The sequence below is a fragment of the Megascapheus bottae genome, chromosome 20 (assembly GCF_031878675.1).
Source record: "Megascapheus bottae isolate mThoBot1 chromosome 20, mThoBot2.hap1, whole genome shotgun sequence".
Lineage (NCBI taxonomy): Eukaryota > Metazoa > Chordata > Mammalia > Rodentia > Geomyidae > Megascapheus > Megascapheus bottae.
The window spans coordinates 15,167,471-15,311,649 of NC_143528.1; the positions used below are offsets into that span (position 1 = coordinate 15,167,471).

Below are 144,179 nucleotides of genomic sequence, written 5' to 3' on the forward strand. Positions count from 1 at the left end.
TAGTCCTGTAAATTGAATATTCAGAAAAACTACACACACCTGAAAATTTTCACCACTTACCTTTGGTGAAATACTAAGAATTTGAAAAAATTGACTTTATTATTGTTTTTCACAGAGGATTGAAATCTAGCAAGCACTCTCCCACTGCAACCATGACCTCAGTCCTTTTGCTCTTTCAACTTGTTTTTATATAGTAGGTTCTCTTGCTGATTCTTCCCATCAATGTAACTAGAATTATAAGTGTGTGCCCCCACACCTATCTTTATGTTGTTTTCTGAGGTAGTGTCTTGCTAACTTTTGTCTAGGGTTGACCTGAAACTGGAGCTTTTATATCTCTGCCTTCTGAATAGCTAAGATGAGAAATGTATGGCACAATGTCTGAATTAATAAAATTATTCATAAAAATTCTTCAATGAGCAATATAATTAATATAAAGCATTGAAAATTTTCCACTTTGATCTCAGATGAGATAAAAATATTCGTAATCACCACTTTCAGAAATCTTATAAGGAAGAAAATTAAGTAGCAGAATAGAAAAGGAAGAAATAAGATAGCAACTATTTATTAATAAAATAAGTACATTAGAAACTCAAATCTACAGACAAAATATAAGCATATGTAAAGTTAACAAGGCAAGGGTATAAGTCAACATAAAAATGTATTTCTATAAGCCAGGCAATGGTAACTCACAATTGTAATTCTAGCTACTCAAGAGGCTGAGATTTAAAGATGACAGTTTAAAGCTAACCTAGGCAGAGAAGGCCATGAGACATATCTCAAATTAACTACCAAAATAAAAGCCAGAAATGGAGCTGTGGCTTAGTGATAGTACTCTAGCCTTGAGCATAAAAACCCAGGGAGAGTTCCAGGCCCTGAGTTCAAGCCCCACAGCTGGTACACACGCAAATACGTATTCTCAATAATAATGACAGAGAAAAGGAGACTATGCTGAAATCACTAATGTTAGTAGACAAATAAAATACTTAGGAATAAGTCCAAAATAAATGAACATGGTATGTTGTACTGAGTATTACAGAGGAATACTGAGAGGAATGAAGCAGATTTTAAAATGATAGAAAACACCATATTTTTGCAATTTTTAGTGCTGTAGCGAAAGAGTACTTGATTGACAATATTAATAAAAACTCAACATTTTTTCCTAAGAAAATTGAGAAACTTATTCCAAAATTTTGTAGAAATGGGGGGTAGGAGTGTGAACTAGTGGTAAAGTGCTTGCCTAGCATGCACAAAGCCCTGGGTTCAATTCCTGGGTACCACATACACACAAAAACCCAGAAGTGGTACTGCAGCCAAAGTGGTAGAATGCTAGCCTTGTGAAAACCCAGGGATAGTGCCCAGCTTGAGTTCAAACCCAACAACTGGCAGAAAAGAAAACTATAGAAATGCCCAGGACCAAACATAGTTCAAGTAATTTTGGAGAATTAATTGATGTAAGACTTAATACCAAAGCAATAATGGCTAGACTGTAATGAATGGTAAAGTAACAGATCACAGGGACATCATGATTTAAGACAAAGCTAACACTTGAATGAAGGCAGAGCCTTTGATATTTAGCTATATGCCAACTCCAATTCTTTTTAGGTCCCTACTTTCATCAAATATAAAATTGTAGCAAATTCACAAATTGAGAAATAAAATGAGAATAAAAATTAGTGATGTTGGAATATGAAAATACCCTTTCAAAATATTACAAAAGTAATAAAAGATACATTGGGTTATATGAAAACTAGGAAATTCTATTCCATACTGGCATGTATAAGGTTTGAGCTCTAGCATGAGTAAAATAAAAATCAATTGTTTCTAAGAATACCACCATTAATCAAATGAAAATATGCTTTTTGGAAAACACCTATCCCAGTACATATTTCTGGCACAGATCTCACATCTATCATATTCATAATGACTAAAAATCTTCTATAAATCATAAGGAAAGAAAATGAGCCAACAATGGGAACCTCACAAGATTATAATATGCAGTAAACAGATGAAAATGTGTTTAGTTTCATTATCAGAAGTATTCAAATTAAAGGCACAATTAGATTTAACTACATATTCTCAAGACTTAAAGACATCAAATCTGCAATATTTGAAGCCAATTCAACTCTCATTTACATGCTCTTGTTAGGGTAAACTAGTACTAAACCTTGAAATTATGTAACACAGGATAACTGTAGCATGCAGTATACTGTTAGGCAGATACATACAATAGCAAGCATAGACACATTCATCAAAATATATTAAAACTGCTCCATATCAGCATTAGTACACAATAGATTTAAATTAAAAACTAACCAAATGCCTACCATGTGGGTAGCTGTGAGTGGATAACTATAATTCATATATTTACACAATGGAAATGTATAATTGTCCAGTACATACATTTATACAGACTTCTATACAACAGCTGTACATAACAATCTGGATTAATTTTATCATAAAAACCAGCAAAAAATGCTATTTAACGAAGAGTAGACTTCTTTCTCCCTGACCTGTGGATTTCAAATATATAGTATTTTCATATATATGAGAATATATGTGAGTGGGGAAGGTTGATGTAGAGATTATAATTTTCTTGTATTATTTTAGAGGAATGAGTAATACTGGGAATGAAACTCAAGGTTTATTGTTGGGTGGGCAAACACTCCACTATTTCAACAACTCCTGGTCCTTTTCTATTTTTATTTTAGATATAATTTCTCTTATCTTTTTTTTACTTTTATAGAACCTCAATCCTCCTGTCTCAGCCTCCCCCAAGTAACTGGTGTATAACTCTGTGCCACTAGACTGGCCCTAAGCTATTCATTAGTTCATTTATATAAAGTAGAGAAACAGGTGAATATGAACATGTGACAGCAATGTAGTATTTTCTCACTAGTAATGACATGAAAACTAAATGGTACAGCAATGATAGTTGTATTTTTATGTGTGTATGTTGTATTTTAAATAAAGGCTGAAGGAAAAGAAAAGTTACTTTAGAAGTTCATGAAGAACCTATTTTAAAAGAACAAAAATAGACCAGTTTAGGGGGCAGGGAGTTTGGCTTAGTGGTAGAGTTCTTGCCTAGCATGCACAAAGACTCATGTTTCATTCCTTAGTACCACATACATAGAAAAAGCCAGAAATGGTCTATGGCTCAAGTGGTAGAGCTTTAACCTTGAGAAAGCCCAATGACTTAGCCCGGAGTTCAAAACCTAGGACTTGCAAAAGAAATAGACCAGTTATGACTCCCTGGTCTTGTGGAGAGATGGTCATAACCCAGATTACTCCAAAAGTTTTTATCATGGCAGGGAGCCTAACAATAATAAATACAATAAGTTGTTTAAGAGCTAATAATTGTGCATTAATGGTTGCATCCACCACTGTGAAACTGATCTACCTGATTCTAGCTGTCTACTAAAAAGTGAAAGGAAAAGGAGATCAGATATAAAGGAAAGGAGATCAGATAATGTAAAATACTGGCAAGAAAGTACTGATTTGTAAATGCTTGACTTCCTTGTAGCTTGTAGGTGCTACAGTAATTTTACTTTGCTATTCACTTCCTCCCAACAGGTTTTCCTGTGGATGTATGGACAATTGGTATTACTTGCTACTTCAACTCCAATATTCTAAACAGCCCTAAACTTCACAGTCATCAGCCTCTGCTTTTTCTTTCATTTCCTATTTTCAATTTATTACCTTGAAAACTACTGTGTTTTAGTATCTAGGAATTTAAGCCTAGTCAATACAACTTCTTCAAATTTTGAGTTTATGGTTTTTATTTTCTGAGTGCGCTATGAGGTGTGGTTATGTTTTAGGTCATAAAGGGAATAGAATATAGCTTCCCAGAATTACAGTGAAGGAATTTCCACTCCAAATTTTCTAAAACTAATGAAATGGAAATAATTCAAGCTATAGTATTCATGAAAACATTTCACTCAGAAATCAAGAAATAGAGAATTTTTTCCTATATGCACAGTCATCTAAATGCATAGATGCAATGGCAGAAATTTGCATACTTCTTTTCCCGTGTAAAAGCCCTCTATTCTCCTGAAGTGCAGCTATCCTGAAAATATCCATTAAACCAAATAACTTTGATGATGCATCTGCAATGCACATGACACTTTATGGGTGGATAGCTAGAAGAATTCAGTGAGCAATCACATATTTTCCAAAATCTTGTTTATTTCTATTCCACTGATAGAATACACAAAATCTTTTTCTGAACAAACAATATTCTGCCAGGAATTTCAGACAGACAGTGTGTAAATTGTGCACATATGTTTATTAGGAAAAGTGAGTAGATGAAAAGTGGATTTGGAAATATATCGAATCCTGAAATGTGCCATTTAGCACATTGTGCTGGAACTGAGGTGATTCAAATCTGTTTTGTGAGAGGTCTGTATTTTACAGTGGTGACTGAGATTTATCCTAGTTTCTCGAGGTCCACATAAATGCAAGTGAAAATTCATATAAAGAGAAAACAAGCAAAACAAAGCTATTGTAGCTATTTCAATAACTGCTGCTCATGGATATTTTAGTAGCCAAGTTATAACTTAAGCAAAAAAGGAGGAAAAAGGCCACATAAAGATCAAGAGAATGTGCAATCAAAACAAGAGTTGATCATTAACCTTTGTGCCAGAACAATGTAATCATATGCAAGCCATGTGAGAAACCTGACTGATATGCATGCATATCTTCATACTTACTCTTTTGCTCATTCTACTCAAATGCAAGCAAGTTTTTTAAAAAAAAAATCTATTGGGGGGAAGAGAGATGGTATGCATTAGCCAGTTTTTTTTGTTTTATTGGCATATATTTTTAACCTCCTAAACTTTGTAGATACTACTGAAAATACTTTAATAAAAGGAACAGGAATAGGAATCCAAGGCCTTCTATGTGCGCTACCTCAGATCCAATGTGAGTGCACTGTCAGAGTTCAGACTTGCCTCTACCATAAGAATCCTAGAACTGGGCATCTCACTTGTTCGTCATGATGCCCACTAGGTGGCGCCAGTATTGTTGGTAGAGGCCTACAGGTACTCAAAGGGGCTGAGAATCAAGCTGAAGATCAAGGAAAGAAGAAAAGGACACAGGTAGACCAACTCCAAAGGCAGGATTCAAAAGTGACCAAAAAAAATGACTTAAGAATCCTTGCCAACGGAACTCAGTCAATAGTAGGACTTCCATAATCAGAGCAGAGGGAAATGAAGTATTTGCATCAAAGTTCAGAGAAATTGGCACAGTACCTAAATTCTAACATACATGTATGCAAATGAGGCTGTATCAAAGCCACTTTGCTTGAGTTTTAATATAATTCCATCAGCAAAAATTAATGCAGCCTGACTGGCTGGTGAAATCAAAGGACTGAGTATTGTGTGCATATAAATCATAGTCCTAAGAGGGGGAAAATATATATATATATATATATTCATCATACCATTGATAGGATTTAAGCACTTTCGTATTATCTTAGTTGAATCTCAGAATAATCTCAGAATAATCTTATGAAGCCAGAAAACATACTTTTGTGACTACTTCTTAGATGAGAACAGAGATATTCAGGTAGGTGAACTGGTAAGTACGTATTCAAATTAACTAGAAAGTGGTTGTACAAAATTGAATGTAATTCTTTTTCCTGCTCACTGAAGTGGTCATTAATTCACTCGCTTATCACTCATTGGTGGGTTCCTAGTACGTTAGGCACTAGGTGTACAGGATTGTAAAAGCAATTTCTCTCCCTGAGCAACTCTTACCAGGAGGGCCTCTTTCTACTTAATTCTGTATCCAAAGGAGTTCTCTTTCCCTTACCTACAACTGAGCTACTGGCAAGAAGAAATATGCAGTAAAAGACCACTACTCTAGAGGATTTTAAAACCTCTATGGAAGTCCATTATTCAAAATCTAGTTGTTTAGTATTAAGGTCTGATAAACATTTTCCTGTCCACATAAAATGTCTTTTCATTGGATGATAGAAACACCATCAGCAGGGGAAAAGTACATTATTAAAGGTAGAACTCAATTCTATCCTTTCTTAAAACTTGTTAGTAACTCTGAATGAGAACAGTGAAGAGGCAGTTAGATATAACAGAATTGAGTCTTTCAGATCATGTGATTCTACAGAATATTCTGCCTAGCTCCCACCCCACACACATACATTATACACATTACACCACAGAAAACAAAGCTCAAGCAGTTACCTAGGCCCTTGATAATATGTCTTGGGTAATATTTTTCTATGCTTTTATGTAACAATTTAAAACTTCTCAAATATAATTATTGTTTTTTAAGTGCTACTGGAATTTGAACTTCAGGCAGGTACTCTCTATATTGGAGCCATATTTTCAAACTTATGCTCAGCAATTTTCATGTTAAAAACCATAATTTGCTTGCTTATTTCTTCACTTGACTTACACAATGGGGTCAGTGACTGGTACAGTGTAAATGATAGATGTGCAGTCAGTATGAGGGGAAAGGTCTATTGACCTGGTTTTAAATGGGAAAAAATTCAAATTATCATTAAGCTTAAATGAATGTTACTTCTTAATCAAAAAAGACAGAAAGAATCAAACAAACTATTTCAAGCACACTACCACTTATAGCTGAATTCAATGGAAATTATCTGCAAGTTCATTCTATGGGTTTAACTTTTATAATGAGTTAGTTGGTAATATAATTAATTCCCAAGGAGAAATTGCCAGAGTGGAACAAGATTTTTCATAGGATGCTTTCATAGAACAGTTTGAGAACACTGCGATAAGAGTAGAAAATTAAACGTAGAGACATCCACAATGCTTCACAGAAAAATTGTAAGGAAATGGTTTGCTTGGTCTTTGACAATTCCTTTGGAATTTGTCATCAGCACTCTACAACAGGGATAAGCAACTACAGTATACAAAAACATAATTTGGCAAAGATTTGCCTGTCAAGGGTTTATCTTTCTTCTAACTGGCTCAGTCCTGCCTATTCTCAACCCAATCTACTGAAAGAGCAGAGAGACAAAAGCAAAGCGAACAGTCACATCACTTTTCTTTAATCTATCTTTCCCCTTTTCTATCTTTCAGTATAACGATTGATGATCAAATTGACCAGATCCGCCTGAGTGGAACTGAATAGAACATCTGACTATCCACAGACAGGAAGTTAAATGCAGGAGCACACATACTTGATAGCTAAACTCTATGAAGTCAAGTCACTTGGCACAATCAGTGAATAGTTGATTTAAAAAAAAACTACAGGTTAAGAAGAGACTAAAACAGCAACAAATAAGGCTGATTAAAAATAATCCAGAAATAACTATATAGTGATAGAAATAAACTTTATTAATCTGGTAAAAATAAAGTACTAAGCCCAATACAAGAGAAATTAAAGACCTACCACACAATTCAAATTGTTTAGATATCACAAAATTATACTTGACCCATTCCAAGAATGAAAACTATGTCAATACAGCATTTTAAGTGGATCTCAAAGTATCTTTCCTTCTTCCTTTCTTTTCACTCCTGTTGTATCCATTGTGACTTGTGTTAGTAAATTCTAAACGAAGGTAACTTTAAGTGTTTTCTATATTGTGATCAGAAATATAAGTTGTTTCAAAATATTTGTTTTATAGCTGGCATAGTGGTGCATGCCTAACCATCTCATAGCACTCAAGAGAATGATGTGCTCCAAGTCCAGCCACAGAACATTACAAAGACCTGATCTCAGAATCTACACAAACCAAATGACACCAAAGAAGAGCTTTGGCTGCCGCTCAAGTGAGAGATAACCCTCGTAGCACAAAGTCCAGAATTTAATGCTCATATTATATAGAATTCTTTCAAGATTAGGAACTTAAAAAATCTTTACCTCAAAGTGATAACTAAAGTTTCGAATTTGACTACGATAAAATTAGAAAAATATAGATAAAACCGTAGCCATAATTTTTATTCTGTTATGACTCTGGAATGAAATTGTATACAGTTGCAAGTATGTTTGTTGGCAGGTGTTAACCTATGATTGACAGGTGTTTATGAATTACTTTCTTTAAACCTTACACAATTTGAATATTGAGTTTTCATTTCTTTAAAGAATATTAACACTTATTTTTACACTCATAGTTGTAGACTTTTCCAATTATGTAGATTTTTCCAATTATGAAATTCCTATTTCCTTTTCCCTTCTTTAACCCATCCTTCTGTCCTCACTCCCATTTTTCCTCTCCTAGTTACTACATACATTCTTTTGTTTCCTTATTTTTGTTATATCATTCTTCTATATCCCTTTCTTGCTTTATTATTTTTTTTCCTAAATTGAGACTCAAACTCAGTATCTGACACTTGCTTTTGCTCTGTGTCTGGCACTCTACTACTTGAGAAATGCCGCCAACTGATAAGTTGGTTTTTTTTTTTTAATGTTTATGCCTGTCCTAGGGCACAACCTCAGGACCTAGCCATTGTTTGAGCCTTTTAGTTGAAAACTAGCACACTTTTTCTTTCAAGTTTACAGCTCCACTTTTGGCTTACCTCTAAGAGTTGCCTGTTCTTTCATGCCAGGACTGCATGAAATTGCATGAACAGCAATTCTCCTATCTCAGCTACCTGAGTAGTAAGAATTAGAGGCATGAGGCAATGATAAACAGCCCTAAGTTATTTCTTTATAGAAATATTTGATTGATAGATGTCTACTTGATGGTCTACTCTATGAAAGTCTCTTATTTAGGTGATACAAGAAGTGTTCTTTCCTTATTGAGATCAGACTAAATGAATCTGCAAGGTATTTACCCACAACTGTACCTCAGCCTCTAGGAGTTTCCTGAAGCTGAAATATATTCTCTTCAGCCTGCTCTAAGTATGTGTGTGTTCTGAGGAGAAGACGGAATTCAAAATAGTATCAGAACATGGGCTTCATTCTTTCATTTTATCCTTCCTTTCTATCCAACTGTCTAATGACAGCTTGAGAAAGATTTTCGTTACTTATAGTAATTATGATCTATTTTCAATTGAGTATGGGGTCAACTAAAAATATTTGCCACTGAATTTTAATCAGTGCTATAGAAACTTGTTTAACATCTTTGACAAAATTGCAGTGATCATCTTTAATAGCTTTAGCAGAAAAAAGGCGAAAATTATAGAAAATTGTAAAAAAGTCATAGTCAAATGGTATAAAGTTACTGAGAACCCCGCTTTCAAACCCTGCTATTTTATCATTTAGTTAATGTGATCTTTGATTTTTAGCTATTAAATTTTTCATTCAGTTTTTTCCTCTGTGAAGGCTGCCAAGTCCTCTATATTTGGCAAGTGTCAACTCATTCCTGATTACCACGTATCTGTATACTTAAATATCCAAATGTACAATACCAAATCACAACAGATGTTTAATTAAGGATGGCATGAATTTTTTTCACTTATGCCATCTTCAATTAAACTGCAAACACTTAAAAACTTTTAACTCCTTTTTATCCATCTCTTAGTGTGTAGTTTCTAATAAACTGTTAACTTGGAAATCATATGTAAAATTACATTGTATGTTGAGCCTTATTATTTAGTAAAATATGTTTTTAGCAACAGAATGACAAAGCACTGATCTCAATGAAAGTCCTTTCTATGCTTTGAATTAATAATTTTGAGGGTTTATTCTATTCATTTGCCTCTATTAAACCAACAAAAGACTTGTATATCATTTTCTCGTGCAGTTATTTGTCTAATGGAATTTTCACCACAAAGGAAAATAAAGCCTCATGTTGGGCTCCAGGAGCTCACATCCATAATACTAACTACTCAGGTGCCTCTGATCTGAGTATTGCAGTTCAAAGGTAGTTCAGACAGAAAAATTCATGAGACTCTAATAGCTATGAGATTTTAATATCCAATTAACCATCCAAATGCCAGAAGTAGATCTGTGGATCTATGTTAGAGTACTAGCTTTGAGTGAAAAAGAGATAGTGCTCAGGCCCTGAATTTAAGCTCTCACACCCAAACAACAAATGAACAACACAGAAAGAAACAACAACAAAAAAAGAAAATGTTTAAACTTTCAGAAACTGATGTGTATTCTATTTTATTCATAGCTTCTGGAACTCTCAATACACTTTAACACTGCTGAAATACTCTGCAGTTAAAAAAAATGCCTAAGAATAGTTTGATGAGAACATATTTCCATGTAAAAAATACAATATGAAGCTCATAAACCTTATAACCTGATCTGTTTCTGAGGTTCTTTTCTTTTTACTGAATGTATAGATACCTAGAATTTTTAAATTCAGGCTTCCACTGCAGACTAGAGACTTTTCTACTTTCTGTGAAGAAAGGCCCAAAGTAACTCTTCCAACAATGGAAAAGTTATTTTGAAGGTAAATTCTATTCTCAATCACATAAATGGGTGGTTACCTAGCCCAAAGAGGCAACTGCGCAACATGTATTTTAAGCGTGTATTATGCTTTGCAAGAAAGTAATCAGAAACATAAATAAGATATGTGAATGTTACCATTAAAAAGCCTTGTAGAAAAATCTAGTGAGAGACGTATAAGTTGGGGTGTGTGTGAGAGACCTGACATTTGATGAACAGATGCTCAATCCCTTGAGCCATTGTTTTTCAGGTAGGATCTTGTATTTTTCCCCAGGTAGCTCTGTAACTATGATCCTCATGCGTTCCTCTCCAAAGTAATTACCATGATACCTGTGCAATCACTTCCAGATTATATTTGAGATAAGGTCTTAACTTTTTGTTCCAATGGGTTTAAAAATTTGATCCTCCCTATCTGACTCTTAAATGGCTACCTTATAAGTGGTAAGTTTGGAAAGAACTCATAGAAGATATATAAAAATATGCCATGTTCCAACAGATGATTGAAGACAGGGAAAAAAAAAACATGTTCTTTATGAAACACTCATCAGATTAAGAAAAAATCCATTTCCTTCAAGAGTTGGATTAAAGACATTTATAAAGGAAACATTAAATCAGTCAAGAATACTGAAGAAAGCCAAGAAGCCATATTATATGCTAGGACACACACATGTAATAAAGGAACTGATATTACTCTTGACAGAAAAAAAATTGAAATAAGACCACTACACAATAGTGATATAAGAGTAAATAAAAATCACTTTTTCTAACATGTACGAAGGAGAAAGACGATGTTTTAATACTATTTATCCTAACCTAAACGCTATTTTCAATATTTCTTGGAAGTAAAAGTATATAATTTCAAACTTTATGAAATTGTAGAACATGCTATGTGCTTCAGGAACATATCCAGTTAAAATATTACTTAAAATGTAAGCTTTTCCTACTCTTGAAAAAAGCTTCATCAGCTCATAAGAACGAAACCTCCATCCAACATCAGTGAGGGATATATTTAACATATTTCCCTGTTAAAAAATATCATGACAATATAATTTTTCTACCTTTAGGCCAAAGTTTGAAATGTGAAATTAAGTTTCCTGATGGAGATTCTAGGAGCCTCCCTCTTATCTAAAATTGGAGTAAGGACTCTACCAACCAAGTGATTGGTAGAAGAGCATTTCACTATTAAGACGACAGTTCTATTACACCCCATTTTAATCTAGTATAGAAAGTAACTGAAAAGGTTTTTGAGAGTTCTTGTTTCCTCATCTTTTTGAAGTGTTTCCTCAATTTTTTGAAGGGTTTTATATTATCAAGATTTGTTTCCTATGTCTATTTCTGTCAATGAGCCAGAACTCATCTTGTAAAAGATGATATAGCTAAAATCACTGTGAATGGTTGTCTACAAATCAGATAAAGATACCAATAAAACTCAACACTTCTTTGGAAGCAATAACAGCACATTAGAATATGGTAAAAAATATATATATATACATATATATATATATCCCTGCAAGAGCAGAGATGGAACTGACCAAATGAACTGAAAAGCATTCAATGCAAAAGTTAAAATTTGTTAGTATTATGAGAGAGCTGAGAATGGGCAAACTCATATGCCGGTTGTCATTTTCTCTTTAGATAGATTCAGGTTTAAATCCACTAAATAAAACAGAAAGGTGAAAGGCTCATGTTTTCATTGGCATCTCAATAGAACCCTTAAAAGTGTCTTAATTAAAAACAAAATTAGGCCGGGCAAGGTGGCTCACATGTGTAATCCTAGCTACTCAGGATGTTGAGATCTGAAGATAGCGGTTCTAAGCCAGGCTAGGCACTAAAGTCCTCCGTGAGACTCTCATCTCTAATAACTAGAAAAACTGAACAAGAGAGGGGGGGGAGGGAGGGGGAGAGGGGGAGAGGGAGGGAGAGAGGGAGAGAGGGAGGGAGGGGGGAGAGAGGGGGGAGGGGGAGGGGGAGGGAGAGGGAGAGGGAGAGGGAGAGGGAGAGGGAGGGAGAGAGGGAGAGGCTCTTTTTTTTTTTTTTTCTATCTGCTGTGCAAAGGGGTGGCTGCACTTCACAGCTCAGATGTCAAGCCCTTCCAAAGTTTGACTCTGGCCAAACAGCTCTAGTCTGAAGATTGGGCCCCTCTAAGCCTAGGTCTTCCCTCCTAGCAGTGGTAGAAGCTGGAAGCCTTGGTCTTAGCAAACTCCTTCCCCACTTGCCCTTCCACCCAGGCCTAGCTGCAGACACACTTAGACCAGCCTCCAGCAGCCCCCTGCACTGTATCTGAGCATGGCCTCTTCGACTTATCAAGGAGCTGCTGCTGTCACCTTCATTCTGGAACAGGAGCTCCACCTCTGACCCTCAGGTCTCATGAATCAAGCTGGGTTCCTTTCTGCCTTCTGCCAGAAACCAGTGGCAGTGTAGACAGTCTGTGGACTCTCCACCCGGGATGGCCCTGGGCCTTGCCTCTGGCTGGGCCACTTCCCTCCCTTGATTCTGTCTGCCCACATTCACTCCACACAGATATTTTTTTTTCCACACAGATATATTTGGATGAATTGAAGTTTTGTAAGTAAATGGTTTCAAAAAATAGTATTTTAAGAGGCTAGTTCTCTTACAAGAGCAAAAAAAATAAAAAATTCTTACCCATTTAACCAGCACTCTCCTTCTGGCTTCCTCAAGGAAAAGCAGCTAAATAGCTTAAGTAATCACTCCTGCCCAAACCTCCTTACAGCGTTTTCTAAAACTTCAGCACCTGGCTGACAATTTCAGGAGAAGCCACTTACCTATTCATTAGCTGGAGTCTGCAGAGAACTCCCCTCTTTAACTCGCTTCACATTTCCACTTTTTTTTTTTTTTGCTAGTATGAATCCAAGGCCTAGTGTCCTCTTTTAAGACAAATTCCACAAATCAAAAACCAAAAACTTGTTCATTGACCTTGGTCTAACACCTTTTTTTTTTTTCTTCTCCCAGTTCTGGGGCTTGAATTCAGGGCCTGAGCACTGTCCTTGAGCTTTTTCCTCAAGGCTATTGCTCTGCCATTTAAGCCACAGCACCACTTCTGACATTTTTATCTACATGGTACAGAAGAATTGAACCCAGGTCTTTGTGCATGCTAAGCAAGCACTCTACTCTTAGCTGTCTTAACACTTTTAACACAGAAATTTTCTGTTACAAACACTTTCTTAAGAATGATACTAAAACGTAATCATCATTGTTTTATCTTGCCCCCCTCCCCACCTTCCAGTCAATTTTAACTTGGAAAAGAAAACTAAAGATCAGGAATGGTGGAAGAACAGGAAAAAGGCCTTTTGGTTGCTTTTAGTTGACAAAAGATAGAGGCCTACTCACATTGCAGGCTGGACCCAGGATTGTTCTGAAGTGCTGGCAAGAAGTCTCCTCAGGCAATACTAGACGAAGCACTTCCAGGGGCTGCTTTATCTCAGGTGGCCTGATTAAAGTGCTAGCCATTCATAAAGCAGCTGTAACAAATGAAATGATTGGTAGGCATCTAGTCTATCAGTCCCAGCTGCCGGATGATGCCAACCTCCAAAATCCCCTACAGGAGTCCTCCTATTTATCTCCTCCACATGATGACAAATGGTTCCCATAGTATTAAATATGATTTTATCTCTTTTTACTGCTTTGGCTCCAGTCTTATTGATACCTATTTTAATTTACTCCTTTCTTACCACCATCTTAGTCATTTTGTGTGTCTATATTGCATAGGCATTACAAGTATGTATCTAATTTTCATGAAAACCCATTTTACATATATAATTTTTACTTACAAAATGAATATGCTATTCCTACTTTTGCAGAACTTCTGAATTGGAAGTAGGGATAATCTAAATGCATCAGATTGTAATAGCCCAGCCTCTTTGGGGGGACTTGAACCCCTCCCCCAGCAATACAGTCACCTGCACTCAGTGGACAGAGCTAGGAGTAATTTTCATAGCAGTATAGTGACTGCTCTCCACTTTGGGCTGATAAAGAGCAGCCCGAGCCTCAGTGGAACTGAGGTTTTTTTTTGTTTTTTTTTGTTTGTTTTTGTCAGTCCTTGGACTTTCTCAAGGCTAGAGCTCTACCACTTGAGCCTCAGCACCACTTCCGGCTTTTTTCTATATATGTGGTACCGAGGAATCGAACCCGGGTCTTCATGCATGCTAGGCAAGCACTTTAACCACTAGGCCAAACTCCCGGCCCTGGAACTGAGTTTTTAAAGGCAAACACCACAAGCAGGTGATCATAAGTACACGCAGGGGGTTGTCACTGTATGAAGTCAGCTTATGATGCTCACAGCCAATAACCACAAGGATGAAACCACACACAGGTGGTCAAGCAGGATAAGCATGCTTACAAAAACAGAAAACAGAATTAGTCAGCTAAGCTTGACAGGTTTATACAAGGTATTCTAAGTGGGACATAGTTCTATGAAATAAAAGGGTCATTCTTTCCTTTGGACAAATAGGACAGGAAAGAAAAAGAAGAAATATTGAAAGGAATTAAATGAGTTAAAGAACAAAAGTTACGCAAGCCAAGATAGGGGGATGACTGCATTCCAAACATGTTAATATGGGAATGCCAAGCAACATGACTATATTAGAAGTACTCGAAGCTACAGGTAGAAGAATTGCAGTCCAAAGACAAGTGCTATGCAAAACTCAAGACCATATTTGAAAAAAACAACTTAAGTATAAAAGGCCAGGGATGAGATGTGGCTTACTCAGTAGACTAACTTGTCTAAAACGTGTGATGCCGTGAATTCCAACAAGAGTAGCACAATTAGTTAATCAAACAAACAGTCCATAAATCAGTGCCATAGAAAAGAACTGGAATTCTGTATAAAGAAAAGAGTCCAGGAAAAGTTTCATTTGTGGCCTTCAGAACAGGAAAAGTCAGCCTGAGGAAGCCTTGAAAGCATCTACAATGGTATTTCTGCTTCTTTTCTTTAGCATAGGTAATGTAAAGTTGTCTTTAATAGATTATTCATGAGCCAGAAAATGATTGGTGTTTTACTTCATTAGTGTTTTTAAATTTTACAACCTTTCCAATTACTTCCAATAAGATCATTTTATCAAAATGAAAACAGAAATTTCTAGTGTTAAGTAAAATCATTTATTTCTAGTGATATGTTAATTCAATAATCAATAACATGCTTAGCACCCTATTTGGAACAGAGTAAAAGGTCTTTTTAATTTTAGGAACCTTGAAAATGTTAGTAGGTTACATTCAGTGAGACTCAATTTCCAAATACTTTATTTTAGATAAATAAATTCTAAAGAATTTTTCTAAAGCTTTGAGTGCAGTAGGAAAGCAAGGAGTTTTAGAAACATAAATGGAAAAAATATGCTAAGTGAAGCAAATCAGGCCCAAACGACAAAGGATGTATATTTTCCTTATATGCAGAAGGAAACTACATTTAGCTTACAACCTCATAAGTTAATATGTTGGATGCAATGTAAGTGAATAAAATTGTTGAAGTGAAATACATTAGATTCCAGGGAGAGCTCATATAGTATAATTACTTAAATAAGCAAAATCAGAGTTGAGCAAAATAAAACAACCGGACGTATTCAAAAATAGTGGGGTTATGGGAGGAGGGAAATGGGGACAAAAACATAAGAAGGGGTATCTAAGGGTGAGAAGTAATGCGCCTACTACCTCACAAATGTAACGTAACCCCTCTATACATTACCCCGAAAATAAATAATTTTAAAGTAGTGGAGTGAGGTCGGGGGATAAGGTGTAGATGAATGAAGAAGAGAAGAGGGGGAAATGCAGACAATGTTTATCCTACAAATTTAAGAAGAGTGAGTGAAGGAGTGGGTTGAGTAGAAAGGTGGGAATATTTAAAGAGGTGACATTGATGGAGATATTTTGTAATTATAAGCTGCTTCATTAAATAGCAACTTCTTTGTACAACTACTGTCCACTACCTGACAATTATAACTGTAACACCTCTATACATTACCCCGGCAATAAAAATACAATTAAGAAAAGAGAAATAATAATGTATTATAACACTTTCTTCATATAATAAAGAAAAATTTAATGTACTTAAAATTTAGCAAGAGAAATATTTTGCTTTGGGTTAATTTTATCTATTTTACAAGAATATTCTGAGATAATATTAAGTGATGAAGCATATTGGATTTGAAAAGATACATTACTTATATGAATGCCCTTACTGTTTCTATGTGAACTGAAACTGAAAATAAAAGAGGAGAGTTTAATAGTTTGGTCTACAGTTTCATATTCTATATGAGCCACTATGGAAAAATTAATGCTTAAACCTACATAGCATATCAATTTCCAGGTGGGGATTTCAAAATCATTCTTTTCATTTTTGTAATTATTTGTTTCTATGTAAGTTCATGAGTATCACTTATTGATAATTTCTTTAAAAATACTTTATCCAAATGGAAGCAGTTAAAATGATGTGGATAATCAGAAGAATATTGAATTCATTTCTGAATAAAAGGAGGAAAGTTAAAATTTCTGGCCAAGGAGTAGCGTGAGTAAGGAGAATAAAAATATACTAAGAAAACACCAAGGATAAAGGAAGATGTTTGCCTACACAGACAGAACAAGATTATTCAGGAAGTCAAGTAAGGATAGTCACGCAACTCCTGGAAGAAGGATAGAGAATAGGAACCTCAGGTATGGATGTCGAGGGCTTCTGATTAAATGATTTAATAGGATTCTTGATAGTATTGGACAATGTAAGCATAAACAAAAATATTCAAAATTCTTGGACAAGTTGAAAACATTGTTGACAAAAGCCTTACTGGAATTTGATCAAGGATAGTATCTGTCACTCAGGAATATGATAAGAATTCTTGTACCTTTAACAAAAAAATAGAGAATTGTGGTATAATTGTGTAGTTATAGTTTTTATCTAATAAGCCAAAATTCAAAGAATAGATATTCTGAATGAAATTTGTTTGGAAGAGGCACAGAATAATGAATTTTATTACAAAAAAAGTACATGATTAGTTAATTCAGAGAGTTGTAAAGAATGTGTGAACCAAAGTTCTGTGGAGAATATGTATCCCTATTAAACATCCTACAGACTGATCTTGTTCATCTAGAGCATTCTGAATATGGAAAATCGAATGCTGCTGGTTGAGAAACAAAATACCTTGGCTGGTTTTAGAATTCCTACTAGTCACATAATTTTAAACTTCTGCATCCACCTTAGCAATCTTGTCACTCGTACATAAACTCTTAGGATGTATCATTAAATTTATCACACCTCTGGCTTCTACCAAAGCTAAAGATAAGAATGCCAAGGAAAACATCTAAAACTTAGAAGAGATTTCCTTGCTTTCCTGAAGCTTGCTAAGTTGTTGAGGATTGTATTTAGGAAATGCTTGATTATGGCTTTATTCTGTGTAAAAATTTCTTCAATATGATGGAACACTTTGGTCAGAGTAACTTGAATTCTTGTATTTGACTCTTAATGATTATCTCTTACTCATTTGGAAAAAGAACTATTTTGGATTGGCAAAAGCAACTAGTCTAAATCACACTATCTCAGACATATGAAACAACAAAGTGTGCTACTTCTCTAACAGATGTATGTAGTAAGAAATTAAGAATGATGTGACAGAAAAATGAATTGAAATTGAATGAGGAACACAAATAAACAAATGATTAACTCAGATTGAAAGACAGAGAATTTATGATAAAACCTAAGCCACTGTAGTATATAACTAATGCATTAAGATTTTAATGTCAGAATGTTCTCAATTGGCAAGGAATATTGTAACATGTATTATAAAAATATCTGTTGTTCATTTTAAAGTCAGTTAATGAGTCATTGTATGTTATTATTTACTTGATTTGGCAGCCTTTTTAAGAACAGATCACTGAGTATATATCATTCAATTACCATTATTATATTCTTTTCTCTCACCTTCACTTGTTACTCTGATGTTCTGATTTAACCTTCATTGTGATCATGTATTTCTGACTTCATTTAGTATATAGAATTTTGCAGACTGTTGCCAAAGGATTAACATTTTTTTGTAAGCATTTAGTTAAATACTCTAGCTTGGCAGCTTCCAGAAGAGAGCACACAGTTTTACAATGTGTTATGCACAGATAATGCATTTTTAATTGTGAACATATTTACTGAAGGCAAAGGAAGTAGTCAATGTATTCTCATGGGTCAGTAATTGCAAATTGAGGAAGACATTTCTTAATCCTCATTTCTTCTACCATTTTATTTCTCCTATTTTTTTGTTGTCTATCCCTTATTGTTTTTGGATTTACCCCTCTTCACCTTTCCTTTGCCTCCAATCCCCTTTAGGCTGAGCCAGTATTTGCATACTCTCTCTTCCCTTCACTCCTAGGTAAATTTGCTCCAAGGTACCCACCTTCTTGACCTCTATTTACTGCTTCTCGTTTGTGTAAGTGACCTACAGTCAAAGTAACCAAAGGTACTATAAATGTACACTGCATAACTATCAGCACTCTCTGTGAGGTTGCTGCTTCTCCACAGAAGTGTACAATGTCTCTGGGCTTAAAGTGTAGCAGACATATGCACAGACAAAAGCATATATAATCAACTTCTTCAGACTAGTTTATTTTTAAATGGCATCCAGGCCATATTCAAGATATATCTTCTGTAAGTACAGACCTGCCTCTTCCTCACAAATTCCATTCTCTTCTGAACTTCTGTCCATTCCTATCACAACATTCTAACTACTGCTAGAAAGCTCACAGTAAGAACAGAAAATGGGCCAAGCAGCAATTGCTCATGCCTATTATTCTAGCTTCTCAGGAGACTGAGATTTGAGGATCACAGTTTGAAGCCAGCCTGGACAGGAAAGACTGTGAGACTCTTAGCTCCGAGTAACCACCAGAAAAGTGACACTGGCTCAAAGTGAGACCGCCTTAAGAGGAAATGCAGGAACAGCACCCCAGCAGAGTAGAGTATGTGATGGAGGCCAAAGCTAGGATACTTGCCTAATGTGAGCAAGGCCCTGTCGTTGAAAAGGTCCTTTAATCTCACAGTCTAACCCTTCTTACATGGATACTATTGCCAGTTCCCCTTTCAGAAAACAATCATTTTAACATATCAGGTCCCTATAATACTTTTTTCTTTAAAATTCTACTAAGGTAAAATATCAAAAAGACTTCAGTCACAATTTTTAAAAAAAGCACTCAGGAGGTCACTATCTATTGTGAAAGTTGAGACATTTCAAGTAGCATTGAAACTTCATACTTGTCTCTTGACTATAATCCTTTATTTCCATCCTCACTTCTAAATTCTGGATTCATTGTTGTTCAGGTGAAGTACTGCAAATTATCCATCTTTATTTTTCTCAGCTTTGAATATAATTGTGTATATTCTTAAGGAATTTATACTATTGGTTTGCATTTATTTAAATTTTATATAAATGGAGCAATACAGCTTTCATTTTATTTTTTGTTATTTGTTTTGTCAGCACTTGGGCTTGAACTCAAAACCTTGAACGCATGCACATTTTTAAGTAAACAGAAGTTTAAACATTCCCACAGGAAGAACAAAGGAGGCAATCATAAGAGATCAGTAGCATATGATCACATAAAATGATGCTTATGGAAATGAACTCCAAGAAATGAATCCGTCCTTACTTTGTATTCCTTCTTTCCTTCCCTATAGCTGGTGGCCATTCTCCCAAGTTGGTTTAAGTTTTGGTATTTATCTTTTCTTGGTGCTAGTTCTGGGTCTTGAACCCCAGGGCCTTGGACATTGTCCCTTAGCTTTTTTTTCAAACCAGTTTGAATTTCTAATAAGCTGTATCATTTTGCAAGTCCTGTCACTGCTTCCCCTTTATCATTTTCTACCCCTAAGTCCAATCTTTGGTCTATTCTTCCAAAGTCTGTATTAGAAAACTGTGTGTAACATTGAGTGAAGCTTCCAATGAGCAGTGCTGTTAGACTACCATGCTTCTGCATGGTAATTATTATTACACTCATGTTGTCGATGTGGCCAGTCATGCAAAGGTTTATACCACCAATGAACTACCAAGACGCAGAGTCTCAATTTGAACCCATGTCTTTTGTACTCCTTCTCTGGTGCTTTACACTTACATCCACACTTCTCTATTCATCTACAGCCTGGATAGCCTTATTATACCATACCAAATGCCTTCGTATGCAGCCTGTATAACTAACTTTTGACAAATCCATCTCATTCTTCCCCACCACATTCAGTTCTGCTTAAACTGGAGATAGAGCTTCTCTTCCTATCCTCTGTCTTACTGATTAGTCATGGCAAAGGACAAATGCTGAGAAATGAAGCTTTATCCATGCTACCCTTTTGCTCTTATTTCTAGATCCTTCCACCTATTTCCATTGAATCAAAAGCTACTGTTGCTGAGACTACCATTTTCATGTCATCGAACACTCAGCTATAAAAAGTTTCATGACCAATTTATTATTATCCCACGCTGTCTACAATTTAAGGTATAAATGTTTTATATTGGCTTTATATTATTAAAATATGCTGTGAGAAGTCAGAAAATATTCAGGGAGCCCAGCTAATAGGCCCCGGCATCAACACTCAGCGAAGGTCATGCCTCTTTGGCTAAGCAGATGCTTAAGGCATTTACAGGCTTACTTTAAAGTTTAAAAATGGAATTTTACTGCAGGCATGCATCCACACAGGGCTTAGGTAAAGGGTATGATAAGAAAGCAATGACTGATACTTTATGTGAACAAATACCTTTTTATGGTCTATTAACAATTCCCTGCTTGAACTTGTAGTTATTCATATTATCTTCTAAATGAAGCATTCTTTAAGAGCACTAGACTATAAAATTGTGTGTTACATTATCTGTAGGATAAAATGATAAAAGTAATTGATCTGTTTCCAAATCACAGCTGGAGAGGTACAATAGGATCAATGAATCTGTAAATCAAATGAATAGGAGTGGGTAAAATGGGGTTCCTTTTTTTTTGGAATGTTGAATGATTATATTAGAAAAGGCTGACATTTCACTGAGATCTAGAGAATTAGTGCCAGCAGAGAAGCTGTTTAGAGGGTGCTGTAGTTTTTATGACCTCTCTCTCTCTCTTGATCTGAGAGAAATACAATTGTGTTTTATTACATGAAAAGATTCAGTGGGACCAAGGAGAGGCAGTGTTTGCATGGAGTAACATGGACCATAAGGCTCCATCAATTTGGACAGGGTTTCAAGTTGTTCAGATCGGCAGGGGATACCTATGACAACAAGGTATTGAGGTAGCAGACATCAGCAACATAGCCAGCTAATGCAGTAACAGTGCTGAGAAGGTCTAGTACCTAGATAAATGCTGGCTTGTTTTTGTTTGTTTGTCTATTGTGTTTAGAACTCTATTTAAAAAGTACTTTTTTATCTATAAGGAATAGCACAAAGGAGTTGCCTCTTATTAATACAGTGTGTCTTGATCAATGTCACCCCTTCCTATATTCTCTTCCTTGTTTAAGTTCTTGGCAAATAGCAAATTTATAGTGACATTCTCTCCCTGAAAACAATCTGCAGGATGAAGGGAAAATCCTGTATTAGACACACAAATCAGATCTCCTACATAGAATGCTCATGGTAGCTAGTAAATTGTGTTGAGATTTAGAAATGAAACTCTTATCAGGACCATGTTTTTTTTTTTTTAATTAAGGTTTCTGAGTTTCTTTGGTCCACTTTATGTGGCTTCATCCAAATACCCGAGATGAGTTAATTTTTAATGAAAATAAAAGTTGTAGGGGTTGGGAAGTCCGCAGTCAAGATTCTGTTTCATTATAGTCTGGAAAAAATAAATTTGGGAAGTAATCCAGCAGCTGGTATGCCTTGTGCAGAATCTCGAACTCTTCATGGGGGTTCAGAGGAAGAAAAGAAGAGAAGAGAATTGCCACAGAAGCTGAGCCTATATGGAGTTATCACAGAATTCTCAGCCTAAGAACTATTGGCAGGAGAGCTTCCCAGATAAGTGTCCTTCCTTCTACCTTTCAGCACTGTGGCGCTCTTAATTCTTCCTCTTCTGTTCTCTTCTACACTTATATTTTTGTTTTTTTCCCTTTCTTTCTCTAGGAAAGCTCTGAGATTTCACTGCAAACCTATTAAATGAAAACTGGCACATTCTAGAGAATGTCTGCCAAGGGCTTTACCCAACACACTGACTCATTAAGTCAGTGTTGCACCATAGCCTCAACCAAAGTTCTAAAAAGTTACAGAGGAGATAACAGGGAAGAAGTGAGGTATAAACTTGGCCCTTGCTTTGGAGTTCTCATGATCTAAAAAGATAAGAATGTGGGTAGGCACTGAGGACAATTTTGTAAGCAGTGCCAGGCTGGATAAAACTGTTAACAACCAACTCAAACCCTAAGGGTGCACAAAGCAAACAAACTAATTGCCAGAAGAGCCAAAAGTACGATTTAGGAGTTTTCAACTGGATTTAAGAGGCATCTGGGAACTACTCTAGTGTCATGGAAAGGGGAGTATTATCTACTGATGATTTTGACTGGAAGAAAAACAGGTTATCTGCAAGCTTCAGAGAATGACTGAATACAGTACCAGCTTGACTTGGGGCTTGTTTAAGCCTCTGTGGTGCTCACTGAGAGCTGGCTACAAATCTAGATTGGAACCTCAGCAACAACTCTTATGAATGATATGAAATTAAGATATTTTCTATTTTATCTTATTGCATGGTTTCCTTTAACACTTTTACATGATTAAAGTGTTTATACCTTGTATCTGCCTTCCAATATAATGTCTGTGATCACACAATTCTGTTATGAAAATCTGTGGGCTTGTTTTCTAATAGCATTTAATTGAAGATTGCTATTCTTCCTGCTGTTAAAATAAAGGCAGACAACACTAGTCTTAGTTTACAATTAAGGAATATATCTCGATTAGTATAATTCTGTACTCAGAATCATGTGGGTACAGGGTAGATTGTGAGTATATGATGGCAAAAGATTTTCCCTAGCTCTGATTAGTCATTTATGAATAATGATCTTGTATTACTCTATAATTCATATGTGACATTGCAAGATTCCAGCAAGGCTTGGTCATAGAAATGCTGCCTTCATCTTGCAAAAGGAAAAGGTTTAGTGTTTGGTAGGAAGTCTTAGTGTAGTGTGTGTGTGTGTATGTGTGTGTATGTGTGTGTGTGTGTGTGTGTGTGTGTGTGTGTGATGAGGGCTGGACTGATAGATATCTCTCTGACCAGTACCTCTCATTCATTCGTTCCCCACAGCCAGAAGAAGTGGCATTCTTGGTGGTTGCTACCTCATACAAGTTTGAACTCCCGTAAGCATCAGTTTGTGAATACCCATCTTTCCATGTGGTTGTATGGAGATAAAAGTTCTTACCCACTTATTGTTACAAGCAAGTAAACTGTGGAATCAATTTGGGGTAACTATTAAAGGTTGATATTCTGTAAGAAGTCAGTTGGAATTTCCCAACAGCATCCAAAGAGGATCTTCTCAAAAACTTTAGTTATAGCAACAATTGACAGAATTGAGTATATTCTTCTGAATTCTTGTGTGCTAAAATTCTAGCTCCCTACCTTTACACTCTAAAAAAATGTACTTCTTAGCATGCCAAATAAAACATACAATCGGATACTACTTAAATTCTACTCAATATCTTTGAATAATTATATTTTCTTAGATCTGATCTGAGCACAAATTTTAAACTGAGATGAGAGGTATAAAATATTTATCTCTTTTTATAATCTTGAGCTAAGATATTTTTAAAATTAAAGATTCCTTCAGGTTGGCATTGAATGGATTTGTTTTTAGTCTCATCAGCCTGGAGAAGCCTACAGTATCTGGAATTATGCTGCAGAATTAGGCGTCCCTTTTCTTGTCTGGCCAATCCAGATTTCCATGCCAATGGAGTGAAATTTAGGGTTTATCTTAACAGTACATTTATTAAAAGTACATTTATTTTCCTGCATGTCCTCATTAGGAAAACCACTCAATTCCACTAAGTTCGACATAACCCAAACATAAAGACTTGTAGTTTCAAAGAAACAAGTTCCCAGTAACATAAAAATCTTAGCATCAAAGCTGAACATCTCTGTGTTGGAGTCTTTAACCATGGACTCACCTTACTTTCCTTTTGTTTCTCAGACACCATATTCCTCCTTCTCTTCTGCCTCAGACTTTCACCTACCATTCAAATACTAATTGCTTAGGTTTAACTGTTACAGATTGAAGTTTCACCCCACCAAAGGTCATGTGTGGGAAACAGTCAGCAATTTCATAGGTGGAGTCTGGGCCTTTGGCAATAACTAAGGTATGATAAAGTCATGGGAGTGGGATTTATAATGGCAGTAATGGTTTTGTGAGAAGAGGAAGACCTGAGTTAGACATTCTCCCGCTGTTACCACCATGATGTCTTCACGACATTAGATTAAGCTGATCTTCATAGCACCTCTTCTTCTCTAAAGATTAAAAGTTGGAGCTACACAAAACATTTCCTATCTTAATTTACAGAGCACCATTGGATTTTTAACAGCCATTAAGCTGTGACACACAGAAATCTGAATGTTATTGTTAACGGACAAAGTATATAGCTGGAAAATCAAAACAACTTCAGTATAATTCAGTTTCTTTGCACTACCCCCATCAGACAGGAGAGGTCTAGTTGATATCAATGGCCCATGAAATTTATTAACTCATGTCTTTCTATAATTCATGCTCATCATGGGCCCTTGCCACCATAGCATGAATTCTGTGGCTCACATCTATACATTCCATTTTCTGTGATAGCAGGAGAGGGTTGCTAAGTGATTTCCTTAAGAACCCGCAGCAGCAAGCTAGAAAGCCAGTGAAGAAATACAGGTTGGGCATTTCTAATCTTAAAATATGAAACATGAATTGCCCCAAAATACAAATCTTTCTGAGCAGCAAAATGACACTACAAGTAGAAAGTTCCATACCTGACTTCACATGACAGGTTGCAGTAAATAGACATGTGCATGAGAAATATTATATAATGTTATCTTCAAGTTATATGTACAGTGATTATGACAAATGAATGAACGTTTTGTTTAAACTTGGATCTCTTCTTCAGGGTGTCTCACATGTACATCAATTTTTTAAAAGTGAAACAAATTAGAAATCTTAAGCATTTGTGATCCTATACATTCTGATAGGAAATACTATACTGATAGATTCTCCCATTCCTATCTAGTACACTAGCCACTAAGAAAACCTTAGTCATCCTTTCACTGAAATAATGCTATTCTTCTTGATCATGGAATACGTACTTACCAAACAGTAATGAGCTTTTTAGAGTTTCAATTCTCTCCCGAAATAGCATTATCCAGAGAAGAATATTATATATTCATGGTATATCTCTGGGTGATATAATTTTACTTATGATTAAATTATTGTTTTTTAAAATATCAATATATAGCAAAGTTGCTTTAGCACATAAAATTCTTGTTCTATAATGTACAAGTGCATTCAAGCTGGATTTCAGTACAGCAAGTGTCCTAACGTATATTATTTTGGTAGGAAATGTTTACATAAAGTTTCCTTATTTTATTAACTTGTAAATTACCTGGAATGTAGAATGAAACTTCCTTAACAGTCTCACAGACTTTCCTGCCCCAATGGGCTTTGAACCATGATTCTCAGACTTCAGTCTCCTGGACAGTATTACAGGCTTGAGCCACCTACGCCTAACTTCTTTCTTATTTTTTTTAGATAAAGTTTAACTAGATAGCCCAAGATAACCTTGAACACAATTTTCCTGCCTTGGCTGAATTACTGGAATTACCAGTGTCCCGTGTGTGGCACTATACCTAGATTGGAATAAAACTTTATATTAAGTAGAAAAATAAACTTTAGAATTTGGATATTATGACCATTTCAACATTTTTGTTTAACATCACTGTGCTCCCCAAACATTTTCTTTCAATTAACTTTTATTTCACTTTGTGACTGTAAGGTGTCTAAAGATCTGGAATGTGGCGCAATGGTAGAAGGCTTGACTCACATGTGTTTGTCTCTGATTTCAATCCCACAACTACAAAAAATTGTCTAATACTATCACATGATGACAAATTCAAAACAATGTCAAATAGTAAAAAAGACAACCAGAAAATTGTTGTTCTTTGGAGTCTCCATCTTTTCTAAAATGCTTCCTTTTCTTTTATTACTTCCTCCCTGTCTCCTCTTCATTTATCCTACACTTTCCTAGCCAATCCACTTTCCAATCCAATCACTCTGCTGATTTGGCTATGACTGCAGTTGTCACAAAGCCACTGGGCCCTAACTTCCTTAACAATCCCTTAGTCAAACAAATGGCTTTCACTTTATACTGCCACTAAAACTTCAGTGAGAATTTTTTAAATTACTTAAAGGATGAAAAATATGTAATTTCTGTCATTAATTTTAATATTCCTTAGAGATACAACACAAGCATGAAACATCAAAGACATTTTTGTGAAAAAGAATTAAATATTTAACAGAAGGTTTGTGTGAACTACTTTAGCCCTGGGGAGGTGCTTAATAGATGATTAACAAATGTATTTGAATCTTTTGTTTATAATTCTCTAAAGATATTCTAGTCATGTCATTTTAGCTTTCTCTCTTTAAATTCGGGGAACCACAAAGAGCTTTAGGGATCACATTTAATTTTTGAATACTATTTTACTTATACTATTTAAAATAATAGAATAATTTCACTTATATTCTTTGTATTTGATTCTCTATAGGAAAAAAACTATACAATATTTTATATTCTGTATACCTTTTCTTTATATACCTAGGGACATGTGGTTCAGTCTTTGCATAGTGTTGCCTTCAGAAAACACTGTTCAGTAAAGTATTAAAAATTTATTTTATTTTTATTTATTTAGGTTGTTGGTCAGGGGGCTTGACCTCTGGGTCTGAGCATTGTCCTTGAGCTCTTCAGCTCAAGCATAGCACTCTACCACTCGAGCCACAGTGCCACTTCCAAAATTCTTCTTTTAACTTGTATGGTCTATTAACTTAAGAGAATCTGAATACCTTGCTCATGTTTGCAATAGTACAATACTCTATTATCTACCTGAGTATTTTTCTGCTAAAATTTCAAAATACACAGTAACTCTTCCTGTGTTTCCAATTCACCTGGGCTTCTTTCACTCCTTTCTTTCTCATTTCTCTGTTAAGCAAATCAATTTCATGTCTATCCCCTTTATGGGAACATCAGTAGTCTTATCTCTGTGGCTGCAATGGTTAGGATTTTGAGCAATGTAGCAAGCCTACATCATCAGGATTTGATAAAGGGATTCATATGTGAATTTATACTTATACACATGTGAATTTTAGTTCAAGAATATGCAAGTCTTTTGTTTGTTTATGTGTCTCATGCTTGATCTATGTCACTATAACTTGTGTCTTGGAAGGATATGAGTTAGGGAAACCCAGGGAGAAAATCTGAAAACTTTTTCCTTTTCCTGTTTCCATGATTCTACTTATTTTTGTCTCAGCATTTTGATGATAATGCATCACGGGGTAGCTCTCCTTTAGTCTATCTTCCTTGGTGTTATTTAACTTCTTTGGATTTATAAATTTATGATTTTTATCCAATTTTGGTATTTTGACCAGTACTTCTTTTGACATTCATTCTTCTATGTAAGTGTCTTACACTTCTATTTTTTGAATTTCTACATACACTGGGCCTGGAGATCAGTTCAAGGTAATAGCATGAGTTTCTCAGAATTTTTCCTTGCACACTTTTTGCCCTGAGCATGCACACAGCTTTTTAAATTCCTCTGTATTCATGGCATTGTGTGAATGCCTATATTTCCCAAGAAAGTTCTTCCCAGCTTTTTCTATGGTGCTTTACACAGTCTGTTTTCTTTTCCTCTGCAATCACTTGCCTCAGGCATCTAACGGTTGTTAGTTCATCTTGCAGTATTTTTAAGCAATGAGTTCTGCTCTCCCAGTTCTCATCTGAAGTTCAGTGAAACAGAGATGAATGCCTGACATCAGTCTTCCAGACAGTTTTTGGCAACTTAGAATCAACACCCACAATAATTTATAAAGGTCTTTGCTGTTTCCTCTGGAAAGACCAGAGATCTCAAAGTGGGAACACAGGTTTCCATGACTCTAGACAAAGGCCACAGTGACATCCAGAAGAAAAGAGGGAAAAGGCAAGTCATAAAACCCACACAATGCACCAAACTGTTACATGTTTTGAAGCTGAACTTTTCTTTTTTAATTTAAATTTAAATTTTTCATTGTAATATAAGGAAGGTTTACAGTTAGATTTGCCAGATAGAAGGTGCATTACTTCTTACACATTGATACCTCTTCTCATGTTTTTGTCCCCATTTACCCCACCCATCCCCTCCCAATCATCTTATTTTCTCTTTCCCTTCCTATTTCAAATAAACAAATAAATGTATATACAATATACAAGGTCAGATACTGTAACAATATGAGATTAACCAAAGGGCAACAAAAGAGCAATAACATAGTACATTAAGAACAACAATCACACAATATAAAGCTCTTGAAGCTGAAATTTTCTTGACTCAACATTTGTTTGTTGCTTTTATAAAATGTTGACTCTTTTCTAGAGTCCTGAACAAGTTGATTATGAAAGCCCCTACTTGTTTTGTAATATTTCTTTTAGGGACAAACACACAGAGCTGCCTATTGAACAAATTTGCTAATGCTTTTGTTTGCATTTTAACTTTATTAAGCAAATATATTAAATAATAGCCTTTTCCAAGACATCAAGATCTTAAAATAATTAAGTGACATAAAAATTATAAGTGTAAGTTGCTGAACAAAATCAAGTATCTAATAAATATCTGATTAGAATACAGTGTCCCATTTTGTGAGGTCAAAGGAAAACACTTAAGGGTTTTTATGTAATATTTACTAAAGTTGAAAGAATTTTTTTTGCGTGGAGCTTGAACTCAGCATGGACACTGTCCCTGAGCATGTCAGCTCAAAGCTACCACTCTACCCCTGGGCCTGGGCCTGGTCCCTGAGCTCTTCAGATAAAGGCTACTTCCCTATCCTGGAGCCAAGCCACACTTCCCATTTCCTAGATGTTCATTGGAATTAAGAGTTTCAGTCATTTTGTTGTGCTTGGGCTGACTTTGAACCTTGACCCTCAGATCTCAGCCTCCTGTATAGCTAGGATTACAGACATGAGCCACCATGCCCAGTTGAAAGAAAATTTAATAGTATAAAAATGAATACCAGGAAACAGCTACTTGAAAGGTGGAGACTGTAGTGAAAGAGAGGGAAGTAGATGAATGAAGACAATAGAAGTGAATACAGTCATAGAATTTAATGTATAGCCTAAAATTTTTTTATAAAACTGAGTAGAGGGATAGAGTTATGAGGAAAGGGGAAAATGATAAAAGAGCTAACATCATTCAAGTAACATTGTATTCATAAACTGATGTGCTGAATGGTATCTTATTTGCATAACTACTTAAAGATGATACAAAGAAAAAAGAAAAATCAGGCTTTATTATACTTATAAAAGCAATCATAAAATGTATCTAGTACAAACACATACTCCTAAGAGTACTCTAAATTTTACTTTCTGAGGAAATGCTTTTAACTCTATATTTTTTCTCCAGAAGAGACTTCGTGCAGTTCATATGAGCTTCTTCACTTCATAAGCCTTAAGGTTTTGGCCCCAGGAAAGTGAATGACTTACATCGATAGGGAATTCACATTGCCTGATTTTGATTGTGATTGGCTTAGGCAAACATTGCATTGCCCTTGTAATCATACATATGCTTATTATTAAGCCTCCAGTGTTACAATTTCCCTTACTAGCAATGACTATGCAATTCGGTAGAGTGCAATTTATCTGTGCACAATAGTTCACAATGACGCGAATGTTTTTGGTAAATTGCAAGTTTGATTAGGAACTAGTTATTCAGGTAATCAAAATGAAATATAAATATATTTAGTCCTTAAATCTCAAATGTTTTTCTTGACTTTCTATATTCCTTTTCTCCCCCCCTTCTCGCCCTTCTTTTCTTCCCTTCTCACCCTTCTTTTCTTCCTCCTTTCCCTCCCTCCCTTCCCTTCCATCCTCCCTTCCTCCCTTTCATCCTCCCTCCCTTCCTTCCATTTTGTGTTTATTTTAATGCTAAATTGTCAGAAAACAGGACTATATTGATTCTGATCAGTTTATAAGTAAACAAACCATGATTTTCTGCTTCTGGAATAATTTAATGCAATTCACTCTTTCAATGTACATTAAATTCAAATAACACCACCATTTTTAAAGATCTTTTTCACTGAATATGTTCAGACTAGATTCAATATCTCTTCCCTTAAGCCTAAAATTACAAAAATGCAATAGATGAAAACACCTATGTTCAACAAATAGGAGAATGTGTAACGTAATAAAATTTTTCTGTAAGCTATGCCCAATAGCTGCAGTTCCAAGACAATACATTTTGCTTTTTCAAGTAGAGGGTACTGAATGCTTTACTTGGTTCCTCTTTGTGTGGTGAGACTTAATATGAAAAAACATATTGTTTAAGCCTATGGTTTGCTTACCATCAATAAAAAAGAATAGTAAAATAATTCCATAATATAGTGGTTCATACTCCTGTTTCTATAGGTTAAGCATGGGATATTTGGAAATTTAATTCTTCTTAGAGACCAAAGTAATTTTAGTTCGGTTTCCCATGCAGACAGCCACTTTCACAGTTACTGGGCTCTCAAGTGGCCTTTCCCACTCAAGGATAAGGTCCTAGGGATAAACTCACTTTTGCTGTGGTGCTTCTGTTAGAAATCCATTAAAGGATTGACGATGTTTCTATTTTTATTGGTTGTAAATGTTAACTGACTTCAAGAAAGACTTCAAAAAGGAAGAGATGAAACTATCTTCCTGCTGCTATCATGACAGGTGCATTCTGAAAGTAATGGAGTAATTCATTTTATTTACATTCTAAACAGTTTCCTAAATTATGACAAGGTAGTGTCTTGATTTATTTAAAATGCAAAACAACGGAGTTATATTTGGTTATATTTAGAGAGGGTGAGTTTTCTTCACATATTATATTTTCAAACATCTTTGTGGTTTTGTAAAACTACTGTCAGAACCTGACCATGAAATTTAGACTAATGATCTAAATTGTGACCAACATACATTATTACAAATCTATCTAATATCCAAGTTATCAAATTTGCACAGACACTAATATCTAGATGAGATTTTTTTCTTTAAAGTGTATGGATGAGAGTTTTGCATACATGGCTTCAAGGTCTTTTAACATCTCATAATTTAGAAAAGTTAAAATCAACTAAATTGATTGCAATGAAAATTAGAATGTGGCAAGAATTATCTTGCAAAGCAAGATCCAATAGTTTATATGTGTGTGAAGTTTTTTGTTTGGTTGTTTTAGCCAGTCCTGGGCCTGAGCTAAGGGCCTAAGTGCTGTCCTTGGCCGTTTTTTTCCTCAAGGCTAGAGCTCTACCATTAGAGCTACAGTACCACTTCTGGCTTTTTCTTTGTAGGTGGTACTGAGGAATTGAACCCAGGTATTTGAGCATGCTAGGCAAGCACTCTCTACTAGGCCAAACTCCTGGCCCTGGTTTATATATGTTTTCATTTGTAATACAGAAATGTTAAACTTCAAAAGGTCTTATTAAATATACAAATCATTATCTTATGTTAGAATATTCCATCCAATGCCTTAAACATAGACATAGGGCAAATATGAAGGTACTCAGTATGTTTATCCAATAAGTTTTAAATATTCAGTTTCTTTGGAAAGTATCTTTAAGCCTCTAAATTTTCATTGAAGTGATTTGAGTGAAGAAGGCAATAAAATGATTTTACAACAATAATTTCATTAATGTGACCAAAAATATGATCTTTCATGAAACACAAGTGACGCCTGCATCTTCTGAGTGTGTGCACGTTCTCACACCCCATTGTCTGATATTACACTCTTCAATAGAAGATTCCCTCCCAAAACAGAACACCTCTTTCAGCCATATTGGACCAGTACCTGAAAAAAATAGAGACAACCACATTAGTTATACATATTTATAATATGTTTATATTAGTTATAAGAGTTTTTGTTTGAGTAAGACAAAAAATCACATTAGCTCATTCACTAATTAAACATAGTCAATAGACAACTTCTGTTAAATTTCAAAATTGAAAGATTATTGTTTTATAAAACTGTACATTCTGCCCAGAACCAGTGGCTATGGCTCACACTTGTAATCCTAGTTACTCAGGGGGTTGAGATCTGAGGATTTCATTTCAAAGCCAGCCCAAGAATGAAAATCCATGAGACTCTTATCTCCAATTAACTGTCAGAAAACCAGAAGTGGTGCTGTGGTTCAAGTGGTAGAGTACTAGCCTTGATCTGAAGAGTTCAGGAACAGCGCCTGAGCCCAGAGTTTCAGACCCATGACTGACAAAAAAATAAATAAAATTATAAATAAAAAATAAAAACTATATATTCTGCCAACATGTAAAGTACTAAAACACAAAGCAATAACAAAGGTACCAAAACAGTTCAGAGGAAGCAGAGATGAAAGAATAGTTTAATTATTTTCCCTAAAGTTGTAATGAGTTTAGGAAAGTAAGAAATGAGATTTAACACCAAAAATTTTATGATAAGCCATTGGTCTAATTTTCTTCTATGTCACAAACATCTGTCACATATCTATAACATAAAAAACATGGCCTAATGATAGAGTGCTTGCCTAGCATGCACAAAGCCATCAGGGTAGAGCACTAGCCTTGAGAAAGCTTGAGGACAGTGCCCAGGCCCTGTGTTCAAGCTCCAGGACAGACAAAAAAATTGGCAGAAAGGGAGACTTGATGGCACCCTTTACATTTTTTCTCTACTTGAAGTATATTAGCCTGTATAAGACATGCAGGTGATATTTGGGTCACCAAATACACTGTTTATTTTTAATTAAATTGGCCCTAATATGATCAGAGATGACTTACAAACTATCCTTTTTCAAGTCCTGTACAATACACATTTAGAAAATAACTGTGGTTACTGTATCTGACGTTGTTACCTGGTATATTGTATATACATTAATTTGTTTATTTGAAATAGGAAAGGGAAGGGGGGGAAACAAGATGAGTGGGCAGGGATAAGGGGAGGGAAAAGGAGACAAAAACTTGAGAAGGGTGTGAATGTGCAAGAAATAATGAACCCACTACCTGACAAATGTAATTGCAACCCCAGCAATAAAATAAAAGCAAATAAAGAAATAACTTCAACTTACAAACAGGTATCTATGAAGCTATTAAAGACTAAATAAAGATGGTTTTTCACTAAAGCTTATACAAGGATATTATTCTCACCTAATTTTTGAATATTTTATGAGGTCAATAAATAAAATACAACAATGTGTACATGGCTGACAATGTATATAATTGCAAACGCAAAGCAGCATAAAAGAAAAAGCAGCCACTGATGATGTCGTAATTCAGTATGTGGATAACACGTGAGCTAACCTAAAATAATTGATGAGGTATTTCTACATCAAGAAAAAGCCATTCTTTATAAGTAAGGGCAGTATGAAAATGGTTGATGTCTGCAGGCATATAACGAGTAAGATATATTAATGACCAAAGAAATACTTATTAGGGAGGTTGGATAGAAAGTTGGGTTGAATAATAAAAATTATTGAACTTTTATTATGAGTTACCAAAATAAAGGATACCATCAGCTCTTCACTTTCTAATTCTATGTCTGGCAGAAGGAGAAACAGTGGACTGAAAAGGAAAGAATCTGTCAAGGAGGAAGAAAGGTAAAAGATTGTGCCATGGAAATTTTCTCTGAAGTTCATGGCTTTTATTTGTTCTTAGAATTAACAGAAAAATTTAATTTCCATACAAATAGGCCATCCATTTAATATTATAACAGTATAAGGAATAATTTATTATAATAAATTTATAGTTTATATATTATAGACATCCTTTATAATATTAGATATGAATTATTAGGGACTTAACTAGAAATATCCAAACATGAGACACAATTATATTTTGGTTTGCCTTATCAGGGTAATTATAAACATATTTTCCATTAATATTACAGCATTTAAGTTGTTAGACTCCAAACCATGTTTCCATTATGATTCATCAGATTTTCTGTTCCTGGGGAAGAAACTTGGAGCATGTCAGGCCAGTGCTTTATCACTGAGCTACATCACCAACATACAAGTACCAGGACTGACAAAAATTAATGAAAGAAAAGTTAAGAAAAGAAAAAAATAGAAAGAAAAAAGATTTTCCTACCTTGATCCATTTCAACAGAGTGACAGTAAGTGAAAAGACTCAGGTGTTCAGTGAGATAGTTAGACTAGAATTGAGCCTTTGGCTTAAGCCAGACTAGAAGGGCAAGATAGGAAAATGTGATTTTTAAAACCAGAAACTTTGCCAAGAGCATTTTGGTTTTTGAATTGTTCTGATTTGATTACCCTTTGCATTTATATGTATGTGCATGAGTGGATTGGTATATCTCCTTTAGGTTGCTAAAATGTTACAGAATGTTTTGGAATGTTCCAAAAACTAGAGGCAAATAATAACCATTGAATAAATAGTGGAAAGGCTCCAGATAACAAGGAGAGATGTCAAAGCAGTGCGTAATATCGTATTATATTCATTGCATTTGTGGATTTTGATAAAGTAGATAAATAAGTAGAAGCAGAGTTCTGGATGGGAACAATGAAATAATCTTTGTCTCTACATACTGGGAAGTTTTAAAGTCCATACTCTGTAGAATACAGAGGAAAATCTAACAACTAGCCTTAGGTTTCAGCAGTATACAATTTTTACAACTAGAGAAAGAAACTTGTAGGACTGAATGACCACATGAGTAAACAAAAACAGAATCCACACCAGGATGGGGTGATCTGTTACTGAAGGTCTACTTTCTACTAGATGGAACTACCAAAGTTACATAAGCACTGGCAAGGCAGATGTTTGCATCTAGAATCTCTGGTTCTTTTACTATTCCTTTTTCCACTAAGGACACTGAGATCAGAGAAATACTGAACCCATTTTGGTAACTGTTGTTTGCTAGATGGAAAAGATTCCGACATGGTGAACGTGTTTTGAGTGTTTTATAGGATAACATACTAGACCACTTACATAATTCTAAACTTACTTTTTAGAGTATTTATTTAAACAAAGGCAATCATCCTCATTTCATAGATGAACAAAGATTCAGAAGGGTATAGAACTTCAAAATAACAAAGAACAGAGCCAAACAATAAAAGCTGATGACACTCAAAAGTTAGTGCTATTCACTGGCTACAGAGATTCTCCAATAGAGATATAGAAACATTTTCCCTCTATTTGTTGTTTCATTTTTACATTAATATATTCAGGAATATGTAGCTTAAGGGAAAATTTATTTAGCACACATTTCCCATTTCTTTCCAAATTGCTTTCTGCATTAAAAAATTAATGCAAAGGTAGCATAAAAATATCCTCCTGTAAATCTGAAATATAAAAATGAACTTATTTTTATTCCATTAGATAATAACAGTTATTCAAGGACTTCATAGTTGTAACTATCATTGCTGGGATTTTTTTCTCCAAACTATTCTTTCCACTCAGGGGAAATATACAATTGATATGTGTATTTTAGAGATTCTTTCATTATCTAATTTTAGATCAATTATTCATCTACATGTCTACCTATGTATCTATTTTTTGCCAGTTCTGGAGCTTGAACTCAGGGCCTGAGCACAGTCGTTGGCCTTTCTCAAGGCTAGAGCTCTACTATTTGAGCCACAGCACCATTTCTGGCTTTTTTTCTACATCTGTGGTACCGTGGAATTGAACCTGGGTTTTCATGCATGCTAGGCAAGCGATCTACCACTAGGCCAAACTTCCGGCCCTATGTATCTATTCTCTCGACCTATCTATGCATTTGTTATATGTACACTTTTATTTACAATTTGAAGGCTGTAAGGAGGACAAAGAGACATATTTTTCTAATAGCAGGCAACCATAATAGTGTTGTCAGTAATTTCTAGAGTTTTATGGGATTGTTTTGTCATGAGCAGTAATTCTATTCCATTCCATCTCATTCCATTTCGTTCCATTCCTTCTATTTTATTTTATCCTATTCTTCACTATTTTGGTGGCAAAGGTGATTGCTTTTGTATTTTGGAGATCTTTTCATTTCTTTCCTTTACTGAAATGGAGACCAGAACTTGAGTTTGGTACTTGAACACTGGCTTATTAGCTATTGCTCTACCAACTGACTCCATCCCTGAGTTAGGTATCTTTATTTTTAATTTTAATTTAATGTAATTTTATTGAGATATCTTTCATCTTCAGATTACCACAAGTTTTATGGGGGAAATGATTGCTAATTTCATGCATTAGCCAGCAATACAGTAAATGAGTAAGATTTGAAATTAACTGTGGAATGGAGAAGCAAACATCACTAATAAGAAAAGGTGACTGATTCATTTTAACAAGAACAATAGCTGTATGACATGAAGTTGAATCACTTATCAGACTTCTAGATCGAAGTAATTTGTGAATGGCTTCTCCTTTTTTTTTTAAAGTCAGATAACAAGGTAAAATACTGTAACAATATGAGATAACGAAGGGACAGCAAAAGAGATGAGAGATAACATAGTACATTAAGGACAACAATCACTTATTATGGCTTTTGTTTCTATATCCTGGAGGTCCTTTCATTTAGTATCATCTGAATCAGCTGTAATACTTTCTTTCTCTTAGGCTTCTGTGAGCACTAAAGGATATCATGACGCAAGCTGTTGATAAATCAAGCTATTCCATATTTTTTATTGTAAGTACGAAACTCATCTTTTAAACTCTGTATGCTCGAAGTTTCTTTTAATATTTCATAACTTCCAATGTAGAAATGCTGCATGAAGAAATTTGAATCCTGACACACTGATAAATTCGTTGATTTTAATACCCAGTCAGAAAATATAGTACAAAGATGCAAATATATATATGTTGGTTGCCCTCTTTTTATCCTTACATTTTTATGAAAACTCCACTAGTAAACAGACTAGAAAGTGTAGGTAATTAATGTAAAAGCAAAGAATAGTCAAATAAGGATGAGTAAGCAACAAATGGTACCTTTTTTGAGAATTTGCTTTTGTTTCTGCATTCAAGTTTGGAGCTAAGTACCATAAACCTTAAAAGGTCTTCCTCCTCAGAATCCAGATATTTGAGCAAATCCCAGAGGTAGCAAAGTCCATCTGACAATGTTCAGCAGTGCTATAATGTCACTAGGGGAACAAGGGGTGGGAATGCCTGAAAAAGGGAGAGAGAAGAGACTCTGCTCTCTTCCATGCCCCTTATTAGACAAATGTCCTATGCTTCTCAGTGTTTCCTTAATTTAACTGGTTTTGTCTAGTCAGGAAAAAGAAAACACATACTGACTTTATCCAAAAAGTGCATCCAAATGAAAGAGCCTATTTAAAGGAGCGTGCTTTAAGCTTTATTCCAATAAATCATTTTGCTTGCAGCTGCAAAGCTAATTGTTCTTAAAGCTAACAAGGATTATCTTTGGTAAGCCAGGTTTTCTATTTTAAAACCAGGGATAGAAAAAAGCAGGATGATAGTAGAAGACTATGCCCAGCAAATTATATTCTATTCTGGAAGGGAAGAATTATGCAAAGGGGATAAAGTTATTTTTCCTTTTTTACTTCAATTTTTGTAATTCTGTGAAATATTATATTAGCCTGAGTCTTATTGTCCTAGAATAATAAATAATTTAAATTCTAATGCATGTCCTCTCTTTCATTCTCCTACCCACTAATTTTTCTAAGCTTCTTGGCTATATTGCATTCAACATTGCTACTTTTTTTTTACATCCTCTCCTGGGTGAACCTATAAATTTTAAATGGAAGAAAAGAAAAATAGTTCTAACTAGCTTCACCTAGAAAGGTGGTTCAACATATCTCATCCCAAAGCAACTTACAAGGCAAGCTTGCCTCTTCAAATACAAGATCCAATGGAGCAGAACTTGAAAATAATAATAATAATAATAATAATAATAATAATAATAAGGAAATGGGGACCAAGACATGAGAAGGGGTATCAATGTATGTGAAGTAATGCACCTTCTATCTGGCAAATATAATGTAACCCTTCTATTAATTACAATAAAATATATGAAAAAATAATAGTAATTATTATTATTATTATTTTCCAGTCCTGGGTCTTGAATTCAGGCTCAGGGCCTAAGCAATTTTTCTGAGCTTCTTTTGCTCAAGGCTAGCATTCTACCACTTGAACCACAGCACCTCTTCCATAGTTTTCCTTTTCCATGGTACTGAGGTACTGAAGTACTGAGGTACTGAACCCAGGGCTTCATGAATATTGGGCAAGCACTCTACCACTAAGCCACATCCTTTGGCCATGAGAATTATTTTTCAGAATGAATTATTTTGGCTCTATTGTTTCTTTCACCAAGTTCTCTTTGCTTTATTGTTTAAAAAATATCCTACCCCTTCAGTTGTTTGGTACTAAACTTTAGATATTGAAATAAGAGTTGTGTCAATATTAAATAGAAGGAAGAGACTAAGAGATTTCCTATCACACCTTCATATGATGGAAAATAGCATTTGCCTTTTGACCCCTGAAAATCATCACTGTCACATTGCAATATAATGCCCATCTGACTCTTTCCCAACAGAAGGCAACTAAACTTGTAATTATAGAGTGTGCTGGCTGTGGGCTCTGATACCCTTTGGGGTGGTGCAAACTACTGTAATATGTCTGCTATTTTTCCTAAAAGAACTGACTTCTACTTTGCTATTCTTTTTATTTGTTGTTGTTGTTGCTGTTGCTTTTTCATATATTTTTTTAGTGTAATTAATAAAAGGGTTACATTATATTCACCAAATAGAAGATGCATTACTTCACATACATTGGTACTCTTTCTCATGTCATGGTCCCCATTCCCCCCCTCATGTTGTTTTCCCTCCTTTCCTATCCAAATAACCAATCAAGCATATATACAATATATCAGATAACAAGGTGAAATACAGTAACAATATGAGATAACCAAGGGACAGCAAAAAAGATGAGATACTAACTAAAAGCAAAAGAAACTCTTGGCATCCTTACCACCATGTTATATTTGACATTATTCCCCTTGCAGGTCACCTTGGAGTCTTGGAGGACAGAACTGATTACATGATTACAAGGAATAATGAGAAACCTGCGCCAAAGGAAAGGAGCAATGGATTCTTCCCCCAAACAGACAACCATGCTGAACAAACCAATGCTTTGTTTATCCTGACCTGAAGGTTCTCCTCAAGTGTTGTGAGCAATCTGTGACATCGAGAATGTCTCTTAAAATAATGACTAACAGAATCACACATCTCACTCCCTTATCCTAATTCTTGGTCTCTAAATGGAAAGCTCATCTCATGAAAATGGCGGAAGTTGGGGTCAGCAGCTTCCTTTGTCTCTTCCTGTGGCCGTGAGACCTGCATAGCAAGTCTCCTTCCTTGCCTTTCCTCATGTTTGGTGGTCAAATCTGACATGGACCAACTGGGGAATCTGGTCCTAGGATGAAACACTTCAATTTCACTGTGAGTTATCCTTTGCACAGGGAATTTCCTATAGGCTGACATACTCAAGATTAAAAACAAATAGACTCTGTTTGTTCAACCTCATTTTTTAGAAAGGAAATTGAAATATTGAAATATAAGTATCAGAGCTAAGGGTTTACCTTATATTTTCTTAGTTATAAAATTCCTAATTTTTCCATTTCTTTAGTTACTTGAAATAGAAAAAGTAAAGCAACATCTCAACTCATTTTATTGCAAGAAAATTTGAGGGAAATAAAGAGAATCACCAAGTGCCATAAACACACAGAGTCCTTAAACACAAGATGAATTAGCCAAGTAGTTACATCAAGAAAATCTGAGAGATTTGTCTTCCCATAGCGATGTAACTAATTTCACAAGAGTCTAAATTCTGTCATCATTTCGCTTCTTATCAAAAGAGAAAACATTTTCTTGACAGTGTTTCAGGATACTTTTATTCCTTTTCATAACAGTGCCTTACACGAGGAATCTCTAGAGATATAAGTAGAATTGAATAAAGGCTTTGAGGAAGAATATGGGCCTTATAATTAACATAGCCTTAAGAAAATAGCTTCCAGGGGCTGGGAGCATAACCTAGTGGTAGAATGCTCGCCTAGCATGCAAAAAGCCCTGGCTTTAATTCCTTGGTAACACATACACAGAAAAAGCCGGAAGTGGCACTGTGTCTCAAGGTGCAGACCACTACCCTTGAGCAAAAAGTATGCAAGAACAGTGCCCAGGGCCTGAGTTCATGTCCCAGGACTGGTTACAAATAAGGGGGGGGGGAATAAAAATACGCTCCAAGTCTGTGTTTCCCATCTATTTTGGAACACTTATGGGAAAATAATTTTGAAATAATTGACAACCTTATGTGCTGAGAGACAAATGAACCTGGGAGGAGGATTGGGAGTGTAGCTCAATGGAGGAGCCCTTTCTGTAAGGCCCTGAGTTCAATCCTCAGCTCTGAAAAAAAATAGAAATAAAAATAGAATATTCTTTTCCCCTGACCTTCAGAACATCTACAGTTTTGGTTGCTTTATGTCTAGTGTTCTGTCTGCATAGGAGCTTAATAAACTGAATTTTTAGACTTGTCTCTCAAGAAAAACAAAGCTAAATATATAGTTGCCAACTGTCTTGGCCATGTAATCTCCAAAACAACTCATCTTGATGAAAAGTATTTTAGGATAATTTGGCATGGCTTTGGAAGAAACTGGTCTATACCGGTTAAGCAATCTGAACACTGCCCCAAATTGTTCAATTTTATTTTGCGTCAAAGGTCCTTGTTTAAGGCATTCATTTGGGTCTTTCATGTTGAATTTCTACCCAAACATCTGGTCCATAGTCATCAGAGACCATGATTGCAAGTAGTTCTACTATGGCCAACCTGTCTCAGATGGAATTCTCTCCTCTACCCTGTGGGCCGCTGTGTCTACTTGGCTTCACAGGTTGTGGAATCCCTGCATGTTACTGTTGCTCCTAAGGATGTTTTAAGTTTAGATTACCTTTTCCAAAGTGAGCTGTCTTGTGCACACTTTGAATTCCTTGATATCCCAAACTCCGACAGATGACTTGTCCAGCACGTATTTCCCAGTGATCATCACAAATCGTGCCCCACTGGCCGTTATGTAAAATTTCCACTCTGCCCTCGTGAGGACCTTGACCATCAACCAGGCGCACTGTTTTAGTCTGAGCTGTAAACAAAATACATGGATAGACAACCAGGATTAATCACACTCACATTGATTCCCAAAGTATTTTTCATTCTTTGTGGTTCTGAGGAATGGACCAGATACTTTTGTGAAAGAAAGAAGGAAAGGAAGAAAGGAAGAAAGGAAGGAAGGAAGGAAGGAAGGAAGGAAGGAAGGAAGGAAGGAAGGAAGGAAGGAAGGAAGAGAGAAAGAGAGAAAGAAGAAAGAGAGAAAGAAAGAAAGAAAGAAAGAAAGAAAGAAAGAAAGAAAGAAAGAAAGAAAGAAAGAAAGAAAGGAGGGAGGGAGGGAGGGAGGGAGGGAGGGAGGGAGGGAGGGAGGGAGGGAGGGAGGGAGGGAGGGAAGGACATTGAAGTCTAGTTTTGCAGTAACTTGGACTATTAGCACACACACTAAACTTTCTAGCACCACCTACTGGTCAAAAGTTCAACTGCATATCTTGCATTTGCAAAGGTTGAATGACAAACACTTTTTGTTGCTGTTGGTGTTGTTGTTGAACTTGAACTCTGGACCTGGTCACTGTCCCTGAGCTCTTCAGCACAAGGCTACCGCCCACTATCCCTTGAGCCACAGAGCCACTCCAGGTTTTCTAGTGGTTCATTGGAGATAACAGTCTCATGGACTTCAGGGCCCAGGCTGGCTTTGAACATGATTCTCAGATCTCAGCCTCCTGAGTAGGATGGGTTACAGCTGCGAGCCACCGCACCCAGCTCAAACTTTAACATAACATTAATGAGAACAGCTGTGGCTTTCAACAGTATAGAAAGACAAAATCCACATATTTTTATAAATAAAATATACCTGAAAAAAACATTTTGACAAAAAAATCTAGATAGCCCTACTGATAACTACCTTTTAGAATTAACAAGGGCTTTCCCTTTATTAGACCCTCCAAAAGTTTCCCCAAGTTATGAATGAGGGTGTGTTTTTTAGGAAAAACATAAAAATGAGATTTTAAAAATCTGAAAAATTACCAAAGTGCTAAGCTTTCTAACAAAGCACACTGCATTTACAATTCATAACAGTATTTTGCTCTATCATGCTTAATTTAAAAATTGCTATATGTAGCCAGTGTTGTGGCTCACACCTGTAATCCTACCTACTCAGGAGGCTGAGATCTGAGGATGGCAGTTCAAAGCCAACCCAGGCACTAAAGTCCATGAAAACCAGGAAATGGGGATTAAAAAGGGTAAAGGTAGATTTGATTAAAATCCACCATATGCATGTGTGGAAATATCAAATTAAAAATTATTTGTAGAATTAGTATGTGTTAATATTCAAAATGAAAAAATATAAAAACAATTAATTTGGAATAACAATGTTATTCCAGCTGATACACTTCAAGGGAGTATTTTTTAAATAAATCATCTACGTGAAAAATGGAATGAAAGAGAAAATATTTCTAAAATTTTACTTACTGTTATGTAATAATTATATTAAATATTACCAAAACTGACTGATAATCTATTTAAATATCCCTCTACATATATAAGTCCAAAGAACATCATATTTATGATTTATATACAGATAAAATGTGATATATGTGTACATATACATAGAGGTAATTATCCAAAAAATTTGTTTTTTAAGATGAAATTCTAGGAATGAGCTTCTATTAATTGAAGAAATACTCAGCTAAAAATTTTCGTCCATTTAAGTAAATTCAATATCATGTTATAGGAAATGGACAATTTCCTTCAATAAAATTCACTGACTGAGCCACTGAGAAACATGAAAGGAGGCATGTTTATATATATATATATATATATATAATTGTAACTACTTCTTGATTCTTCTGAACTGTAATAAAGTGCGAAATGCCAAATTAATGTAATCATGTCAAAGTGCACAAGCCATTCCTCACTCAATATGCATAAGGTTAAAACATTTTGAATAGAAATAATTTCAAATTAATGTAATCAAACATGCAATTATGTGAAAAATACCTGAGTGACCCAATCATTCACTAGAATTAACTAAGAAAATGAAAAGACACAAGCTAGGAATATTTTTATGTCAAGTTCTTCAATATTAAAAATGTATTTTTTCATATCTTTTTATTGTAATTAATAGAAGGGTTACATTATATTCACCAGATAGAATGTGCATTAATTCCCATACATTGATACCCTTTCACATGTCTTCCTCCCCATTTCCCTCCCCCCATCCCCACCCCTCATCTTGTTTTCCCCACTTCCCTATCCAATTTCAAAAAACCAAATACAAATATATCCAATATATCAGATAACAAAGTGAGATACTGTAACAATATGAGATAACCAAGGGATAGCAAAAGAGATGAGAGATAACATAGTACATTAAGGACAACAATAATTCATTATATGGCTTGTGTTTCTATGTCCTTTCATTTAGCATCATACTATATGGCCTTATGTATCTAGGTTTTGTTCTATTGTAAATCTCTGCTATGAGAGACCAAGGTTTCTACTGATTATGACAAATGAGGGAAACCATTGAGCCTATGTTCCTTTGAGTCTGGCTTACTTCACTTAATATGATTTTTCTAAGTCTTTCTTTCCATTTCCTAACAAATGGGGCAATGTCATTCTTTCTGAGAGCAGCATAGAATTCCATTGTGTATGAATATCACATCTTCTTGATCCAGTCATCAACTGAGGAGCATCTGGGTTGGTTTCATATCTACACCATGGTAAATAGTGCTGCAATGAACATCATTGTGCTAGTGGCTTTAGTATGTCTTGGTTTCTGGACAATTGGGTAAATGCCAAGTAGTGGAATTGCTGGGTCATAGGGGAGTTCTATGTTTAGTCTTTTGAGGAACTGCCATAATGCTTTCCATAGTGGTTGAATGAGATTGCACTCCCACCAACAGTGTAGTAGTGATCCCTCCTGGCCACATCTCCTCCAGCATTTGTTGTTATTAGTTTTCTTGATCCTGGCCACTCTAACTGGAGTGAGGTGGAATCTTAGAATTGTTTTGATTTGCATTTCTTTTATGACCAGAAATGTTGAGCATTTCTTCATGTGTCTACAGGCCATTTTTATTTCTTCTTCAGAGAAGACTCTAAGTCTTTGGCCCATCTTTTAATGGAATGGTTGTTACTTTGGAGATTAGTTTTGGAGTGATTCAATTTTTTGAGCTGTTCAAATAGTTTAGATATGAGGCCTTTGTCCATTGTATGAGTAGTAAAGATCTTCTCCACTCTGTAGGCTTTCTAGTTCATTTGCTAGCTATGTCTTTTGCCATACAGAAGCTCTGCAGGTTAATGCAGTCCCACTTATCAAGCCTTTCTCTGATTTGTTGTGATTCTTGGTCCTTATTAAAAAAGTTTTGACCTGTGCCGAGGAGGCCTAGTGTATCTCCTACTCCTTCTTGAGCAAGGACAAAAATCACATGATTGTCTCAATAGATGCAGAAAAGGCATTTGACAAGATCCAATACCCCTTTATGTTAAAATCTCTGGAGAAACTAGGAATCCATGGAACATTCCTCAGTATAATAAAGGCTGTGTATCACAAACCCACAGCTAGTATTATACTTAATGGCGAAAAGCTAAAGCCATTTCCTCTAAAATCAGGAATGAGACAAGGATGCCTATTCTCTCCACTCCTCTTTAACATAGTATTAGAATTCCTAGCCAGAGCAATAAGGCAAGAAACAAGCATAATGGGGATCCAAATAGGGAAAGAGGAAATAAAACTTTCCCTCTTTGCAGATGACATGATTCTGTAAATAAAGAATGCTATAGACTCCACTCCCAAGCTCCTTGAGCTGATTCAAAACTTTGGAAGGGTAGCAGGGTATAAAATTAACCCTCAAAAATCGCCTGCCTTCCTCTATGCCAACAGTGAGAGGAATGAGGCAACAATCAGGAAAGCAACTCCTTTTGCAATATTCTCAAAGAAAATAAAGTACCTAGGAATTATCTTAACTAAGAATGTAAAGGACCTTTTTGATGAAAACTTTAAAACCCTGAAAAAGGAAATTAAAGCAGAACTTAGGAAATGGAAAAACCTCCCATGCTCCTGGATTGGAAGAATAAACATTGTGAAAATGACAATCTTGCCAAGGGCTATCTACAGATTCAACACAATACTCATCAATATCCCAATGTAATTCTTTAAAGAAAGAGAAGAGGCCATCCAGAATTTCATATGGAATAATAAAAGACCCCATATAGCAAAAACACTTCTTAGCAGAAAGAACAGCGGTGGAGGAATTTCAATACCAAACTCTAGACTCTATTACAGAGCTATAATTATCAAAACAGCTTGGCACTGGCACAAGAACAGGCCTGAAGACCAATGGCATAGAACAGAGGACCCAGAGATTAAACCACAGACCTATGGCCACCTAATCTTTGACAAGGGAGCCAAAAAAATAGAATGGAAGAAAGACAGCCTCTTCAACAAGTTGTGCTGGCAGAACTGGTTAAGCACCTGCAGGAAACTAAAGTTGGATCCTTCTTTGTCACCCTGCACTAGAATTAACTCCAAATGGATCAAAGATCTCGAGGTAAAAGCCAACACACTGAAAACTTTAAAATTGTATTTTATCAACTAGAATTGTACTCAAACTCTTTTACAGAAACAAAACATATCAAAGCATATAGTATTTACCATGCATTCCATAAATGTAAGGTAGATTCAAGCATCTGATTGTGCATGCATGGTTGTCTTATGAAATAAACAGATTTATATGGTGAACATTCATTACCAATTACATCTCCCTCAAATAATATCAATGAAGTTGGCTTGCTCTGGAGCAGTGGCTCCTAAACATTACAGCACATTCCTAAAAGGTAGATCCCACTTTCAGAATTTCTCTTTTAATAGGTCCTGAATGAGGTCTGATAATGATCAGTTTCTGCTTTTTCTAGTTCTGGGATTTGAATCCAAGCTTCATGCTTGCTAGATAAGGACTCCACGACTTGAATCACACCTTAATCCCTTCATTTTAGGTTATTATTATTGTTATAGCTATTATTAGATTACAGATATGGTTTAGTTATTTTTGTCCAGGGCTGGCCTTAAGCTGTGAGACTCCTTCCTACATCTCCTTTTTAGCTGGAGTTATAGACATGAATCATAAAACCTGGCTTGCCTTTTTAAGATAGGTCTTCACTAGCTTTTTGCTGGGATAGGCCTTCAATCAATATCCTCTTGAGAGATCCCTGCTTCCCAAACAGCCAAGTTATAGATGTGAGCCACTAGTCCAGCTTAACTTCCCCTTTGGTGAAGTCCTCCTATGATGTTAATGAAACTGCTTCAGGGAGCACATGTTGAAATACACTAACTAGAAGATCATATTTATCCGAAAGAGAAGAGAAATTCCCTATTAGAAACAGGTACTGAGGCCAAGAAATTGCTTTGGTCTCATTCTAAGAGGTTGATGGCTAATTTCTTTTAAACTGGCTAAAATCATGGATTTCTTATTAGGCAACTTCTTCTATTCCAACTCCTTGAAGCCAAATACATGTGAGAATGCACATCTATCACTAGGATATTTTTCAATTAGATATAGTGATTGTAGGTTCACTTAAGAATTGATACCACTGCCCCATTTTGGTAATAGAAGACAGTGTACTTTGTCACCAGTCTCAACCTTAGCATTTTTCACCTCCCATTCATAATCTAATCTCTCTAAGACTGTGGAACATGGTTTTTCCTGAATTTCTCAAATTATTACATGGCTAAAAATGATGCCCAAGCTCTTTTACTCTCAGGTCAACATATTCAGAGAGAGGATTTTTTTATTTGGGACAGCAAAATAAATTTACGCATGTGAGATATATACCTAGAGATAAATTTTCCAGATTCATATTGTATGAATGAAGATAAGCAATGACCATGAGCCTTCTCAGTAACCCCCTGTATTAACAACTTTTTAACTGGTGAAGCAAAGAACAGAAACAGAAACCAAAGCAACTAAACCAAAATGGGAATGATAATGCACCTAAAGTCCATCTGATGTCTTTGGAATCCAAGGGTAAAATCCTGTATATGGAAGACAAATCTGCTTTCACCTGGGCTTCTTTGTATAGGTTGCTTCACCTATCTTCTGTGTTGCAGGGTTGGGACAGTTTGGATAATGGAAGATTATTACTTAAAGGTCGTAAGTTAAGCAATTCTGAAGTATGCTGCAGTCTCTTTTACAGTGACATTTCTAAAGTATCCAAGTTTTACAAGCTCCTATGGAATGATTGGTGACTGAACAGATTGGGTCATGCACATTAATATGATCTGGCTGGAGTGAAAGTAGTGAGGTATTTCTTTTCTAGTTGTGAATAGATAACAAGCTGAAACATTCATTCCATAGAAATTCTGCTTTATTCCATCAGTACAACGATGTTCATTGCAGCACTATTTACCATAGCAAAGATATGAAACCAACCCAGATCCTCCTCAATAGATGAATGGATCAAGAAGATATGGTACTTACACACAATAGAATTCTATGCTTTCATCAGAAAGAATGGCATCGCCCCATTTGTAAAGAAATGGAAAGACTTGGAAAAAAAATCCTATTAAGTAAGTAATCCAGACCCAAAGGAGCATAGGCTCAATGGTTTCTCTCATTTGTAATAAGCAATACAAACCTTGGGATCTCCTAGCAGAGGATTACAATAGCTCAAAACCTAGATACATAAGGCCATATAGGATGAGGCTAAAGGAAAGGACATCTGGGATCTGGAAACAAGAGCTTTATTTTGAGTGATTATTGTTCTTAATGTACTATGTTATTTCTCATATCTTTTGTTGTGCCTTGGTTATTCTCATATTGTTACAGTATCTTACCTTGTTAACTGGTATATTATATATATGATTATTTGCTTATTTGTAATAGGAAAGGGAAGTGTGAACAAGATAAGGGGATAGGGAGGAAAATGGGGACAAAAACATGAGAAGGGGTTTCAATGTGTGTGAAGTAATGCATCTACTAAGTGATGAATATAACTGTAACCTTTCTATTAATTACAATAAAAAAATTAAAGAGCAAATAAAAAATAAATTATGCTTTATTTTATGACAATACATTAACTCCAATACAAGCTTATTCTTGCATTCTTTTTCCTATCTTTGGCTACACTATATTCAGTTGTCAGTAAATCTAGGATTTAGTTTACTCTCACACACTGTTAATGAGCCATACCCAAACTGTTTCATCTCTGCAGGACCAAGTTTTTCAATGTTAGCTGAAGAAATAGTATCTGTTGTTACTTAAATGGGTCTAAACACAATTTTGTGTCAATTGCTTTTCTAGGTTTTGGGCTAATTTGACTAAAATACATATCTTGCCTTCAAGGTTTGTAAATTTATTTTGAAGCTTAGAAAAAATATAACTGCTTAAAATTGTGTACTTTGAGATTCCACTTCACTCCAGTTAGAATGGCCATGATCAAGAAATATAATAACAACAGATGCTGGCGGGGATATGGCCAGGAGGGATCACTACTACACTGTTGGTGGGAATGCAAACTCCTTCAACCACTATGGAAAGCAGTGATTCCTCAAAAGACTAAACATAGAGCTCCCCTATAACCTAGCAATTCCACTACTTGGCATTTACCCAAATATCCAGAAACAAGGACATACTAAAGCCACTAGCACAATGATGTTCATTGCAGCACTATTTACCATGGTGTAGATATGGAACCAACCCAGATGCTCCTCAGTTGATGATTGGATCAAGAAGATGTGATATTCATACACAATGGAATTCTATGCTGCTCTCAGAAAGAATGACATTGCCCCATTTGTTAGGAAATGGAAAGACTTAGAAAAATCTTATTACGTGAAGTAAGCCAGACTGAAAGGAACATAGGCTCAATGGTTTGCCTCATTTGTAATAATGAGTACACATCTAGGCCTCTCCAACAGAGGATTACAATAGCTCAAAAGCCATGTACATATGGTGATACAGGATGAGACTAAATGAAATTAACTCTAGGATATGGAAACAAGAGGTTTATCTTTGTGATTGTTGTTCTTAATGTATTATGTGTAGTTATTTCTTTTCTCTTTTTTTCTCCTTATGGTTAATCTCATGGGGTTAGGGTACCTGACTTTGTTACCTGGTATATTTTATATATACTTATTTGTTTATTTGAAATAGGGAAGGGAAGGGGAAACAATGATTGCAAGGGGGTGGTGAAAGGGAAAGGGACAAAAATATGAGAAGTGGTATCAAGTTTTGAGAAGTAATATATCCTTTACCTGATGAATGTAACTGTAACCTCTCTAGATATTATCCTAACAGTAAAATACAATAAAAAAGATCAAGATTTTATTTCATAAATTTTGTAGATTTTGAGGTTCCTATTTTGTGATGAAAATAGATTGATAAGTATATAATCTGCCTATGGTGTCAGTCATCTTTATTTACGTGTGTGTGTGTGTGTGTGTGTGTGTGTTTAACAGATTTTCTGATTTAATATTTGTCTCTCAAAGAGGGCATGTTAACCATCAAGAAAGCTTCTTCAACTAGACAACACTTGTCTCAAGGTTTCAGAGATGAGGCTATTTTATCTCTGTCTAAATGGGATTTTCTACTCTTTTTTGGAAGTTCTAGACTAGTGGTGAGCAACTTTTCCACCTGCTGGCCAATTCCAGTGTTCTTTCTGTTTTTGTAAATAAAAGTTTTTTGGAACATGTCCATGTCCATTGGTTCAACATTGTCTATGATGGTGACTGTAGTGATGAATAAGGTGACAGACACAATACTGCATGCAAGATGGGTATTTAATCTCTGGTTCTTTCCAGAAACATTAATACAATTGTAAGTGCTGCAGACTAGGCTGAGAGAGGACTTGAGTAAGGTTACTTTAGGTAAGTGACCTCTGGATATGTAAGGCTATGATTAATCTCTCCTTACACTTTAGAGAAAGTGCCTTCCTTGGTCCTTTCATGCAAATTATTTAACTACTGCAATTTTTTGCACAGGCCTTCATTTCTTCAGTTTTCTTTGTTGGTGAGGCTTTGTCTGAAATCCTTCCTTCAATCTTTCTTCCTATCCTGTCATATCAGCACCTTCAGTCCTACATGTGTGAAAGTTATCTTGGCTAAATTCCTTTTGCACTACCAGTCCATACCAAAGGCCTGTATACTTGTCTATTTTGCCCACCCAGATTGAGATACTATGGTTACAGAATGTAAGTTACTTAGTGGTACCTTGATGAAGTTACAATGTGAATAAATGAATACATGAATGAATCGTGAGCTTATTGTAATACAAATACTCCATGAGATGAGCTGATTGAATAGACAAATTCTCAAAAGATTAAACAAGAGAATAGACTTTAACATGTGGAGAGAAAGACTGACTTATGAGTACTATTGTGGGGAAACAAAATAAAATAGAAGGTTGTCTACTAAGAAGAGCATGTGAGGCATAAGGGCACAATGGGAGGATCTAATTAGAAGCCTTAAACATTCTGAAACCTGATTTTTATTGGCTCAGAGAGAAAGTCTATCACTTAGTAGCAGACAAATGTTAAACAGAATCTTGGGACTAAATGTCAACTCAATTTACAACCAGAAATGTAATTGCTTCAAAAATTGGAATATTTGAATCTTCTCAACAAGGACATTGTTTCCCCAAGGGCAGACTGCAGGGAAACCAAATCACAATGAGTGAATTATTAGTTTAATTAATTTATCAATTTATAATGAGACATAGAGTTTGCCTCTGGGAATGCCCTCTGCTTGTTCTTTATATGTGCTAATACATTCAATCAGGTTAGTTGATTTGATGGATCTCTGCTCTGATTCACTGTGCATTCTATAGTTTAACTTTCTAAAGAAAATCTCAGTATTTTATTTTCCTAATTCTTGAAAATATAGTACTGGTAATTTCTTTACTACTTTATAATGTTTGTATAAACAAAAATGTATACAAAATAGGTATTACAAATAGCTCATTCATACTCTATGACCATAAAATCATCAAAATAATAATAAAAGCAGGTAATTTTCAAAAGAAGAAATAAATTTATAAACCAATCTGAAACAATGATTCTAAATACAATACAAGTTAAAAATTCCAAGAGGTGTTTCATTTGTTAAGGTATACTTTTCATGGTAGAGTAAACAAAATATATTAACTATCTCAGAATAGAAGAATACTAAATTTACTCATGCGAATATACATTTTTGTGAGGATTTGTTCATAGATGGTCCTTTACTCCTTGAGCCACACTTCCAGTTTTAGTCTACATTTTATTGTTTGGGTTTTTTTTTTGTTCTGTTTCATTTGTTTTGTTTTGCTGAATTGGCCCTCTTTCTTATTGTATTTTATTGTTGGAGTAATGTATAGAGGGGTTTCAGTTACATTTATCAGGTAATGGGTGCATTACCTCTTGAACCTTGTTACTCCTTCTCATTCCTTTCCTTTGAATTGGCCCTCTTGAGGGGTGTAACTATTTCACTACCGTTATAGACAGTCCTCAACTGATAGTGGTTTGGCTTAATAGTCATTGCAGTTTATGATACTGCAAAAGCCAAATACATCCACTAGGAACTATATTTGGAATTTTGATTTTTGTTGAAAAAAGTAATATATCATTTTGTGTCTTCTCTCCATTCAGGGCAGTGACAGGAAACTCAGCTCCACCACACCAGAGACCAAGAGCAGAAATGACTCAAATTCTACACAGTGCTGGAATGCTGAGCCAGGTTTGGCAGGTCAGGTATATAAAATGCATTTTGACTCTTAATATTTTCAACATATAGTAGGGCTGTTAGGACATAATTCATTGCAATTAGTGAAATGTACATTCATATTCCTTATTTCATATTCTTGGTCATATGTGCTCTCTCTCTCTTGTTCTCTCTGTCTCTGTCTTTCTCTCTCTCTCACTGAACAACTCATTGAATTAGGCGTTTTGGAGTTGAACTTATTGCAACATTGTTTATCATATTAAATTCCAAATATGTTACATAAATGAAAAAATATTTACATGAAATGAGAGTTTGTCCTGAATGATTTTCTTATGTTCAAATTCATCTAGAAAGACAGCAGCTAGTTATTTAGAATATCTTTAATGAGGTAATTATGAAATGTATAAAAAATTTGTCTATAGTAACACAGCTAAATTTCTCTATAAAATTTATATAACAAAAATACAGAACCACAATCATAAAAACAGTGGCTCAACCTGTAATCCTAGCTACTCAGGAGGCTGAGATCTTAGGATTGTGGTTCAAAGCAAGACAGGGCAATAAGGTCCATGTGACTTTTTTTTTTTTTTTGCCAGTCCTGGGTTTGAGCTCAGGGCCTGAGCACTGTCCTTGGACTTTCTCAAGGACAGAGCTCTACCACTTCAGCCTCAGCACCACTTCCGGCTTTTTTCATTGTATGTGGTACCAAGGAATCGAACCCATGTCTTCATGCATGCTAGGCAAGCACTCTATCACCAGGCCAAACTCCCAGCCCTCCATGAAACTCATATTTTTAATTAACAACCAGCAAACCCACAATGGTACCCGCAAGTGGTAGAGTGCTAGCCTTGAGCAGAAGAGCTCAGGGACAATGTCCAGACTCACAGTTCAAGCCCCCTGACCAACAAAAATTTTATATAATAGTGTAACATGTTTATTTATTTCAGAAGTTGGGGGATATAAGAATTTTGTAGATTTCAAATTAAACAACACTATATATAAGGGAATTTCAGTGGTGAGGAAACATGTGAAATTATTTGATGGCGGAGAAGAGACTGAGGAGAATGATCAATGAGTGCTATGCTTGCTGAGGAATTTTTCCTTCCTTCTTTCCTTCTTTCTTTCCTTCCTCTCTCTTTCCCTTGCTCCTCCCTCTCTCTTTGTTTCTTTTCTTCCTTCCCTCCTTCCAGTCCTTCCTTCTCGCCTTTCCTCCCATCCTTCCTCTCTCTCTGTCTCTCTCTATCTTTCTACCTTTCTTAGTATATATTAATTCTACAAAGGGGTGTTATTTTAGTATGTCCATACATGCATAGATTGTACTTCAATAAAATTAAAACCTAATTATCTTCTTAATTAAAATATGATCATATTAAATTCCCATATTTCAGCTTCTAGACCACTAAAACATTGGAAACTACCTCAAAATAAATACTAAACACAGAAGATATGTAAAGCCTAAATTATATTAAATTACTTCACTGCATATGAATTAGAAAGAAATCTATTATTTCTACATTTTGTTTCTCATAAAAAATTATCAAGAGGGATTTTTTTGTTATTTTGGTTTTTTCTCCTTTGTTGCTGTTTTTGTTTTTTCTACCTTATGTCTTGTTTGTAAGTTTATCTTTTTGGTGGAGCGTAAGAGAACACACAGAAATAGAGGAATAAATGGTGAACAAATACAACAATGATACTTAACAGATACTGCTGAAAATTAACTATACAACTTGTTGGGAGGGAGTCAGGACAGAAACACTTTGAGAAAATGAGGGAAGAGGTAACTAGTCAAAAAAAATGTACTTATCACCTGATGTATGTAATTGTACATCATCTTTACAATAACAAGAATTTTTAAATTAAATTCATATTTAAGTTGAAACAACTTTGTATTTAAAATTGCCAATAAAATAAAATGTCTGTACTTCAAAGAAATATATTGGTATCTTCAAGGAATGCTAGTGTTCACTAAGGGGGTATTTGACATCATTTCCCAGCAATTTTGTTAAGGCTTAGTGGTTCATTTTTAAGTGAGCATTATTTCCTAGCTGTAATTAGAAGAGGAACTTTGGAATTTTCCTAAAGAACATTCAAATTTACCTTTTGTTGGGTTGTTTAAAATTTTATCCTTCTATTAAAACCCTGGAACAGGAAAACATCAGATCATCCATCAAGAATTGAACAAGGCTTGTTTAGAAAGCTTTCATTGGAACATTTTATGATTCAAGTTAGCATGCTTTTTGCCTTCTGAAAATGTAATTCTCAGAACTTGTAAATGTTCTCACATCTCTACTTTCAAGCTGTGGTCACTGGTAAGTGATCTAACCTTTATGAGCCCTATTTTGCTCACTCAGAAGTAATACATAATAGTCCCCATTTCATAGGACTGAGGTTTCAAAATGGCAATCTGTGAAAAGTATATTTTAAACTGTGAAGTACAATGTAAGCAGTCATAGTAGAATTAATTATATTTTCCTTTGAAAGTCATTCTGAAAACCTGTGAACTCACTGGCTGCAGGGAACTTCAAATGTGACACATGGGGATAAAAATGTCCCCAATTTGGCCTATTAAAGTTTAATCTATCCAGCTTTTGGCAGTGCTGACAAGTCACTATAGAATTTTATGACTTTTTTATAAAAGGAAAATAACTTTTCAAAATAACAGTCTTTGTACTTTGAGTTAAAGTTGGAAGAAATTGAAAGACAATATGTCTTCGCCCTGTCACTGCATGCTTATGTTTTGCTTATGCTAAGAAGTTCTCAGGTCTCTGCAAGCTGTGAGCAATCTGACTGACTGGCATTGATAGAAGACATTTGTGTGTTGAGTCTTTATTACATCTCCACCCAACAGAAGGGACCATAGTTCACGTATAACATCTGTGAATATTTATTTCAAGCTTCCTCCAGAAAACAATTGCTTCTATTTGCCCCATCATTTGTACAAACTCTTTCAGAAATATGAAAAAACCCAAATTGACATGTTTTTGTTTATAACAGAAATGACAGAGAACACCTGTTGTAAAGGAGGATCTCAATAAGGAGGCCATTAGATCAAAGTGCCAACTGCATGATTTCAAGATGGTCCCAATTCTCATTAATCAGAGAAGGGCAGGTCTATTATCCTGATGCAGAATACATCTTAAGACTGGACTAAGAGAACAGACTCTAGTCCAAGCTGTGCTGGAAACTTGCTCTATAACTTTGTTTACACTGTTTCATCTGATTGTATTTTAAGCTTATTTTACTTATTGTGACAACTTTTCTGATGACCTTATCGAATGGTTGTAAAGACGGGTTTCATTTACTGATGTATTTTGAAGTATTGGAAATTTCGTTAAGTATTTAAAATCAAATAAACTAAGATTCAGACTGTAAATCTACCACAAATACACAAGTTCTGTGGTTTTTGCACTGGTTGTTAATAGTTCAAAAATTCATGTGAAAACAACAGAGTAATAGATTCCTCAAGAGAATTATGTAAAGACACTACATAGTATATGAAGTGCTCTGCAGAGTTTGAAAAGTGACACAGAGGGGTTTTAAACTTATTTGCTGTCAAATGTATTTATTTGATGGGGGCAAAACTCAAAACACGTCAGTTCTGCTCTTAATGCTATTGTATTTTGGAAGTTCAGATTCCCATCCAAATGATTCTGAAAACGTGATTTGGCATGACAACACCATATAAGAAAAAATAATTTCTTAACGACATTGCTTTTCAGAACCCCCCCAAAATGATTATATACATCCATTTTGGTCACCAATAACACAAAGCCCTGAAAAGTAGAGTTTTTTTAAGTCTATATATCTGCGTATGATAAAGTCCCAGAAGTTATTCCACTATTTCCCATGGCCTGCAGCAACTGAAACAATATCTGGTAGAATATGGTCTGTTACCTATAATTCTTTTTCATTCAAAAAGAATGGAACTGGGATGGGAGTTTGGCCTAGTGATAGAGTGCTTGCCTAGCATGTACGGAGACCCAGGTTCCATTCCTCGGTACCGCATACATAGAAAAAGCCGGAAGTGGGGCTGAGGCTCAAGTGGTAGAACTCTAGCCTTGAGAAAGTCCAAGGGTCATGAGCTCAAACAGGACTGGCAAAAAATAACAAGAATGGAATTGCATACTGCAATAAGAAATTAGTAATATTTTTAAATACTGTTGAACAAAATGGATCACACCTGTAATCCTAGCTACTCAGGAGGATGAGATCTGAGTATCAAGGTTCAAAGCCAGCCAGGGCACAAAAGGACCTGAGACTCTTATCTACAATTAACCTCTAGAAAACAGGAAGTTGGTCTTGGCTCAAGAGTATAGTGGTAGTCTTGAGCTGAGGAGCTCAGGGACAGCACCCAGGTTGAGATCATGACCCATGACCCATGACCCAAAAAAAAAAAAGAGAAAGAAAGATAGAAAAAGATTTAGACTTTTCTTTGTCTTTCTTTTTTTTATGCTTGAATCCATTTTTCATACCTCAGAAGGTGTGAAGTCCTGTTGGGGACTTCCTGTGCTCGTGCCAAATTCATATGATAAACTACTAACCCAAAATGTGACTGGATTTGGGGATAGGGCATTTGCAGAGATGAGAATGGAGCCCTGTTTCACCAGAGCTGGTATTTCTGAAGAGAAAAAGCAGCAAGAGTTCAGTGCTCAGGCTGCTAGCAGAAGTCATGGGAGGAGGATGCTATCTGCAAGCCAAGAAATGAGGACTCAGGAGAAACCAACCCATTTGACACTTTAATGTTACCCTTCTGATATAAAAATGGAGGGAAAAAAAACCCTATATAAGAGATATAGTCCTGGAATTCCGTTTGGGCAGCGCAAGAAAGCAGAGGAAAATATACTTCTTTGTTTTACTTATGTTTTCTGTTACTGAATATTTATATATTAGAGGACAAACTGAAGAATCACAAGTGGATATCTCTTATATAGGGTTTTTTTTCCCTCCATTTTTCCCATTTGAGTGTGGTTATGTGCTCAAATGTACTAACATACACTTTGGCCATGAACTTAACTCCCAACAGGACCACAACACAAAGCTTTCTTCTTTAGGGGCCAGAATTTTGGCTTAGAGGTAGAGTGCTTGGGAACCATGCACCCAAGACTCGGGTTCCATTCCTGTGTAGTACATACAAAGAAAAGCTAGAAGTGGTGCTGTGGCTCAAGTGACAGAGTGCTAGCCTTAACCGAAAAGCCCAAAGACAGCTCTCAGGCCCTAAGTTAAATTCTCAGCACTGGCAAAAAAAATTTTTCTTATCTAAAAATTGCAAAAGTGTTTACATCACTAGATGTTTCAGTGCATTGATTTATTTAATTTTGGTTTTTTTCTGATCAAAATGTTACATATTTTTTCTGTGGGAAAAATATATTTCTGGATGTCAGGACTGGAAATGTAACAGGAGATAATATGGGCTGAATGATAATTTGTAATAAAAAGCATAACCATTTTATACAATACAGATGATTTATGCCATGTGGAGTTTTTGTGAAAACATTATACATGGAAATGGAATTTCCATGGATTTATCTGTCAGTAATTCCAAGAGTGAAAATTCACATTTAATAGCAAAGAAAGTAGAGTCATTTTCCTCATTAATTCACATTGGAATCCTGAACTATCTTCCTAGAATGCCCAGGATTCAAGTATTTTTTTATTTGAAGTGCATCAAACAGCCCATAAGAACTTAGAAGAAGCAAGAAATGAGAATCAATTCTCTACCTTAGACAAAAGAGCAGGCAACTCTTTTTTGTTTCCAGTGGTTTAGTGGATTTTTAGAGCATCATTCATGAGCCACACAAATAATCAGTACAAGTAGATGGCTGGCCATAAGTCAATGAGAAATATAGGAGAAATGCGGTGTTTTTGCCCAGCCATGTACCAAACGATGATGAAGACTTATTTATTGGTTCAGGGCTTGGCATTCCCCACCACTGATAGGAGTTAAAGGATAATGAAGGGGTTTCTTAGACACTTCAAGTACAAGCAAACTGAGTATGTGTTTCTGGATTTTTCCTTGAGATTCATATTCTAGGACAGTACATTTCCGGAAAAGATAGGCTGGCCGGGGATGGGGGGGTACAAATAAATTGTGAGCCTATACTTAGAAAGTATTTTAAATTGACCAGAGGAGATGATATTTTGTACATGCAAGGTCAAATTCCTTTCTATAAAGCAGCCATTCTCAGGAGAGGGGCAGAGCCACTTGTCTCCTCAGAAGTCATGTTGTGATGAAAGGCAGTGTTTCAGAATTTTCTCTTCTCTGCATTCTTGATCATACTAGTTAAATTTCAAATGTGCCATTGTGAAAGACTTGGGTGGAGCTGTATTTATTCCCTCTCCCCCCATACCCACTTTCTCTTTGATACTGGTGAGAATAAGGCTTTAAGAATCATTTGGGATAGAGACTAAGTAGGACAAGTGTTAACTACTCCATCCATTATTGATTCAGATCTCTATTTCAATTTACAACACATATTAGTTATTACACTATTAAGAAACATATATACCATGCCAACAGAATGTGGTTAGGTTTTTAGCAATAGTCTGTGGAATCACAGAATGAACTGAACACAGAATGACTGTCATGAATGAGCAACATTTAATTTACTGCTCAGGTATGGTATAATCTGCTCTACTAGGTTATAAGTAATGCTACTGACAGTATATTTTGGAGTTTTTTTTTTGAGGGGTAGTCCTGGGGCTTGAACTCAGGGCCTACGCAGTGTCCTTGAGCTTTTCCCTCAAGGATAATGCTCTACCACTTGAGCCACAGCACCACTACTGGTTTTTCTATGTATGTGGTACCAAGGAATTGAGTCAGGGTCTTCCTGTACTCTAGGCAATACTCTACCACTAGGACAAACTCCCGGCCAATATTGTGGAGTTTTTAGATACAATAAAAAGGAGACATATCAAATCAGCTAAATGGTACTGGAGATGTTAAGACTGAGTGAGTCTCTGAGATAAAGATAGAATATTAACAGATAGCTCTTTCCCAGGTGCACATTAGTAACTTTCATTAGTGATAATGGAAGCTTTGTGAGCATTGCAAAAAGATTAGGTTCTGCGTAATGTTCTTGGGGGAGAGACTGCAGTCTGCAATGTGTGGAGAGGTTATGAAAGTAGGCACAAACAAAGATGGACCTGGAATATTTGTTTTGTAATTTCACATATCATGAGCATTTTTTGTGTCCTTATTGTCTTCAAATTATTAGACTCATTCTAGAAAACCAGACTACCTTTGGAGAAACCTCAATACTGCTTTCCAGAGTGGTTGGGCAAGTTCACATTCCCATCAGCATGTGTGGTAGAGGTCCCTTTTGGACACATCCCTGCCAGCATTTGTTATTGTTAGTTTTCTTTTCTCTTCCTTTTCCTTTTTTGTCAATCATGGGGTTTGAACTTAGAGCCTGGGTATGATCCCTGAGCTTTTATGATTAAGGCGCTCTACTACCTTGTGCCACAATGACACTTCTGTTTTTTTGGTATTTTTCCTGCCAGCTTTGACCTGCTTTGAACCATGATTCTCAGATCTCAGACATCTGAGTAGCGAAGGATTACACATATGAGGCACTAATGCTTGGCTGGTTTTCTTGATAATAAGCATTTTAACTGGGGAACGTGGCATCTCAATATTGCTTTAATTTGCATTTTATTTTTGGTCAGAGATAAATATTTCTTCTTGTGTCTTTTGCATATTCTTCCTTCCTGTTCTGAGCAGTCTCTCTTTAAGTTTTCAGCCCATTTATTAATTGGGTATTGATTCTTTCAGGATATATTTGGGGATGGTTAATTTTTTGAGCTTTAAGTATATATTTTAGTATATATGTATCAGACTCTTGTCTGATACATAGCTAGTAAAGATTTTCTCCCATTCCGTGGGCTTTCTATTTTTCATGCAGAAACTCTTCAGGTTTTTCTGTCTTCCCCTATCTCCATACCCTCCACATCAGATGTCTGTACTATTTATATGGAATAAAAAAACTAATGTGCTCAAGAACTGAATGGATGGTTTCAGAGACTGATAGATGTAGCTTTGAGTTTCTGCCCTTTGATGTTTTATATATATATATATGTATATGTATGTATATATGCATGTATATGTATAGGCACACACACATATATATGTATATGTATGTCTATAAATGTATATGTATAGACATATATGTGCATATATATAAATAAATTCTAATCGAACAAATGGGAATTCTAACAGTTCTCAACTTTATTGTATTTCACAATGAAAATTCTATATTAAGTTTGGGATATTAAATTGAGAACCAAATATCTTGGAGTTGTTTTCCAGTATCTCTGACCATTCTGTAGCCAGTGAAGTCTACACCAAGAACAGTAATAAAGGAGTCCCCCACACTCTTCCTGAACAAGATCTGGATGTTTGCAACAGGCATATGAGGTTGCTATTTTCTTACTACTGAGGACTATATACGCCACTGTTGAATCTTCCTTTCTTTTTCCTGGAGATTCTGGTGATGCCAGCAAAGAATCATCCCAGTACCATTTGGAATTCTAATTTGTTTCTTGAAATTCACTCTACCAAAGTGTTAGGCTCAGTCTCTGTCTTTAGGAGTCCATAGTATGTTGTGGACCTTGAAGTTATTTCCTTTTCTTTTAACTAATATTCTTTGCTCAAAGTCATTGATTTGGGATCTGGTCTATCTAATTGCTCTATCTAATGTAAAGTCTTGTCTTAACTTCCAGCATCTTTCTTTTCAGTTAAGATGCTAAGTTATTTTCTCCCATTTCCACTTTATTTTTTACCCAGTTCTGCCTACAGAGTTCACATGCATGAGGGCCAACCAGGAATAGCAGTTTCAGTTCAGACAGACCACAATGAACCATATCTTTTAATTTCAAAGCATTTTATGACTTTACAGAACATCTTCAAACATATCTCATTTGGTCTTCACAACCACCCTGGTGAGGTGATGTTGGCATGACCATGAAACAGGACAGGGGATAGAATAAAAAAAGGGTTAAGATACATGTAGGCATATGACTAGTAGTACTTTAATAAACCTTGGGGCTATGTGTCAAAACTTGAAGGAAAGGAAAGTTGTTAAAAATGTGGTCTATTAATTTCTACAGAGGCACTAAAAATAACATGAAATCCCACACCTTTCTCATTCCTTTTTTATCTGGCCTTATTATTTCCCTTTTTTTCTCTAAAAAACAATTTATTTTCCTTCTCTATCTTAACATGCACTTAATATCCATTCCTTCTAAACTATTTTCCTATCTTGAGAACCTGCTCTTAAAACATAAAATGGAACTTTTTGAAAAAAATATATCAACATTATTTTTTATTTTTATTTATTTATTTATTTACTTACTTACTTACTTTTGCCAGTCCTGGGGCTTGAACTCAGGGCCTGAGTACTGACCTTGGGCTTTCTCAAGGCTAGCACTCAGACACTTGAGCCACTTCCAGCTTTTTCTGTGTATCAAGGAATTGAACCCAGGGCTTTGTGCATGCGAGTCAAGCACTCTACCACTAGGCTATGCTCCCAGCCCTCAACATTATTTTTAATAGTAAAATATTTCAGTTTGAAATGGAAAGACAACGTAAGCAAGTTTTGAGTCAAATGTGTTCAATAAGTAAGCTCCATTTTACTTCACCTTAAAATTTAAAGAAAAAAATGATGCACTATGAGTTTGGAAAATAAGAAGCCAGGAAGATAGACTAAGCAAATACAAATAAATCTATTTTTATATTCTAAGGAATTAACAATATTTGTCTCATCTGTAAAATCATACAGTTCTATTATATCTCCTAGAATAACTCTGATGTTTTTATTTGTATGTGTCTCTCGGGGAGAGCTGTCTCTAGAGAACCAAAGGCCAATATCTATCTTATTAGCTAGGCTATGTCATCGTTACCTCTAGGAGGTGCGCGTGTACCTGCTAAATTCAGGTATGGAGAGATTTAAACCTATTTCCTACCTTGAAAGTTCACTCTAACCAGTAACTCATGAGATTTCGCTGGAACCCAACGGATTAAAATGATTCAACAAAAAGCAGGTGAGTGGACGCCAGCGGGCTCGGACCCTGGCCATACAGATGAACCGGCGTATCCCACAGGTCATCATGAGCCAGCCAGGCTGGAAGTGGTGAGAACGGAAGTGATGGTGAGCGAGTGGGGAACGCTATGAACATCGCTATGAGCATGGCAGCAGAGGCTTGAACAGTACCATGGAGCAGAAGGGAAAGCCCAGTGGAAGCCAGATATGCAAACCAAGGTCATTTGGAGGAGCCGAAAAGGGGTCTTGGAAGTCAGGAGTAACGATGACCTGTCCAGAGGTGAAACGCCTTTTAGTGAGGTGGTAGCATAGACTGTCCTTCCCGCCCCACTTGATCCTCCAAGGGCCTTATCCTAACATGACCTGGGGCTTGTACTGGTCCAGCATCTGCTTACCATATTCTATTCCAAATCAAATAACTATTCCTTATGAAAGACAGCTGAGGAATACTTTCTCTGCATTATTTTAAAACAATGATTACAGCTAAAGAACGGAGTCTTGGGACCTCATAGACTTTGTCAAGATTTATTTATCTAAAGAAGAAATCAATCATTGTTTTTATTATATTCATATCATGTCTAAACTATGTAAAATATAGGCCAAAGAATCCAATATAATTGCCATAGGCCAGAATAAATGATACGGGGAATCTAGCACTCTGACAGTTGGTAGAAACTTGGGAGCCACTTGAAAGAGTGGTCAAATTATAAAATTCATTTAACCTCTGAACCATTGGTTCTACGCCCAGTAAATCCTTTATTTATTTATTTATTTATTTGAAATAGGGAAGGGAAGGAGAAAAACAAGATGACTAGGAAGGCATGGAGAGAAGGAAATTGGGAGAAAAACATGGGAGGGGTAGCAATGTCCAAGAAGTAATGCACCCATTACATGACAAATGCAACTGTAACACCTCCGGCTATAAAATACAGTTTATTAATTAAAAAAATAACTGTGGGTTTGAGTTTGGCCTAGTGATAGAGTGCTTGCCTAGCATGCACGAAAACCCGGGTTTGATTCCTCGGTACCACATACATAGAAAACAACCCGGAAGTGGTGCTGAGGCTTGAGTGGTAGAGTTCTAGCCTTGAGAAAGTCCAAGGACAGTGCTCAGGCCCTGAGCTCAAGCCCAGGACTGGCAAAAATAATTAACTGTGAAAGATGCAAAAGTTTTTAAAAAAGTATTCTCACAAGATTATGTATCACAGTATTTAATATAACACTTTTAGAGATAAATCAGAGGCAGTACAAAGCATTATACATTCAGAATAATTGTGGCATAGGTATCTATTAGAATGTAAAGGTATTGAGGGAAAAGAAATAGAGCCATATGTAATGACAGAGATAAATGACTGGTATAATGACTTAAAAACTGAAACTATAGAATATATAATATTAGAGATATATGTATATGATTCTTCCTTTTTGCAACACTGTAGTGTTATATTATAAATTTGCCATGGGCAAGCATGAAGAATCCAAGGACTACATGCAAGTATAGCTCACTTATTGCTTTCTCAAAGTATGTGCATAAACTGTAAAATAGCCATAAAAGTCTACAGCTGCCATTTCTAAACATAGCAGAAAAAGAATGGACCAAGCTTTTGATAACCTCAGGTAACAGAAAACAGTGTGACTGCTCAGTTTATAGATTGAAAACATGAAGTTCTTTATTTGCCAAACTCAACTAGAGTTAATGTTTAGAAGCTCAGAGAAAGCCTCAGGAAGAGAGTTGGGGCACAAAAAAAAAAATAAAGGTAGAGATAAATTTTAAAGAAGAGAAACCTAAAGAACTCAGCTGAAATTAAATGGAGAAAAAGGAGAATGAGGGGAGTGAAAAGTAAGCAGTTGACAAGAAATCACTTTAAAGAAATTAACAAAGAGAAAAAAAGAAATATATGTGATTCCATTACCTTAATATAATATTAAATCATTATATAACACTGAGAAGATATTGAGAAGGCATTCACTATTCTGTGCTGTTCAGCTTTGCAAATACCACATAATGGCAATGATACCTCCACATTGTCTAAATGTAAAGCTCAAGCACAGTAATTAAGTTAAAACAATTATTTTTGCAATAAAAAGCCAAAACATTGGCATTACATATTTTTAAACAATTCCAACTAAGATTTTTCCAACTACATTTTATGATTTTATAAAAAAATTGTTCTAAAACAGATCACTGAATGAATAGATTATGATCATTATATCAGCTATTTGAATAAACAAGCACATATGTAATCTGTAGCTCCCACTGAGGATACAGACGGGGGATTCTGAAAAGTTGACTGGGATTCCTCGTTTATCTCAATAATCCTGCCATTATATTAGTGTAGATTTGGTCTAGGCACTCAATAAATTATTCATGGCATGCTAATTGATCTTATCTAAAATTTATTTTTAAGATACAATGTATAAGCTTTCTATAGAGCTACATTAAGCTCACATCCCATAGACAATGACCTTGTTATGTTCTGTTCAGTTGCAAAGGTCTAGGATGCACAATTTGACAATTGAAAACAAAGCCCTCCCTCCAATCAGGTAATTATTCTTTCAAGGCTCCTTGTTTGTCTAAATTCCTATACCTGAGGATATAGTTAGTTCATTAGTGGATAAGGCAGTTGTAACAGTTTCCATTCACAAGCCTGCCTTTCCTTTAGACCACTGAAATAGAGTTTATAAAACAAATCCAGAATATTCTGGGTGGAATTTTTAGAAAAAGTGCTCTTCACAATTAGGCAATGAGGTTGAAAAAAAATTGTGTAGTTTAATGGATTTTTTTTACTCAAATTAGGATCTTTTTTTGGGGGGATAGAACTAGTTTCCATAGACTTTCCATAGATTATTGTGCTAAATTTCTCAAATTTTTTGCCAGATTCAGACCATAATATCTCAACTTATTTATTACAAAAATACACACAAAATAAGAAACCATACACTTACCTACATAGCTTCCACTTCCTTTTTCTCCCTTTTGTCCTTTTGGTCCAGGATTTCCTTGAAAAAAATTATACCAAAAAAGAAATCAGTGCATTTAATAATACTCCTTTCCCACTCTTCCTTTCTTCCTCCTTTCAGCTTCCCTTTCCTCCCTTTCTTTCCCTTCCCTTCCCCTTCCTTTCTCTCCCTCTATCCTTTCGCCCTCTCTCCTTCCTCTCACCCACCCTCTCTCCACTTTTAAAGGGAATATCTAGAAAATAAATCTTTAGCTTCAGCAAGTAATTTTACTTTGTTTTAGACAATGACTTATAGGCTTGAACTCAGGAACATTTGGTCACTCTTTTCTGAGAGCCTGAGTGCTGAGATTATAAGCTGAATTTCCAGGCCAATGTCCAATAAGATACTTTGATGGTGACAATTTCATCTCACAAAAGTAGTACTGCTTTCAGTTATTAATTCTTCCTTCAAGAAAAAAATTACTATCTTGCAAGTACTTAAGTTCTTAGTATAACTGTGGGACTGGTTTTAGTGTTGTCTGTTTCTAAGTTTTTTAATGTCCCTTACAAAATTGAGAACTTCTTTCTTTTCATCCAAATTCCATCAGGATATGTCACTTAAAATTCAGCCTATGGAATACTGATGATTTAAAAACCTTTGTCTTGAATTGGTTTGTTTTGATACTTACTAGGTATTAAGTATACTTGTAAACATTTTTTCATATATTTTTATTGTAATTAATAGAGGGGTTACATGATATTTGCCAGATAGATGGTGCATTAATTCCTATACATTGATACCCTTTCACATGTCTTGGTCCCCATTTCCCTCCCCCCTACCCCTCATCTTGTTTTCCCTTGTTTCCTATCCAATTTCAAATAACCAAATACAAATATATCCAATATATCAGGTAACAAAGTGAGATACTGTAACAATATGAGATAACCAAGGGACAGCAAAAGAGATGAGAGATAACATAGTATCTTAAGAACAACAATTTACTTGTAAACATTTTTAATCAAAGTCTGTTTTTTCTCTGTAATAATAAAACACCTCCCACTGTAGAGATGATTTGAAAATTAATTACCATCTTCATATACCATGTATTCATAAGAGATGGCAGCTTCATTTATATTATCTATCTCTCACAGGTTAGCTAGAAATGGAGTGTGTGTGTGTGTGTGTGTGTGTGTGTGTGTGTGTGTGTGTGTGTTTCTCCTTCAGGGGCGAAGCCTTGGAAGTTTAGCTCTAGTGCTTCCAGTATTTTTCTGGTTATTTGGAGTTTCTCAGATTTGTTTGGCTTGAATTGAGGTTCTCATATCTTAACCACCTGAGATGCAAGAGATAAAGATACAGGAGTGAGCCACCTGTACCCAGCTTCAAATTTCCAAAAATGCAATAATATGTGCTGCAAGAAGCATGAGACCTCAAGCACTTAGAAAAACACTTATTCTCAACTGAAGTTTTGTTTGGAAGATTTAATTGAGTGCCAGTCATTCTTTATCAGAGCAACATGGTGAAAATTTCCAATTATATGATTATATTTTATATCATTACATTCACTTCTCAATTGTGTGATAATGTACTCAGGTACAACTAAAATTGGCAAAAGCTATTACTAAATATCACAAAGTACTCAAAAATTGTCTTATTATTTTAGTTGTGTGCTTTTATAAAGTAGACTGAGTAGCATATTTTCAGATTATTCTAAAGGAAAATAAGATGAAGGAAATTAAGCCAATGTGGAAATGATTATTTTAATTCATTACAAAGGTGATAATATACTAGATAGCTGAAGGAAAGGTAATATACATAATACTTGGAAGCCTTTTGTTTTTATAGTTCTCAATAAGCATTAATCTTAATATAACAGAAGAAAGAAGAAAGAAATAGAGGGAAGGAGGGAAGAGGGAGAGGAAGAGCAGAATCAGGAGGGGGAGGAGAGGAAGAAGAAGAGAAGGAGATTTTCTGCTCCCACTGCAGGAATTCAGAGTGCAAGATGACAATATTGAGAAGCTGCTTTTACACAATAATGTTATATATAGAAATATTATGTAATGTTATAGAACAGAAATATTGAAGTCACAGACTTGCCTGGACTGTTATTTCACATTAATTTTGTAATCGATTACATTAATGTAAGTACAAAAAAGCTCCAAAGCAAAAAATGTTTACTTTTCCAGGAATATGAAATTATCACTTTGATAATATTTGATATCACTATAAAATACTACACCAATTTTTACATTAAATTTAAGGACAAATAAAACATATTTATTCTTATTTCCCAAAACTACAGTTAGCTGTCTTGGAATCTGCAAGTAGATTTGCAATTCTGTCAAATGTAAGGTTTTAACTAAGTGATATAGATAATTTCAGGAAAATTGACAATCAAATTCTTTTCCCCATATTACAAAAGAGCATGATAAAAGCCAGATGCTTTAGAGGTTTTTGGTATATAAATATAACATTCACTCCAGGTAATCATATGTGTAGAGGAGACTAATTACAGGCTGCATATTTGTGGCTAGTCAATTTTTCCTCAAGTTAATTGGTATCAATGTTGTTCACCTATCCTGACATTATCAGCAATTCTGAATAGTTTTTGAAACTGCTAAAATTCAAAACACCAAAGCCAATGAGCATGTGCCACAAAATGGAATTCCCATTGAAATGCAAAAGACTAGAGTTAATTCGAAAAAGAGTTTATGAAACTAAATACACATTTACCATGTGAACAAGCAATGACACCCCCAGGTAATTGGTTTTCTTTCTGTGTGTGTGTGTGTGTGTGTGTGTGTGTGTAGAACTCAATTTCAAAGTGTTCAGATCACAAAATAAACTCTATGTACGACTATTCATGAGATAATGAATCACTTTAACTTTGAATAGAATCCTATGATCTGACATTTCTTGCACATTTATTAACAAAACACGCAGTATTATAATACCTGTCCTTCCTGTCTTTCCTGCCTGTCCTGGGAATCCTTTATTTCCAGGAAAGCCAATTGCTCCACGATCACCTTTTTGACCTTGGGGACCTACATGATCAAAAAGAAAAGAAAAATTTATAACAATCCATTTTTCACATTGCATGTATGGAATTAATATGAAAGTGAGTCTCCAGATAACTTGAGTGATAAGAATAAATGCTAGTATTTTGAGTACAATGTAGGTGTTTAATAAATAGCATTTTGTTGGGAATATTAGAAACACATCACAAAGATAAATCTTGGAGTGTTAATGCTATGTAATCAGCCAGGACATTGAAGCTTTTAGTGCCACAGATCTGCCACTTTGCAAATCGATTGAATCACAGTGCTACAGAGATTAAAAAACACACGCACACGCACACATAAGGTTGATCTGTGGCTTAATGTGTAGGTGAGGCCTTAATGAACTAACTAAAATCATAAAGTAGAATTATTTCAAACTGACTACCTCATACCCTTTATTTCTCTGGTATTAACAATTTGTCATTATGACAGAAAAATTGAATACAGAAATTAACTAGAGAAGAATCCCTAAGGAGATAGAGTTGAATGTTTTTGTTGTTATTGTTATTTGCCAAACCAAATGACAAGCTGTTAACCTAAAGGAATTGTTATCTCTCTAGCAACTCATTCACTCACTCATTTTATGAGGCAACTGGATAATATCTATTTTTGCACATAAGCAAAACCAACAGTCCTATACAAAGACCTGGCAAAAAAGAAACTTGGAGATGGTATTGTATATGTCATTAACAGAAGCTGAAATATCTTAAAATGTTCTTTATATTTCATATACCTATAGTCAAAGAGAGCTACAAAATTAGCTCCCAAAGAGAGTATTGCAGCAAATATAGCCAGACTAAATTATTGTGGTTGAGTTATAAAGCTTTGACAATTGCAATTCATAATGAACAGACAGAGCCTTAACAATAATGGTTCTGACAGTTGATATAATCTTGGTTACTCCTCCTGCTATGGCATCAATGCAGCATTATTAAGATCTATTGAACCATAGTCAAGTAGAAGGGCTTTACTTAATAAAAATTTTTATTTGACATCACTTTCAAAGGCACATCAACATCAAAAAACCATTGGTACACACACACATTCTTTTTCTCCTCTCTCTCCCCCCTTTCATACACACACACACACACACGCACACACATGCACGCACGCACGCACGCGCCCGCAGCCATGCAAACAGGGCTGTAATTTATCAACCTTCATAGTATATGAATAAGCAGTTACTGTCATACCGATTGGGCCTGGGATGCCTGGCAGACCACTTAATCCAATGGGTCCTCTGTCTCCTTTTTCCCCTGGTGGTCCTGGAGGGCCTTTTTAAAAAGTACAATTACTGACTATACTTTCAGAGCATATTTGTCACTTATCAAGACAGTGCCATAAAAAAAATCCGGTTTCTTTTTGTTGTGAAATAACAGAGAATCAGTAAGACTTACTTTCCTCAACAGAAGAACATGTTGCAACTGAGACAAATGCCCTCTACTGATAGGGATAACAAAATATCAAATTAAATGACTCAAATATGTATTAAATATTTATTCATGGATAATATTTTAGGTTCTAAGAACCCAGAGGGCAGAAAATAGATATGACAATGGCCCAAAATCACAGTAGTATAATGTACATGTTAAGCAAGTATTGTTATATTAAGTTAGACACTATGTCTAAGGTCTTATAAGATATTTGTCATGCCCTGAAAGTAAACAAAAATTCATGAACTACAGACAACAAATGTTGTTTTGCTGGTACTGGCCCTACCTGCAGTTATCTGTCACAGAGATGAAGGGACACTGAGCAGAATAGAAAATTAGAAGCTTTTTCCTTGTGACTCACTGATTGATAAGATTCAGGGAAAGAAGAAAAAGACTAAAACTTGGGAAGATAGAGAAAGAATATTGGTAGTTGAGAAAATGGTCCAAGGACAGCCACAACACACAAACAATAAACACCAAGAAGGCAAAACAGAAAACAGAGGAGAACAGTGCATATGTATGCTGAGGGGTTCAGAGAGTAGGACCTGAAGCCATAACACCAAAGTAAACCAAAATGCCACAGTGCTACCATATCCAACATCTAGTCAAAGTATTTTATCTGACGGTGAGACTTCAGCATGACTTATTAGAAATTCATTGCACTTCCCACACTTATTTCAGAGTGTTAGGGCCAGGAACCATCTTGATTGAGAGAGGGCCTATTTTTTCTTTTGCAAATGAGTTATTCTAGTAATCTGAAAATAAAGAATTTTAGGTTTAGGTTAGAGAGCTTGGAGAGTGTTTTCCACAATTTCTGGAGAGGAGATGATAAGGAGAGTTAGCCATGAATAGAGAAAGTTGGAAATGAACCTACTGATCTTAAGCATCAAGGAGTTCATTTTATGGATGTACAGAGAAAGAACACTTAAAGGAAATATTCATTATTTATAAAGGTAAATTCATCATAGTAGTAGCAGAAAATGAAAGGTAAATCGGGGATTAGGATTTTCAGGGACATATAAGATATGAACAGGACAATCTATCTGAAAAATAATTAAAGCCAAAAAGAGCTGGAGGAAGAACTCAAGTGGCAGAAAATCTGCAAGAAAAACCATAAACTAGGAAAATAATTATTTTCCTTCAAAATACAGTTGGCCCTCTAAAACTCCAGGCATGGCATTGAATTTAATCAACCGCCTACATAAAAGCAAGCAAAAACAAACTAAGCCAAAAAACTTTTTAAAAAAATTTAACAAAATAAAACCCACGTGGTAACTTAAAGCATTTGTCTAGCATGCCAACCCTCTGAAATCCATTCCCTGGTACTAAGGAGTGAGGGTATTGCATTCGTACTAAACAAATACAGCCCCTTTTGGCAATACGATATAGCAACAGTTATATGGCAGGTGCATTGTAACAGTTATCACAAGTAATCTACAATTACAGAAAGTATACAGGAAAATATGTGTAGATTATATGCAAACAACACAGAAATTTATAATAATAGAGTCCTAGGCACCCATAGACTTTAGTATTAATGGACATCCTATAACCAGTATTTTGTGGATATCAAGGAACAAGTTTATTCAGAAGTATGAGAGGGGGAGAGTGCTGATGTCTTAGAAATGTGTAAGGCAATTCAACAAATAAGAATCAAATACAGAAAAGAAAATCAAAAGGCCTCACTCCACATGAACTTTCCAAAGATGTATTCTAAGCAAAAGGGAGATAATCTCAAAATAAACAGCTGATATGAATTTGGGAGCAACAATAAATTACCTCCTGAACAACTCTGAGTAAATTTTGTTTGTAAAAATAAGAGTAGTATTGACTGCATTCTTGGTTTAAAATTCTTATAATGTGGGGGGTCAGGAGTTTGGCCTAGTGGTAAAGTGCTTGCTTAGCATGCATGAAGATCCGGGTTCGATTCCTCTGTACCATACACACAGAAAAAGCTGAGGGTGGTGCTGAGGATCAAGTGGTAGAGCTCTAGACTTGAGAAAGACCGACAGTGCTCAGGTCCTGAGCTCAAGTCCAGGGCTGGCAAAAAAAATTATCATAATACAGCAATGAACTGACTTCATAAGCACTACAAACTGAGAAAGGAGACTATTAGATGAGGCATGTCCAGTTCCTTGCATATCTCAAGGATGCATATTAAGTTGCCGATCAAGCTTAGACTAGATTAGAATACATTTCAAGAGAAATAAAGGAAAACAGAAGAAAAGAGAAATAAACTAAAAATGTCCAAATTGATTTTGGTAACTTTAATAAACATAAACATTCAATATAAAAAATAATCAATCCAGAAGTTGATAAGAAAATAAAAATAAATGGGGCAAAACAACTGGGATAAAAAACACCCAGCACCAAAATAAGGTAGTAGAAAAAAATACAGGGAAAAGACATTCAACATTATATTACACAGCTAACTAAACAGTCAAAAAGATAGATATTCTTTATATGATGAACCTAAAACAAAGGATTTCAGAAAGCTGAAGGTAATATACTCAAAATTTTTATAGTCAAACATGGAATTTTAACACCCAATATCTGCAATGTATCAGCACATCTTGACATGTTATTTTCTGGAGGAATGAAAAGAAAGTTTACCTTGAATCAAAGTGATATTTCTCAGTGTCTGAGAATGTTCCCAGTCTTTGAGTCTGAGGTCATTTGTGATGTTATTCAGAGCTTTCATTTCTCTTTTCATTTCCTGTTCCATATGTACTTGTTCTTCTTTCATAGACTCAATTTCTGCTGATGCATTGTACACATGCTCTTCTAACTTACGGATTTCCTGCAACATGATCACAAATATTACATGCACAATTATGAAATGCATGATTTTAAGAAGTCTTGGAAAATAGATTTAAAAAACAGGGGCCAGGAGTTTGGCCTAGTGGTAGAGTGCTTGCCTAGCATGCATGAAGACCCAGGTTCGATTCCTCAGTACCACACACATAGAAAAAAGCCAGAAGTGGTGCTGAGGCTCAAGTGGTAGAGTGCTAGCTTTGAGAAAGTCCAAGGACAGTGCTCAAGCCCTTAGCCCAAGCACGGCACTGGCAAAAAAAAAAATCATGTAATAGTATAGGAATGTTATAGAATAAAAAATATCTTAATAAGTCTTTGGTTGTGAAACACTTATTTTTTATTTAGTAAATGGTTGACTTGTCATCTACTCCAGGCAAACAACCAACTGAATATATAACCTTGTTCATCTGTATATGCCCAAATACACAGATGCTAAAATAAAATTAAAGATTTCTCGAGGTGTTAATTTATCTTTGTTATTTTTGTAGTTGGGACTTCTTTGTTTTGTGTTATAAACCCATGTAAGAATACATGCCTGAATATTTATAAGGATGTGTAAACAAGTGAGAAAGATATATAATATTCTGAACTATGCATTTAGTTTTTACTCTATATTACAATAATCATATTTACTATTACATATTTATGATAAAATATTTAAAGATTGACTTATATTTAATAATTTAGTGGCATATATTGCTTTAATACTTCCAAGTTTGACATTTAAACTGTACTTTTCTTACAGCTTTAAACAATGCTGCAACAAAACACCATTTTGCATACATTATGTATTTATAGTCATGGAGTGCTTACTTCTTTTTGTTGTTGTTTTATGTGTCCTTGTGCTTGAACACTGGGCCTGGGTGTTGTCCCTAAGCTCTTCAGCTCAAGGCTACTGCCCTACCCCTTAAGCCACAGCCCCACTACCTCTTTTCTAGTGATTAATTGGAGATAAGAGTCTCACTGTCTTTAGTGCTCAGGCTGACTTTGAACTGTGATCCTCAGATCTCAGCCTCTTGAATAGCTAGGATTACAGGCATGAGCCATCATGTCCAGCTGGAGTGCTTACTTTTATTTGACAGCTTAAAGGAAAAGGAATGTATTTTAACAAAGAGACTAAACAATTAAAATATTTTTCAACACTACCACACTGACCTCCAAATGTATGCGCCCATTATTTCCTCTCTCATTGTTGAGTGCCTACTGTGTACACCTCCTCATCAATAAGCACCCTTATCATATTTAAATTTACAGAACAAGACTGGATACACGATTAAATCATCCCGACTGAATTACCCATTCAAATTATAATGTAAACTGAAGTATTTAGTCATCAAGTTTCTGACAATTAATATTCTCCTTCATTAGTTTTCTTTCTAAGTCCTTTGCCTAATTTCTCTTTGGGCATTGATATTTTCTTTGGTTGAGGCGTTAAACCTAATCTCTTCTGGAAATGTTTTCTTTTTCTCTGCTCTGCTTTTATGTCATCTCTGCCTTTGTGGCATGATTTAACTGTTGAGGGATTATCATTGCCTATCTGCATGCAGAAATCAACTGGTATTGCATTATTCTTTAATCCAGGTAAGAGAAAATTATACTTTTTTTGGCCTGAACTGGACAAATTAAGGTGAAAAAATTAAGGTAGGGTATAAAACCTTTGCAACTGTTTGTTTACAACCCAGAATGTTTACTTGTAGAATTAGAGGCACATTTTATCTACTACTAATGACAGAAATCATGCATCCTTTGTTTCTCTGGGTCTGTTTTAAAGAACCAAAACTGGATACTTAGAAGAAGGTGATGAATCCAAGTGGAGAGGAATAGGCAATTAAGAGGGGAAGTGGGGAACATTGCAAACAAATCTTAATGGTATATTCCACAGCATTAAAAAACGTAAGGGAGCCAGGTACTGGTGACTCATGCCTGTAATCCTAGCTACTCAAGAGGCTTAGGATTGCAGTTCAAAGCCAGCCCAGGCACAAAAGTCCATGAGACTCTGAGATTCTTATCTCCCATTAACCCTAGAAAATTGGAAGTGGCACTGCGGCTCAAGTAGTAGTGTACTAGGCTTGAGTTGAATAGCTGAGGGACAGCACCCCAACCCAGAGTTCAAACCCCATGACATATCTATATATCTATATATATATGTGGATATACATATACACAGATACACAGACACAGACTCACACACACACACACTCACATATATGGAATGAGGTGGGTCAAAGGTGGATGAAATTGTTGATGGGGTGGCAGAAATCGTGTTGTATTCAGACACTGCTTTGTTAAATGATACCTCTCTTATACAACTATATAAAAATAATAAAAAAAACTAGACATATACTCAGATCAGACTGGTAATATACTTTTTTTTATCAACTATGAGGCTTAAACTCAGGGTCTGGGCACTGTTCCTGAGATCATCTGCTTGACACTAGTTATCACTTTGAGTTACAGCTCCAGTTTCAGTTTTTGAGTGATTAATTGAATATGAGTCACATAAGAAAAAAAAAGTCTCATAGGGACTTTTCTGTCTGGGCTGTCTCAGCCTCCTGAGTAGCTAGGATTACAAGCATGGTTGTAATCCTGGCTCAGTGTTAATATAGTATATCAGCCCAACATATATAAGTGGATAAAAATCTTTCGGGTCTATATATCCACAGAAGAGAAGTTTAAGGACTAGCAAGTGATTTGCTACCAAGAAATCTGGAATCACTTATATGTGATATCAAACCTACACCTGAAAGCTGAGTCATGTTTGCATTTCTGTCTTGAAAACTGTGAGGTGAGCCTCACATCTGTCAATTTTCACTTGGAAGAAAAGTAATGCATTTATTTTTTTAATTCTATATAATACCCCTTCATATTCTCTTATTTTCACTCACATTAACCTTGCCAGAAAGTCATTAATTTTTGCAATTTTATGATTCTCAGAATCATAAAATTATAATTATAATAAGGAATAATATTCTCTTTTCATTTAAATTGTTCTTTCCTTAATGACTAGTATGCTGCTATTACTCAAACACAATTTGCTAATTTTGCCATTTATATCATTAACATAAAAGATCCAATGATCAGGATGTTAGGTATAATTTAGGGGACAAGTGGGTCACTTAACATGTGCAAAGACCTGGGTTCAATCTCTCCTACCAGAAGGCTCAACATAATCGTCAAAATGATGGAGATGAAAACATGTAGCAGAGTACTATTTTGAACAAGAAAGTCAAGCAATATCATATAGGTCCTAAGGTACAACCCCCCCTACACACACACACACACACACACACACACACACACACACACACACTTTATTTTAGTCAAAGTGACTCTACATTTCTGGTATTGCTTAATTAATGATGAAAAATAGGCTTCATATCATGACTTTTGGTCTTAGATAGTTAATGATATAACCATTACTTTTTCACATGAAGTTTTAGACAATATTTACTTTTTCATAAAAAGAAATAATTAGACCCACTCCACAAATATGTAATTTAAAATTTTATTTAAAAATTAAATTATAAGAAATTAGAATTCAAAAATGGTATAATTTAAAAATAAATGTGAGGGCTGGGAGTGTGGTCTAGTGGTAGACTGCTTGCATAGCATGTATGCTCAATTCCTTAGTACCACATACACAGAAAAAGCCCAGAGTGGTGCTGTGGTTCAAGTGGCAGAGTGCTAGCCTTGAGGAAAGCCCAGGGACAGTGCTCAGGCCTTTAGATTAAGACCCAGGGCTGGCAAAAACAAACAAACAAATACAAAAAAAATTGATACTGATTTTATCCAGATTTGATTACAGAATAGTTTAATGCAAAGGTCAGAGCAAACCTAGACTCCTTTTGCTGATATTTACTGCTGAACAGCTCTCAGTCATCTCTCTCTATTTCATCTCTGAATACTTCAGTGCTACAATGGCAGCATTAAAGAGATGAAACACACCAAATGGTCGGCACAGTTTCCATCTTGCTCTTTACAAAGGAATTTTACTGACAACTGCTGATGATATCCAATACTTCTATGGCCTGAGTGTGATAGTGCTTTACTAGTTCCTGTGTTTCTAAATAATTAATGAATATAGCTTGCAGAGAAGTAGAAAACTTAATATAGATTCAATCTTAGTTTGATAATAAACATACACTATTATCCCAGTAAGAGCTCATGACAATAGTATGTATACATTATTCAGATGTTAGTGCTTTACAGTTATCAGTAGACATAGATACTTAAGTATATAGAATAGCAAAATAAATTATTCAAAATTTTAATTTAGAAGATATCCATGTTAATGTGTGCATTTCTTTGGTGATGAAGAAATATTAAGTTTAAGGTGGACAGTAATGACTCATACTTGTATTCCTAGCTACTTAGAAGACTGAGTGAGTTCTGACGATTAAGGTTTGAAAAGCAAGCATCTGTTGAAGATCCCTGAGATTCTTACCTCCAATTAATCAGGAAAAAAAAAGACAGAAGTAGAAGTGTGGCTCAAATGGAAGTGTGGTAGAGTCCCAGCCTTGAGCAACAAAACCAAGTAGAAACATGAGGCCCTGAGTTCAACTTTAGTGATAGTGAAGGAAAACAAAGGAAATATTGTCTACTGTAAAATTTACTATGTCTAACACTTCACAGAGTCTAAGATAATCAAAAAAAATTCCAAGGGTTTGGACAATCTACTCAGATCCTATAATAACATTTAAAATGTTAAAATAGCCAATGGAATATTCTGGAAGTCTGGAAAAGGTACTAGGTAAATTCACTTGAAATCTTTTAGTTAGATTGCATTAGTAGAATAAGCAAGGTAATATATAAACAACTTCTGAAACTTTTGATTTTCTGGACTATCTTAGGAGACAAGGGTCAATTTAATTCTAGAATATGATCTTCCTTTACAAAATGATCTTACCTCTTGTTGTTTAAAGGTAGACTCTTGGAATTTGCTATTCAATGATTCTATGTGGAGCTGCATCTCAAGCAAGGTGGTATTCAAGTTCATTAAGGACTTAGAGAGTCCATCTATTGTATTTCCATGTTCTTGAACTGAGGAAACCACGGCACTTAACTGGAGAAGAAAACCACTGTATTTTTGGTCAGTCTTCACACTGAAATTCTGGAAGGATTCTTCATCTATGAAATTCACTTCTGTGTCTAAAATATGTTGGATTTTCTCCTCCATGTTGTTCATGTGTTCTGTCATAACTTCTTGAAATTTCATTTCCTCTTTGCTGTAATTTCCTTTTATCATTGCACTTTGAGATGAATCAACTATGCAATTCTTTGTTTCCCACTTTAAGAGCTGAGCTGTATATTTAAGCAGAAAAAAACCAAGTCATGATCTCAATCGTTAAGTGTATACTTCATTCTACCTCATAAAATTGCATTCCACTTGCTTCATTCCTTTCCATGGCAGCATGGTGAATGTTGCTACCTTAAAACAAGTGACAGTGTCAAACAAGTGATTGTCTGAGGGTATTGATGAGGCTTATAGTCCTACTTTACTTTAGAATTGCTACTCAATCCCAAATCAATGTTGGGATTGGTCAGTTAAAGAAAATTCTGTACCTGGAAATGATAGTATCTTACTCCCTGAAATAGGATAAAATGAGATAGTGCTCAACACCTTTTCTGAAGACAATGTGTGATCCATGTTAGCTTTGCCATTCGAATAATGATGAGAAAACAAGAAGTGGAAGGAGCAGTAGTCATGCCACCTATGGCACACATAAATTGTTGGTCCATCTTCCTTAGCCAAGCACAAGCTAGTATAACACTGTCATTTTAGTTTCCTCAGGCCTGATTCATAGTATGTGGAACAGGACATCGGAAAATAATTTCTGCCACATTAAAAATATGTGGTTTCCCTCAGCCTAATTTTTATTATGTTCTAAAATCTAAGTGCCAGTGATTGTATATAGAGATCCCCTTCTTGAATACTTGTTTGTTAAATACGTCATTTGAAATATTATGTAAAAATCAATGTTAATAAATGCTTTAATAAAAATATGTGGTTTCACATTCTGTTTATCTAATTTTTAATTTTTTAAAAAATTTTAATAGGTAATGTTGCTTGCACTCAGGGCCTGGGCACTGTTTCTGATCTCTTTTTGCTCAAGTCTAGCCAGTACTCTACCACTTTGAATCACATCTCAACTTCGGGTTTTCTGATAGTTAACTGGTGATAAAAGTCAACTTTCCTGCCTGGGCTAGGATTGTAGACAAAAGGCACCAGCAGCTGGCTTGCTCACTTAACTTAAAGAACTTGGTAATAAAAAACAACAAATAAATTGATAAATGGGCAAAAGATTTCTCAAAAGAAGTAACAATGAGCAATAAATACATGAAGAGATGTTAGACATCTCTACCCATAAAAGAGATGCAAATGAAAATATTGAAATTCTACCTCACCCCAGGTAGAATGACCATAATCAAGACAATGAACAATAACAATTGCCAGTGGGGATATGGCCAAAAGGGAACACTAGTACACTGTTGGTGAGAATGTAAATTTGTTCAACTACTCTGGAAAACAGTATGGAGGTTCCTCAAAAGCTTTAGTAGCAATTCTTCTCCTGGGCATTTATCCAACCGACCATAAACCAGGCCAGACTAAAGCAACTGGCACAACCATGTTCATTGCAGCATTGTTTTCTATAGCCCAGATATGGAAACATCCCAGATGCCCCTCAGTGGACAAATGGATCACAACGTCATATAAATATGTGATAACATTACACGCTTCCATCAGAAATAAAGCTGTACCATTCATAACAGAAGTACGTAGAGAAAAATATGTTAAGCAAAGTAAGCCAGACCCAAACAAACAGACTGAATGACTTCTCTCTTTTGTGGTAACTAGAATATGCCTATGTATCTACACAAGGATGTGAAAACACACTGGATAGTAAAAGACAAAAAAATATATGAAGACATGACAAATTATATAGGTCTCTGGACATTCACATGAGATCAAAGGAGAATATTTTTAGGAGAGGATCACAAGGGCTTCATAACAATTTGAATACGATCAGATAAAATAATATTTAATGAAATGAACTCCAAGAAATAGAAACAAGAGGGTTTTTCTTTGTTGCTGTTTTTGTTTTACCTTTTGTCTTGTTTGTAAGTTTATCAGTCTTTGGGAGTGTATCAAGGGCATAGAAAGGATGGGAAAAAGGGTGAACAAATGCAGCAGTGATATTCAATAGACACTTTGTTGAAAATGAACTATACAACTTGTGGATGTAGAGAAGAAGGAAAATCTAGGAGAGAGCAAGAGAAGGGGTAACACTGTTCAAAAAGAAATGTAATCTTAACAAGAGGTTCATCTTTGTGATTGTTGTTCTTAATGTATTATATGAAGTTATATCTTTTCTCCCCCTATCACCCCCTTATTGTTTATCTCATGTTGTTACTGTATCTGACTGTGTTGCTTAGTATATCCTATATACATTTATTTGTTTATTTGAAATAGAGAAGGGAAAGGGAGAAAAACAAGATGACTGGGAAAGGGTGAGGGGAGGGAAAGGGAAAGTGGGAGAAAAACATAAGTAGGAGTATCAGTGTTCAAGAAGTAATATACTGGAAGTGATGTTGTGGCTCAAGGGGTGGGGCAGTAGCTTTGAGCTGAAGAGCTCAGGGACAACGCCCAGAGTTCAAGCCCCATGGTCGACCAAAAAAAAAAAAAAAAAGTAACGTATCTATTACCTGAAAAACGTAACTGTAACCTCACTATACCTTACCCTGACAAGAAAATACAATAAAATTTTTTTAAAAAAAGAAAAAATGAATGGGAATGTTGTAGAAAAAAAGAAATGTAATCATTACCTGACTTATGTAACTTTAATACCTCTGCACATCACTTTAACAATAACAATAAATATATATGTATATTACATATTTTAAGTTACCATGAATTTTGATACCCTGGTTTAAAATCTAAACTTTTGTTTAACTTATATCAAATTTGGTTCTGTATCCACTATGGTATTAATATCAAAGAAATACCTTATATATTATGTTGAATATATTATATTAATAGATAATAGATAATACAATATAAAATACATATTTTACAATTAATTATAAATGTGTTAATATTTTGCTAATACAAATATGAATTAACATAAATTTAAGTGTAAATTATTTGAATATAAATATATAAATATAAAATGTACATATACATTTATACAAATATATTCTAATTATATATTTATATATTATTGTTATATTATAACAGTTAACATATTTATATAAATACAAACTATTACAGATATAATCTAGTGTATGTGTTATATAAATTATATATACTTATATATTTTATTTTGTACTAAAATCTTTTTTAAATAAAAAGAACTTTGATTCCTGTGTGTGTGTGTGTGTATGTGTGTGTGTGTGTGTGTGTGTGTGTGTGTGTGCACATATGTATATATGTCCTGGTCCTCAGGGTGCTGTCCTTGAGCTTTTCTGCCAAAGGCTAGTGCTATGTATACCACTGAGATATAGCTCTGCTTCTGGCATTTTGCTGGTTTAATTGAAGATAGTTTTACAGATTTCCTGCCTGGGCTTCAAACCACGATTCTTAAACCTCAGCCTTGTGAGTAACTGGATTTCAGCTGTGAGCCACTAGTAACTTGCTTTGGGGGTGATGATTTGAATCCATACCTCCCTCTGTAACACAGGTTAGCCTGAAACTGACTATGTACCCTAGGCCACCTTCAAATTCCCAATCATCTTTCTACAATCTCCCAAGTACTGGGATTATAGGTATGTACCACCTGTATCCTACTCCACAGGCTATTATATTAGTGTCAATATTGGGAGTACTAGTGTTTTAACTCTGAGCCTGACATTTACTAGACAAGTACTCTCCTATTTAATCTACAAACAGCTCTTTTCACTTTCATTATTTTTTAAAATTGAATTTTACATTTATGTTTCAGACAGGCAGCAATGTGATTCTCCTGTTTTATTTTTCCATATAATTAGAAGTTATATTAGTAGAGAGCTAGTCTACAAAATTTTGTTCATGTTTTCCTTGAATTCTCAATCTCTACCTCCCAATTAGCTAGGACTATAAGCAAACACAACCATATTTGGCTAAAGCATTAATTTTTTCACCAGTCCAGGGGCTTTAACTCAGGCCTGGGCACTGTCCTTGGACACATTTTGCTCAAGGCTACCACTCTGCTACTTGAGCTTTTTCTGTATATGTGGTTGCAGGGAAATGAACATAGGGCTTCATGCATGCTGGGCGAACATGCTACCACTAGGTTAGGCCCCAGGTCCTAAAGACTAAATTTTATCAGTAATTTGGAATCTAGTTTTAAATTCAATGTTATATAATAAATTTTAGATCATTAGTTAACAGTATTCAACAAAAATAATGTGATAATTAAATTGTATTCTACTTACAAAGATCACATTTATTGAACAAATCCCACACATATCTATTTCTGTTCTTTTTAAAAATTTTTTATTATGATTAATAGAAGGGTTACATGATATTCACCAGATAGAAGGTGCATAACTTCACAAACATTGATACCCTTTCTTATGACATGGTCCCCATTTCCCTCCCACCCTCCCCCCTCTATTTCTGTTCTTGAATAATATAATCAATTTGATATAACAATCTTGTAATGAATTATTTCCTAAAGGAAATTTCTATTAAGTGGTTTTTAGGGATCATACTGAACTGTGGATACTTGTTTACAAATGCACATATGTTCTCCAAAAAATCTAATTATCCTTCTAAAATGGTCTAAAGCAATATGCCCTATAGTTCCTTCCCTCACAGGAACACAAAAAAATATACAAGTATTAACTCTGAAATAAAAGGAATATACAAGTACACTGTTACAAGATTAAGAAAATGTTAAGCATCATTTTATTACTGATTTGTAGTAGTTAATGTATCTACAGTACTGCATGCATGCTTATACACCATTCACATTCTTATTTATTTTGATGCATTAGATTTTACACATATGATAATTATGAGCCAATAATGTCTTTGTATATACTAAAAATGATATTTAGACATCTATACTTGAATCTATTGCATTATGTTACAAAATGATATTTGAGATTCTATAACTTTGAGGATTAAATATGTTGAGAATATATAAACAATTTTTCAGATAAATGAGAGCTAGCTGCTTGATATTGGTCTCTGGTGCCACTAGGTAATTCTGGAAAGTCACTCACCCACTTCTTCCTTAGATTTCCTCAAAGTTATATCAACCTCAGCAGTGGATAAGCATAAGTAAAATAAAACATGTGAATTCCATATCAGAAAAGTTGGTATAGATGAAAACTACTTAACCACAACATCCTTTATGGAGGAAAGCTGAATTAGTTGTGGTTGTTTTACATTTCTGAATTTATCGTTAGACTAAATTCAGTATGAGGAACAAGTCTGATAGCTTAATTCATGCATTAATAAATTCTAAGATTCACATATAATCTGAGCACAGGCCTTAATCTTAGCTACTCAAGAGGCAGAGAAAAGGAGGATCAGAGTTCTACAATTGGCAAAAAAAATAATAATAATCATGATATCCTGTCCTATCAGCTAGGCACAATGAATTGGACTTGTGTATCCAGCTACTCAGGAGACTGAGACCGGGAGGATCATGGTTCAGTTTTCCCAGGCACAATCATAAGACCCTATTAAAAAATAAAGCAAAGTATAGCTGTGGATAAAGTGGTTGAGAGCCTGAGTATTGTTTTATAGGTAGTAGTCAGGACTCTAGGTTTCAGAGTGGAACAATCAGAGTAGAAATTCTAGCTCTGTCTTTTGTAATCAGTAACAATGGACAGGTTACTCAGTCCATGCTTCTACTGTGCCATTGTTCTAATTGAAATACTAAGTTTCAAAGGTTTTTTGTTTTTTTTTTTTGCTTTGATTTTGGATTCAACATCTGTGTCCTAAACATCCCCAGCTTGATACTAATTAACCATGAGGAATTAATATCGTGTAGCATATAGTAGTCTTTTACTAAATATAATAGCTCAACCAAATAATATTTCACTAAGAACATGTATTATTTTGCAGGGATAAAATAAATCTTTTCACAGTAAGATTGGACAAAAGATATATACAACAGGTTTAATCTGTCAAAACAAAGAGCATTTGACAGAACAGGCTATATTTTGTTTTTATGTTTCAAAACACAACTTTAGTTTTTGACCCTGAATGAAACTAAGTTAAATTTTGCTTTCATTAACAATGATTAAACCTGAATCATATGCTGGTGGTCCACACCTGTAATCCTAGCTACTCAGTAGGCTGAGAGCTGAAGACTGTGATTTGAAGCTTGCATGAGTACGAAATTCCATGAGGCCCTTACCTCCACTAAATTACTCAGAAAAAGCCAAAAGTGGTGCTGTGGCTCAAAGTGGTAGAGGGCAAACCTTGAGCCTCTATATTTTTGGATTTTTCAATAAGTTGGATACCAGAAAAAAATGCCAGAGTTTGTTGTTGTTGTTGTTGTTTTAATTGGCAAGATGGCAGTTTGTGGCATGTCTATTTCATATTTGAGAGAAGACTCACTCTATTACATATGCGAAGACCTAGGGAGAGGCTTGTATTTGATTCTATAGACCATCGTTGTTCTTTCATTTTGGAGATATCTCTTCTATTCTTAAATTTATATTGTTTTGAGTCAAGAATTTTTACTGTGTCAGTAGCAATTTTTACACATCAGCTCTAGATGATATCTATTGTCCTAGGACAGAAATCTGTTGCTATGCTCTGACAAAGATTTGGCAGCTTTTAAAAGTCGAGGTACTCTGTGAAGTAAACTGCAGAAGTCAGGAAAGATCTTTCAAAATATTAGATACTCTAAAGTTAATACAGTTTTGAGGTACAATATTTTACTTCACCTATGAATTCATGTGTTCCAAAACAGTTGATTCTATGATTCTAATGATTCAATGTGCAAGTTGTCTGACTCCTGGATGGGGTATAACTAATATTTTCAATAGAGTATGCATTTCAGACTTCTGATGAGAACATATTCATAAATAGCATACAGACGCCCCTGATGCATCAGGAAGGTCACTCTTTAATGCCAGATAGATCATTGGAACCTCTTTATTCTTTTATTTCTTTTTTCTTTTTTTTTGCCAGTCCTGGGGCTTGAACTCAGGGCTTGAGCACTATCCTTGGGTTTCTCAAGGCTACATTCCTACCACTTGAGCCACAGCACTACTTCTGACTTTTTCTATGAATGTGGTACTGAGGAATCGAACGCAGGTCTTTGTTCGTGCTAGGCAATCACTCTACCAGTCAGCCAATTCCCAGCCCTGGGACCTCTTTTCTTTAGAAGGCTTTTGTTACTTTGGTTTTCAGGGTAGGATTTTGATTTTGTCTTAGAGAAAAGTAAACATTTCTCTGTAGAAAATATTTCACTGGAAAAAATATAACAAGTCCATGTAGGTGGTCATTTTGTTTTGTTGTTACTGGCCCATCATGTTTCATTATGAAAACTCGATTGCCGTAGAGTCAGTGGAGCATAGAGGTTTAGAAGTCATACTTGCTACTCCATTACTGAGGAGTCCCTATTTTCCTGCATGGATAATGAGCATAATGATACTGCCTGTTCAGAGGATAATTGTAAAGGTGAATTAAGATAATATGTTTAAAGTTGATAGCTCTGTGCTTAAAGATACAAAATGCTCGAACAGTGATAGCTATTATGACAATGGTTCTCACTGTCCTTTCCTTGAGCAGAATTTTGAATCTGTTTGGGAATACTGCCTCAGATGGTATCCTAAGAAAGGATGTTTGGCCTTGTGCTTGGTATTTTCTTGTTAGGTGGATTAGTATACACAAAAAAGTTTACATTTTATTCCCACCTTGTCTGTTGATAAAAATACACTGCCAGACAATTTATTAGCTACAGAGAAGAGGAGAATGACAAGATATATATACTAAAATATCTATTAGGATCCATCAAATTCATAAAAAAAATGCTCCATCAAATAACATTCACATATATACTTGTGGAATATGTAAACCACAAACACCATGAAATCTCCCTATCTATCCTCAGTTCAAATTAGATTCCTCAGAGAAATATATACCTAGAGAACAGCACAATGAAGGGAACTAGCATATTCTACATCTTTCCTTTTAGAAGATGTCAGTTGTTTTAAGTTTTTAAGTAATGATAATGAGGATCTATGGACAAGTAAGTTTCAAGGATGTTAATGAAGGATGGCTCATGCCACCACAGCAGAGAAGGATGCTGCCTTGACGTCAGTATCTCATGATAGCTATTCAGATGGCTTAAGAAGTGAAGTTTGAAGGAGGCTGTACCTTTAATTAATGAACAGTGAAACAGGAGCAGAGTTGTGGCTCAAGTTGAAAAGCACTTTCCATGAGCAGGAAATGCTAAGCAAGAGCAGGAGGCTCTGGTTTAAAGCCCCTTATAAACACATATAAATTCTCCTCCTCCCCCTCAAAACTTAAATGCCCATTTTTGATCTTATAAAAATTAGACTCCATGACAAAGCTGTCATAATCAAAACAGCTTGGTACTGGCACAAGAACAGGCCTGAAGAACAATGGAATAGAACTGAGGACCCAGATATTAAACTACAGACCTATGGCCACCTAATCTTTGACAAGGGAGCCAAAAAAATAGAATGGAAGAAAGACAGCCTCTTCAACAAGTGGTGCTGGCAGAACTGGTTAAGCACCTGCAGAAAACTAAAGTTGGATCCTTCTTTGTCACCCTGCACTAGAATTAACTCCAAATGGATCAAAGACCTCGAGGTAAACGCTGACACACTGAAAACTTTACAAGAAAGAATAGGAGATACAGTAGGCCTCCTTGGCACAGGTCAAAACTTTCTTAATAAGGACCAAGAAACAAAACAAATCAGAGAAAGGCTGGATAAGTGGGACTGCATTAAACTGTAGAGCTTCTGTATGGCAAAGGACATAGCTAGTAAATTAATTAGGAAGCCTACAGAATGGGAGAAGATCTTCACTAACCATACAACGGACAAAGGCCTCATATCTAAAATATATCAACAGCTCAAAAAATTGAATCACTCCAAAACTAATCTCCAAAGAAACAACCATCCCATTAAAAGATGGGCCAAAGACTTAAAGAGAGTCTTCTCTGAAGAAGAAATAAGAATGGCCTATAGACACATGAAGAAATGCTCAACATCTCTGGTCATAAAAGAAATGCAAATCAAAACAACTCTAAGATTCCACCTCACTCCAGTTAGAATGTCCAGGATCAAGAAAAGTAGTAACAACAGATGCTGGAGGGGATGTGGCCAGGAGGGATCACTGCTACACTGCTGGTGGGAGTGCAAACTCATTCAACCACTATGGAAAGCAGTATGGCAATTCCTCAAAAGACTAAACATAGAGCTCCCCTATGACACAGCAAATCCACTACTTGGCATTTACCCAATTGTTCAGAAACAAGGGCATACTAAATCCACTAGCACAACGATGTTCATTGTAGCACTATTTACCATAGCAAAGATATGGAACCAGCCCAGATGTCCCTCAGTTGATGAGTGGATCAACAAGATGTATTAATACACAATGGAATTCTATGCTGCTGTCAGAAAGAACATAACCCCATTTGTAAGGAAATGGAAAGACTTAGAAAAAATCATATTGAGTGAAGTAAGCCAGACTCAAAGGAACATAGGCTCAATGGTTTCCTTCATTTGCCATAATCAGTAGAATCCTTGGACTCTTCTAGCAGAGATTTGCAATAGAACAAAACCTAGATACATAAAGCCATACAGTATTGACACTAAATGAAAGGACCTCTAAGATATAGAAACAAAAGCCACATAATGAGTGATGTCCTTAATGTACTATGTTATCTCTCATCTCTTTTGCTGTCCTTTAGTTATCTCATATTGTTACAGTATTTCACTTTGTTATCTGATATATTGGATTAATGCATATTTGGTTATTTGAAATTGGATAGGGAAGGGGGATCACAAGATGACGGCTGGGAGTGGGGGGAGGGAAATGGGGACCAAGACATGAGAAAGGGTGTCAATGTATGTGAAGTAATACTCCTTCCATCTGGCGAATGTAATGTAACTCTTCTATTAATTACCATAAAAATATATGGAAAAAAATTAGTTCACCTGATTGCTCAGTTTTAACATACCTGCCATTATCCCCACGATAGGTATGAGTATTGTGAACACGAAGAGATAAAGAGTAATTAGTGCAGCTTTGAAGCACTTCAGCTTCTCTTGAAGAGCAGGGCCATTTTTAGGTTCTAAATAAGTGAAACAAAACCCCAAGTATTGTTAGTAAACTTGCTCTTATTATATGATTCTATGAAAATTAGGAATTAATCAGTACATTTAGATGTCAAGACATATGTAACTACAATAATTTTTTTCTGTGTATATCACTTGGGAATTTGTAGTCTGTAAATAAAAATTCACAAAGAACTATATAATAATGACTTTTTCATATTTTAAAATAGCATCAGAGAAATACTTATTTTAAGGATTTTACTATGCAAAAGTAATATTTTTGTCAATTTCATCTTGTTTCATATTTGGCTATCTCTCATGATTTGAAAATGACAGATATTTTAATAATCAAACAAATGAAATGATTTATACTTTGACTTAACTTTGAAATAGGTGAAGGACATCTACCATAACATTATTCTTGAACATATAAATAAACTAAGCTTTAGTCTTATGTAATGGAACTGTGATTAATATAGTAAGATGTTAATTATCCTAGAAATATACTGAAGTAGGAAGATGGGACTTTCCTGTGATTAAAGTCAATAAAACATACAACTTTCTTCTCCATGGACATTTCTTTCATTGTTCAATGAAAAGGAAACATTTTGCTTTCTGTTCAAAAATGTCTAAATTAAACACAAAATGTGAAATACCATTCAAGAATATTTTATGAGAAACTGAAATAAAAACAGGAAACTATTTTTAAAAGTAGAGCAGACCAAATAAGAAAAGCTGGAAGAAAATGAAGAAAAATAGCTTTTAATGCAAACAACATGAAATATCTCTCAGAATGATGAAGGCTAAAATGTGTCACAACCTTAATTTATTATCATAAGTTCTGTTTGTTTTACCCTTATTTATTTTAATGCATCTATTTTAGTGGTAGTTTGTTTGAACTTAGGGCTTTGTAATTGCTAGGTACACTGTGTCCTTTGAGCCATTCAATAACTCATTACCTGGACCTGAATAACCATCCTCTTCATATCTGTCTCCTGAGTAGCTGGGAGCATAGAAATGTAGCTCTCTATGTATTCTACCTCTTAGATAACTCTTACCCTTTTTCAAAAATTTCCCCCTGCTTCCAGTGTTTTCCCTTCTCAGTCACTCACTACCTGTGTTTACTTCCTCTTATTGTTACATTTTTATATATGTACCTCAATGGCACCACATGATCCCATCCATTACAGGACACATACATCCGCTATATCCTAGGGTTGGGTTTGCCTTTTATATTTTAGCATTCCCTTTATAAGAACCCATGCTCTTTGATGTTGACCCTTTACCTTTGTATATACTGCTTGCTCTGATGTGTCTCTCTAACATCTGTTGTACATAGGTATTGTCCTTCCAATTTATTAGAATTAAAAACAATTCTGTCCTGATACCTTAACCCATCCTATCCAGAGAGAACTGGCTATTGCTTTTTTTGAGTTTCTCTCATAACCCATACAAACATCCACTCCAAATATTGTGGGTTGAATTGTATCTCCCAAAAAGTTGTGCTGCAGGCCTAATCCCAGACAGCCATGAAGCTGTTCTCTATGGGAAAGAAGGTCTTCTCAGGTTGTATGTCAAGCTAGAATAAGGCCATTATGAAGATTTCCTTAACTGGAAAGATTCTTTTTAGGGTACACTTGCAAGTTAAAATGAAGTCATATGGATGGGCACTAATCCAGTGACTTGGATCTCTATAGGAAAATAATGCAGAGGGACACTGGATAAAATGCCATGTGAAGAAGAAGGATGACATGAGCCTGCTGTAGTCACATGTGATGGTAGAACAAGAATTGCCTAACGCCATTAGAAGCTCCAAAAGGACAGGCAAGGACTTGTCGTTGAAACCATAAAAGGATGTGTGGCATTTTGAACACCCTGGTTTTAGACTTTGAGTACTTTGAAATTATGTGAGAGAAAAAAGTCACAGTCTTTCAATGTTAGTAACCTCCCATCCATAGGCACACTTCCCTCCTCCCCTCCCTACCCCACACTTACTGGGAGAGAGCAAAGCTCTCATTGAACGAACATCAAATTTCACAGATTCAGAACAGCTGTCAGTGTCTTCCTCTTGGAGATGAAATAGATTCTGATGCTCCATGCTTCTGTGGAACACATGGAAAAATATGAATTCTGCATGAAATGGCTGAGGTCTTCTTTGGGTCTTGTTTTAAAATTTAATTTTATTGTCAAGGTAATATTCAGAGGGATTACAGTTGCATATGTAAGGTAATAAGTAAATATCTCATCCAAAATCAGCTGAAAAAAATTTATATGGTGTTTTGAACAGAAATATACAATTGAAATTCAACTTTGGCATGGAACCATTTGTTAATAAATTAAATTTTTACTTACATCATATATAATATACTAATCTTAATTAGAAGTTTAAAACAATATAAAAGGACAGATATATTAGAACCTTGCCATGAAACATTTGAAATGTTTACCTGTGTGCATAGATGTGTTTGTTGAGAGTGAGGAGAGAAAACAACAAATACATGGAAGGAAGAAGAAAATAAGAAAAGGGAGAGATAGATGATACATAGATAGATGATAGACAGGTAACAGATAACAGACAGACAGGTAGACAGACAGAAAGATCTGAGTGCCAGAAAGTAACATTTAGTATATACTCCGATTTCTAATGAATCCTAAACATAATGAGTCTCTTTGTTGCTCATTTGTTCATCCCCACATCCAATCTCCACAAAGTCTCCAGTGACTGTCCCCAGTGGTCAGATGATGTCCTCCTGCTCACATCCCTTGAGAGAATTTCCCTCACTTTGGGTCTAAACAGAATTTTCTCAATAGTAAACATGTTTATTGAGCCTTATATTTAAAATTAAAATCGACTTATTTTGCTCCCTTGAAGACTCAAAAGGAAATACCAGCTCTAGCTCAGATGCAGCTCTGTCCTTTCTGTTTGTACTACCTCCAGCATTTTTCCAACCAGGATTTGTGTTAAGATCCTTCGGGAACATGGTGGGTCCAAAGGCTCTTTACCAACACCAGCGTGTTCGAGGTCTGCTTCACAGGAAGCTATGATCAGAAAATATCACCAAAATCCCAAAATATATAAACAATAACATATCTATTCTTTCCCTTCCTGGATTAATTTCCTTCTCAAATTTGTCATCATGTAGCACTGCATTTATAATTTTTGTCTTGTTTGTTGTCTTTCTCACTCAACTTAGATCCGTGAAATGAGGTTTTCGTTTCTTTATTTCAATGACCAGAGAGTTTAGAAAATATTCTGTACATACACCATACACTGTATAATATATGAAATACCATAAATTACCATATTGAAATGAACTCCAGGAAGCAGAATTAAGAGGGTTTTCTTTGGTCTTTTCATTTTTGATCTGTGTTTAGGAGGGTAAAGTGGGGGCAGGCACAGAAACAGTAGGATAAAGAGTGAACAAATGCAGACACTATGTTGAACACGACACAGGTAAAGACAGGAAAGAATAACTGGGAGAAGGAGAGAGAAAAGGGGTGACATTATTAAAAAAAATAGGTGTGTGCTCTTTCTTTGACTTTTGTAACTGTAAGTCCTCTGTATATTATTTGAAACTAAAAATAAATAAAAATAATTAAAAGTCAGGCTGTAATCATGTCCTGGGTCGTAAAGTACCTGTCTGGAAAAGTTCATATTTAACTAATGTGAAAAAATTTAATTCCTTGTTATGAATTAGAGATAGCATAATCTCCCCTGAAAGCTATATGTAACTAGTAAACTGATTCAAATATAATGTTACTATCAGTATCTTCACTTTGCCCCAAAGGCATTTATTTTTGAATTGTTAGATTATTTCATTTCTATACTGCTCATTAATTAACAATTGGAATATAACAGTGTAGTATGTACACTCCTGAGTCTTGTTAGCAGCAAGGAAACAATTAAGAACATTCAACTGTGACTTTAAATGAAGCTTTCAAATCAGGAGAAAAAAAAAACAACATAAAAAAAGAAACTTCCTATAACATTTTCACACAAAATGTCAATTCACTGGTAAAGAATTGTGAAATCTTTTGGTGTAAATAGTTTATTCAAAGTGTGTTCTTGAGAGAAGTGAAATGTATCTTTGCAATATCAGCATTTTATGACTTAGTTGATGGCCCAAGTTCTTGCAAGCAGCAAGAAGGTAATAATAATAAAAAAAAAATTGTCAGGGCCGGGATTTTGGCCTAGTGGTAGAGTGCTTGCCTAGCATGCATGAAGACCCGGGTTCAATTCCTCGGTACCCCACATACATAGCAAAAAGCCGGAAGTGGTGCTGAGGCTCAAATGGTAGAGTGCTAGCCTTAAGAAAGTCCAAGGACAGTGCTCAGGCCCTGAGCCCAAGCCCAGGACTGGCAAAAAAAAAAAAAAAAAGAATTGTCAGCCAAGTGCGGTGGCTCACACCTGTAATCCTAGCTACTCAGGAGGCTGAGATCTGAGGATCAAGGTTCAAAGCCAGCCTGGGCACAAAAGGATCTGAGACTTATCTCCAGTTACCCTGTAGAAAACGGGATAGGGCTTGGCTCAAGGGTAGGATGGTAGCTTTGAGATGAAGAGCTCAGGGACTGTGCCCAGACCGAGTTCAAACCTCCATCACACACACACACACACACACACATACAAAAGAATTTTCACATTAACATGTTTTGAACCCTACTATTTTCTTGGTTTTTGATAAAAAAAAACATTATCAGAATATTAAAGATGAGATAATATTCAATTTCTGACACTCTGCCATCCTAAAGCAAGAGAAATGCTTTTATTTTTCTATGAAGCCCCAGTATTTGTGTACATTAAGAGTCAAATTAGGGTGTTATAAATCTATTGATTGTTTGGCCCTGTTATTTCAAAACACACATTTAGAATAACTTATATTTTGAAGTGCAAGGCAAAAAATATTTTAGACTTGATATCTCCTCTCTGACCACTTTAAAAAGTTGGACCAATTTATAAATGTTACACTCCTATGTGAGAACAGAAATTTTAAACCAAATTCCATTGCTTAGTTAAGTTATTTTAGGCAAATGTTTTCATTTCTCTGAATTATAGCCTCTCTATTTTGTAAAATAGCATTAGCATATCAATTTTAAAAATTATTAAATGGCCTATAAGTGAATCACTACTATTTTTAACTTTAATGTTCTAATATGGAATTTTCATATTTTATTCTACTAAAAGTTATAAGCGATATGTAGAAGTATTTTGTTCATTTTACAGAGCAAAAACTAAGATGTAAAAGGTTCAAGAAACTAGTCAGTATTACATATCAGAAAGTGGGTCATTATTGACTCCAAACAATTGTACTAGATTCTTTTATCATTTCTCCTTATCTAGTTCAAAGATTTGCAATGGCAGAGACCTAGACCATATTCCTAATATGTGAAAATAATGAGGGCAATAATGTTAAAGCCAAAAATGTTATATTAAAAGAAAGGAGAATAAAATTTGTTCAGTCAAACTTCAAATAAAATCAATAACTTAAACAAAACATGCAAAAATCGCATAAAAAGAACTGCTTGAGAGTTCAAATTGCAAGTTGCTATATTTCATGCATATTTACACATGTACAAGCATTCTTTCACTCATGGAAACAGCAGAACTCAAATCAAAAAATTATTAATGATGTAATACAGATATTCTATTAAAATTGAATATATCTAGTTAACACACAGATTCACACAGGCCACATACAGTCAACAAAAGCCACTTTAGAAAAATAATAAAAATTTTGTTACCACTGGATGTAAAGAAGAAGGCAACACTGATTTGTCCACTTCCCCCTTTTCACAACTGAAGCCTAAAATTTCTGTCTCATAGCATTTCAGAATCTGATCCATGAAGAAAGGAAATGACACACTTGTATGTTGAAAAATCGTCCTTAGTGATATGTGTCAGTAGCATACTCCTCAATGCACATGTTGGCAAAATCTAAATTAGTCTGATAACTTGTTCCTCTTCCCATATTGAGAGAGAGACACGGAGACAGGGAGAAGGGCAGTGGGGGGAAGAGAGAGAGGAAAAGAAACAAGGCACATAATGAAAAGCTTGTCAATCTTTTCCTTTTGAGTAAGTTATGTTTTCCATCTACAATTCTGTTTCCCATTATTGCTTCATTCGCACTATACAGTATTGAAAGAAGACTCCATAAGACTTTGGTTTACTTTTCTACTGCTTTTCTGTAACCTATAAAGAAAAGGTAAACAATGAATGTTAAAAACACAAAGTATCCAAGGAAAGGGTATGATGCCTCATAATTAACCAATAATCTAATAATTCTCATTTCAGCCTTCTCTGCAATAATGTTGGCATTATCTTTCTTTTCTTTTTTGGTGCTAGTCCTCAAGCTTGAACTCAGGGTGTGGTGAAGTCCCCTAGCATTTATACTCAAGGTTAGCACTATACCACTTTTACTAGTTAACTGCAGATAGGATTCTCATGGACTTTCCTGCCCAGTCTGGCTTCAATGACAATCCTGAGATCTCGGCCCCTTGAGGAGCTAGGATCAAAGGTATGATCCACTGATGCACAATTTCATAATCTATTTTTCACAGCTAATAATTTATGCATTTCCTCTAGAGAGCAAGAGAGATCTTAGGCATGGCTTAGAGGAAAAGAAAGACTTACCTTCAGACACCATGTCAGAGTTGTATACATTTTATCTGTTATGTACCTACATTCAACACACTAAAATATGACAAATGTTAAAATAAATTTCCACAATGTAGTACTGAGATGATTTTTGCAAATAATGTTTCTAGAAGCAGGTGTTTCATTTCTATACCATAGGCATATCTTTGTGGTCAAAACAGAAAAGGACAGTTTCCCAAAGAAACAATAGACAAAACCAGCACATCTCTAAGGAGAAAAACTACACACTACCTCTGCAAGGCACCAAGTGCCATTATCACCATGTCACTTTTCAAGTAACCTCTAAAAGGGTGTGAGTGGCAGACAGGAAACTGAGTCCTATGTCCAACACCATAAAAATTTAAAAAGATAATAATAAACATAAAAATGTGATAACAAAAGAGAAATTAAAGCAAGTGACACAACTATTTTAGCCACTCATCTTTGAACAAAAAAACAGAATCACAAGCTTATCCAGGCCGGCCTGGTTTGGGGACTACTGGGTTATTTTTTATCCAGGGTGGTTTAAGTTTATCATAAAATTCTTGATGAAAGAGAACAGAAACTAACATTTGAAACTCTTTGCATTTAGACTATGGGAGAGCTAGCAAGTCTGGAGATTCAGATTCTTTATTATATTGTTAAATTTGTATACCTAGTACTAAAAGCTGGAAGAGTTGTAAGTTAACATATCTAAAGTCTTTCCTAATGAGGACTTTTTAGCTAAGGGTGTCTTCTATTCTAATATTGGCTTTCCATATGTACTTCCACAACATTTGCCACTTCCTTATTCAATTATTTGGATATACTTTGGACAATTTCATTGTTCATTTAAAAAACAAGTAACTCTCACTCTCTATCTTTAAAACTCTAACCTAAGGTATAGTTTTATTTTCAGTCATGTTCATGTGATTGCTAAATAATATAATACCATTTAATGTTATCTATTATTCCTGCATATAAATCATTTGCCAGGGAATTGGATAGGAATGTTCAGAAACAACCAAGAATTAATTGAAAGAACAAAAGGGACTGTCTAAGGGTAGGACTTTATTGTTAACAGTTAATAGTACATTTACTAGGTTATTTTTAGGATCAAGATTCTGACGCTTAGAAATTTATTTACAGAAATGGGATCATTAGAGCCAATAGTTTAACAAACAATGGGTTCAAAACTTGGCAAATGTATGTCTCTTTAGGTCAGTATACACATGATCAAGGGTCTATGAATTCCCTATTTGAAGTGTTACATGTAAAGAAACTGCAATACAGGCATATTTCAGATAATCTTGGCCAACCTGCCCTTCGTTACAGTTGTAGAATGGATCCCAAGTATATTTCTCTCGATTTCAGATAAATACATTGACAGAGAAGGCTATTTAAGATTTTTCCTCAGTTTCAAATTCAAGTTCACAATCACATAGAGATATTATTTGGAAGAACTGAGTTGAATGTCCTCCGGCTCACAATGGTAGAGGCCTGATGAAATCAAAGGGAGCTTTAGTATGTTATTCATTAAGATACACTTGTATGTCTAAAATTGCAGAGAGATAATTATTTTGTACTAAATTCAAAGTAGTGATTACTTGTGACTTGAGCACAAGTTTTAATAACGCAGCACTATACTGAGTGTGTGTGTGTGTGTGTGTGTGTGTGTGTGTGTGTGTATGTGCATGTTCACTGGGCCACTGGGACTAGGTCTGGGCACTGTCCCTGAGCTTTTGTGTTCAAGGTTAGCACTCTGCCACTTAAACTACAGCTTCACTTCCAGTTTCTTGGTAATACATTAGAGTCTTATGAACTTTCTGTCCCTGGCTGGCTTTGAACCATGATCCTAAGATGGCAGCCCCTTGAGTAGCTAGGATTGTAGGATCAAGCCACTGTTGCTGGCTTAATGCATTTATTGAATTTTAAAAAATCAATTTCACATTCAAGAGCAAATAAGCATATCCCAAAACCTACAGGTCACATACTGCTTGGACAATTGGGGAAGTGGTAAAACATTCACAAAATGCCATTAAGTAATTTCCTTGCAAGTTCAGCTAACTACCACAAGCAATATCCCCGACTCACCCTTTTCTCGTGATCATAGAAGGAAGAACATGAATATGAAACCATTTTTATGGGCTATTTTAAGAAAATGCATGCCTTTGAGAGATCAAAAATACCAAATAGATTCTAAGTGCTCTATGTTAACTGAAGTACATATGTAAAGTAAAATACAATAGAGCTTTAAAACATGGAATATACATTTGTGTAAGCATTATGTTCTTGGGAATGTAATCTACAGAATATTTTTTACTAAATCTTCGAAACATTGATACTTGCACATGAAAAATCATAAAAAAAATCTCTAGGTACAACTGTACAAAGAAGCAGACACTAATATACATACATTCATATAGAAGTGAATGCTTCAACAGTTGTGTGTTTGGTAAAAGTTTTGGTAAAAGTTTTGAATCATCTCAGAATTGACTTTTAATTTTTGGCAATAAAAAGAAATCGGGGTATCTTTGGAACTGTTAAACCTGGTTTAATCCTTCTCTTGCTAGACTCTTAATAGCTTGGAAAACTAAGCTATCCTAAAAACTAAAGTGGGCATTTTAACTGCTTATTTTATTTTGAGTTACTTTTTAATGAACTCTGCTCATTACAGTTTTACAAAACCAAAAGTGTTTACTAATTCCAGTAACTACAATTTCTTTTCAGCTAGATAAATGAACAGAATTTTTGGTGCATTTCAAAATCTAAATAAACTACAGCCTTTATCCAAAAAAAAGAAAGAAAAATAAAAAGAAAATGCATGCCTATTGCACTGAAGTTAAGGAAATACAGCTTTAGAACTGAAGGATTCATGGAGTTTATGAGTTTTAAAAGTATCAATTATCTTAAGTCTGAGCAAAATGCATTTTTTTCAGAAGATTAAGATAATATTATTGGACTCTAGGGACTCTAAAAAATAGTATTTACACCATAGCCAAGTGGATTTTTGCAGGAGAAATTTTATTTAACTTATAGTTCTGACAGGGGACAGGAGCTTGGACTAATGGTAGAGTGCTTGCCCAGCATGCATGAAGCCTTGGGTTCAATTGATCAGTACCCCCCCCACACACACACACAAAATAAAACCAGAAATGAGGCTGTGACTCAAGTGGTAGAGCTCTAGCCTTGAGAAAGCCCGATGACAGTGCCCAGGCTCTGAGTTCAAGCCCCAGGGCCAGAAAAAAAAATTTACAACAGAATCTATTTTGAGGAAAAAAAAAACCCTTAAGCATTCTTCAACACATTCCCTAGGTTCCTCAGACCAGTAACAACATGTATTAGACTTCATATCTAATCCACGAAGACACACGAATCACTTACCCATTCGTGACATATATAATGGCAGGTTCTATACCTCTACATTCCTTTCCATAAGATCTTAGTAACTATTGCTGAGAATTTTCAGTAGTACCTCCAAAGGTAAAATCTTTCTTTTGTTCTTTGATGGCTTATGATCAGGCAACAAAATTCTCTTTCTTGTTGTCCTCCATATTTCTTGAAAGCACCTCTCATTCATTGGCAAACTGTAACCTAGAACTGTGTGGAGAAGATTATGAAAATTGTAATATGGATGGACAAATGGATGGATGAACAGACAGATGATGGAGTCCATTTAAATCCCGACATCAAATTTTGACCTGGTTTCTACAAGCCTAAGGCCACAGCCACAGAACAACCTTTTCCTTTCTGAAGTCCTACCGAGGAATCCTGGCACTATCAGTGGAGTTTACCGTTATCACAACAAATATCTGACAATAAACCCCTGGAATTCTTTTTCAGAGCATTTAAGAAGGAGGATTCTAAAATTCTGAATCCTTATCTGTTTGTCTGATCTATATATGTCTGCAATACCTCTGAGGTGTTCTTTTAAATGTAGTCATTAGAAGGAGAATGCCTCTTTTCTCTGGCGGGAAGCTATTATCTTTCTCAAATATTACTCCATATCCACTCATCACCTTTTTATCTCTTCTGTTTGTCCTAGAAGGCTGATTTATTGACCAGAGTCAAACAACTTGACCTTTAGCTGCTGATTAACTGAGACAAAGGGAAGCTTAACAGGAACTTGGTAGGGAAAGTGGTAAGGAAAGTTAATTTACCATGTTCATTATACAAAAAGAAAATGATAATTCATGGTCTAGGAATATTGGGTAGCTCTTAAGGAATGATGTGACCTCCGTAAGCAGACACTTTCAACGTATAATGAGTAGAAACATGTTGCTATTGGATTCACAACAGACTAGTTTACAGATTGTGCTATTTCAAACCACATACTTGTTTGAGTAATGTGCCTTCCCTTGAGAAATATGAAGCAAAGGGTAACAGGATTTGTGCTAGGCAGAAAAATGTCTTTCCAGTAAAGATATCCACATCCTAATTCTCAGAATGTCATGTTACAGGAGCAGAGAAATTAAGGTTACATGTGGGACTGTAGTTCTAGTTGGATAATACTATAGTAAACTAATTATTCTGGATTATCAGAATCAACCCAATATAATCACAAAGATTTTTTAAAAAGTTGAAGGAGGAATTTGCATCAACACAAATTTGAATATCAAAAACAAATTTTACCTTATGTTGGAAAATATAACAATGTATACATCTCTCTCCAGTACATTTTACATTATACATATCATATGCTTTCCAAAGCAAGCTATATTAATTCCAGTAAAGTACATTTTATGTGAAATATTTTTATTTATTTATTTATATTTAATTTTACTGTCAGGGTGATATACCAAGGGGTTAAAGTTACATATGTTGATAAACATTATTTTACCCCTCCCATGTTTTTCTCCCACTTTCCCTCCACCACAACGTACCCCTTCAAGTTGTAAAATTTGGACAAAGGGTGAATCAATGCAATAATGATACTCACAAGAAAAATATGTTGGAAAAGGCTTAAAAGAATAATTAAATATATCAATTTTTTTTAAGTTGAAGGAGGAGGCAGAAAAAGATAGAGAAAATGGTATACTAAGGGAAGAACTGACAGACCTGGCTGGTTTTGATGCTAGAAAATGAAGACCACTTAATGAGGAAAATGACTGGTGTCTAGCAGCTGGGAAAGACAAGGAAATTGATTTTTTTCCCCCTTTAGCATTCAGAAAGAAATCCAGTCTTTCTGACAGTTACCTTTATCTCAGTGAGATCCATTTTGAACCTCCAATCCATAGAACTGTAAGATCACTTTTTCTTTTAATGCACTAATTAGGTGTTAATGTTATAGCAGCAGAAAATGAATACACAACAGGTTGCCCGAATACAGACTGAATGGCTTCAAAACAAAAATTTTGACCTCCCAGTTCCAGAGGCTTATAAGTATAGGATCAAGGAGACAATATGTTTGGTTTCTCCTGCGATTTCTCTTCTTTACCTACACATACCTACTTGTTTTTTGTTTGTTTGTTTAGTTCGCCTCTTCTCATGGGTTTTACCTTACATGTGACTATACTTAGTATTTTCTGTTTCCAAATTTCTTCTTCTTTTATGGATATAACTGCTTACAGTGGTGTGGTATTAACTTTGTTCCTTTGAGGAAAATGTCTGAAATTACAGCATAGTTCTAGTGGCAGAATAAAAAAGAATAAACAGCCTAAGGAAAAGTAGAGTAGGGAAAGGTACTTTTCTGAAAAGAAAGAGGCTCTAAACAGAAGTGATAGCACATACTTCCAGACAGACATGAGTTGAGCAATTCAGGTAAGGACCACCTCCTCCCAACCTGTCCAGACTGGGGTTTTGGCCCTTTTCCAGATAACTTAAATTGGGTAGTGGCTATCCAGATATGGGAAAGCATGGGCAGGTCCATTTTATCTTCCTGTACTTTCCCAATTCAACCCCAGCAATGGAAGGTCACACACTGGTCATTTTACCCTCAAAGTACAGACCCTGATATAATATGAGTGATCCATAAGGAGGAGATAGGGCCATACTATAAACTGTTGCTTCAGCACACAGAATATTGGAGATTTTATAATTCTATTACCATCAGGGAAAGAAGTTTTATATTTCTGGACATTTCCTCATTTCTCTGCCAGTTTACTTGTCTACTTCAACACAGACACGAGTCAGACGGAATTAAGGCCTTACATGTTGGTCCAAATGCCTAGTTCCTATGGCAAAATGCAAGGAATTTGAATGCGCTATGTAAATGTAAATGTAAATTACCATATTAACATATACAAATGTATCCACACCATTAGATACTGGGAGTGAGGAGAACCTGATTCATCCTGACCTTCCTTAAAACCATACCTAGAAGGTACTTTAGCACGGTAAGTAAATAACCTAATAGGGCTTTTTTAGAGATGCTCCTAAGTCATAAGACCAAATAGAAAGTTTTGAACCAAATCAACCTCTGTGGGAACTGTAGTCTAATTGTGGTTCTTTTCCCAGACACAACATTTGAAGTCAGTAGAGATACAATTAACGATTAGAAGAATCCATGCTGATTTTGATGCTTTTATTGTATTTTATTGCCAAAATAATGTATAGAAGGATTACAGTTACATTTGTCAGGTAATGGGTAAGAGAATCCTAGATATGTACTAATTATTACAAATGAGGGAAACCATGGAGCCTATAGTCCTTTGAGTCTGGCTTACTTCACTTAATATGATTTTTTTTCCAAGTCTTTCCATTTCCAAGGCCATACTGATGTTCATTGTAGCACTATTTACCATAGCAAAGGTATGGAACCAACCCAGATGCTCCTCAGTAGATGATTGGATCAAAAAGATGTGGTACTTATATACAATGGAATTCTAGGATGCCATCAGAAAGAATGACATCGCCCCATTCATAAGGAAATGGATTTTGATTTTTTTGAGGTGTGGGTAAACTCTCTTCTGGTGCAAGGGGAAGTGGCAGCCTCAGCATTTCTCCTTCAGGAGTACATCAGGGAAGCAATCCATAAATCACGTCGAGTCTCTCAGCAGACAAGTGAGATCATGGACATCATCAAGCATTTCATGCCACAAGGCTAAGATTCTGAGGGAATGATTTATGAATGAAATTCTTGAAATGAGCAAGTATGAAGACATTTATTTTCTATCTAACTGCCCACTAGAGGTCACTCACTTTTTGACCTAATCATCATTAGTAATTCTTTCAGTTTTGTTTATATATATATATGAAAATGATGATTGAAGTGGGCCAATGATTTTGGTTAAAAACCATTAAACACCCTTCTGAGTTTAGGTTATACTTTGTGAGGCTTTAGGGAGGCAGTGTCTATTTGCCTACCTTTAGGCTGACAACTTCAAAAGCTTATCTTGATCACTGCATGTGCCCAGACAATGACTTAACCCTGTCTGTGTTTTGGAGTTTTGAGAAAATAATGAAAAAAAATTATAGGTATGAAATATCTCATAGCAACTACCTAGGAGTCCAGTGGAATTTATTTTCATACATCCAGCATTGGTGGTTCTTCTAACAGGCAGCATTCTGTACTAAAGAAGACTCTGGGCTTGTGTGCTCAATTTTCACTACTTTATGCTCACTCTTGTCTCAAATTGGGCTCTTCCAGCCTTTCTACTCATCCTTTCAGAGATTAGTCTTCATATTTTATTTATTTAGTATTTATTTATTGTGGATCAGGAAGCTTGAACTTTGGGCCTGGGCACTGTCCCTGAGCAATTCAGCTAACCACCCTACCCCTGGGCCTGGCTGTTGTCCCTGAGCTCTTTACCTCAATGCTCTCTCCCTACCCCTTGAGCCACATTATCACTTCCGGTTTTCTAGTGGTTAGTTGGAGATAAGAGTCTCAGGGTCTTTAGTGCCTGAGATAGCTTTGAACCATGATCCTTACATCTCAGCCCCCTGAATAGCTAGGATTACAGGTGTGAAACACCTTGCCTGGCTTCATGTGATTTTTTTTTTGCTTCTTACTTTTGCCAGAGTTCTCACCACTGCAATGGTTATGGCATTGGTATAACCAAAGAGAAGATCTGCAGAGAAAGCAGATGTTCTGGAGAAGAATATTTGTCATCCCTGACTGAAAACTGTTTTGCAGTTTCCTTTCTCTCCTATCCAGACCATTCTGTCTCTACCCTATGTCTTCATTGGTTTGGTTGTTATAATTTGAAGTTTAAATGTTTATATTCTCCCCATTAAATATACAAATAGGATACTTTCTCCACCAAATTATGGGCTGCAGAAATGATGTGTCTTGTTATATATCTCTTCATAAGATATGCCATGGATGTCGAATATGTGTGGGGATCTTCGGGAATGATTCGTTTTAAAGTATTAATTCAACCCCCAGAGACTTAGAAGTAAAGCCTGTCATTTACTAAATCTGTGATTAAAAGAGTAGTTAGAACTTCATTAATTAGGCTCAGGTGCCTGAGCAGATCCAATGGAGTCCAGCAGAGCTCTGCAGGAGAGGATGGCATCCGAAAAGCATCCAGCTAAGGAGAACAACGAGGATGGTAATGAGGATGAAAGGAAGTAACAACATTTTATCATTAGCTAAAGTTTAGAATACCTTATAAAGGACAAAAAGGCACCATCTTTTGAATAATAGTTCAAAGAAAGACTGATTAGTAAAAAGTGAACAAATGGAACTAAAACAGATTGCTCGAGATTGCCTTTTTCTTTATTCTAGTGACAACTGCAATGCTTAATCAGAGCCTTTATTATTGAGATATAAGTATGAATCATTTTAAGAAAATTCTTTTGCAAAACAAAAGCTTTTTGAAAATTTATAAGAGTTCTTTCCATCTGTCATATGCTTACAACAGATTTACTCAGCACCTCTCATGGCATTAGCTTCACCCAAGGGTACAGTCTTCTCTGGTTGTTTTTACATCGTATCCAAGAGAGTTTGTTTTGTTCGTTCATTTTATTTCTACTTACTATTGTAGGGGTTAGCATATCAAATATTCCAGTCTTCCAGTTTATAATAAAACACTATATTTCTTACATGAAAGAACATCTACTAACTAAGGAAAATTAAAGAGAACTGCTGGAAAGGTTTGGTATTAACATTATTATATTTATATCTTGCAATTAACTGCATGCATCCAAATCATGTTACATTTTACAATATATCAGAAAAATAGAGTATAAATCAAGTAGCAAAAACCTATTATAACAGGGTTGGGAATGTGACCTAGTGGTAGAGTACCTGCCTAGCATGCACTATTCCCTGTATCATATTTCTATTGCTCTGTATCATATATGCAGAAAAAGCTGGAATTGGCTCTGTGGTTCAAGTGGTAGAGTGCTAGACTTGAGAAAGCCCAAGGATAGTACCCAGAACCTGCGTTCAAGCCCTAGCACTGGCTATAACAAAGAAAGTGTTATTATTTACAAAACCCACTATGCAGTCTATAATAATTTACTCATTATTATATACAATAGTCTTTTTATTTTCTTATTGACGCAAGGTCTGGCTGTGTAGTCTAGAATGATCTGGAAGTCATTATGTAGCTCAGATTGGCTTTGAAATCTGTCTTTCTCATCAGCTTTCCAAGTATACTATATTTCTATTTGAATGGCATGGAAGAGATTACTACTCAGTGTGAAAACACGGAGTGTTTTTAATCTTACCTCTGGGACATACCCTGAAATTTTTAAAACCTCACTACTGACTCAGAGGATTTTAAAACTATACCTGTAAAAATTAAGTAAGACCTTTGTGTAGAGAGTGAGTATGAGGGACTGAGCCCCAGATTTAAGCTTATGTTTTTGAACGTGTTTAAATGGATTTGATATCTAGTGTGTCATTTATCAGTATATACATCCTAACTATTAAAATTTTAAAATGTAAAACAACAGTAAAATTTCATAATTGATATTCATAGTATTTTCCTAAAAAACAATAAGAATTTACTAGTCATCAAGATTTTTCCATCTGGTTGTTGGACAATAAGAGGTGGCATACTAGTTTGTACAATAAATACAATTTAGAAATTCACTTTAATATTAATAAATAGCATTCTTCTTGCTTTGATAATTCAACAATTTAAACAAAACAATTACATCTTTTAACAGCTGGGAAGATTTTTGTTATCTTTATTGTCATGATTGATTTTTTAATTGTATTTTATTGTCGGGATAATGTATACAGGGGTTACAGTTACATTTGTATCAGTTACATTGATATCCCTTCTCATGCTTTTGTCCCCCTTTCCTTCCCCCCACCTCCAAATCATCCTGTTTTTCCCCTTCCCTTCCCTATTTCAAATGAATAAATATATATACAATATAATAGTTACCAAAGTCAGATACAGTAACCACATTAGATTAACCATAAGGGGAAAAAAAGACAAATAACTTCAGATTAAGAACGCATGATTGATTTTTTTAAATGACATCATAACATTTTGGTAAAAATCTCAAATTCCTATTAATTACAATAAAAATATATGAAAAAAATTGCTACAACTTCAATTAGCAAAAAAAAAAATCTCAAATTCCCCTGGCTCAAGCCTATAATCCCAGCCACTTGGGAAAACTATGGCTGAGGCTGCTTTAGCTTCATCTTCAACTTTAGAAAAGCTAAGTGCTGGTGGCTAATGTCCACAACCTAGATACTCAGGAGGCTGAAATCTGAGTATTGCAGTTCAAACCCAGCCTAGTCAACAAAGTCTATGGAAGTGTCTTATGATTAACAACCAAAAAATCCCAAAAGTGAAGATGTGGCTCAAGTGAAGTAGAGTGCTAACCTTGAGCACAAAAGCTCAGGAACATTGTCAAACCCCTGAGTTCTACCCCAGGACTGGCAGCACTACCTCCCAATAAAGGCAGTCTCTGCATGGTGAAGTTCCTGTCAGCAAAGCACTGCCAGCCATACATAGGAGAATCATGATCAGGTTGATCTGAGCATTCCATAGGAACTTAAGCCCCTACTAACTAATGCCAAAAGGGATGGAGCTGAGGTTCAGGTGGCAAGGCATAAGGCCCTGAGTTCAATGGCCAGTCTTTTAGAGCTCTGCTACTTAGCATCAACTCCAGAATCCACAACTTTAACAGTCATGGCCTGTTGAACATGTTTAACCCCAGTGTACCTCATTTTGCTGCTCTATAACAAGAATAAAAGTAAGCTGTCTTGAAAGTTTCTTATGGAAATTAAATAGCTAGTTGGAGAAGCTCTCCCAGTGGAGAAGCACATCAATCTCCAATGCTGTTATTATAATAATAAATCTTTTCTTTTTTCAGTCCTAGGGCTTGAACTCAGGGCTTGAGCACTCTCCTTGTGCTTTCTCAAGGCTGGTGCTTTACCACTTGAGCCACATATTTCATAATTTTTCCTCTTGTACATGGTAACTCTGACCATATGTAGAAAAAATTGCTTATACCAAATTGCAATTTTCAATTTACTTCATTCTGAATATTTTGGTCCAATTTGTTTTAATCAATACTCATTCATATGCTACTGCAGCCCATGTATCCCTTATATTTATCATAGGAAGGTGCCCTTAATCTCTGTTTTGTTTGACATGGTTTTTGTTTTATTGTTTCCTGTCATAGGGTTTGACCTCAGGGCCCTGGGCACTATCCCTGACCTTTTTTTGCTCAAGGCTGGCTTGGCAGTCTACCACTTTGAGTCATAGCTCCACTTCTGGTTTGGGGTGCTTAATTGGAGATAAGACAAGAATTTTCCTGCTTGGGCTTGTTTTGAACTGTGATCCTCAGATTTCAGCCTCCCTGGGTAGCTAGGATTACATGCATGAGCCACCAGTGTCCAGTTTGTATTGTTCATATTTAAGAAAATGCTTTCCCCTTAGGGAATCTCGATGCAAAGGGAAAAATGGACAACTCAGCAAACATACTATGTGATTTTGTTATTTGAGGTTCGACTACTTAAGAATAACTTGAAGGTTCATGACCAGAGATGTTGAGCATTTCTTCATGTGTCTGTTAGGAATGGAAAGACTTAGAAAAAATCATATTAAGTGAAGTAAGCCAGACTCAAAGGAACTTAGGCTCAATGGTTTCCCTCATTTGTCATAATCAGTAGAAACCTTGGGCTCTACTAGCAGAGATTTGCAATAGAGCAAAACCTTGATACATAAGGCCATATAGTATGAAGCTAATTGAAAGGACCTCTAGGATATTGAAACAAAAGCCATATAATGAATGATTGTTGTCCTTAATGTACTATGTTATCTCTCATCTCTTTTGCTGTCCCTTGGTTATCTCATATTGTTACAGTATCTCACTTTGTTATGTGATATATTGGATATATTTGTATTTGGATATTTGAAATTGGATAGGGAAGGGGGGAAAACCAACATGGGGGGTGGGGGAGAGGGTAATGGGGACCAAGACATGTGAAAGGGTATCAATGTATGTGAATTAATGTACCTTCTATCTGGCAAATATCATGTAACCCTTTTATTAATTACAATAAAAAATATTTAAAAAAAGAATAACTTGAAGGTTCAGAATACGTAGTAGTACTTTGCAAGTTTGTTGAGGCACAAATGTTGATGACACATGCTGTGAGTGAGGTTGGTGTGCAGGAGTATCACTTAGCTAATGAGAAAATCTAATGAATCATAGACTGCAATCAATGCAACATCAGTGAGTAGCTCAGTTATTCAGTTATATAAAAAGAAACTTCTAAATTTAATCTGTTTGCTGAAGAATATCCTTGACTAGAATGTAATCAACTAGTACTGAGGCTAATTTTTAAAACTAGGATACCAGTACTTGAATCAATGCTAAATTCCCAAGTATTAACTAAACATGAACTATAACATAAGTATCACTTGACTAGGGATTTTTTTTTTTGAGCGGAAGTGGGGGACATGGTGGGGTAGGGGTTGTCATGGAGCTTGATCTCTGGGCCTGGGTGCCGTCCCTGAGCTCTTCAGCTCAAGGCTAACACCCTACCCTTGAGCCACAGCTCCACTTCCCATTTTCTAGAGATTAATTGGAGATAAAAGTTTCATGGCTTTGTATTACCTGGCTTGGCTTTGAACCTGAATCCTCTGATCTCAGCTTCCTGAGAAGCTAGGATTACAGGTGTGAGCCACTGTACAGAGCTAATTATTTTTTTAGTATAAAATATGACTATGGAGGGCATGACTCAATCAGTAGAGCACCATCTGAGTGAAAAAGTGCAAAGCCCTGAGTTCAAATTCCCATTCCTACTAAGAAAATGTAATTAAGATGTTCAAGATTACTTATCAATACTACAATGTATTTAAGAGTGAAGGAATTCTCACCAGGAAAAAGATAAGGTGATTAAAGAGGAATGAAAAATTAGAACAATCACCAAAGCCTAGAAATGATGTTTCTTCTCGTTAAAAGAAGTAGATGATGAATTACTTCTGATATTATCTTTACAAAGAAGCAAAATAGATCAGCTTATATTGATGCATCATGTTTTATTTTTCCATACATTTATAACTGATTGTGAAAATTTTTAAATATTTGAATAAATCATTTTAATGTAATGAAGTATTTGTATTTTGTTTTAAAGATTAGTGTGGCACCCAGCAAATATACAAAGTAAAGGCCTTCTGGATCTAAAGTGGGCAGTTATATGATAATAAAATCCTTTTTTATTTTTAATCCAACTGACAATCTGAACATATTGCAAATACATACCAATAAATAAGATACAACAATGGGAATTTACGTGAATAAAAATATTCATAGATCACTTCCTTTGAAACATCACACAGACTGGTAGATTGAACTCTATCAGCAAAATAGTATCACTTTTTTTAAAAGACTCAAAATAATAGTATGGAAATATATGTGTTACTTTATGTGTAGATTTAAATCCTTTGCCAATTGGTGCTGATCATAACCTATACTCAGACAATTCCTCTGGAATGAACTAGAAAACTCTGGCATCCCAGATAGTCACATAAAGCCTTTCTTAACACTGACAATTAATTGGAATTCTTGGACATATTTAAAGTGGTTTACTTACTCTGCTTTTACCTTGTGAGTTACTTTTGTCTATAAGCTGTATCAATATTGAAGGCTTCCCATGGCATCAGAGTAGCATTTGCTCAACATTTTGCAGATGTGTGTGTGTGGATTAGAAGACAGAAACTGGGTTCTAATTCCCTGGCTTCTGATAGTGTTTGTCCCCAGATTACTTATGGCATAGAATTGTCAGTGCTGATTTCTGCTCAGATATTAATGCTTCCCAACCTTTTCTTTCCTATCTGAGCATTTCTTACAGATTGTGTTTATTCTTTTAATAAAATGAATTTCCTTCCTTGGTAAACATTCAGAATGAAAAAGGGAAGTTTACAATTACATTTTCATTGCTATTTTTAAAAACCTGATTGTAAGTGTACATTCAATTAGAAGAATGGATTTAAGCCTTCCCTCACACTTCTCTCTTCTTAATTGTCTGGATTGTTAGAACAAAATATCTTAGACTTGGTAACATAAACAGTAGAAATTTAATGCTCACTTTTCTGGAGCTTCAAGATCAAAGCATCAGAAGATTCAGTGTTTAGCTTAGTGCTCAGTACATGGTGCCTTCTAACTGTGGCTCAACATGGATGAAAGACTGATGAGCTCCTTTAGGCTTTCCTTTGTAAGGCACTAATCCTTTCTTAGGCCCACCTCCCAAACATGCTACCCCTTCTTGCCATCTCATTAGGAATTAGGTTTCAACACCGACATTTGAGAGACACTAACATTCAGAGCATGACACCTTCTCAATCTCCCCAAGTGTGGAAATCTAAAAATAATGAAAATCCTACTCTCAGTCATTTATCTAAAATATTTATAACCAACAGAGTAAAGCCACCAGAACAGCCATGTTTACTGCAGCACTGTTCACCATAGCCAAGATATTGAATATGATGCCCAGATGCCCTTCAATAGATAAATGGATCAAAAACTGTGTTATATACATACATGAAATTTTTATTCATCCATTAAAATGAATGATATTGTACCACTTGCAAGGAAATGGAAAGATTTGGAAAATATTAAGCCAGACCCAAAGAAACAAAAGCTGCATGGTTTCCTTCATTTGTGGTAGTGAGGATGTGTCTGAACTTCTGTAAGTAAACACATTGAGTGATATACAATGATTACAAATGAATTAACTGAAGTATAATAGACTCTACAGAGAGCTCAAACAGTATAATTCTTCAGAAAGACTAATTCAAAGCCTCCAAAATAAGTACTAAGTACTAGGAAATGGGTATTTGCTGGTGTATTTGAGGGAGAGGGTAAAGGGAGAGGGATAAGATGAATGAGGGGGGAATGGGACAAGACTGCAGACAAGAATTCATTGTGTATACCACAAAATTAAGAGATATAAGGGAAGGAGTAGTTCAAAGAGGGATGAAAATATTAAAGGAGGTAACACAAAAATATGCATTGTATACCTAAACTACTTTGTTAGATGGCAAAAAAAAGCAATGGCAAAAATAAAAGCACCATACGTATCCTAAAAAAAAAAAAAAAAAAAAAAGGAAGAAAAATAAGGGAAGATGGTAGGTTGGGAGGGTTTGATGAGAATGTTGAAAGGGTGACATTGATCAAGATGGAGGTATTCATAAAGCGTTTTGTTGAATCGCAAATTATTTATACAACTACTTCAAGATAATAAAATTATTTTTAAAAGTAATGGAGGATCTGGAGTTTGGCCTAGTGGTAGAGTGCTTGCCTAGCATGCACAAAAACCTAGGTTCGATTCTGCGGTACCACATACATAGAAAAAAGCCAGAAGTGATGCGAAGGCTCAATGGATAGAGCTCTAGCCTTGAGAAAGTCCAAGGACAGTGCTCAGACCCTGAGCTCAAGCCCAGCACTGGCAAAAAAAAAAAAAAAGTAATAGAATGTTAGCTTATGTAGGTCATCAAAGATCAGCAATTATTCTTGAGTAGTTTCTTTTTCATTTTCTTGATCAGAAAGATTTATGATACATTTTTCTTTAGTGGTAAACATTAATGTTTAATTAGTACTATATCAAATATTTTTCTAATAAAATTCTGTTTTTATTAATATTTTATTGCTGAGTAACACAATAATGTATCGTTTACCTGTTTACCATCATGTTTTGAAATGTTTGTACAAAATTTGAGGTAGTACAATTTTATATGAATGAATTGGATTAGGTAGAATACTAGATTTTAATCCATTGATTAGAGAATTTGCATGTACATAATAGTAATAATTTGCATGTACAAAATAATATTTGCATGTACATAATTTTGGACTCTGGTTGATAGAAAAATTCATTTTTGTTTTGTTCATAAGTTACACATGTAGACTGAAGGTAATTTTATGCACTATTTAAATTAATTTAGAGCATGAAGCAAAGTTTCATAAGAGGAATTTTTCTACCTGTGGCATCATACAAAAAAATTTTAAGTGTTGGAGCATTTGGAATTTTTGCTAGTTCTGTTTTGAATAGTTTAGATTGTTGAAGAGGACAGTGTTTATTTATCCAACATTGAAACAAAATTTTCCACCAATCTTCTTGCTGAATGGTGAGATTCATTCACAACTTAATAGAAGGTATGAACACAGAAGACAGTTACTCTTCGAGCATTGTTAATGCAATCCTTTTGTATAATGGCCCAGTTGGTCTAGGTTAACTGCTGTCCCAGGTGACCTTAGGGAATCGGAGTGATTAAGGGGATGTGTAGAGAGCTTTTACTTTGTAGTTTGAAGTTTAACACCTTACCTCTGTCTGGTAACTAGAAATTTGATTGTGGAGCTTCTTCAAAAGCTGGAGAATAAATTCTTCCTGGTTTTGAGTCACTTATCTGTTTACCGTCTTGTGTGTTTGTCAGCTAAGTCACTGTGATCTGCATTCTAAGGCGCTATTGTAATTCTCTTTTTTGCCAGTTCTGGGACTTGAACTCAGGACCTAAGCACTGTCCTTGGACTTTTTCTCAAGGCTAGAGCTCTACCACTTGAGCCACAGCACCACTTCCAGTTTTTTTCCTATGTATGTGGTACTGAGGAATCAAACCTGGGTCTTCATGAATGCTTGGCAAGCATTCTACCACTAGGCCAAACTCCTAGCCCTCTATTATAATTTTTAAAAGTCTTTGTGTGTGTGTGTGTGTGTGTGTGTGTGTGTGTGTGTGTGTGTGTGTGTGTGTGTGTGTATGTGGATCGCGGGGCTTGAACTTGGCCTGTGCACTGTCCCTGAGCTCTTGTGCTCAAGGCTACCACCCTACCCCTTGGCCTTGGCATTGTCCAAGAGTTCTTCAGCTCAAGGCTACAACCCTACCCTTGAGCCAAGCCCCTCTTCCCACTTTTCAAGAGGTTAATTGGAGATAAGAGTCTCAGGTCCTTTTGTGCCCAGACTAGCTTTGAACCTTGATTCACAGATCTCAGCCTCCTGAGCCTCACAGGTGTGAGCCACCATGCCTGGCTAAAAGTCCTTAATCTCTGTCCCTCCAGTTGCTACTCCAGCCTCTTCTCAGTAATCTCTTCAAACATAATGTCTGCATTTCTTCATTTGTGTCCCACCATAAAACGAGGTCACACTCTACATTCATTTTGACAAATCCACTAGACATTTTCAGTCATTATGCTACTGAAGAATGCAACAGCATTTGAGTTGCTTGGTCTATCCTTTTCATTCAATTCCTCTTGCCTTGGCTTAAATACTCATGGCATAAGATACTACTTTTGTGTCAATGGTTTTCAGTTTTATATTTCCAGTCTTGATTCATTTCAAGATCATTTAGCTAAATGCCTAGGCAATTTTTAGACATAGGAAGCTCGCAGCTCAGATTTAATATGCCCAGATGGATACTTTGACATATTTCTTCCTCTTTTTCATTCACTTATATCAAAGGAAAACATTAAAAACATTTTTCCCACTGTAACTTTTAAAACATAGCTATTTTTATTGCTTAAAACAAATTACCTTGATGTAATACTACACAGAATAAGAACTGCATCCTCTCTTACCCTGGTAGTTAAATCTTTATTGCATTCCTATGGGTCATCAATTTCCTTCAAATGCATTTAATCAATGAACAAAATGTTAAATATCCCAATTCATTCCTTTTTGGTTTCTTACTTTGTCACTTTATTAAAACCTGTAAAGAAATTTCAAAGCTTGGTTGAATTAAGTTCTATTATACTCCGAAAAGATGAAAGGCAGACTCATTAGTTTCCTTTTAAATCCTTGAATAATTCACAGCACTGTTTTATCTCTTTTTTTCCTTACCAAAAAAATTCACAGATGTGGTTAATTAATTTGTGCATAGGGACATGGAGAGGACTCAGGAATGACAACTTCCCCGAAGTTTTGGACTCTGATGACATCCCTTCTCTCTAGGAAATTCTCTGCATTGGCAGGCCCGGATTTGACGGGGTTGCAGCAGAGCCACTGGAGCCTCTGGAACAGGTGCTGGAGCCTCTGAATCAGCATTAGGCTTTTTATGTAAGCTGACTTCATATATGTCTCTATTTTCACAAGTGTGATCCTTCCAGAACCACTGTCCCATCAGGAAAGCAAGCAATAATAGGTTCCCTCGAATAACTATTTAATTTGAATGATAATATGGTTACATGTTCAGTTTTATAGAGATATAATGAGCTTTAACTTTTCAGGCATACCAGTTTCCAGTGAGGTTTGCTATATTCCAATAGGGTTGTAATATAATTTGTTTTTTGTGTCCCATATTTTACTCAGTCCTAGACATTGCTGTATAACATTTGAATTGCTGTTATGTGATTATTTGTTCAAAATACTTAAACCTCTTTTAAACATTGAAAAAAAAACACTTTAACATTGCCTACATTTTAGGCTTGTTTATTAGGTCCTACTTAATTTTTCTTTGAAAATAGAACTTATAAACATTTGCATGGGAAGTTTTGTTGACTATATAGATAAAAAAAAACCTATGTCACTATTTGATTCAATTGACGTTTGAAACCCCAGTTTAATTTAAACCCGAGTTTAATCTAAAAAGCCACTCCAAAAAATTAATGCACAATATGTTTTAAAAACTGTGAACAGGAAATATATTTTTGCTCTCCCATTTCTTCCATTTTTATATGCATATTGATCAAAATGTATTAAATTATATTTTACTAGGTTTCTGTTTACTAGAGATCTGTGCAAGCAAAGGTAATAATTCACAATATTTGAAAGTCTCACTAAGAACTCTGATGCTATCTGAACAGTTATACTATCTGAACAATTGCAGTATCTGTCCCCAGCTTTTTCTTCACTTATGTTGGAATATTCAGTGCAAAACATTACACTGAAATTGGACATCAGTATATCTTGACGCTATTAGTATGTATCTCTTCCTTCTTCCCCTAGTATTTTACTGATGATATAATTCTTACAGGCATCCCCAGAACTTGGGGAAATACATCTCTAATGAAGTAGGACTCTCTTTGGCCTGGAGAGAATAGAAACATAAACTGTTTTTTTTTTCTTACTGCCAACAAGCAGAAAATTTTCACATATATACACTGGAGAAATACATATAATCTTTTACTTTAATTCCTTCCCTTCTTTTTCTCCTCATTAGGATCAACATGTAAAAACAAAAGCAAAAAGCTACAAATACTTTCATAAGAATCTGGCTTATCTATTTGGAAGAGATGACATTTAATTATCCATTATATATGCACTATTCATTCCTCTGTATGACATGAACCTGAAGCTAAAGAATGCCAAAGAATGATTACAAGCCATTCACCAAATGGATCTTTCTCTACCAGAAGAATCATTGTACTTACTCTAATCTTGTGCTTCAAATCCTCCGTGCATATTTATCTGGCTGTGTTAACTGGCTCTTCACTAGGTGAAATGGGGGACTATTTGGGTTTTAATTACACACTTGTCTGTTATATGCAGAGAGAAACAGGTCTGCTTTTCACATATTTTTTAATTGCTTGCCTTCATTTAAGGCATAATCCAGAGTAAATATTTTTGATAAATGTTTAAATGAATAAATAATTAAACTGAATCTTAGATAGTCACTCAGACAGCTGGGAGCTAAATTGATTCTCCCTTATATCGAATCATAGTCCAGATGGAAGGAAATTACTGAAAAGCTGAAACAAGGGGAAGAGATTCTCCTCTCATTAACTCTGTTGTTATTAAAGATTGGTGCACGAAGATTATAGGTTTTATTTAATTGGACAAATCAGTTTAAGATTAACTATCAATATAGGAACATGACAGTAACATGTTATAAGAACCATTAAGGAAGCTATCTTTGAAATATTTGCATACAGGTATTTTTTAACATTCAATTCAGAAGCTCAAGTATGGCAATAAGAAGATATATACAGGATAATTTTCATCTTTATGCAGAATGACAGTCACTACATTTTGAATAAAGTCATTGTGTGATACCTCAGAAAAAAGTTGTTTTTATATCATATAAATAAAATAAATTTCAATGTATTCTAGTGTTTCTGCATATACATATATATCTTCTTGTAAATGCTACTATATATAGTAGGATGGATCTCTAAACTCAAAATAAATTAATTAAGCCACAGCTAAATAAAAAAAAATCAGGGCATCTGGGTGCAGTGGCTCTTGCCTGTAATCCTACTTCCTCAGGAAGATTGAGATCTAAGGACTGTGGTTTGAATCCAGCCCAGACAAACACATATTTGAAATTCTCGTTTCTATTTAACAACCAAAGGACCTCCAGGATATTGAAACAAAAGCCATATAATGAATGATTGTTGTCCTTAATGTACTATGTTGTCTCTCATCTCCTTTGCTGTCCCTTGGTTATCTCATATTGGTATAGTATCTCACTTTGTTATCTGATATATTGAATTTATTTGTATTTGGATATTTGAAATTGGATAGGGAAGGGGGGAAAACCAAGACGGGTGAGGGGTGTGGGGGAGGAGGGAAATGGGTACCAAGACATGTGAAAGGGTATCAATGTATGTGAATTAATGCACCTTCTATCTGGCAAATATAATGTAACCCTTTTACTAATTACAATTAAAAAAAAAAGAACTGGAACTGGAGGTGTAGTTCAAGAATAGCATCAGCCATGAATGAGAAGAAACAGTATAATTATCCCTGAGAGTTCAAGTCCCAGTATCAGCACAAAATATATATTAGGGTACTGTGCCTCCTCGTTTACCTGGTGCAACACCACTGAAACTCTACCAAGGCACCACTTACTATTGTAATAAGGTGGTAAATGAAATATTCATTCTACAGTTGTGTGAACTGTACAAAATTTCTACACTTACAAGATGCCCATCTTTCAGTTGTTTAAACTTGATATAAAAATATTCATAGCAGAACACGAGTTTGTTACTGAGATAATTGTTTTAATGTAAACTTACTCAAAAGTGTGAAGACAGGATATTTTAGTGTCTATTCCATTTCTTTACAGGTGTATATAAAATAAACCAAAGGAAAAACAAAATAACATTCATAACTTCTATTTACTTGCTTCGTATCTTAATGTATTTTGAATTTAAAAATGCAGTCTAGCAGAGGTAAATATTTACACACAGTTTTATCCCCCAAATATTCCATAATCTTTATTCAGCAGATAAAATTAATGGCAGAAGGAAAACAATTGTTTCAGATTTTTTTAATTACTAAATATCCACAGTTAATGCATTAGATGGATGGATGAGGCATTAGAGACATAAATCCACATTTTTTTCAACAATTCCACACAGTTTTTTGCAATCTATTCCATGTTTTACATTTTGAAACAGTACTTACAGCAGGAAGTGTGTTTTAGAATCCAAAATGTTAGAACTAATAATCTTCTCACTTCCATGTAGGTCTTCCATGGAAATCTGGACATATCTATGTTGCCTGATATTTTTCTGTTTACTCCCTGTTTACATACAACCAGAATGAATGCAAGCTATACTCTGCACATGTTGTAGGCCAGATTTTTACTGTTGAAATGGAAAAAAAAATGTCTGAGAAAGCACATTGTCATCTTTTTTTTCTTTTCTCCTCTGTGTTTTACAAAGAACTGTTATATGGGAATCTGATCAGCAAGATTCACAGAGGCCACACTCTATTACCTACGAAAATATCAAGATGGCAGTGAGGACAAAATGGAATTACATTATATTCACCAGATAGAAGATGCATTACTTCACAAGCATTGATACCCTTTCTCAGGTCTTGGTCCCTATTTCACCCCCCTACTCCCGCCCCCATCTTGTTTTCTCCACCGTCCATATCCTATTTCAAATAACCAAATAAGCATATATACAATATGTATATATACATATATACAAAGTGAAATACTGTAGCAATAAGAGGTAACCAAAGGACAGTAAAATAAGAACCCAGAAACACAACAAATCAGAGAACGTCTGGATAAGTGGGACTGCATTAAACTGCAGAGCTTCTGTGTGGCAAAGGACATAGATAACAAACTAACTAGAAAGCCTACAGATTGGGAGAAGATCTTTACTAACCATAAAACGGACAAAGGCCTCATATCTAAAATATATCAACAGCTCAAAAAATTGAATCACTCCAAAACTAATCTGCAAAGAAACAACCATCCCATCAAAAGATGGGACAAAGACTTAAAGAGAGTCTTCTCTGAAGAAGAAATAAGAATGGCCTATAGACACATGAAGAAATGCTCAACATCTCTGGCCATGAAAGAAATGCAAATCAAAACAACTCTAAGATCTCACCTCACTCCAGTGAGAATGGCCATGATCAAGAAATTAAATAACAACAGATGATGGAGGGGATGTGGACAGGAGTGATAAGTACTACACTGTTGGTGGGAGTGCAAACCATTATGGAAAGCAGTATGGCAGTTCCTCAAAAGACTAAACATAGAGCTTCCCTATGACCCAGCAATTCCACTACTTGGCATTTACCCACTCACCCAGAAACAAGGAAATACTAAATTCACAAGCACAATGATCTTCATTGCAGCACTATTTTCCATAGCAAACATATGGAACTAACCCAGATGCCCCTCAGTTGATGAGTGGATCAACAAGATGTAGTATTTATACACAATGGAATTCTATGCTGCTGTCAGAAAGATCGACATAACCCCATTTGTAAGGAAATGGAAACACTAAGAAAAAATCATATTGAGTAAAGTAAGCCAGACTCAAAGGAACATAGGCTCAATTGTTTCCCTCATTTGTCATAATCAGTAGAAACCTTGGGCTCTCCTAGCAGAGATTTACAATAGAACAAAACCTAGATAAATAAGGCCACATAGAATGATGCTAAATGAAAGGACCTCCAGGATAAAGAAACAAAAGCCATATATGAGTGATTGTTGCCCTTAATGTACTGTTATCTATATAGTTTCTTTAGTTAACCCTCAACCGGTTTGTTTAGCTCCTGTAAACATGCTTTGCTAATCCCCATACCATGCACCATTTGTGTTGTGTGTTTTTTTTGTTGTTGTTTTTGTTTTTATTAACATTGTGCTAGCTACATTCCAGACTGCAAGTCTGCTCTTTTTCAGGGGAGAGAGGGGACATGAGTCTGCTTACAGTCATTGACTTTCTAATGTTGTATCTGAATTCCTAGGACCCCGAAAGAACCATCAGAGGCCGAGGTCAAAGCAAAGAGGCAAGGGTCATTTATTACGAGTTTGAACTCGGACCTCTACATACCCGTAGCTGGCAACGCTAAAAGGCCCTGAACAAAGATTTTACACACCTTTTATACAAACAAGTTTTAGGAGAATTCCATAGTTACAATTACCTGATTGGCTATTTGGTAACTTTGAACCACTGGTCGCTTCAGGATTGGTCAGAGCTCAGTTGTCAAACCACTGAGCATTGGGCTGTTGCCACCTGGGGTTCAAGTCCGGGCTAGTTCTGGAAACATGTATTTTTGATTTCTAGTACATGGGGGAAGGGGGTCATTCCCAGAACATGGGACAATCTTGGCACAACATTCCCCTCTTTCCCATGATACTTTTAGAGCCAATCTTGGATCTATCTCTGCATTAATACCATAATCACACAAGGGCCTAAGAGTCCAGCTAAGGCAGAAAACAGGGTTGTCAACCAAGGGGAAAAATTCCTCCACTTTGCTCCCTTTCCCATTTTAACATAATTAGGTGGAAATGCACAACTGTGAGTATTTGCCCACACAGTGTCCCTGTCCAGACACTGCCCATACCTGTTGTTCCCACCTACTCTAGGAACTATTATTGGTTTTGGTGGGGCACCTTAATTTGTAGCAGGCTGCTTTTGGTCCGATCAATTTTCCAAGTTGTTTCGGCCGAGGGTTCTATGAGGTCTGGCTTGGCATGGGTGTAATGGATTCAAGAAGCTACTCCATCTACCTTGAGGGCAGTGGGTGTTGTCAAGATGACCTGGAAGGGTCCTTTCCACCGTGGCTCCAGATTTTCTTGCTAGTGGCGTTTCACAAGTACCCAATCACCGGGTCTATAGCGGTGAGGCACCAGAGGTGGTTCGGTCTTGTACAGGTCTCTCAGCTTGGGCCAGACTTCTTGCTGAGCCCTTTGCAGGGTTTGGAGTGAAAATAAAAGCTCAAAATCACCATCCTCTTCTTTTTTAACAAGATTTTCTTTAAGACTGGGTATTATAGGGGGAGGTTTACCAAACATTATTTCATAAGGGGTAAGTCCTAGTATCAAAGGGGAGTTTCGAACCCTGACCAGAGCATAGGGGAGAAGAGATACCCAGTTTGCGCCAGTCTCCATGGTCAATTTAGTTAGGGTCTCTTTTAATGTTCTATTCATTCTCTCTACCTGTCCTGAATTTTGGGGTCTGTAGGAACAATGTAATTTCCAATCTGCCCCAAGTATGGAAGCCAACCCCTGACTTACCTTTGAGACAAATGCAGGTCCATTGGCCGAACCTATCATTACTGGAAAGCCATACCTTGGTAAGATGTCCTCAAATATCTTCTTGGCCACTTTCTGTGCACGTTGGGAAGACCTTGACCCATCCTGAGAAGGTATCTACAAAAACTAGCAAATGCTTATATCCATACTTCCCTGGTTTTACTTTAGTAAAGTCAACCTCCCAATAGGCTCCTGGCTTGTCCCCTTGCTGCCTTGCCCCTGAATTTTGCTGATTTCTCCCTACATTATTTAGCTGACATACTCTGCAACCTGAGATAATCTGATCAATTTTGACAGCTGCCTTCTTAATTCGTAGTCCGGTTTGTCTTATTAAGTCTTGCATTTTTCTGGCTCCCAGATGAGTACTATGATGATTTTTTTGTAGTACCTGCAACCCTAATTTTTCTGGGAGTACTATGTGACTCCTGGAAACTCTCCACCAGCCATCAATGAGCTGTGCCATAGGTAGTTTCTCAATCCATTGCAAGTCTTCCTCCGTGTACCCTGGGTTCAGTGGTAAGACTCTGGGTCCTGGGTCTGGGAGCTGGAGGGCTAGTGCTGGGGTTGGAGATAAGGCTACCTCCTGGACAGTCTGGTCAGCCAGATGATTACCCCTGGACACAAGATCTACAGGTTTCTGGTGTCCTGGGCAATGGAATATTGCTAGTTTCTTTGGTTCCCAAAGAACAGCCAGGAGTGTCAATATTTCCTCTTTATTTTTGATAGTCTTTCCTTCTGCTGTGAGGAAGCCCCTCTCTCTATCTAAAGGCTTCCATTAGTCTCTAAATACTCAGAGGGAGTTTCTGCTTTACCTTGAAGAACTGAATACATCTTAGCCAAATTAGTGGCCTTGCAAGCAGCAGCCCAGAGACCTGCCATTAGTCTGGAGATAACTCATAGCCTTCCCCTACCTTCTGCCGTGTTGTAGTCCCATTTATCCTGGGGTGGTCTAGTTAAGGGAAAAGTATCATTATTAACAGTGGGCTGCCCATTGTCGCCAGGGACCGGTTTCCTGGCCTCCACTTGGATCCTTTCCCTCTCCTCCATAGTGAACAGGATTCGGAGGAGCTGCTGACAATCATCCCAGGTGGGCTGGTGAGTGAACATAACACTGTCTAAGAGAGATCAGATCTTTGGGATTATCAGAAAAATGAGCACTCTGGGTTTTCCAATTATAGAGGTCACTGGTGGAGAAAGGCCAATACTGGAGCCTAGGATTCCCAGTGTCATCTGGAAAACCAATTTCACGCGGCGGGAGGGCCATCATGGAATCGGGAAAGTGTGGGCTCGATGCTCCTTGGGCACGTCCCTGCATCCTGTCTGCTGGGCCTTCGGCATTACTCACAGCGCTTGGGATGGCCACATTCGCCTCCACCTTGTCCGTTGAAGGCGCCTCTGCTCCTCCTGCTGGCATAGGAAGTTGTGGATTGAAAGGAGGAGCAAGTCTGTACTGTAGGACAGGAATGGGTAAAGGGGAGCTGGGGGCTTGGGTGGTGGTGGGGGCATCAGCCTGGCCCAGGGCCAAGACATCGCTAATTGAGGGGAGAAAGGGAGATAACCAGGCAGGGGGGGTCTCTACCAGATCCTGCCAAACAAGAATATAAGGAATCTGATTAGGGTGGCCAGACCGCTCTGGTAAAAAGATCTTTTTCCCTTACCTTCCGTATTATGGGGAGGCTGAAAGTGCCCTCTGGGGGCCATCCAACATCAAAGGTCGGCCACTCCGAATTACAAAGAGTAATTACTCAAGTCAAAACCCCTGTTTCTAACATCCTTAAAATTTGTTGTTAGAAGTGTAAGTGGGGTAGTCTGTGTCTTACCCATCTCGGAGGGATTGTAACTATGGAATTCCCCTAAAACTGGTTTGTATAAAAGCTGTGTAAAACCTTTGTTTGGGGCCTCTTAGCATTGCCGGCTATGGGTACATGGAGGTCCGAGTTCGAACTCGTAATAAGCGACCCTGCCTCTTTGCTTTGACCTCAGCCTCTGGTGGTTCTTTTGGGGTCCTAGGAATTCGGGTACAACATTAACAGACTCCCTATTCGACCTTTCAAAGTATAGCTTCTCTGTATCTTACCACACAAATTTCTATATAATAGCATCTCACTTCCAGCCAGCCTGCACTGTACTCTTCTTACTTGTGTGTGTATGGCACACACAGTGTCCTCAGTCGTTGTACTTCCCCCATTCTCTGCCTCCCAAGTAAACAGAAAGGCTTTAACCACAATGCCCAGTATATACGATGACTAATGGATTTGAGTTACATGTTTATTGAGTTTGGGATATCCTAATTGTAATTGTAAATGATATATTGTTTTTACTGGATTGACCCTTTATTTTATTGATTTAGAGGAGATATGTCTATATCCTTTGAGTCCTTTTTCAAATTTAAATGGCAATTATCTTCAAAATGGCAGTTTGCTTTTCTTAACTCATATTGTTTGTCTCTTTCAGCAGGAATTTTTGCCTCCAGTTAGGATTTAAGGGTATTCTTTCATGTTTTCTTCCAAAAGCTTCATTGAAAATTTTATTATCTGATCTATAATACAGTTTGAATTAATTACTGTATTTATGTAATAGAGGCTTTACTGTCTTTTTCAGATACCTATTTAATTAACCTAACTACTTATACAAAAACAATATTCTTCCCAGCAGCATCTCACTGTAAACCATGTAACAAATCAAATGACCCATTTAGTGTAGCTGTTTTTAGATTGCATTTCTATTGTGCTTTTGTTCTTGTGTTGTTTAAATGACTAGCTAATCATGACATACTCAAGGTATTGTTAATTAGTACTCAAAGAACTCATTTATAATTCAATTCATTTATCACAATAAGTATAAATTTACATTTCAGAATATCCAATAATTTAAATTTTTGCCACTTTTCACCTTCTATTACTTCATTAAGGCTTTTGTTTCCTAATGAATAGTTCACTTTCTTCATGACCAGAAAGTTGAACAATTATGTTACTATTTTCTGTTTCTTAATTATCTTCAATATGTGGTCTTTCTTGGTGATTTTTTTAAAGCATTTGATGATTCATTGTAGTCAAATCTTGATAACAGAAACTCCTAACCTTTTTAAAAATATGTTAACTTTAATACTGTGTAAGAGTAATTATGTCATTGCCAACATCTTCCATAACAATCCTTTGATTTTCATTGAAGCCAAATCCTACTGTGTGATAGTCTTCTTAAAACTGCCATTTTCAATCTGAATAGAAAATACAAATGTAAATTTCATTTTACCTGTTTTATGTTATATTTTTTTGTTTTGTTTTGTTTCTTTTTTTTATTGTAATTAGTAAAAGGGTTACATGATATTTGCCAGATAGAAGGTGCATTAATTCACATACATTGATACCCTTTCACATGTCTTGGTACCCATTACCCTCCCCCCCACACCCCCTTATGTTATATTTATAGGTAGAAAAGTACAAGAGAAAAATGTACTATGTTATCTCTCATCTCTTTTGCTGGCCCTTGGTATCTCATATTGTTACAATATCTTACCTTGTTACCTGATATATTGTATATATGTTTATTTGCTTATTTGAAATAGGATAGGGAAGGAGGGAAAACAAGATGAGGGGAGAGGATGGGTGAGGGGAATAAAATATTTTTTAAAAATATGTTACTCTGTTATTCCTTCAAGTGACTCTAGTTGGATATTCACCTACTTTTTAGCTTTATGAAAAACACATGTTAAAAGCTGGGCGCTGGTGGCTTACACCTGTAATCCTAGCTACTCAGGAGACTGAGATCTGAGGATCTCACTTCAAAGCCAGCCCAGGCATCAAAGTCCATGAGACTCTAATCTCCAAATAACTACCACAAAACTGGAAGTGGTGCTGTGGCTCAAGTGGTAGAGCACTACCCTTGAGCTGAATAGCTCAGGGACAGTGCCTAGGCCCAGTGTTCAAGCCCCAGGAAGGGAGGAAAAAAAGAAAAAAGGAAACACATGTTAAGAATGCACAACCCTAAGCAAATAGTTACATTTTTCACATTAAATAAAGCCAATAAACCCACATTTTTTCTAAGAAATGAACTCCATCTAATATAAAATCAACATTCAAATTACATATGAACGTAGAAGACATGAAACCTGAAGCAAATATTAAATTCAACAAGACATGGCAGTATTTCAAATAAAGGCTTGTTTTGAAGGTTAACTAAAACCTTCACAAATTCTTAAGCAAGTTTGGACTCATAATTCTAAGAATTCATGCTGGGAGTTTGGCCTAGTGGTAGGGCCACTTTCTAACATGCAGGAAGACCCTCATTCTTTTCCTCAGTGCCATGTACATAGAAAAAAGCTGGAAGTGGTGCTGAGGCTCAAGCGGTAGAGCTCTAGCCTTGAGAAAGTCCAAGGATGGTGCTCAGGCCCTGAGTTCAAGCCCAGGAATGGCAAAAAAAAAAAAAAAAGAATTCTAAGAATTCACCCTGGTGTCTGTGGGAATGCTACAGAAAGGCTTAACTATTCTGATTTGTATGGGAATCCATGATATGACATTTCCTGCTAGTGAAAGAGACAAAATTCACTAAGGAATGAGGTCATGATAAGGGACTATGGGCATCCTAGTCAGTACTTTCTGCCTGTGGAACAACTTGGTTAATAGGAAAGAATCATCACCCTTTAATCTATCTCAGTAGCATTGTCTGCCAGGCATGGCACAAAGGTGAAGGCACACATTGGACTCAATCACACAGCTGTTTTAATTGATGGGCAGAAACTATTCTGGTCTTCAAGATTAATACTAGTTGAATTTCAAGGACAAAATGAGGAAATGTGTTTAGACCTCTTTTATTTTTACCTAGATTTATTTTAACATTGAAGAATTATTTCTATCTCTTCCAATATATACTAATGAAAAGAAACTTTTATAAATTCCCCTTTGATTTTGTTCACTCTAATCAAGATATATTTGCTAAGACTGAAGTTGACAAAAGTAAATGCATCATAAAATTTAGTGCATTTTCTTTTTATAATAACAAGGGTTATCTTCACAACTTGTATAGGATTTTGGAACATTCTATTGAGGAAAATCTCTTCTAAAGTCTACTTCTTGACAATAGATTAAATTCTACATAAGAAATTGAAAAAATTAAGAGATGAATAGAGATGATCAATGAGTCACTCTCTGAGGTACACAGAAGACAATGCCAAGGCACTGATTTTCTGCAAAACAAAAATAATAAATCAAAATGTGTTTTGTTGGAAAGCCTGGGAAGGAGCCTTAATCAGTTGGTAGGGTAGGTGGTGGCAATGGTGGTTCTTGCTGGTCGAGTGGAGGGAAAGGGAAGTTTTAGGACTCTCTTTTGCACTTCTTTTGGGAGGTAGTTATCATGTTCTGCACAGGAGATTTTAAACATATAATGTCAACATGTTTTTTTAATTTTTTTTTATTTTGTTTTTATTATTTTGTGCATACCCATTCTTCAACACCTGATGTTATTCAGTAGATTCTGATACAATTCAAGCACATGACTTCAAGCTATTTCAGAGACATAATATCTGTAACTATTAATTTAGTCATCTTTAAAATAGAAAGACTAACATTTTAATTACATAGATGCTTGAAGGATTCCATTAGAATCATCCTGTATACCATTTTAACTTGGCATAGTTCTTGAATGTAGTAAGTCATTATAATTAACCTCTTTAAGGAAGAAATAAAGAGAGAATGAAACAATTCACATGATAAGAAAACACAATTTTCTTCCAATCTCAAGACTTGTGATCAAGTTTTCTCAAATTCTTAGTATCATGAAGAAATAAGATATCATCAGAGTGATTTTTTTACTCAATTTTAATGAGTCACCTGAAGTCCTAACTGTACTTTATGATAAACACTTCCTTGATAAAAGCATAGCTTGGGGGACAGAAAATTGTGGCCCAGAGCCTACTAACAAATCTCTTACTTTTGAATTGCTCTGAGGTTTTAATCAGTTTCAATTGAATTCACATCCTGTATCAGAAATGCAGTGAAAATTAATGCCTTCCTGGTGTGTATCAGAAAAAAACTGGCAAAATGACAAATACATTTGTGCTTTACATTCATGTCTCAGCTTTATGTACATGACTGTGTTCTTTGAATAATTATGGAGACAAAATTTGGATGAATGAATTAGAGAAGGAAAGCAAGTTTGAACTTATTCAACAGTGATAACAATTTATTCTATTCTTCTTATAAACTAGGAATCAAGATAGCAAAATTCTGAGGTAGCATATGAGTAATATGGAAGCAATCAGTGACACTCAAATGAAATCCAGATAATGGTACTACTGGATCAGGCAGGAAAAAAAATGATAATGAGGCCGGGAGTTTGGCCTAGTGGTTAAAGTGCTTGCCTAGCATGCGCGAAGACCCAGGTTCGATTCCTTGGCACCACATACATACAAAAAAGCTGGGGGGTGCTGAGGCTCAAGTGGTAGAGCTCTAGCCTTGAGAAAGTCCAAGGACAGTGCTCAGGCCCTGAGCTCAAGCCCAGGACTGGCAAAAAAAAAATGATAATGAGTTGGAAGTAAGTTCTCTTGTTTCATTCACTTCTTTCTTCCTTTTCCCTATCTTCCTTACAATACAACCAATTTTGACCTAGGTTTATTTCTATCTATATTGTTTCATAACACTGTTCTTTCAATATTCAAGCTACCTTTTCTAGCCCCAAAATTTTCATGAGTAAGTTCAGTTAGTTTCAACTGTCTATTTTTTGTGTGTCATGGGGCTTGACCTCTGGACCTGGGCACTGTCCCTGAGCTCTTCAGCTTAAGACTACTGCCATACCCCTTTAACCACAGCCCCACTTCCCCTTTTCTAGTGATTAATTGGAAAGAACAGTCTCTCAGTGCCTGGTCTAGCTTTGAACCACGATCCTCAGATCTCAGCCTTCTGAGTAGCTAGGATTATAGGCATGAGCCACCACACCAAACTGTTAAACTATTTCTACTTTGAACCTGAACCAATCCATTTTTTTTGTAGAAGGAGACATGTTAAGCTTATTCTATACATTTAGTAATGAAGATCATGGTACATTCAGCAAAACTATTTCCATGATCAGATAATATATAATCAAGATGTTCACAGGGTAATGTTTTCTGAAATAGATCTCTCAGAATCCCAGAGTAGGTACTAGGCATACATATCCAAATAAAAACTGAGGCTAGGTTCTATTATTGTAATTTTTTTTCATTTATAATTAGGTATTGTAACAATGTTGGAGCCCAACAATGTTGATGAAGCCCAATTCACGCACAAAAAAAGGCTACTAATACATAAAGTACAAGCACAGACATAGTCTACCTGTATACTTCCTACAAAGCGGTCACTACCATTAATGGAACAAACATATCCATCATCCTTAAGAAAGTCTTCCTGGCGCCGAAAGTTTGGCCTAATGATAGAGTGCTTGCTTAGCATGCAGGAAGACCGGGGTTTGATTCCTTGGTACCACATACATAAAAATAAGCCAGAAATGGTGCTGAGGCTCAAGTGGTAGAGCTCTAGCCTTGAGAAAAAGAACCCAAGGTTAGTGTTCAGGCCCTGAGTACAAGCCCAGGACTGGCCAAAAAAAAAAAAAAAGCCTTGCTGCCCTTTTTAAAATCCTTCCATCTTACACATTTGCCTGTTACCAGGCAACAATGATCAGATTACTAAATTTGGCTTATCTATTCTAGAAATTTATATAGCGTGGAATCATATATAGTATATATACTCTTTTGCCAAGTTCCTTGAATTAGCATAACTATAATTTTATCAATATTCAGAAATACTACAGCAATTTCAATTTCTTTAAAATTGCTGTAATTTTTGAAAATACATTAAGTTCTATGAGATACCAAAACTATCAGTGATTCCATGGAGCTTGCATTCAAACCAGAGATCAAAGAATTTACATCTTGAAAATTATCTTTATACCAATAAGCATCCAGTGTGACATTTTAACTCTGTTTTTGTGCATAAAAATCAAATTACCTTTTTATATTGAATTTGTATCCATCAATTTAGTAGAATATTTGTGGGTTATATGTTTTTGGACTTCCTGTGTAAAACTTTAGTGCTTATGAAAATGATATTATTACTTTTGGGAAATTATTTTTTAAATGCATATTTTAGGCTTCTTGATTTTATTATCAACATCCACAAGTATAATATGGGGACAGATTTATTTGTTCCAAATATTCAAAGGAATGTATCTTTCTTTCTTTTCTTTCTTTCTTTCTTTCTTTCTTTCTTTTTGTTATATACTGTTGATACAGAGGGGTTAGTTACATGAACGAGAAAATGAGTAATGAGTTCAATTTTTGAACCATGTATCCCCTTCTGTCACTCTTTCTCAGTTTTTCCCTCCCATTTCCAATTACAAGATGTACAGTTCATTTTCCAAACATAGTTATTGAGTCTTTGTCAATCACTCCTATGCATATTCTCCTTTGGCTTCAGTGTGTGAATGTCTAGAGTTCTATGCAATTTATCATGTCCCACTGTGTTTGCATGTGTGTGTGTGTGTGTGTGTGTGTGTGTGTGTGTGTATGAATCATTTAATATGTTTACTTGTAGATTTATAGGCACACTGTAATTACCACAAATGAGGAAAACCATGCAGCCCATGTTTCTTTGGCCCTGGCTTACTTCTCTTAGTATAAATTTTTCTTTCTATTTCATTATGAATGGTACAGTGTCATTCTTTCTTATGTAGGAGTAGAATTCCATTGTGTTTATATTCCACATTTTCTTGTTGCGTTCGTTCACTGAGGGAGATCTGGGTTGATTTCATATTTTGGCTATGGTAAATAATGCTGCAATGAAGATGACTGTGGTGGTAGCTTTATTGTGGCCTGATTTTGTAAGTGAGTAGGCATACACTTCTGAAGATATCTTGATAAATTGAAATGATTCAACTCTATGCCTGTTTTGCTAAGGATATTTATAATAAATGTGTCAACATTTGTCACTTGCTAATATTCTGGGTCTACTAAATAGAAAGCTAGCTAGTCAAATTAATAATTAATGTAGTAATTAATTTATACTAACAAAAATTAATCTTGCAGCTTCTAAGTCAACATGTTTCTAGTGAAATAATGGATTTTTTGTTGTTGAATTAGTTTGCTAATTTGGGGAGCTGTTAAGATTCTTTAAATATAAGAAAATAATAAACTACTCAATAACAAATATTAATATTGGATTTTGAAATATCTTTTCTTTAAAGAATAATGTTAAAAATAAGATAAGTGATAAGGTAGAAAGAAACATGGATACAACTGTGAATAATAAAATTGCTCATTATAGCTGAAATCATCATAAATAATAAATCCAAATTTCTAAAAAGTGCAGAATAAACTATGTTGGGTCCACAAACTGATATAATGACATGATAAGAAAAGATTATGAGCAAATGAGTCCAGTATTAGAGAATTTCAGAAACTTGTTGAGAAAAATAGATGATTCAAGATGAATAGTCAGATTCCATTTATAAACATTAAAATGGGAATACTAATATTTAATCTTAAGAAATACTTCTCACAGTATACTAAGTGTACTGCAACAGAATTTAGGAATATAACCGGAGGAATTTCAGGATGAGATTTGCAGAAACACAAGAGGGATGAAAGAAACTGGTGATATTTTATGTTGTTTTCATTAGTAGGGTTTTGTTCTTTTATAGAACAGTATTTGCCTCAGATAATATTGAATAAGAAATACAAAAAAAAAAAAAGAAATACAGAGCTCTATTCAGCCTTCATCCCGCCAAGGTCCTTGAGCTTCTCCTACTATTACTATCTTGCAATGGTGTTTCAATTTGTTCGCAATGATATACTAAATGATACCTTAGCTTGCATTGTGTTTCACTCTTTGTGTTGTAAATTCTAAATTTTGATAATGTAAATGAACCCACATTTACTGGATCTGCACAGTAGATTCACTCCTATGATTGATAACATTGTTAAAGATAAAAAGCTGAAGACATGATATTTATGCACAGCTTGAGAGAAAACAGATACATAGATAAACAGATAAATTATGTTGACCTACATATTTGCTTTAGGTAACAATAGAGTTAGAATGGTTTAAGAATAATCTTTCTTATTTATTTATTTATTTATTTATTTATTTATTTTATTGTAATTAGTAAAAGGGTTACATGATATTTGCCAGATAGAAGGTGCATTAATTCACATACATTGATACCCTTTCACATGTCTTGGTACCCATTTCCCCCCCACACACACACCCCCCACCCGTCTTGGTTTTCCCCCCTTCCCTATCAAATTTCAAATATCCAAATACAAATAAATTCAATATATCAGATAACAAAGTGAGATACTATACCAATATGAGATAACCAAGGGACAGCAAAGGAGATGAGAGACAACATAGTACAATAAGGACAACAATCATTCATTCTTTTTTATTTTTTTCTGTGACTATTATTCTTTTGTATTATTCTTTATACAGAGATATAAAATCTAAATTTTTATTTAAACTGTTGAAACAATATCTTTTCAAACCTTAGAATTTAGAGTCCCCTGACAAAATTTTGATTTTGGACATGTAGACTCCAGCAATATAAGACAAAACTTTTCTGTTAGTAAAGTCTTGCAGCCTCCCAGCCTTTAGCATTTTGTTGTGGCAGCTCTTGCAAACTAACATAACATTTATAAAAATTTAACGGAGTTTGGGGTGCTTAACTATTTTTCCACAGGTCTCAGACGTGAATACTTTAAAGTTCCCAAATATTTTGATATTTTTGAAATATACTATTTTTACCTTTTATTGACTTCTCTGGATAAAAAGGCCACAACAACAAAAAAAAACCCTTTAAGATATATGATTAAAAAGGAAGATGTGGATTGTTCATAACTAGTCCCTTGCAAATAGGCAAATAATTTAGAGAAAAAAGTGTAGCATTTCACAAGTTGAAGATCAGCCAGAAAAATATACATACCTGAGGGAAATTAAACACAAGATGGAACGTCTTCCTGAAAAAAACCTGGCAAACCATTTTTGCTTTTACAACCTTAGAACATTACATGCCTTTCAGTATTGCCACAGCCTTCTTCAGAATATATCTCCTAATATACTACAACAAAAACCTTATATAAAAATGCTTTTACTAAGAATTTTCATCAGGCTGCTTTGCTTTTTTTCATATATTTTTATTGTAATTAATAGAAGGGTTACATGATATTTGCCAGATAGATGGTGCATTAATTACCATACATTGATACCCTTTCACACGTCTTGGTCCCCATTTCCCTCCCCCCGACCCCCACCCCTCATCTTGTTTTCCCCCTTCCCTATCCAATTTCAAATAACCAAATACAAATATATCCGATATATCAGGTAACAAAGTGAGATACTGTAACAATATGAGATAACCAAGGGACAGCAAAAGAGATGAGAGATAACATAGTACCTTAAGAACAACAATCATTCATTATAAGGCTTATGTTTCTATATCCTAGAGATCCGTTCATTTAGCGTCCTACTATATGGCCTTTTGTATCAAGGTTTTGCTCTGTTACAAATCTCTGTTAGGAGAGCCTAAGGTTTCTACTGATTATGACAAATGAGGGAAACCACTGAGCCTAAGTTCCTTTGAGTCTGGCTTACTTCACTTAATACGATCTTTTCTAAGGCTTTCCATTTCCTAACAAATGGGGCAATGTCATTCTTTCTGACAGCGGCATAGAATTCCATTGTGTACAAATACCACATCTTGTTGATCCACTCATCAACTGAGGGACATCTAGGTTGGTTCCATATCTTTGCTATGGTAAATAGTGTTGCAATGAACATCGTTGTGCTAGTGGATTTAGTATGTCTTTGTTTCTGGACGGTTGGGTAAATGCCAAGTAGTGGAATTGCTGGGTCATAGGGGAGCTCTATGATTAGTCTTTTGAGGAACTGCCATACTGCTTTCCATAGTGGTTGAATGAGTTTGCACCCCCACCAACAGTGTAGTAGTGATTCCTCCTGGCCACATCCCCTCCAGCATCTGTGCAGGAGACAGTCCTCTAACAGAAATTGCTTTGCTTTTTTAAGCTTAGTTAATGATATTTCAAATACTGAGTTTTCCCTAAATAATTATTTTAAAAATCTATTCTCATACACATCTATACATACACTCAAGTACTAATTACAAGTGTTTAACAATTCAAAACAAGAAAGCACATAACTAGAATTTGCCTTTTTTTAAACATCACTAAACACAGAATTTAAAAGAAAAAAGAAACTCATATCCTTAATATATCAAACAGTGAAAAACATAGCCAAAATCATTTAATTCAGATTACTTTCTGAAATAATGACAATAAGATAATTAGTACATTTTCAATAAATCCTTAATCAAATCTCATTGCTTTGACATCTACTCCACATTTATTTATTGAGCGCAGGCTGTGGCAGATTCCTCATTGCCCTTCCACAGATTTGCTTATCTAAAATCACATTCAAGTCTGACACAGAAGAATCTTGAAGGCATTCACACACAATCGTTTGCAAATATGCAATAAAATTTCATGATGGCTGTGAAACACATACTTGGGTATGAGAGGAAAGGAATTCTTGAAAGTTCAGGTACAAGGGCTACAGGAAGGTTGAGCCCTGGCCTTCTGTGACTGATGAATCTGCAGACAAAGGAGTTTAAGCTTCAAAGGCACCAATGGATGAAAAAGCACAGGGCACATAGGACTGGAAAGGACTGCAAGGCAGGAGGAGTTGAGTAACAATGTCAAAGAGCTAAACTGGTGTTCAGAAGGGCTCCTGGATTATTTAAGTATGGTAAGAACATTCCTTGATTTATTATATTTTAAAAAAGATGCTAGCTCCTCGTAGCAGAATACATAATAAGAAGGAATATTTATGAGGGGTGGGGTTGGGGAGAGGGAAGGGGACCAAGACATGAGAAAGAGTATCAATGTTTGTGAAGTAATGCACCTTCTATCTGGTGAATATAATGTAACCCTTCTATAAATTACAATAAAAGTATATGAAAAAAGAACTAGTGCTGGCAAAAAATAATCATAAAATAAAATGTGTAATTTTTTGAAAGTAAAAAAAAGGAATATTTTTGCATGTATGTTGGTACTGAGGCTTGAACTCAAGGTCTGGGCAAGTGTTCATGAGTTTAATTTTGCTCAAGTCTATTGGTCTCTCACTTGAGTCCCACATTACTTCCAGCTCCAAACTGTGAAACTCAGATCTGTCTCTTGAGTAGCTACTACTACAGGCATGAGTCACCCAGCCCCTGGCTAGGAAGGAACATTTTAATGAAGCAAATCAGCTGCTTTCCTTGCTTTCTTCACACTACTATACAGTGGTTAGTATAATTATATATGTGCTCAGTATTTGCTAAAAGACTAAATGAATGTTTTTGGTTTGCCATGGTCTGTGTCAGGAATCAGTGGAATGGTATGTTTTAAGAATGAGTAGTAAATCTGGGCACTGGTGGTTTATTTCTATAATCCTACAACTCAGGTGGCTGAGATCTGAAGATAGAGGACTAAAGCCACCCTGCACAGAAAAGTCCCAATTAGCCACTCAAGTGGAGCTGCAGCTCAAAGTGATATCGTATTAGCCTTGAGCAAAAGATCTCAGGGACAATATCCAGGCCCTGATTTAAAGCCAGACAACCAAAAACAAAAAAAGCAATAAAAAGAATGAGTAGTAACTTTTCTGTGTCCTATTTCTCTATTTGTATCACAGAACATCTTTAGGAAGGTACAACAGCAACTTAAGCAATGTCAATGAAAACTTGTAGCAGTAAAAATATTTTAAAAAATAAAAGAAAGTGACACAAATATACTTTGTATAGGCCTATGAATCAGAGAGCACCTTGTAAATTTTTTTCATATATTTTTATTGTAATTAATAGAAGGGTTACATTATATTCACCAGATAGAAGGTGCATTAATTCATATATATTGATACCCTTTCTCGTGTCTTGGTCCCCATTTCCCTCCCCCCCACCCCCACCCCGCATCTTGTTTTCCCCCCTTCCCTATCCAATTTCAAATAACCAAATACACTTATATACAATATATCAGATAACAAGGTGAAATACTGTAAGAATATGAAATAGCCAAAGAGATGAGAGATAACATAGTACATTACACCTTGTAAAATTTTAATTGACTAGTATACTTGTCTAAAACTATACATTTACTATCAATTTGTCCCTGAGGATGACATAACTTTTCCATTTTTGACATGTTTGACATAGAAAACATTTGTAATCTTATTAAAATCCATTTAGTAATGATTCAGTCTCCAATTTCTTCAGGGAGAGAGAAAATGTTGTTGTAGTGCCTGGCACATCTCCATGGTACAGCCAGACCTAACCATGAGAAGCTCAATTCTCATGCTGCCCTCTTTGGAAGGCTTATGAACACGGAAACCATTTTCTCCTTCCTTCTTTCCTATTCTTTTGCTATAAACAGTCTTAAGAAAGTTATGTGACTCCTCAGGTACCTATTGAATCAAAAGAAAATGCCAGAGAGCTGAATTGCATCTCTCCAGGCCAAAGTATGGGTGACTGCGTGAGGGAAATAAATCCATGGGCTGTGAAGAGCAGATACAAAATAGTGACTGCATCCTCCTTCCTCTTTGTAGCTTCCACTTGGAATGACTTACTGCAGTAACTAAGTGGAGTCAATCCAAAGATCAACCTGTTCATTCTCTTCCTCTTCCCACGTGAGGGTTGTTTGGAGTCTGAAGCATTTAGAAATGCATAGAAAGCTTGCTTTATATTTTTTTTGCCAGTTGTGGGACTTGAACTCAGGGACTAAGTACTCTCCTTGGACTTTCTCAAGGCTAGAGCTCTACTAATTGAGCCACAGCACCATTTCCAGCTTTCTTTCTATGTATGAGGTACTGAGGAATTGACCCCCGGTCTTCATGCATGCTAGGCAAGCACTCTACCACTAGGCCAAATTCCCAGCCATAAAATGAGTTTTAAGGAGTTTAAAACACCAGGTCTTTAGTCTCCCATTATGAGTTGGGCAGATCTGGTCATGGGCCCAAGTCCACCTTTAACCAGCACTCCTCCAGCAGAGCAGAAGCTGTGGGAATGACTGGAAAGAGGTGAGAGGTGCTGGTCAGTACTACTAGCTTTAATGTGGGCATGTATAAGGCTGATATAGCTAACTGACTGGGTACCCTGAGTTGAATCTAAGCTGGGCATGGGGGATAATTTATTACTGTATCTCAGACATCAGTAAATGGGTTTCTTCAGAAATTCAAGTAACTCAACTTCTCAAGTAACTAGAGAAATATCCATAATAAAATAGAATCGGGGTCCATGGCTGACCCCAGTCAAAAAGCACAAGATTCTATTGAACAATTAAAGTAACAAGGATTTGGGATGTAGTTCAAGTGGTAGAGTAGGAAGCATGAGACCATCAGTTCAAAACCTAGTATTGCTGAAAGAAACAAAAAGGGATGACAAATAAAATGAGCAAAAGAATGATTTGCAAAGAGTATGGTCATTTAGGTTTGATTATAGGATGGTGGTGGAAAATAAAACAAAATGATTATTCTATAAAGTGTCATTTTTATTATATAACATGTGATATGATTTTATTAATGGTTTTCAAATAAACATGTATTCAATAAAACATTATTGAAACTTTTTTTCTGTCTTTCAGAGACAGTCTCATTATGATGCCAGCTGGCTACAGAGGCATTAGCCTCTCATGTGCCACCATGGATTCCTTTGAAAAATCCTCACCACAATGACCTAATTAGAATACTGTTTTATAAATATAATTCCCACCTCAAGTGATTTCTCCCAAATTAACTGTTATGCATGAGTTATTTTCCTTGTGAAATAAACATGACAGAACATAAATGAGAGGCATAAAAAGGTACTTTCCCAAAGAGAAAGCAGTGGGGTCGATGGGTTGATTAGAACAATTATATCCAAGTAAAATCCAGAAATTATTTGTGGGACCTTAAGACAAGTGTGATATTTATTTTGTTCCTTTTGTTTGCTATGATGTTCATAGTTTACTTTATATAATTTGTGTTTGGAACCTTCTTGTAATAAATTTAATATTTTAGGCTTTGTAACAATAAATATAAAATATTAAACAGTAATCAGAAGTATATTACTATGCTACAATAGATATGTAAATAGTAAAACATCTAAAATTTCCAAGGACAAGTGTATGGCCTTGTTCCTAGAAAATTTCAATTGATTGGATATCTGCGGTTGTTAAATACTGTGGATTTCAATGCCAGCAATCATGTTGGCTTTCAGTGCTCTGATGGAAGTAGATGCTTCAGGTTTTGCTTTTCCTTCTATAATTCCATTTTACATAGGGATAAGGATGCTAGTTTCAACGTAGAGAAGAAAGAGAGAGAGAGAGAGACAGACAGACAGACAGACAGACAGACAGACCGAAGGAGAAAACGAGAATTCTCAGGATTCCAGTGCTTAACTTTTACAACCCAACAGTTGTGAATAATTTATTGTCTATAATGTAGGGATCTTTTTCATGTTTTCTAAGCAGTGGATGCCAAACAGCAAAAATGAATAACAAAATCCAAGTCATTTTATCACTACTTTATTGTCCCACTGTGACACATTTCTGGGCATTTTATTGCACTTCCACTTTTGCCCAACCTAATAAAAAAAAGTCAGATACTTCTTTCTATCCAAACAGTTCGGCAGCAACTGTGAGGATAATAAAAAGATGATTTATAATGGATGTGGATAATTTCTTGAAGCTGGTTTAGAACTGTTTCATCAGTCTCATCTTAATGTGAAACAGTATAACTCATAAAACCCTAATGCTGGAGTGGAATTGAGAAAAAGTTCTAGTATAAATCTCTGTATTAAACCTAGGTACAGTGAAGGTTCAGTCATTCTAACTGAAACTATTCATTATTTTTCAAAATACAATAAGAGAAAAATATTCTGTTCTAACCGATATTATAAAAGTTTTGCCATTATGTGAATGGATATCAAAAAAGAACAGAGGATTTATAATCCAATATAGCAAATAGTAATTTTTTGGCACGTAATTCACAATACATCAAAACCAAATGGGACTTGTGGCCCTCCTTGATCTTCTTTCCTGATGATGTCATTAGGGGACTTATTCTATATTCTGTCACTATGTTGTCTCAATGCATGTATCTACTTAAAATTTTCAAGTCAGGACTTGTGCTTGCTGACACCAATTGAGCCACATCTCCAGGTAGCTTCCTGCAAGTTATTTTTGGAGATGAGATCTTCCCAATTATTCACCTCGTTCCAGATATTTTTAGGCTTGCTCCCTATTTGATATCATCTAACCGCACAGATTTAGAGATCATCTACAACTCAACATTTTCTACATATTTATCTCTATTTCCTACATTTTATGTCTCCATTTACACATATTTATATATATATATATATATCTTATAGAGGTCACCTGAATTTCAGAGTCATGCTTTTAATAATCATCTAGTTGATTCTCTACTTAGATGTGAAATGGGTGGGCATCTTCAAGTCAACGCTATCTGTGCTCCTGATATTTTCACTCTTTTTACAAGTTGCCCAGTGCATATACTATTTCATAAACATTTTATTTTTATCTCTGATGTCATAAACTTTTTAAACAACTTTGCCCTCTCTTACTCCTCAAAAGCTTTCATTAATCATTTCATCACTAAATCTTGTCACTTTTACAGCTATCTATCTCTCTATCTCTCTATCAACATATTCAGAAATCAGAAATTAGTTGCTTCTCACTAACTCAATAGACTAGTTACAGGACCATAATCTCTCCTTGATCTTGACATAGACTACAAACTGGGCTTCTGTCTTCGACTCTTGGACCTCAAGACTATTCCTTATGTCTCATTTACAGGTACAGTAATGACATTGGAGTATAAATGTCATATCACTCCTTCTTCCCATTTCATCGATAAAAGCAAATTATCTACCATGGACCACTACAATAAATATGTTTTGTACCTGTCTGACTTCGCCTGATTCTCTTCTTCATTTGGACAGGATGACACCTTTCTGAAATACATTTGATACACCTCATCCATGAAAGACATTGTAGATGAATTTTATTCTGACTAAAGTGTTCTTCATTATTCATGAAACAACTTTCACAATTTTTTTTCCAGTCCTGGGCCTTGAACTCAGGGCCTGAGCACTGTCTTTGGTCTTTCTCACAGCTAGTGCTCTATCACTTGAGCCATAGCACCACTTCTGGCTTTTTTCTGTGTATGCAGGTTTTTGTGCATGCTAGGCAAGCACTCTACCACTAGGCCAAACTCCTAGCCACTTTCACAGTTTTTTTAGGGTTTCTCATATCATTCCTCTTTGATCCTCTGTGTCTCATTCTTACCATTAATATTTACCAATCGATAACAAATTATACATTTTATTTACTCTTGCATTTTATTTTCTGCATTCCCCCATCAGAATGCACTCCACAAGAATACAAGTAAGTTTTCTATCTTGTTCTGTGTTGCATCCTCATGAGGAGGGTCTGGAATATAGAAGATATGTCAACTGATTGAAAGTATTAATGAAAAAAGCATCATATTCAATATATGTTATGTAAAAAGTGAACAATGTAGCTTGACAGTAGGGATGGAAAGGAAAAATGGGGAAGAAATGTGATAGTGACTAAGAAGCATTCATAACCTGACTTAAGGCAGGGTAACACAACTGTACAACTATTTGATAATAATAATTTTAGAAAGAAATGAAAATTTCCTCTTAACCCCTTATTCTTTATTTCTTTGTGAAAACTATGTCATTTCTTTGAAAAGTTATCCATACTGACTCAGTTTCTACTTTCTCACCTCTGTTGCCCTATAACCTGTTAGATTTCTATCCCCACTAGTCACCTTAATGCCTCTGGTAAATGTCACCAATGAGTTGCATTAAAAAACTAACAGCTATTCCAGAATTCAGTAACTATTGTATTTATAACTTGAGAATATTTCACAGCTTGCCACCTCTGACAATTCCCATGGCTTCTGAGACACTTCATGCCCAGTCAACAATGACGGTGGCCTACTTTTCTCAGTCTCTTTCATCAGTTCATCCTTTATCTGATGTGTCAAGTTTCAGGTTCCTCAAGATCCTACATTTCAATATGTTCTCATTATAAACACCATTCAGGAGATCTATTATGTATTTTGTAACACTAACAGAGTTTTTGACCAGATAATTATACACTTAATCTACTGGTGTAAACACCTCAGATATAACAAGGAAAAGTGGTTATGGGCATTCTTAATTTCACAGCACCACATTTGTTTTCATTTCCCTGTGAGAGTGGCCATTAGTATACACTGTCACAGGATCCAAAGCTTTTAGAGAAATATGTTAAGCTATGTTATTTTTCAGGTGTATCTTTCAGTTTAGAGTAATAAGAAATATTAGGTACTATGTCAAATGCATGATGAAAAATATCCAATGGGAATATGAACATTTATCTCAAAAGATTTCTCTCCGTGTAGTTTTAATAATGGAAGACAACTTGAGATAGAAATTTCTTTCATAAATGTTAGTTAAAAATGATGCATTTATTAAAAACTATCTTCTTTACTCATTATTATATCCTAAATTACCATAAAAATACTTATTTTTAATTTCTTTTATATTTTGACTCATTATATTACTCATTCAATCCTGATGTACATTTATTTCCATTTATTATCATTCCTCGGAGAAAAATATATAGTGCATTTTATTAAACTATTTATTTCACTAAGATGTGATGTATGTTACAACACTAAGTCTCAGAACTTCAGAAAATTAAAAAGAGGAAGGAGGATTCTAAAATTCTGTAGAGGCTTATAAATAATTGTTTTTTTCTTAGATAATCTTCAATGAGGCTGTCATTTTAGTTTATTGTGCTTTTTTTCCTGTGGTAGAAAAAAGTCAGTATGTATATCATTGAACAGAAAATCAATATGGCATTCTTATTAAATTTAAGTTCAATTTCCCCAGATGTACTCACTTTTTGCTCTTGTGTGCAATTCTTTGTATCTTGATAGAAGTAAAACATAATCTAATAAAAATACTCCAGTATTTTTGGAGAGACAAGACAGCTCTAAGTAGATTATGTGTTCTGCATAAACTGTAGATGATATTGTATGGGATCAAATCCATTGTTAGCACACCAGTTCAGGCTAAATCATTTTAAAGAAACTTTGGAGAAAAACTGGGTCAGAAAAAAGGAACCAAATAAAATGTTTTTTCTCTGATCACTGTAAAAGCCAGTTTCCATGAACCCACATAGAAGGGTAGACAATCAAAGGAAAGAGAGGGAGGAGAGAGAATGTAGTCAAGAATTGATTTTATATACCATAAAATTAACTAAAGGAAGAGAAGGGGTGCGTTGAAAAGGGGTTAAGAATGTTGAAAGGGTAATATTTATCAAGATGCACTAAATTCACTTGGCAAGGTGGCTCATGCCTGTAATCCTAGCTACTCAGAAGGCTGAAATCTGAGGATCACAGTTCAAAGCCAGCTTGGGCACTAAAGACTGAGAGACTCTAATCTCCAATTAACTACTAGAAAACAGGAAGTGGTGTTGTGGCTCCTTGGGATAGGGCAGTAGATTTTAGTTGAAGAGCTCAGAGACAGCGCCTAGGCCCAGAGTCCAAGCCCCACAAAGGTCAAAAAAAAAAAAAAAAAAAAGCACTAAATTTATAAACTGCTTTGTTAAGTGGCACCTACTTTGTACAACTACTGAAAGGTAAAATAACATCATTTTTAGAGATAAATAATAGTAATTAAAAACTCTAAATATGTTTATCCTCCAAGTTCTAAAAATCATTGAAAGTATGAGTCCAAGCTAGATTTGCTAATGTTCAAATAACGTGCCAAATAAGGAACCTAGAAAGCAAAACTGTAGTAAATGCTGTCATAAAATGGAGTGAAAGCCAAGGAATAATAGGAGGTAAGGGGTTAGGGAAGTGAGGTGTCAATGTGATCAAAGCATGTGGGAAGCCTCATGGTAGAGCCCCTGTGAACAATTAACAGGCACTTTCACAAACAAGATGCTAAGAAGATGTCCAAGGTGTGTGGATACCAAAGGTTCAGAGGGGATGGAGGAAGGTGGATGTAGTCAAATACTACATGCACACACACACAAAAATGGGACAATTAACCTTCCTGGGTTTGGTTTGGAAAGAGAAGAAGGAGAATGAGGAACATTGGCAAAGGAGCTGAATCTAATTGGAGTACATTGTATACATTTATGGACATGTCAAAGTGCAACCACCTTGTGCAACTAATGGATGACAATAAATAAATAAACCTACAGAGAAAAGCCAACAAAACACACTAACACAAATAATAAACCATAGATTAAGCCTATAAGGAATTTTGGGGAAGAAATTATTAAATGTAGAACACAGAATTTCTGGAGAGAATAATTTTGTATAAAAGTTTATATCCTATATGCTAAGAAATATTGTAAGCATAGAAGATATGTTAACTAATTTGAATCTCTTTTTCCAGTGATGGGAATTGAACACAGGGCCTTGTACATGCTAAGCATGCCTTACCACTAAGCCACACCATGCAATTCACTGGATTTTTAAACAAGACCATGAAAAAGATATCACTATGATAAATAGAGGTAGTGTAAAGTATAATATTTGGTTCTATTAGTAATTTCATTTTTACCTCTAACAACTCCAAAAGTTAATTTACTACTTTTTATATATTTTGGTTGTCCATACTATCTAATTTTTGTGATTCCAGGAAGTTATTTTTTATCTGACCTAGTCACCAATTTTTCATCATACCTCTTTTATCTCTTATTTTTTTCTTGAGGGAGCAAATCGTATAAGACAATTCTGATAAAGTTTTTAACTCAGAGCCTTAGATGAAAAGATGTTAATGATAAAGATGATGGTGATATAAGATGTAACTGTTCTGTAAGTATTAGACAAGTTTCTAATATTTCTCTGATAGAATCTGTACAAATGAATTCCTGCAAGACAGGCTTTTTATTTGCCATGACTCACTTTTCTATTTCTTTGAAATCTAGAACTTGTGTTAATGTATAGAAGAGAGATGACAAGAGGATATATAAATAGATGCTCTACGGCAGGGAAAATGAAATTATTTTACAAGGGTGGGCTAAACAAACCATAGAAGACTACAATGCTAGGCCATATTATCATCTTTCATATGATCACAGCTTTAATGAATGCAAAGAAGAATGCAGCTTATTGTTATAAGAGAAATTAGAGCTTCACTAAATATAGATGTCAAGGAGAATGACAAATAGATTTTTGTTGTTGTTATTGACAGCTAGAAATGATTGTTTGTCATTTGTCTGCAATTTTAACTTTCTGTGCACATAGTATTAGTGTTATTATCTATACTATATAGTAGTTCATTTCTCAACTCTTTCTTTATCCCATTGTTTAAGATTTTATCCAAAAATATGTTCAATTTAGTTAGATTTTTAAGTGCCCAAGGGGAAGTGAAGCCCAGCCTCATTTACAGGTTCTAGTAAATGCAAGTGGAAATATATTCTCCCGAGTTTAGTGTCCTTCATGAGACTAATTGTTTAAGATGGAACATAAATTATATTTGTAATTATAACAGAATTCTGATTATATTGATGCAATAGTGAAGATGGTATGTCATTTTGCTCAGAGTGTTTGCTCTGCCTGGAACAACTTATTTCTATGCAAATATAAGCTCCTATTCTGACAGGAACTTTTTGTCCTTCAACTGGAAACTAAAATAGTAATAGCACAGTTACAACTAAGGCTGTATAGTATGAAGAGAAGACTAAAATATAAAAGATTAGACTGATAGAATCTGTTTGAATTTTCAAAGCATCAAAGAAAGCTATGTCCTGCAATTGAAGAAACCCTAAATCATGCTGATAGTTAAGTCACAAGCAATGATCTTGTGCTGTCTGTTTGTTCTGTGACAAATTTTATGAGAAGAGAAAACAAAATTAAATGATCTAGGTAATATGATAGAAATGCCTATTCATTTTCTATGATTTCTCTTCTTCAATGGAAAATGTCTTCATTTATATGATAAAGAAAGTTCTGGCTTTTCTCTGACTGGAGGGTTGGGCTGTTTCCCCAGCAAGTACTTTTAGATGTTGATTAATTAGCAATTGGATGAAATTATATTTTCAATTCCACTCTAGGGTTTCTATATAAATATAGATTGAATTGTTTTCAAAGCAAAACAGTTGAAAGTATCATTAAAGTGTTTTATACTATATAGAAGCTCTTTTGTGTCTATAAATGTAACATCACATTAAACAACAGTGAAGGCAACAGAAAAGCTCTAACAATTTGTTTTGCAATAGTCTATGCCCAATTCCGTTTAAGGCCAAAAGAAAAAGAAATCTGCAGTTTAGAGCTCTGGAAGGCATTGGCATGTTTCACAATGACACTTGCTAGCAGCTCCCTCCTTGTTCTTAGGAAGTTGTGATACCCCAGAAAAATTATAAATGTGTTGTCTTCTGGCTTTTTAGTTCTCCCACTCTGGTCATACTGGTTTGTTGGTGGTGTTGTTCTGTGGGTCATGGGGCTTGAACTCGGCCTGGGTGCTGTCCCTGAGCTCATCAGCTCAAGGCTACTATCCTACCCTTCAGCCAAGCCCCACTTCCCATATTCAAGAGGTGAATTGGAGAGAAAGGTCTCAGGTCCTTTTATGCTCCGGCTGGCTTTGAACCTTGATCCTCAGATCTCAGACTCCCGAGTAGCTATGATTAGAGGTGTGAGCCAACCCACCTGGCTACAGCTTCCTTTTATTAAAATTTATATAGTATTAAACCCATATATTTTATCATATTCAGACTTACAAAATTAAACTTCCTCTGATTTTTTACTGATTACTAATGAATGCTTAAAAAATATTTACTGAACTTGATTGTTGTCTGTATATTTCCCCCTACAGTAAGAAGGAGTTGTGTATAATGTATCCAGAAAAAATTCCAAGGTAATGATTTATTTATTTGAAAAAAGATACAAGTGAAAGTATTTTATGTTATAAAGTAGAAATGAATTTCTAGGAGTTACTCTCCATTTTCAAGAGGAATTTAGTGAATTAAAGTATGGTGTTTTAGCCAGGCACAGAAGACCTATTCTTGTCATTCTAGCTACTCAAAAGGCTGAGATCTGAGAATCAGTTTGAAGTCAGTCTGGGTAGGAAAGTCTATGCTATTCTGATATCCAATTAACCACTAAATAGCAGCAAGGAGAGCTTTTCTAAAGTTGTAGATGCTAGCTTTAAGTATAAAAGTTAAGGGTCAGAGTCCAGAGTTCAAGAACCAATGCTGGCATATAAATAAATACATAAATGGATGGATGGATGAATAAATGAATAAATTTTAATAGGATACTCATTTTCATTTCCTTAGATATAAATCTATAAATCATAAAAGCAGGTGAAACTAAACTGAGGGAACACTGATGATTAACTGATGAATTAAAATATAGAAGATTTTAGCATAATGTGTTTACTTTGCAGAGAACAGCAGTAGGCAAGAATCTGTTAAGCTGACAGCACTCAGTGTCTTGATGTCAGAGGTAGTTAATGAATATTTAATGGTAACTCATTGCCAAAGCTGGCAATCCTTCAATCTCTGCTTCCCAGTTTGCTATGGTTACAGATATGACCCAAACCCTAATTTCTAATACAATGTTGCGATATCTGATATTCACCAAACAATTAAATGTATATTTATTAGGAAAATATTCCCTACAGATAATGACTACTAATCTGTACAGAAAGGAATGAATCAACATGATGAAGAAAGCCAAACCAACTATTGAGGCGCCCAAAACATTAATTTGTCAGAATTATAAGGTTTAAGAGTAAAGAAGAACCATTTAGAGATAGCGAAGAGGACCAAACAAATTGTAACCTTACCTTAACACTTCTATTAACTTTTTGTAAAAGGTAGCTAACATTAGTTTTATATTTCCAATAAGAGGAAAATAATTGAAATCCAATAACTGGTACAGTTTTAGTCCCTGTTCTTCCTTTCTACTTGAATGACA

At 35.5% G+C, this 144,179-nt stretch overlaps 1 protein-coding gene across 1 annotated transcript; it reads right to left on the reverse strand.

The window, feature by feature from the left end:
- Window positions 1-32,050: 32,050 nt before the first annotated feature.
- Msr1 (macrophage scavenger receptor 1) lies at window positions 32,051-93,563 on the reverse strand. The gene is made up of 10 exons (XM_090353991.1): window positions 93,490-93,563; window positions 89,746-89,852; window positions 87,654-87,767; window positions 77,399-77,793; window positions 72,292-72,478; window positions 69,439-69,519; window positions 68,141-68,230; window positions 65,196-65,249; window positions 41,368-41,556; window positions 32,051-32,301 (listed from the first exon to the last, which is right to left on the reverse strand). Exons 2-10 carry the CDS (start codon window positions 89,846-89,848, stop codon window positions 32,168-32,170), a joined length of 1,347 nt encoding a protein of 448 aa, XP_090210117.1. The 5' UTR covers window positions 89,849-89,852; window positions 93,490-93,563; the 3' UTR covers window positions 32,051-32,167.
- Window positions 93,564-144,179: the final 50,616 nt, after the last annotated feature.

What these genes read in the sequence shown, in the direction of transcription:
- Msr1 (XM_090353991.1), bottom strand. Translation starts at nt 89,848, where the DNA reads ATGGAGCATCAGAATCTATTTCATCTCCAAGAGGAAGACACTGACAGC. An exon ending in TATCGTGGGGATAATGGCAG is followed by an intron (nt 77,794 to 87,653) that starts GTATGTTAAAAC and finishes TTAAATATACAG; the next exon opens with CTCAGCTCTTAAAGTGGGAA. An exon ending in AGGCATCCCAGGCCCAATCG is followed by an intron (nt 68,231 to 69,438) that starts GTATGACAGTAA and finishes TTGATCATGTAG; the next exon opens with GTCCCCAAGGTCAAAAAGGT.